At 39.5% G+C, this 130,776-nt stretch overlaps 2 protein-coding genes across 3 annotated transcripts; one reads left to right on the top strand and one right to left on the bottom strand.

The window, feature by feature from the left end:
• Positions 1–15,925: 15,925 nt before the first annotated feature.
• On the bottom strand, positions 15,926–60,559 carry LOC132822945 (glucose-induced degradation protein 8 homolog). Of its 2 annotated transcripts, none has more exons than XM_060836376.1 (5): positions 60,508–60,559; positions 35,759–35,886; positions 33,183–33,379; positions 20,220–20,417; positions 15,926–19,001 (listed from the first exon to the last, which is right to left on the bottom strand). In XM_060836376.1, exons 2-5 carry the CDS (start codon positions 35,874–35,876, stop codon positions 18,828–18,830), a joined length of 687 nt encoding a protein of 228 aa, XP_060692359.1. In that variant the 5' UTR covers positions 35,877–35,886; positions 60,508–60,559; the 3' UTR covers positions 15,926–18,827. The 2 variants fall into 2 exon arrangements, with proteins under 2 accessions (XP_060692359.1, XP_060692360.1); XM_060836377.1 differs by having other exon boundaries at positions 33,183–33,376.
• Positions 60,560–60,942: 383 nt separating this feature from the next.
• Positions 60,943–128,444, top strand: LOC132822943 (dnaJ homolog subfamily C member 5). Its single transcript, XM_060836371.1, has 5 exons — positions 60,943–61,061; positions 105,020–105,132; positions 112,655–112,868; positions 115,894–116,068; positions 123,660–128,444. Exons 2-5 carry the CDS (start codon positions 105,026–105,028, stop codon positions 123,749–123,751), a joined length of 588 nt encoding a protein of 195 aa, XP_060692354.1. The 5' UTR covers positions 60,943–61,061; positions 105,020–105,025; the 3' UTR covers positions 123,752–128,444.
• The last annotated feature ends 2,332 nt before the right edge of the window (positions 128,445–130,776 follow it).

Below are 130,776 nucleotides of genomic sequence, written 5' to 3'. Positions count from 1 at the left end.
GATGCAAGCTCATATGCACATGCAAACACACAAATTTCCTATAAGCCAATGCATTATTTACTGTTATATTAATTACTTTGAATCATATAACTTGTTTTCGCATTGATGAACATATATAGTTGTGGTGGAGTCCTGGTTTGTTGTGTTGCTTGGTGATGAACTGAAAGATCAAAGAATAAATTGGTACCTTCACTGAAGAACTTCACTGTGGGTTTGAGAACAGGAAGGCAGGATAAGCAATTCAGTTAAGACACAGATTTACTAAAATCTGCAAATTGGTTTTTAAACTGTGCTGGAGCTGTGAGAGAAAAGTCACCTCATTGTCTAGCCATAAAAACGTTTCCTTCACGCCAGCATTGGAGTTTGATAAGTGTGTTAGAGATAACATTTCAGACAAAGGCCTGTATTTGTTCAAGCACAACCTTGAAATTGAGCAGAGGGTACAGCTTCCAAGAGGATGGTGATGTAATTAAAAATCAACCAAATGGGCCTAAAAAAATGTATGACCTTATATGGCACACAATCTCAGAAAGTAAGAGGTGTAAAGAAGGTCTTTGAAAATGACTTGCTGCTTCAGTGGGTAGCATCGTTTGTCCAGCCACTCCAAAGGCATGTGGAGATTGGTCAATAGACAGACCACCTGAAACAGACTCTAGCTCACAAGATTTCTAAGCAACCAGAGTCATTGTAAATATGTGCTATTATTTACTGTTTGCAGGTATACCACATATTGTGGGAAAATATCCAAATTGTTTGGGAGAAAAATTACTTTAATCAATCAAATACAAACCAATGAAACCCAATGTTCTAAAATTAAAATAAAAATAATTTGCTTAATTCAACTCAACATTTCCATTGGCTGCTTATTTAGAGTCATAGTGATGTATCGCACAGAAACAGACGATTCGGTCCAACTCATCCATGCTGACCAGTTATCCCAACCTAATCCAGTCCCACTTGCCAGCACCCGGCCCATATCCATCCAAACTCTTCCTATTCATAGACCCATCCAAATGCCTTTTAAATGCTGCAATTGTACCAGCCTCCACCACTTCCTCATACATTTACTACCTGCTCCATGAAAAAGTTGCCCCTTAGGTCTCTTTTATAGCTTTCCCCTCTCACCCTAAATCTATGCTCTCTAGCTCTGGACTCCCTGACCCCAGGGAAAAGACTTTTCTATTTATCCTATCCATACCCCTCATGATTTTATAAACCTCTGTAAGGTCACTCTTCAGTCTCTGACACTCCAGAGAAAATAGCCCCAGCCTGTTCAGCCTCTCCGAATAGCTCAAATCCTCCAACCCTGGCAACATCCTTGTAAATCTTTTCTGAACCCTTTCAAGTTTGACAACATCTTTCTAATAGGAAAGAGACTAGAATTGCATGCAATATTCCAACAGTGGCCTAACCAATATCCTGTACAGCTACAACATGACCTCCCAACTCCTGTACTCAATACTCTGACCAATAAAAGAAAGCATACCAAACGCCTTCTTCACTATCCTATCTACCTGCGACGCCACTTTCAAGGAGCAAGGAATCTGCACTCCAAGGTCTCTTTGTTCAGCAACACTCCCAAGGACCATACCGTTAAGTGTATAAGTCTTGCTAAGATTTGCTTTCCCAAAATGCAGCATCTTGCCTTTATCTGAATAAAATTCCATCTGCCACCTTTTAGCCCATTAGCCCATCTGATCAAGATGCTGTTGTAATTTTTGCTGTCCACTACACCTCCAATTTTGGTGTCATCTGCAAACTTACTTACTAACTATACAATTTACTAACTATCTCATCCAAGTCATTTATATAAATGACAACAAGAAGTGGACCCAGCACCGATCCTTGTGACACTCCACTGGTCACAGGCCTCCAGTCTGAATAACAACCCTCCACCACCACCCTCTGTCTTCTACCTTTGAGCCAGTTCTTTATCCAAATGGCTAGTTCTCCCTTCTTGTTATATCCTCCAAATTGATGTGCTTATATCCCCAATTACTAAGACAACTCCTCCTTGTACACATTTTGCAATTGTATTGAAATAAGAATGAATGTGTTAATAACATGATGATATATAAGATGGTGTCATCTTATTTGATGTCACCAGCAGCAACATGCTCTTAAGACTCTGAGAAGAGGGAATGGAATAACCTTTCGTGAGAACTGTTTGTCCTGGTTTCTTTTAAGAGAGACACTGAATGGAAGATGCAGATCAGTCTGTGGTAATGTAAATAGCTTATGAAGCTTTGATTTCTTTTGGAATCAAAACAATAGAAACAACCTGGATGGGTGTGGTCAGCTCTCATCGACCAGGATTTCTAGTTTTTGTTGTTTTTAAATTCAACAGAATCTGCTGGAGTCTTGAAGAAATAGAAGCTATTCTTTCCCCTCTCTCAGTTATAGCTAAAAGCTGGGGTTTCTGTTCCTATTGTGTGTGCTGCATGTGAAAAAGTCTGATTTATGAATTTGCCTTTTTGCCAAGGGGTGTATTTGTGGTATGTTACTGTATTGAAACAGTTAATTAGTGATAGTTACTGTATCTATTATTCTGTTAAGTTTACCATTAGAGTTAAGTTACTCCAAATTCTCATTTCTTTTGTTGTATTTCAATTATAATGTTTAAATAAATCATGTTTTTGCTTAATGTTGAGTAGTTTGACCAATCAAATCACATCTGGAATACAGCTCCTCACATGAAATAAGAAAACAATAGGGTCTGGGCTACCTTCTTAATATATTTTGAGGGGGTCTGACCTGATCCATAAAAATTGTGAGTTCTTGTCAGGATCAGACTCTCTAAATTGTTTAGGATTATCAGACTCAACAGCAGTGAGTGGTAAGTATTTGTGTCTTTTGTTTCAAGTGTTGAATTCAATTGGTGTAAATAGGGTGTACTTCATGTGGTGCTTTCAGTCACTCAGAGTTTCCTAGGGGTTGGAAGAAATCACGTCGCATGTTTTACAGAAACTGAGCAAGGGAAGGCTTTTGGAATTGGCAGACCAGTTGGAGTTGGGGTTGCCTTTGTTCCTTTGCAAAAAGAGGTGGTAATTACATTAATAGCTAAACATTTATAATTGTTGGAAAATCCTTGCAAATGGCTAAACTTCAGTTGCAAAGTAATTAGCTTGAAGTGGAAACAAAAGAAATGGAAAGAATAGCCTTAGCAAAATAAAAACAAAAGGGAAAAAAGTCCACGCAGAAGATGAAAAGGAGAAGAAAAGCAAAAAGTGGAAGAGTTTGAATATCATAAGCTGGCAATTAGAAAGGAAAGTTGATTTAAAAGCACACGGGTGAAGATAGAAGGTAGGCTTAATGAGGAGGATAGTGATGATGACCAAATCCATTGTAGCCAAAGGCCCAGTGGGAATCTGTTTAAGTATGTCCAAGCATGGCTAAGGTCAACGAGAAAGAGTAGGAATCTTTTTCATTTTATGCAGAATGTGGCTAAACAAATGTGGCTACTGTTGATCCAAACAAAGTTAGTAGATAGAGCTAGCGAGGTGAGATTGTTGACTTGCTCGCAGATCTAGTAACTTTTTTTGCAAATGTTTTGTCACTATTCTAGGCAACATTGTCAGCGTCCCTTCGCTAAATAGTAGGTGTTCTGTCCGGCTTGCTATTTACGTGTCTGGCTCTGCTGGGATTGGTGGTGTCATTTCCAGTTTTGTTGCTGATTCTGTTTCTTAGTGGTTGGTATATGAAATCCAACTCTACATGTTTGTTAATGGAGTTCCAGGTTGAGTGCCAGACTTCCAGGAATTCTCTTGCATGTCTCTGTTTAGCTTGTCTAGGATGGATACATTGTCCCAGTCAAACTGGTGTCTTCATTCTCCATGTGAATGGATGCATGTGATAGCTGGTCATGTCTCTTGATGGCTAGTCGGTGTATGTGTATCTTGGTGGCTAATTTCCTTCCTGTTTGCCTATGTAGTGCTTTAGACAGTCTTTCCATGGTATTTTATATTTAATGTTGGTCCTGTTGGTTGTGAGTATGGGATCCTTTATATTTTCAAAGTTTGGGAGAAGATTTGTAGCTCGGATGCTCGTTGTTGTGGTTCTGTTCGCCGAGCTGGGAATTTGTGTTGCAAACGTTTCGTCCTCTGTCTAGGTGACATCCTCTCTGTCTAGGGAGCCTCCTGTGAAGCGCTTCTGTGATGTTTCCTCTGGCATTTATAGTGGTTTGTCTCTGCCGCTTCCAGTTGTCAGTTCCAGCTGTCCGCTGCAGTGGCCAGTATATTGGGTCCAGGTCGATGTGTTTGTTGATAGAATCTGTGGATGAGTGTCATGCCTCTAGGAATTCCCTGGCTGTTCTCTGTTTGGCTTGCCCTATAATAGTAGTGTTGTCCCAGTCGAATTCATGTTGCTTGTCATCTGCATGTGTGGCTACTAAGGATGCAGACTACCCAAAGAGATACAATCAGATCAAGGGTCAATTTTTACATCAAAATGATTCAAAGTAAGTTATGCATAGCTTAGGAATAAAACAATACAAATCCACACTGTACCATCCAGAATTGCAGAGAGCATTACAATGGTGGCATTAATCTTTAAAGACAATATTGAAGGCTTATAGTCAAGACAATCCAGAAGATTAGAATAAAGGAATTCCGTTTGACATTTTGCAAGTAGGGGGTGCACCAAATTAATCTAACAAATTCAATCATTTGAATTAGTTTTGGGGCATGAGGTGAGAAGACCACAAAAAGTAATTAAGGAGAAATTGGTGAGTCAGAGTTCAGAGACCACATATTTGGACTAGTTGCCAAATTTCAGGGAACATTTAAATAGAGCGGTGAGTTGGCTAGACAACATTTGAAAGTAGCACAACATGTGATAAAAGATGAAGCAGACAAGAAATCAAAAGTTCACAATTTTGCTGGTAGAGATAAAGTGTTAGTGTTACTTCAAGTGGTAGGTGAACCTTTAAAAGGAAGGTTTAGTGGGCCTCATCAAGTTGAAAGGAAATTCAGTGAGGTGAATTATTTGTTATGAATGCCTGATAAAAAGAAATCTTACAGAATGCGTCATGTGAATATGTTCAAAAGATATTTTGATAGGGAAGGAAAGCAAAAGGAAAATGTGTTATTGGTTACTATACAGGGTGGAGAACCAAGTTCAGATGAATCAGAATTGGACATTCCTCAAATTTAATCGAACAATGAGGAAGTTCTTGAAGATTGTGATAAATGATTAAGTTACCTTCCGGAGGAAAATCAAAATGACCTGAAAGAATCATTACAATCATTGGGAAATGTGTTGGAATGTGCTGGGAAGTACTAATCTAATTATGCATGATGAAGAGATGGGAAATGCAGTTCTAATTAAGCAACATCCTTATAGACTTCACCCTCTAAAATTGGCAAAGGTTCAAAAAGAGACTGAATGCGTACTCAACAACAACATAATTGAAGTGAGTTGCAGCAACTTTTGCAAGTCAGTACAAAGTCTGATTCATATCGTAGTCCATATTTGGAAGACTGCATTGAAAAGGTGAGACTAGCAACTTATATTTCTACCTTGAACTTAGTCAGAGGATACTGGCACTACTTTTATCCAAAACAGAAAAGGCAATTTCGGCTTTTGTGACACCAATTTAAAGTAAAACCATTAGGTATGAAAAATGTGCCAGCCACTTCTTAAAGACTAACCAATAAAGTCATTTCTGGATTACCCAATTGTGTGGCGTACATCAGTGATCTGGTGATTTTTAATCATAAATCGACCTAACTTTCAGCATCTATTGTAGTATTTTGATCAACTTTAGGAGGCGGGCTTGGTGATAAACCTGACTAAGAGTGAGTTTTCAAAAGCCCACATCATCTTCCTGGGCCATATGATTGGAAATAGACAGATGGTCCCACAGGATATGAAAACAAAGATTAATGGGAAGCTTCCCATATCTTCGACAAAGAGGTCAGTACAAAAGCTTTTAATAAGAAATTTGTACCAAATTTTAGCAGTGTGTGGTTGCTTCACTCACTGACTTTTTGAAGAAGTGCAGAAAATTTGAGTGGACAGCAAACTGTCAGAAGGTATTTGACAGCCTGAAAACTGTGTTAACCACTGTCCCAGTGTCAGCTACAGCTAATTATGCAAAGCTATTCAAGGTGATAATCAATGCAAGTGATGTGGCTGTCAGTGCTATATTCATGCAAGAAGATGACAAGAAGGTAGAAAGACCCATTGTGTATTTTCCCAGAAAATTGAATAATCATCAACAGAAATATTACACAATTGAGAAGGAAGCCTTGAGCATGGTGTTGGAGTAACAACATTTCAACATTTATATTGCCAGTAATGTGTCTGAGACCATTGTATATGATCCCTTAAAGTTTTTTGGAGAAATTGAAGGACAAAACTTCACATTGTTTAGATGGAATTTAAAATTGCAGCCATTCAATTTGAAAGTTATATGTGACAGGACAAGAGACCATCATGACTGTGGTCAAGAAAGTCAGAAGTGTTCAGTGACAGGAATAAGCAGACTGAAACGGACTGTTGTAGTGAGTGTTTGCATACTGAGAGTTAAAGTAATGTATACATATTGTAATGTACTAATAGTGTAAGACTAAAGATTTTTTTTAAAAATGAAGCCACCTTTGTATATTGATGGTTCATTTTTTTAAGGAGATAGTGGTGTGTGACGAGGCTGTGTTTTTAAAAGATACATTTTGACCTGGTTTGTTTTAAGCATGAGATTGAACAGAGGATGCAGAGCAAACTGTGGTAATGTACCCATGATGTTGAGGTGCCGGTGTTGGACTGGGGTGGACAAGGTCAGAAGTCACACGACACCAGGTTATAGTCTGACAGGTTTATTTGAAATCTTAAGCTTTCAGAGCACTGCTCCTTCACCTGACAAAGGAGTTGTGTTCCAAATGCTAGTGAGTTCAAATAAACCTGTTGAACTATAACTTGGTGTTGTGTAACTTCTGACTTTGTGGTAACATAAACAGCTTGTGAGACTTTGGGTTCTTTATAAAGTTGGAACAAAGAAGCAACCTGGATGGGTGTGGTCAGCTCTCACAAAGCAGGATTTCTAGATTTTTAGGTTTTTTTAGCTTTTAAATTCAGCACAAGCTGCTGGAGTCTTAAAGAAGTTAAAGCTATTCTTTCCCCCTCTCTCAGTTACAGCTAGAACTGGGGTTTCTGTTCCTACTGCAGTAATTGCATGTGAAAAAATCTGATTTCTGAATTTGTCTTGAAGCCAAGGTGTGTTTATGGGATGTTACTATTTTGGAACACTTAATTAGTCATAGTTACAGTATACATTATTCTTTTAAGTTTTCCAGTAAAGTTGTTACTCCAGGTTCCTCTTAAATTTGTTGTATTTTAACTATAATATTTGAATAAATTGGGGTATTTTTAATGTCAAGTAGTCTAATCAATTGAATTGTACAAAGTTAGGGTCTAGAGTACCTTCTTAATATATTTTGAGGTCTGTTAGTGTTAGGTGCATTAGTCAAAGGGAAATGGGTCTGGGTGGGTTGCCCTTCGGAGGGTCGCGCTTCGGAGGGTCACTGTGGACTGGTTGGGCCAAAGGGCCTGTTTCCACACTGTAGTGAATCTAATCTAAACTAAGCCAATCCCCCATCCTTGGTTGAAATACCCAGCAATGCAGGACAGCACCTCAAATCCACAAGGAACGAAAAGATAGATCATACCACCTATCTTCCATGTAAAATTTATGGATTTATTTCTGAGACCTGATAGTCTTGCAGCCACACCATTCTGGCTAGGTTGAGATTATGCCTGGAGTTTATTTATATGTTCATTATACTCCATGCATTTGTATAAAGAGCCCTTATTTGGACTTCAGACCTTACACATGCTTGCAAGTTTTAATCACTATTTTTGGCTTTCCCTTTAAATCACAAACACAAAGTAACAATACTGCTCAATAAGTCCATTTATAAAAAGCCAAACACTGTTGCTTATTTCTAGACAGTTAGAAATAAAAAAGTAGGAAAGTTAATGTTTTTTAATGAAAATTTGTTGGACCACACTAAAGTTACTTTGAATAGCTTGAACTTCGTATTTATAAATGTGGTAGAGAAGGTTCAATAAATATTCTTGAGAATGATATCACAACTGAGGATGTACTTAGCAGGTAAGGCTAAAGTGACAAATATTCATTTCCCTTGAATTGATGGGTTGTCTAATAGTGGAGAAGCTCTGTTTGTACTTGAGGGAGGAAGAAATAAGATATGTTGATGGAGTGAAATGAGCTAACATGGGAAGATACTTGCATGAAGCATAAACACTGGCATTGACCAGTTGGCCTGATTAATCTATTTTTTGTCTGTTACTATACAAATGTTCAACGTGCATCAAGAACAGTGCAAATAAAAGTACCATTGAGTTTGAAACTGAGTAGAAGGCTAGAGCAGATTTGTAGAAAAAAAATCAGTTTGTGCCTTTGGACTAACTGGTCTTTGTCCATTTTCACAAACGAAACTTTGACCACTCCAGATTGTATTGCTTTCTGGAATGAAGCATGTACATCTTAGGCATTGGTACTGTTCTTTGGATTTTATTGAAAAATACTGTTTGTAATAATTATGAAGAGTAAAATTGGGACAGAAAAATAATTAAAAATTGAGTCTGTTAAATCCAGTTATTATGTGGTTTGACTTATAGCTCTGTCATATTAGTACTGCTTGTGACAACTTCTGTTGGAGTTCATTTTTCTCCCCACAGGCTCAGCATTGGCACAAATACTATTCTATGAATGGTCCATTTTGTAACATGATACAACTGCACAACTAGAGGGGTAGGGTCAATTATTTGTTAAAGGAGTTGTCAAATATTCACAGTCGAATGATGTGACCAACATGTGTGCTAAAAGGATCAGTGCTGGGTCCACTACTTTTCGTCTTTATATAAATGATTCGGATGTGATCATAGGAGGTGGAGTTAGTAAGTGTGCAGATGACACCAAAATTGGTGGTGTAGTGGATAGGAAAAATGTTACCTCAGAGTACGATGGGATCTTGGTCAGAAGGGCAAATGGGCTGCGGAGTGGCAGATGGAGTTTAATTTAGATAAATACGTGATGCTGCATTTTGGAAAAGCAAATCAGAACAAGACTTATGCACAATAGTAAGTTCCTGGGGAGTAGTGTTTAACAAAGAGACCTTGGAGCACAGGTTCATGGTTCCTTGAAAGTAAAGTCACATGTAGATAGGTTAGTGAAGAAGGCATTTGGTATGCTTTCCTTTATTAGTCAAGGAAAGCATTGAGTATAAGAGTTGGGAGGTCATGTTATGGCTGTACAGGACATTGGTTAGACCACTGTTGGAATATTGCATGCAATTCTGGTCTCCTTCCTATAAGAAGAATGTTGTGAAAATTGAAAATGTTCAGAAAGGATTTACAAGGATGTCAGGGTTGGATAGTCTGTGCTATAGGGGGAGGCTGAATAGGCTGGGGCTGTTTTCCCTGGAGCGTCGGAGGCTGAGGGGTGACCTTACAGAGGTTTATAAAATCATGAGGGGCATGGATAGAATAAATAGAGAAGGTGTTTTCTCTGGGGTGGGTGAATCCAAAACTAGTGGGCATAGGTTTAGGGGAAAGATATAAAAGTGACCTAAGCAACAACCTTTTCATGTAGAGGGTGACGTGTGTATGGAATGAGCTGCCAGAGGAAGTGGTGGAGTCTAGTACAATTACAGTATTTGAAAGGCATCAGGATAGGTATATGAATAGGAATGGTTTAGAGGGATATAAACCAAATGCTGGAAATTGGGACTAGATCAAGTTAGGATACCTGATCGGCATGGACAAGTTGGACCGAAGGACGTTTTCATGTTGTACATCTCTGTGACTCTATTTTAGACTTCCTTTCTGGATCAGAGACAATGTCAATGTAAAATCAGGTAAAGGTAAAGAAAAAGTGAAAGTTCACTATATTTAAATCAAATTACGTTTTTCGTAATATTTGTGTTTGTGGAGCGACACAGTCTACAGTATTAAAACAGACCATAACAGGTATGGAGGGATTATTTTATGAGGACAGATTGAGTAGATTGGGCTTGTATTCATTGGAATATAGGAGAATGAAATGCCATCTTATGAAATATACAATAATCTTAGGGGACTCAAAAGAGTAGGTGTAGAGTGGTTGTTTCCCATTGAGAAAGAGTCTAGGATCAGGGGCATAATCTCAGAATTAAGAACTTCATGTTTAAGACAGAGTCGAGGAGGAAATTCTTCTGTCAGAGGGCAAAGAATCTGTGCAATCTTTACTATAAAGCACTGTTGATGCTCAGTCATTGCATATATTTACAGCTGAAATAGACACGTTTTTAGTAAAGGAATCAAGAAATATGGGAAAAGGCAGGAAAGTGGAGTTGAGGATTAGGAAATCAGTCATGTTTTCATTGGATGGTGGAGCAGACTTGATGGGCCAAATGGTCCATTTCTGGGAACTGGTCAATGCCACTATTTATGCTCCATATGAGCTTCCTCTTATCCCATTAACATTCCTTTATAGTTTATCTCCTTGTAAATGTACCTATGAGTATATCATAAATACTATTTGTAGCAATATGCTTCACATTCGTACACTATTTAGGTAAAAAAAGCTTTCTTAAAATCTCCACTTAGTATTTGTTGCTGATAGTTCTGTATTTCCTGACAGTAGGAAAATCTTTGATAGACCTACTTTGCTTCAATCTTTTACTGTCTAAACGATAGTTAACAGATCATCGCTCAGCTCTATAGAAAAGATCCTCAGCCTGTTTAACCTTTGTTCTTGACAGTATATCCTTTCAGCTCTGCTGGGTCCCATACAAGTTTTCTAGGGTCATTTCAGAAAGGACCGATCAAACCATCTACCTATTCATGTAAAATTTATATTCTGATGCATTTATTTCTGACAGCTGATAGTCTTGTAGCCACACCTCACTAATGGCCACTGTGCCATTCTGGCCAGGTTCAGGTTGAGCCTGGAGTTTATAAAAGGTGCTCCTTTTACTCCATTCACTTATACAAAGGACCCATATTTGGACTACACACCTTATATGTGTTCAAAAGTTTTACTCAGTAATTTTGTCCTCATCTTTAAAGCACAAACACAAAGTAACAGTATTGTTAAATAAGTCAAATAAAGTAAAAGACCAAGCACTATGGTTTATTCATAGACAGATAGCAATGAAAAGTGGATATGTAAGACCACACAAAGTACTTTGCATAGTTTTGAATGCCATATTATAACTGGGATAGAGAAGAATGTGCAATAAATATTCACGAGTGATACTATAACTGAGAATGTACTTATTAGGAAAGGCTAGAGGGACGGATATTCTTTTCCCTAAAATTGATGGGTTGTCTACTATTTCTACTCAGTTTCTACTTGAGAGAGGAAGAAGCAAGATATGCTGATGGAGTGAGATGAGGTTACGATGGGTAGACGTTTGGTTGAAGCATAAACAATGGTATTGACCAGCTGGTCTGATTAACCTGTTTCTGTCTGCAATGATTGAGGAAAAAGATCCAAACTATCAGTAAATAATAATAATAGTGCGACTAAAAGTACCATTGAGTTTGAAATTAAGTACAAGGTGGAGTAGATTCACAGCAAAATAGCTGTGTACCAACAACAGCCAGCAATTAAACTGGGTTACAGTTAGAGCAGTACACCAGAATCAAAAAATGTGACAAAATAGCAGGGAAATTATAAACCATTGAAAACATCAGGTCTATGAAAGGTTTAAGACTTTAATCTGTCAGTAGCTGGAGGTGGGTTGGAAACATATTCTCTTATTGATTTTATTTGACTTAGGTCAAGGTATTCTGACACCCAGGACGGGATAAGAAATGGAAACACTACATAATGCCAGCTGGCAAAACAGCTAAACTTGCTGGCTAAGATCCAATTGTTTCCGATTAACACTTATTCCATTCAACAAGACGCTCACAAGTTAAACTAATTACAAGCACCCAAATCTTTCAGCAAAATTTGACAATTGTGCATTGGGACTTGCTGTCCATTAACTCCCATTGGATTAAGATTCTTTGTAAACCAATTTCACAGCACAGCGAAAGTAGTCAAAACTTTATTTTACACAACCAAAAGAAAGAATGAAATAATGAAGACAAACTCTGAGGAAATTTTAAGATGTACTAGCTATTAAAAGAAAATGACAAACTTTGCACTTTGGCAATATTGCCACTGATTTTGTTTTTAATGCTATGTTATAGTAATTGTATTTACATTTTTACAAGTTTGAGAAATCTAATTAGCAATAGAAAGTTCATATAGAAAATTCAGTAAGTATCACTATTCAAGTTTGCAAGTTCTGCTTAAGTTGAATTTAAGTATTATTTAAGCATTATCTTTTGTAACATGGAAATGCTGCTGCAGCTATTTTGGTAAAGAAGATGCAGAATGGTTTATTTGTGTTTTATTTTTCTTCACAGAACACAAATACTTACAGTAAGTAAAAAAACACCAGATTTCTAATTGATATCCTTCATAAGAAGTTGGCTTCCAATAGAAACGGTACTTACACAACATTAGTGAGAGGTATCAATTTGTTCAGTCAGTTGCAGTGGATAAGGAAAGCAAATCTATTTGCATTTTGCCCATAAGTGATTTGTAGACACCCAGTTCTATCTGGCAGATCAAGTAGTGTGCACAAATGATTTTCTTTAAATTAAAGTGTGAAAGACTTTGAAGTTGTGGCAGGTGAAATGTGATAGTTCTTTCAAAGGTTTTTGTATATAAAAGCCAATCTGCTAAGCCAACTTCATTCATGGATTACTAATTTTATGGACACTAGTATATTATTAAGCAAGTATTCTGCAGCTAATGTAGAATAGCATGGCTTCAGGGCCATCAGATTTCATTATTTTTATTATCAAAGACAGCCTCCAGTCATCTTCCTTTTCAGTACAGGAACTTTGTGGATTGGAAAATCTTTGTGCTGACCGTTCTTTCACTTTAATGGATTCTTACCATTGCAAACTGCTACTCCTGCATGCACTTTCAACTGTAATATGAATTTAAAACATATCATTTTAACAGTAGAACTGTAGAAGTCCAATGTACAAAAGTAATGGCCCCACTGCAAAATTCTTAGGGTCTACATTTTAACCAAATTACGGATATGTTTGAAGCAGCCAAAACCAATGGCCTGGATATTTGTGGTAAGAATGATGAAACTGTTAGTATTTACTCTCATTACTACTCTTAAATGAACAGCAATTTCTCCTGTCTGTAACACAGAATTACATGCGAAAATCAATATGTTGTTGTCAGTGTTCCTACACTTCTCCACAGGCTGAATTACTGTGGAACTCCAAAATGCAATCAGCTAGACATCATTGACAAATGCATCCATTGTTAGGTTATTTGTAAAAGCACTTGAAGGGCTATTGTGGCACAGTGGTAGTACCCCTACCTCAGGACCAGGAAGCATGGGGTCAAGTCTCACCAGCTCCAAAATGTCTGTCATAACATCTCTGAACAGGTCAATCAGAAAGTATCTAAAGGCACTCGGAAAACTTCTTGTTGAATGAGAGGCAATTGCGATTTTAAATTACTTTGTAGTTCATGATCGTTGCTAAGCAAGACCTGAAGAACTGATTTTATATTGGAGTTCCAAGCGTCTCCTTGATTAAACATTTGTTTTAAATTTCAGTTGATATTTTAGCTTCTACCCCTTATATAAATGTGCATTTCTCAATCTAAGTGAGCTGGCTTTGGTTTGTTACCAGTGTTAATATGAAATTAGCTGTTTGTCCTGCTTGAGGATATTATCACATGAAGGCTGGAAAACCCATTGACTTTGTTAACATCAGGAAAAAGGAAATTAAATCGAAATGATTATTGTCTCTTTCTGGGCACCTTTTTGAGGGGTCAGGAGTGCCATTGCCCTTGTACTAATCATAAATTTCAATGTATTATAAACGGATTAAGAACTTATTAGCTGTTGATGGAATTATACTTAAAATTAGTCATTGAGCTGGACAAGCGCGACCTATTTAGGATTCTTCAGTGGCCCACACAGCCATTTACAGAAATTAAACTCAGATAGCTTGATTTTAATCATCATTGACATCTACAGTATAGAAGGAAGTTATTTAGCCCCTTGTGTCAGCCAAAAACAGTTACCAGCCTAATATAGCTCTTGGGCCATGATATTGTAGGTTGCAAAACTCCAAGTACACTTTTAATGTATTTGAGAGTTTCTTCCTCTCCCATTCTTTCAGTGAGCTCTAGGCTCCCACTACACTCATGGTTAAAAAATCTTAACTCCCCTCTCATTTATCTACCAATTTCTCATAGTAAATACCTTAATACTTAAGGAAAAATGGACTCCTATTAGAGACCTCAATTAAATCACCTCACAATTCCCTCTATTACCAAGGAGAAGAACCTTTATGTCTCAAACCTTTCCTCAGCAATCCTGACAGCATGCTCTTAAGTCTCTTCAGTCCATTTGCTAATTCAATCACGTGGCAATCAGAAATGTATACCATATTCTTCCTGTGGCCTAACCAGCATCTGAAGTTCTAGCAATAAACTGTTTTCTCACATTCTCTGCCTCAGCATGTAAGATAAATTACTTTGCGAGTTTTGAGAAGATTTATAGCTCAGGTTGAGGTTTGCTTGCTGAGCTTGAAGGTTCATTTCCAGATGTTACATCATCCTACTAGGTAGGGCCTCAGGCGAAGCACTGCTGAAAATTCCTGCTTTCTATTTATGCGTTTGGGTTAGTGATGTCATTTCCTGTGGTGATGTTATTTCCTGTTCCTTTTCTCAGGGGATAGTAGATGGGGTCTAACCTGTTGTGTTTGTTGATAGAGTTCCAGTTGGAATGCCATGCTTCTAGGAATTCTCGTGAGTGTCTGTGTTTATCTTGTCCTAGGATGGATATGTTGTCCGAGTCGAAGTGGTGTCATTCCTCATCCATATGTAAGGATACTAGTGAGAGAGGGTCATTTTTTTTTGTGGCTAGTTGGTGTTCATGTATCCTGGGGGCTAGTTAAAAAAAAAGCCACCAAGATACATGAACACCAACTAGCCACAAAAAGACATGACCCTCTCTCATTAGTATCCTTACAAACAGATGAGGAAGGACACCACTTCGAGTGGGACAACGCATCCATCCTAGGACAAGATAAACAAAGACACGCATGAGAATTCCGAGACCCATGCCATTCCAACCGGAACTCTATCAAACACAGAGTTAGATCCCATCTACCACCCCCTGAGAAAAGGCACAGGAAGTGACTTCACCACAGGAAATAACATTACCAACCCAAAAGAAACCCAAACATATAAATAGAAAGCAGGAATTTTCAGCAGTACTTCGCCTGAGGCCCACTGAAGATGTCATCTAGAAGGGTGACAAAATGTCTGGAAATGAACCTTCAAGCTCAGCGAGCAAACTTACATCCAGAAATTACTTCTTTGTGTTCTTAATCATCTTATCAACCCTGACTTGGTATATTCAGAGAGTTGCAGCAACACTCAAAAGGCCCTTCCATTTCTCTACACTTCCCAGTATTCTTCCCTTGCCTTGGTTGGTCCTGCACATCTGAGAATGGAACTCTACATTTCACATCCTACCCACCTGATCAGTCCTCTGAATATCTTCTTGCAAATTTCTGTATTTTTCTACTGCTCCTCCCCAAACCCTAATACAGGGACAATTTTTGAATCACCCTCAAACTTAATCATGCTCTCTACATCTAAACCATTGGTAAGTAATGCTGAAACCAAGGAATGTAATTCAGCTAAAATCAGTTAAGGAATAATGTGAAAGAACTGAAGAGCTTTTTAGAATATTGGTCAAACATAAACAAACTTTTATTTATAAATTGTTATGTCCAAATGACAAATTATGAAATCTAAAAGTAAATTAAGTCAATTTTAGATTATTTTATTTACTAATTATTAACTTGAAGCATTCATGTAAGGTTTTGCCACCAAAATAATGTCAATACTCCTGTTAATTGAGGAAAGAATATAATCTTTGCAGTTAATTCTAAAGATGTTTCCAATCATTCAAGTTGGATGTTAAAAATATTCCACAACTTACAATGCTTCATGGTACTATCTTTCTCTCCATTTACCAATCTAATTTGCAGAGTACCACATTCATTCATCCACACTTTATTTTTTTTTTAAAAAAAGCATATGTTTCTCATCATTTCTCCAGTGAACTTAACATCTTTTGCCTCCATCACTCTAGCTAGAACAATCCAAGTGGAAATGATTCATTAAGAGAACAAATTACTTCTGACCTCAGTCACAATTGCTTTTTTACCAATTTTGCACATTGTAGTAGTGTACTGGATTTACTACATTTTTATTTCTATTTGATGTGATGCTAAGTACCCTCTCAAGTTACTTTATGAAAACTGGGAATAACAAAAAAAGAGATTTGAATGCATTTTTAATAAGCATTTTTAAAACAGGAAAAAAATTAGAGAGCATGAAAATAAAAACTGAAGTAAAGAGTAAGGAGAAAAACATGTTAATGATTTAATGATTTATGAACAGGGTTATAATGATTCTTGTGATAAGATCGATCAACACGTAGAAAAGCTTCCTAGGAAGACAGTAGAGACAAGTCCTAGCAAATTCAAGAAACTAGACACATTACTTTTGGCTGCAGATAGGGGAACATAAAGACACTCATCAACTATATTTTGGTCAATGGACCATAATTATCCTTCTGGTCTCGTACATTCTTCAGCATTCTGCTATGTACTCAGACAAAAATAAATATCCTCCAGTCCATTCACTGCACAAGATAATTCATTGCATAACAGCATTTTAAATAAGAGTTGTCTTGAAATCAGATTTTTGAATTCTTCCATTATTCATTCAAATAGTTTTTACAAAGGATAAATGATTAATTATGGGCTTTCACTTTTTTTGTATATTTAACATTTAATCAACATATTATACTTTTATTTAACTGTACAGTAGTTACTTTAATCTGCAAACTATTAGAAGACCACACCATTTGTCGAGATAAGTTGTTAATTAGTTAAGGTTATGGTTTTTCAAACCTTTAATCTCTGGGAACATGCTCATTTTTTTAAGAAGCTAAAAAAAATTAACATGACACTGTTGAATTCACTAAAAAGACCTTTGTATCTATTAGATGAAGTGAGGGACAAGACAGCATTACTACAGAGATAGCATAACTGGGTGTATGGTCAAACCACCTATACAATGGTTTATCTCTTAGATGTCCATTTTGGGTGACTGAAATAGGTTAATGACACAAATTTTAGACTGAGAAGATAATGTACGTTTGCTGAGAAAAGTATTAAAACTAAATCAGAAGGGGATCATTTTTCAGAAAATCAACTTCAATGACTTCCTTACAGAATCTTAAAAATTTAAAACAGGTTTTATCAAGATTTTTCCAAGATACAAAGCATTCTCAAAGTTGTGGTAAGCTTCCCTGTTATAAGCCCCTGAAATATTAAATTGATCATGAGCAAACTTTAAAAACAAGTGCAGTAGGTGATGGGGTTAGGGAGAAGACGTGAACATTTGCAACAAACACAGAATTTCTGTTTTTGTTTCTGTTTCTGTTTTCCAACATCCGCAGTTCTTTTGGCTTTTTGTTAATAATGAAGATTTGCAACTATTTCTACAAAACTGATCTCACCATTCTTCAGTTACATGTTTAAAGTCAATCTAGGGAATATTTACAATACAGATGATGGCATCTGGAATCTTTCTTCTAAACTTCTAATCTTCTTCTAATCTTTCTTCTAATTAAATAAGTACCATCAACTATTTTGTCTGAAAAGTACCTAACACACAGAATCTGCATTCCTCAGCTATAAAACTAATTAAAATAGTTGTCAATTACTTTCCATTGTACACTCTCAAAGTATTCACCGATATATGCAATGATAAATTAACATCTTTGTTTTTTTTTAAAAAACAGAATATATCAATAAGGTCAAGACATGTAATGCACACACAAAGAAGGGTTTAAAAGCACTACGGATGAATTTCAAAGTTTAAAGCACTTGTGTATTGGGAAATCAATAAACTACTTATTTCTGCAAGGAATTGCATTATATACAAACAACTCATTGCTACAAAATATACAAAACCTTGAGATTAAATAATATGACTTGCAAGCTTGTGAATTTTAGTTTGATAGCAAGGCTACTTAATGAAAATTAACAAGTATTTGAACTTTTTCCTGAACAGTGGAAAAATTTTAATGGGACTGAGAAAATGTAAACTGAGTAGTTAGTTTATATTAATTACATTCTTACTATCCATGTTACATCCACAACTGGCTCCAAATAATTTTAATAGAAGATACTATATTAAGAATAACATTGCTGAGGATATTTCGTAAGAAATAAATTATGAGGTTAGTTTCAGATGTAGTATGGATATTGAATCAAGAACAGGCAGATACTTAGAAAATTTGGTTTGAAAATATATAAACATACACTTAAGAACTGTTGGCATATGAAGCAAAGAAACTACAAATAGAAATCCTATACAGCAGCCAAACGTAAATACTCAGTATTTTCAGTCCAACGTGTGAAGTTGGTAAAGTTATAAATTACCATAAAAATGAATTTAGGACTGGGGTGAATCTTGCACTCTCTTGACCCTTCAGCAGCCATTTGGTGGCATTCCGATGTAATGTGTTGGTGATGCTTTGGACTTCATCCCAGCCTTAAATGTGATCATTCTTAACCATAAAGTCATATTCACATGTTCTGTCATTTATTAGTGAAATTATAGTCCTGTCTCATATACTGTAACCAGTAAACGTACAGCAAGATGCTTCATAATCCTGTTCAGTCCCATCATATAGTCTTTACTTGGGTTCATCAATTGTTCCCTTACTGAGGTCTGTCATCTTAGGATATTTAACTTTCTTGTGGTCCAGCTCATTCTGTGCCCATAATAGAAGTTTTAGCAGTTTGGCTAGCTTAGGTGTTGATTCACGATTCTCATAATCCAAAATTGCTTGATTCACCTCGCTCCAAACCTAGATTTAAAACAAAAAAAAAGACTGTAGTCCATTAAATTCAACATTCAAATTCAGTTTCTATAAAAGACAAACACAGTTGGATACCAGAAGCTTTCTACTCAAGATCACATTTTATTGTAAACAGAAATTAGCACTTTCATACTAATTCATAAATAAAAATGTTGAATTTTCTAATACGCATTTGGTGGCAGAAAACTAGAGGCTTGGTGGAAAAAAAAGACATTCTGTTGAAGTGCTTTGTCTTGAACCCATCAGGAAACTTGCACAAATACCAATTTAACAGGGAATAACATTTTATGCTGAAACAAAAATAAAAGTTGCTGGAGAAACTCAGTAGGTTTGCCAGCATCTGCGGAGAGAAAACAGAGTCAATATTGAGTTCAGTCACCCTTCTGTAGACTCAGCTTCTCCAGCTATTTCTTTCAGATTTCCAGCATTTGAACTTGTTTGCTTTATTTTCACACAGTATAAAATGTAAAAATAAAGTGATAATTGGTTGGAACATTGGTAGAGGAGCTGCCATGGAGAATGCAACAGAACGATGGTGACTGATAGTTAACTGCCAAACTTTGTTCAAATTTAAACTAAGTAAGTTGCCTCTGATTAGGACAATGCCTTGACCAAGGATTGAAACAGAATGGCAGTCACCTATTTTGTTAAGATTAACCAGATAGAACATGTGTACACATTCTGTCAGTGAAGAGCAAAGTACTGCATAATAATATATTAAGACTCCACTACTGGGAAATGACCACATTACAAACCAGATTAAAAAGACAAAGTGGTTGTGAGCGTAGTTCTTAGTACAGAGAGTTATTTAGTAAATAATGTTCTACAAACAGAATATGCTCAGTTAAAGCTGGCCATAAAAAGCAGGACAGATCAAACCAATTACACCAAATTAGTCTACTCTTAATCACATTTGGAAAATGTCATTGAAGATGCCATCAAGCAGGTCTTGCACAACAATAATGTGCAAGATTTAATAGATTTTCACACATGCAGTTTTCAATTAAGTTATAGGTAATTATATGCAGAATCATATAGCTACACCAGTGTCCAATATGCAATGTGACAGTTTATGGCAAGTTTTACCAGACATTTTAATTGCATAGGAAAAAATCTGTACATTTAACAAATATTTCCGACAGTACATACCTAACCAATCTTTCTATTAAGAATATTTAATGGTGCAGTACTGATTGAAGTTATTACCTTTTGCCTTTGCATCATATTAAGCAGATCCCCAAATGGCGATTCTTCTGGATTATCAAAAGCTAGTAGAGCCAGTGTGCGTTCCATCTCAGTCAGACATTCCCGACTCTCCTCTCCCTGCTCAGCAAGTTGGGTCTGGGCAAACTCCAAAGCTGCCTCTGTTTCACGCTGGCGAATCAACTCGATTAAATGCTGTTGCTGTAGAGAGCACATTTAATAATGTTAGGTTAACCAATCAACAATACAGTCAGTAATGTTATTGGTACACAGTTGTTCAGCAAGAACATTCTAGTTCCAATAGGTTTCTTCTTTTAAAAATTAAGTTTTCTGTTTTACTGCTAAAGATTACATTATATGGACCAGAATTTACTGTCAAAATATAGTGGAGAATCCAATGGTGTACTTATAATTTATAAGTAAATTGTAGAGGAACTTTAGATGAGAAGCAAATGCAGTTATATGTTAACGTCCAAAGATTGTTTCCTGACTTGTGCTCCACTGTTAGCTTTACAAAACTGGAAGTCCGCCACCTGCCTGAGTTTTGACATGCATTACATATCACGGGGTTGTTGTATTTGTGGTGTGGATAAAGCCATACCTGAAGCTGATGTTTATACTGTGAAAGTTGCAGTAAGTAACCTTTCAGTAACATGATAATTGTTGACCACTAAAAATTTACTTATCTGAACACTATTTATTAGAAATTTAAGTCACAGTCCTTCAAGTTTTGAATTTCAAAGACATTAAAAAAACCCTAACGTGCCCCTTCATTCCTTCTTTCTGTCTCAATCCAGTCTTAAGTTTCCCTATTTATCCATTATTTTTAAAATCTCAACTTTGACATTTGAACAACCAATTTCTTTCTCAATCTTAATTTTTAAATTCTTAAATCTCATTGGGCAAGGAAATGTTCTGTTCTTTTCCCTATTCACTCCAGTCCTGGATTCTCCTTCTCCCATCACTGCATTGTCATCAGCTTGGTAAGCATAAAAACACTTTAAAATGAAGAGGTACAGGGGCAAGTCTAAAGCACTGCAATATACCTTGTTGCACCAGAGCCTGGTCAATGGCATCCTGCTTAATTTCTAACAATGGTCAGAGAGTCAAATAGGTCCCTTTTAAATCTTTCCCCTCTCACTTCAAACCAATGCTCTTTAGTTTTGGACACCCTTACCCTGGGGGAAAAGACCATGGCAATTCACTTTATCTATTCCATTCACCATTTTGTAAATCTCAATAAGGTCACCCATCAGCCTCCGATTCTTCAGGGAAAAAACTTCCAGCCTATCCTTATATCTCAAATCTTCTAGTCTCAGTAAGATTCTGTAAATCTTTTCAGCACCCTCTCCAGCTTAATAACATCCTTCTTATAGCAACCAGGACTGAACATAATACTCTAAATGCAGCCTTAACAATGTCTTGGTACAACCATAACATGCTGTCTCAACTCCTGAACTCAATGCTCTGTCCAAGAAGGTAAATGTTCTGTCCAAGGTAAGTATGCCAAATGCCTTCATGCCACCACTTTCAAGGAACTATGTATCTGCCCCATTGGATCTCTCTGTTTGACAACAGGACCCTACCATTAACTATGCAAGTCCTGCTTTGGACTGTCGTACCAAAATGCAACCCCTCACATTTACCTGAATTAAACTCCATCTGCCATTCCTCAGCTTACTGGCTCAGTTGATCAAGATCCCATTGTACTCTTGTGAAAACCTTCTTCACTGTCCACCACATCTCCAATTTTGATGTCATCTGCAAACTTACTAACCATGTCTCCTATATTTTCATTCATACTGTTTTATATAAATGATGAACAACAGCGGACCCAGCACCAATCCTTGCGGCACAACACTGGTCACAGTCCTTCAGTCTGAACAACAACCCTCTATTACATTCTGTTTCCTATTGTCAAGCCAATTTTATATCTAATTGGCCAGATCTCCCTGGATCCCATGTAATCTAACTTTATTAACCAGTCTACCATGCACAACTTTGCTAAAAGCATTGCTAAAGTTCATGTAGACAATGTCTACCACTCTGCCTTCACCCATCTGCTCGGTCACCTCTTCAAAAAACTCAAATCAAATTTGACAGGCATGATTTCCCTTGCACAAAGCCATCCTGTCTATCCCTAATCAGTCCTTGCCTTTCCAAATGTATGTAGATCCGGTCTCTCAGAATCCCCTTCTAACTTCACTGCTGATGCATGCCACCGGAAGATGAGGTAGAAATTTAAGGTTTTAAATATTAAATTGAACTTAAAAACATTTTAGGTCAATGGAAAATATTAATTCATGCTGAAGTAACAAAATAACATTTTAACTGCAAACTGCTGGAGCAGGTTTTTTAAGCATCAAAACAAAGAACAGTTGAAAACTATGCTTGAAAGATGGCCACTAAGAATGTATATTTCATTTTCATCCAGATTACTTTTATTGCATAGTTTTGTTTTAAATCATAAAAGCACTCTTGCTATGTTTGTTGCAGATTGCATCAATCAATTGAAATTTAAAAACCTCAAAATCAGATCTTGCATGAATAAAGCAGCAGGATTAACCTTTGTATCAGTGTCAAAATATCTAATCTAGAATGTGAATGGGCTCCCAGAAATACTTTCTGGAGACAGCTTGAACACATTTCCTTTAGTGTTTTACAAAAAGTGCAAATTGTTACACACCTGGTACCGACTGTCTCTAAATACACTGTCTGAATCAGTTTTTAGTCACCTTCATTCTTGACCTTTTGTTTAAAAAAAATCAGAGGGAAATAGCAATTTCAATAAAATTCCTCAGGTCATTTTTTTGGGGTGGCAAGGTGGCTCAGTGGTTAGCACTGTTGCCTCAGAGCACCACGGACCTGGGTTTGACTCCACTCTTCAGTGACTGCCTGTGTGGAGTTTGTACATTCTCCCAGTGTTTGTGTGGTTTCCTCCAGGTGTTCCAGTTTCCTCCCATATTCCAAAGACATGCAGGTTAGATGGATTGGCCATGCTTAATTGTCCATAGTGTCCAAGTATGTGCAGACTAGGTGAGTTAGCCAAAGTAGATGCAGGGTTATAGGGATAGACTTTGGAGGGTTAGTGTGGGCTCAATGAGCCTGCTTCCATATTGTAGGCATTCTATGGGTTCTATGATATGTGACTTGAAAAAATATTATACCCACGTACACAAACCGAACAAATCCATTGTTATTTTTTAAATTCATTCACGGGGAGAGAGCATTGCTGACTAAGCAGCATTTATTGGCCATCCCTAATTGCCCAGAGGATAATTATGAGTCAATCACATTGTTGTGGGTCTGGAGTCGCATGTAGGCCAGACCAAGTAAGGATGGCACTGTGTTTCCCTAAAGGGCATTAGTGAACCAGATGGATTTTTCCCAACAATTGGCAATGGATTTGTGGTCATTGTTACACTCTTGATTCCAGATCCTTATTGAATTCAAATTACATGATCTGTCATGGTGGGATTTAAACTTGGGTCCCCAAAACTTTATCAAGGTCTCTGGATTAACAGTCCAGTGATAATACCACTAGACCATTGCCTATTGAAGGAACAGCTAAAGTCAAGACACAGAAACAGAAGATAAAAACAGAAGATAAAAACAACAGAAGTTATGGAAATATTCAGGTTTGGCACCATCTGTGGAGAGAAACATTTCCCAATCACACAGAGCTTCAATCCACAACAGGGTTCTCTGAACCCCTACTCAATCAACCTCCAGAATGATCAATTATCCTCTGCCATTTCCTTAATCATGATGTCAACAGAAACACTTTCCATCATCTAACCTCCAAAAGTTCAGAAGGCACATCTAATCCACTACTAGGTCAGATAACTGCCTCCTTTGCATTCTTCAACATCTTGTCATGCAAATATATTAATTGGTACCTCCATCCTTCTCAGCATCTTAGTCCTTGCATCCTTTATTTCAATGAAACAAAAATGAAATACTACTTTCAATTTTACAGTCATATAAATATTTGATCTGTAAAATAGCATTCTTCCAGTGGATTTTTGCACAAATTTAGAAAGTTAGTACAAACATTAAAACTCATGTCAAATTGCCACATGAAAAGTAAGACTTTTCTCTACACATTCCAATGTGTCTTTAATGTCAATGTCTTAACATTGGGAACTACTTCATCAATTCATTCTTATAGCTTTTCTCAAGACGATTACTAGCAGTATGCAAGCACTTTTGACTGATGATCCAGAAGCATCAACAAATAGACTGCTCAGATTTGTTTTGAACCCGTTCAGACACTAGAGGATTCCAATGGAGAAGGAGCAATAAAGTTATTCTTCTGCACAAATATTTACTATTAATGCACCATTAAATATTTACTGTAATAAAAGAAAGTTTTACTGAAGTTCAGGCAGATACGGTAATAATTAATTCTTCTTGATCAGATTTCAATGAAAAATAAAATGAGAGTTTCCAATGCTGCTGCCAACTAGTCGGCAAACGTTTTACTGACCCACCTACATTCTATTTAAAGATTCTCTTCAACCCGTTACTTTTTTAAAAAAATAGACTTGATCTTGATTTGGTCAATTTCTGGTCAGAGCTAAATTTTATTGATGATGAATGTGGAGCAAACTCAAGGGACTGAATGGCCTACTCGCAATCCTATCAGGCTAATCTTAATAGCCCAAGTCTATTTCATCTCTACACTCAGATTTCAGAATTGTTTTTCTAGCCAAGTGTACAGATCACTGATTAATCCCTTTTATTGTTTACTTTCATGCAATTTGGATTCCATCCAGTAAGGTTAGACCACAAGACCACTGAGATTGTGACTAATCTGAAAATCCTCAAATCCATTTTCCTGTCTTTTCCCCACAACTTTTAATCCACTTACGGAGTAAAGCTTTAAACACACTTCACAACCCATCAACTACAGCCCTCTATGGGAAAGAATTCCGCCAATTCATCATCCCGTAAGGAAGAATATTCCTCAATTCTGTTCTAACTAGGCAACCTTTTCTTTTGAGATGATACCTCTGGTCCTAGACTCTCCTGCAAAGGAAAACAACCTCTCCACATCAAGCCCCCTAGGAATGCAGAATTTTCAATAACGTCACCACTTATTCTTCTAAATTTCATTGAGTTCAGGCCCAAAATAGTCAACCTCTCCTTATAAAGCAATCCTTCTATACCAGGTGAGCTTTCGCTGAACTGCTTCCAATGCCAATATAACATTCCTTAGATAGCAGATCCAAAACCGTTTGCAGTATTTCAGCCATTGTCAACTAGTGTATTGCACAGATTAACCAAAACTTTCCTATTTATATACTCTATTTTGTATAACGTGCATTTATAAAGCACCAACACAGCAGAATATTCAAGGTCTGTGTAAAGATTTGTAGCTGGGGTACTGTTTGTCACAGTTGTGGGCATGTTTGCCAAGCTGGAAAGTTGATTTGCAGATGACTCGTCCCCTGTCTATGTGACACCTTCAGTGCTTTGGAGCCTCCTGTGAAGTGCAGCTGTACTGCCTCTTATGGAATTTATTTGGTTCAATTCCTGCTGCTTCCAGTTGCCGGTTCCAGTTGTTCATTGTTGTAGCCAGTATATTGTGTTCAGGTCAATGTGCTTGTTGATGGAGTCCGTGGATGAGTGTCATACTTCTAAGCCAGGGAAGCAGTCAGACAAATGGTCTCAGGAAGACCAGGGTTATGATTATGGATGCACACAACAGACCACAAAGGTACAGACAAGAAATTGTGCGCTAAAAATTGTTAATTTCAAAAACAAATCAGAAGTGGACGATGACAATCAAACAGGCTATCACCATAGGACAGAATAGAACTACATACAGAAAGAGAATGTCACTACTAGACAAAACGACTAAGCTAACCAACAGTGGAGAAGACAACACAACAGACACCTGGGTTAGAAACTTCTCTAAAGCTTACACACACAAAAAAGGCCATACTAGCCAAGGACCTCAACTACAATCACAAGGATGCAAAAATAACAGACTTCCTAACTGCACTAGAATGTCCGCTCAGAACTAATGAAGTAACTGAAGAGATACAACAAACAGTCAGATAAACCAACAAAAAAAAGACAAACGAACAACCTCAACACCAAAGAGAGAGAAAAGCCCGAAAAACACTCAAAAATAACAAGAACATAATCATAGTACCAGCGGATTAGGGCAGAATGACCGTTTAATGGACAAGATCGAGAAACATATTCAGACAAAGAAACTACTTGCAGATACTGACAGCTACCTATACAGTGGGAGTGTGACCCCATGCCACAACTAACCAATAGAATAAACAACACACTACGGAACCTTTTAAAAAAAAACAGACTAATAGCCAGGATTGACCTACAAAGAATGAAACCAGAAATCATCAACACCGCAAGATTTTACGGATTACTCTAAGTACACACATCAGACATACCAGTTGGACCCATCATGACACTCCCAGGGGTGTCATCGCATAAACTGGCAAAAGAAATCCAACAAAAACTAAAACATCTTATTAATGGATCCAAACACTCTATACAATCATCACAGGAATTCCTTGACAACATTATGAACATAAACATAGACAAGGACAAAGCACTGGTTTCATTTGATGTAATGGCATTGTTTGCTTCAATTGGCAAAACTCTAGCCAGAGAGACAATAGCCAACCTCTTGGACAAGCAGAACAGCCAACACGATGGGGAACCTAACAACAAGGACGGTACGCTCAAAGTACTAAAGCTTTGCTTGACGACACACTTCCCATTCAACATCCAAATATACAACAGTTCAATGGAACACCTATGGGCTCACTCATCTCTGGGCTCACAGGAGAAGCAGTGATGCAAAGATTGGAACAAACAGCCCTACCACAAATCCAACCCAAACTCTGGATCAGATATGTAGATGACAATTTTCTTATCATTAAGAGATCCAAAATCAATAATACACACCGGATTATCAACACCACACTCATAGGGATCAGATTTACGAGAGAGAAGGAAGCCAACAATCAACTTCATTCCTGGATGTAATGGTAGAAAGAATACAGAATGGTGAATGCACCACAAAAGTGTACAGAAAAGCCACACACACTGACCAGGTTCTGAATTACAACAGCAACCACCCAAACATATACAAGAGAAACTGCATTCGGACCCTGTTCAAAAGGGCTACAATGGACTGCAGCACTCCTGACCAACGAAAGGAAGAAGAACACCTCTACAGAGTATTCACCAAGTACGGATATCCCCGCAACTTCATCCACAGATAACTAACAGACAAACAACACAATGAGGACATGCCATGTCCTAACTCACTAGCGACGCTACCTTACATTAAAAAAAATCTCAGAATTTACAGCCAGACCTCTCCGACCACTCGGGTTCATGACTGCCCAGAAACCGACAGCCACATTCGGACAACTTTCACGGGCAAAAGACCTTTTACCTAATCATGTGCAGGACTAATGTAATTTAGAAGATTTCATGCAAAGACTGCATGCAACACGATATAGGGCAAACAGGCAGACAACTAGCAATCCGCATCCATGAACACCAACTAGTCACTAAACGCCATGACCAGCTGTCCCTAATATTCATACACAGATGACAAGGACCATAAATTTGACTGAGACAACACAATGATCATAGGACAAGCTAAACAGAGGACAGTCAGAGAATTTCTAGAAGCAGGACACACAGCCATGGACTCCATCGACAAGCACATTGCCCTAGACCCAATGTACCAGCCACTCCAATGAACAACTGGAACCAGCAACCAGAAGCAGCAGAAACAGAACCAAATAGATTCCAGAAAAGAGTACAGCAGTGCTTTACAGGAGGCTCCAAAGCACTGAAGATGTCACCTAGACAGGGGACAAAATGTCTGCAAATCAATTTCCTGGCTTGGAAAACATACCCACAGCCACAACAACAGAATATTTACATTACTCAGGGGAGGGTTGCATTACTGGCTGGGCCAGCATTTATTGCCCATCTCTGATTGTCCTCAAGAAGATATGGGTGAGCTACTTTCATGAATGTTGCAGTTACTGGGTCTAGAAACACTGAAAATGATGTCAGAGAGGACACTCCAGGATTTTGCCAGAAAAACATATTTCCATTTCTTCAAGGTTGCTAAGTGAGAATGGCAACTGGCTCAGAGGGGAACTTGCAGGAAGTGGTGTCCCCATCTATCTGCTACTGTCATCTTTCTAGTTGGTAGTGGTCAATAGTTTGGAAAATATTGTCTCAGAAGCATTGGTGAATTTCTGCAATGCATTTTCAGCCAGTACACATTGCTGCTACTGCAGCATCAGTGGAGGAGAGAGTAAATATTTGTGGATGTGGTGCCAATCAAGAAGGTGGATTTGTCTGGGATGGTGTCATACCTCTTGAGGTGTTGTTGGAGCTGCACTCATACAGACAATTGGGGAATTCTGTATTCCATTACTCTCCTAACTTTTGCCTTGTAGATGGTGGACAGGTTTCGGTGAGTTATTTGATGCAGGATTCCCAGCCTTTTACTTGCTCTTTTCGCTAGAGAATACCTATGCCTCGTCCAATTCAATTTCTGGTCACTGGTGATGTTGATATTGGGACTTCAGTGACAGTGGTTCTATTGAATGTCGAGGACAATGGTTGAATTGCTAGACATTGTCATTTCTTGCCACTTGTTATTCACCACTCACCAGCTGAAACTATTTAGGTCTTACTGCATTTGGATACGGACTACTTCAACTGGTCACAAATGTTGTTGAACACTGTAGTCAAAAGTGAACATCTCCACTTCTGACCTTATGATGGAGAGAAGGTAAAGTGATGAATGAACTGATGGTGATGTAGCATTGGACAGTCTCCTGAGGAACCTCTGCAGTCATCTCCTGGAGCTGAAATGACTGACTTCCAACAATCATAACAGTCTTCCTTTGTTGTAGATATGATGCCATCCAGTACAGAGCTATCTCTTGTCCCTAATTCTTATTGGTTGTTGTGGTTCTGTTCGCCGAGCTGGAAGTTTTTGCTGCAAACGTTTCGTTCCCTGGCTAGGGAACATCATCAGTGCTATTGGAGCCTCCTGTGAAGCGCTGCTTTGATGTTTCTTCCGGTATTTATAGTGGTTTGTTCTTGCCGCTTCCGGGTGTCAGTTTCAGCTGTAGTGGTTTGTATATGGGGTCCAGGTCCATGTGTCTGTTAATGGAGTTTGTAGATGAATGCCATGCCTCTAGGAATTCCCTGGCTGTTCTCTGTCTGGCTTGTCCTATGATGGTAGTGTTTTCCCAGTCAAATTCATGTTCCTGGTTGTCTGAGTGTATGGCTACTAGGGATAGCTGGTCGTGTCGTTTTGTGGCTAGCTGATGTTCATGGATGCGGATTGTTAGCTGTCTTCCTGTTTGTCCTATATAGTGTTTTGTGCAGTCCTTGCATGGTATTTTGTAAACTACGTTAGTTTGGCTCGTGCTGGCTATTGGGTCCTTTGTTCTAATGAGTTGTTGTCTGAGTGTGGAAGTTGGCTTGTGTGCTGTTATGAGTCCTAAGGGTCGCAGTAGTCTGGCTGTCAGTTCTGAGACGCTCCTGACGTATGGTAGTGTGGCTAGTCCTTTTGGTTGTGGCATGTCCTCGTTCCGTAGTCTATCTCTTAGGCATCTGGTGATAAAGTTGCGTGGGTATCCGTTTTTGGCGAATACCTTGTATAGGTGCTCCTCTTCCTCTTTTCGCAGTTCTGGTGTACTGCAGTGTGTTGTGGCTCTTTTGAATAGTGTCCTGATGCAGCTTCGTTTGTGTGTGTTGGGGTGGTTACTTTCATAGTTCAGGACTTGGTCTGTGTGTGTTGGTTTCCTGTGTACCCTTGTGGTGAATTCTCCGTTGGGTGTTCTCTCTCCTAACACGTCTAGGAATGGGAGTTGGCTATCCTTTTCCTCTTCTCTCGTGAATTGTATTCCTGTGAGTGTGGCGTTGATGATTCGGTGTGTTTTTTCTATTTCTGTGTTTTTGATGATTACAAAGGTGTCATCGACGTATCTGATCCAGAGTTTGGGTTGGATTTGTGGTAGGGCTGTATGTTCTAACCTTTGCATAACTGCCTCTGCTATGAGTCCCGAGATTGGTGATCCCATGGGTGTTCCGTTGATTTGTTCGTATATCTGATTGTTGAATGTCAAGTGTGTGGTGAGGCACACACCACACACTTTACATTCAACAATCAGATATACGAAAGTGTGTGGTGTGTGCCTCACCACACACTTTACATTCAACAATCAGGTATACACTGCAGTACACCAGAACTGCGAAAAGAGGAAGAGGAACACCTATACAAGGTATTCGCCAAAAACGGATACCCACGCAACTTTATCACCAGATGCCTAAGAGATAGACCACGGAACGAGGACATGCCACAACCAAAAGGACTAGCCACACTACCATACGTCAGGAGCGTCTCAGAACTGACAGCCAGACTACTGCGACCCTTAGGACTCATAACAGCACACAAGCCAACTTCCACACTCAGACAACAACTCACTAGAACAAAGGACCCAATAGCCAGCACGAGCCAAACTAACGTAGTTTACAAAATACCATGCAAGGACTGCACAAAACACTATATAGGACAAACAGGAAGACAGCTAACAATCCGCATCCATGAACATCAGCTAGCCACAAAACGACACAACCAGCTATCCCTAGTAGCCATACACTCAGACAACCAGGAACATGAATTTGACTGGGAAAATACTACCATCATAGGACAAGCCAGACAGAGAACAGCCAGGGAATTCCTAGAGGCATGGCATTCATCCACAAACTCCATTAACAGACACATGGACCTGGACCCCATATACAAACCACTACAGCTGAAACTGACACCCGGAAGTGGCAAGAACATCCATCAACAGACACATCGACCTGGACCCCACATACAAACTACTACAGCTGAAACTGACACCCGGAAGCGGCAAGAACAAACCACTATAAATACCGGAAGAAACATCAAAGCAGCGCTTCACAGGAGGCTCCAATAGCACTGATGATGTTCCCTAGCCAGGGAACGAAACGTTTGCAGCAAAAACTTCCAGCTCGGCGAACAGAACCACAACAATGGACACCCGAGCTACAAATCTTCAACCAGACTTTAAATTCTTATTGGCTCAGCAAGTGTCACCTGATAGCACAGATTTTTTTATTCACTCACAGGATGAGGGCATCGCTGGTTAGTCCAGCATTTATTGCTCATCCTCAATTGCCCAGAAGGCAGTTAAGAACGAACCACATTGCTGTGGGTCTGGACTCACATGCAGGCCAGACCAGATAAGGATGGCAGATTTCCTTTCCTAAGGGACATTAATGAACCAGATGGGTTTTTCCTGACAATCAACAATGGTCTCATGGTGATCCTAAGACTCTAAAATCCAGACCGTTTTTATTGAATTCAAATTCTAATATCTGCCATGGTGGGATTTGAACCCAAGTCTCCAGAATGTTAGTTGAGTTTCTGGATTAATAGTCTAGCGATAATATCACTAAGCCATCACCACCCTGTTGATGACCACCTTACTGACGTACTCCTCCAGCCCAGCCTGTCCCTGTCTCATTTTCTTCCAGCTCCCACCCATCTCAAGTCTCTCTTTACATGCCTATGTCCTGTCAAAACTCTTTGATCATTGATTTCACTTGTTTGCATATCCATCATAACTCTTCGTACAGTCACATTCTTATCCCTCTCATGGATGCCACACCTATCCTGACACAAGAGGTCACATTTTCAGGAGAGATGATGAAATGTGACAGCAGTAGGAAGGGTTAACACAATTTGGTTTAGCACAATCTCAAAAATCCACTCATTTCAGCAAATAATTTCATTTCATTAATTTGTTCATCCACATAGCTTCAACTCAAATGCAGTTTCTTTTTTATATGTGCTGCCCTGCCAGTTTTAAAAGTAGGTGTTTAGTAACCGTGCCCTATGCATTACAAATGATAAATAATTCAACTTTCTTCATAAACCTGCAGGTCAAAAATCATGAAGCATGCATTGAGATTAAATCCATTTACTTCATCCGATGTATTTATGTGTTCACATGGATATGAAGAGCTGTGTTCACTCCGTATATATAACTTCTGTTAGTCTTTCTGGGCCATCCTGCTCCAGATTGAATCACAAGCTATCGAATGCTGCTCAGTAGGGAGCAATCCTAAACCTGGCTGTAATCCAATGTTGGCAGCAAGTGCTCAACAGCACCCCCCCCCCTCCAACAGAGAAAACCAGCCACAATGGAATTTTCCAACATCCCAACCAAATCACAATCTTTTAGCAGAATCTCCTAGATTCTGTGGCAGTATCTAAGTCCTCGCTTTCCACTCATACTTCTAGATACACAACCCCTTCCCCCCACAACTTCAAACTTGATCAGCTCAAGTTCACTGCTCCTCTAATGAAAACTTTAATGTCTCCCACAGCCACTGCTCCTTCAAATCAATGCTCTTTCCATTCTCGAACTGAGGATATGGGCCCAGGTATCACATTTTCCTGCTGAAGATAGGGTGAGAAGGATGAAACAGAAAAGTTTATCATGTTTACTATTATAAGAAACAGCATTTATGACTTTAAGTACTGTTGCAGTCTTTGGCCAGAAAATCTGCTTTGAGGAATTTGTACATAGAATTGTATGAATGTAGACAAAGGTTTGGGAGGCAATGAACACTTCCAAGAATTTGAGAAAAGGGGGTTGGCAATGGGGTGAATAGTTTACATGCACTAAGTTAAGCAGCCTCATAAAATTTATTTTTACATATAGTTATGATGCCTATTATGGTCTGAATTATGGCTGTATATATACACAAGTCAAACTTTTAAATATGTGTTTTAAGCAATTGTTCATCAAATGCTACTTATAATTTATAAATAAATAGGACCTAGATTTTGACCCCACCAACACTCCCCTTTTTAACACTTGAATGTCAAGATTTCCCTACCTGTAAGTGGAAATAAAGATAACGATTTGTATCCAAAAGCTCTGGATGCAGACTATTGATAAGTGCAATCGCCTCTTGAATTTGTCCATTAAGTATCACCTCACGAATTTTAATACGTTCATCAAGGGTGTCCAAGTCAACACTGGGCTCAATCCCTGATTCCACTCTAAATTTTTCTGCTGCTTCCTTAAATCCTTCTGAAACAAATCATACATTAATTTATAATTGTATTAGCAGGTAAACTGTAAATTATCCTGGAAACTTCTCACAAAATATTTTATTATTCCTTAAAATTTCACATGAAGTGAAAAATCAAATTTTCATAGTTTTCCATACCATTAAATTTAATCCACATCACACACAACACTTTGAAAGAATGCTTAACATGAATGTAGTGTTTCCATACACATCCAATCACTGCATAACCATAAAATACAAAACAGGACATGTGCTACTGACTACGTGATGGCTGACCTCATTTCCAAATCCCTCACTAGTGCATCAATAGTCTGTCCCATTTCTGCAATTTAAAACAAAACTATCAAAGCATTTCTGATAGGTCTTCAATTAAACTTTAACTTAATAACCCCAAGATGATCTAGATTCATAGTAACATTAGGTTCTTTCCCATTCCATCTTAAATCCTTCACTCCTTTTTCTTTCTTCTTGATGAAGGTGACATTAAGTTTTAGAAACTCATCCTACCTACACTACTGACTGATGTTATGCGCACAATTAAAACAATGCAACAAAAAGTATTGTTGGCCAATCCAAGAAAGGTGCACAACTTCTAGTACATTTGAAATAACGACAACATCCATTTGTGTGCCTGATCATTCTATCTCCTATAAAATGGACCATATTTTGGCTCAGACCCAATGTTAACTGTAAAACAAAATATCAAAGATGCATAAACTGAAATGCCGTACATATTCTGAATGTTTAACCTTAGAATTCTGAATATGTTGCTATTATAAAATTAAGTTGAACTCACTGCAGATGACTTCGATTTGTTTCGATAGAAAGGTTGCAATCAAAATGTAGCATAACACAAGTAGCTTTTACCATTCAGATTTGGCAACCTCTTTACAGAGTTAACTAACATTCCTGGTCACTGACCTTTCATAATAATTTCAAACTGATAAAGAGGCACTTACTTTAAATATAGCTCAACTTTTCTGACCATAGATGCTGTCAGATCTGCTGAACATTTCCAGCATCCACTGTACTTTACTGTTGTGGTGTCTACGGTTTATGGTCAGATGCTAAGGCAAATTGGCATAATTATGTCAAGAGTTTTCTCAACATCACATGTTTCTCCAACATAATAGTTACAAATGTTTACAGAATAGCAGTATTGCTATTTTGCAATACTCTGCAGGGCTGCAGCAAAAAGTACTGTTTTAAATTGTTCAAACTTCTGATTCCATTGATAAAGTCACAACAGAAAAACAAGAGCAATTACTGAATTACACCCTCAAGTCTTTGATAAAAATTAGCATGGTTATGATATTTAAGTGCCCACTGACTTAACTATAAATTTTCAATGTACAAAAAATCTTAATTTGACTGACCAATACAAAAAAACTTGCATTATTTTCATTCATTTAATCAATATAAAGTCCAATCATTTAGGGAATCATAAAAAGATACTGCATAGGAGACCTGTGCCTCTGAAAAACTGTCCAATTAGTTCCATTCTATCCCTACAGCCCTCTATTTTTTCCTTATTTATCCAATTTCCTTTTGAAAGTGAATACTGAATACACTTCTATCATTGCTTCAGGCAATGCATCCAGTGCAGAACGTGCACCATTTTAAAAAATTGCCTTGCCTCTAACTCTTTTGCCAAGTACCTTAACTCTGATTAGTTACAAAAAGCTTTTCTCAAAAACCAACCAAAACCCTTTGAAGATTTTGAACATGTCCATCAAATCTCCCTTTAATCTATTCTGCTCCAGTGAGATCAATCCCAGCTTCTCTGATTAACTGATAAGATCTTAAGTCCCAAATCCCTCGTGTGGTCTGACAAGTTGCTTTCAGAACCTCTCACATCTCAAAATCCTTCCTAATCTCTCTGGCGCTCAGAATTGAACTCCACCTGTGGCCCAACAAGTGGTTTATAAAGATGTAAGCATCCTTGCTTTTGTACTCTATTCTTCTATCCTCCATACCTTGAAGATATTATCTATCTGATGATGAAATATCATTTATAAATATACAATAGAAATGACCCTTAATATTGCATTATATAATATAGGCATTGACATTTAGAAAATAAACACCTTTAAACACAAAATATTAACCTGTCTGTTCACAAATTCTGACATATTACCATTTTATCCATTTTCATTATGTGAAGTAGTTTATTTCAAGTTAGCTTTTACAAAATATAACCCTTTCCTTGACCCAATTTCTTGCAAGGTCTCAAAACTAGGAAAATTAATCCATTTCAGATGAAGATTCTTTTTTGGCAAAATAGATATGTTCCTAAAATTCTGCCTGCAATACTGGGTTATTTAGGGCTCTTATTATTATCTATATTATCTGTATGTTATCTTTTGCATCAGTCTTACCTGTAACTAGATAATTCATTATAAGACGATTCATGTCAGCTCTTTGGATGTGCAAGTTATTGAGTTTTTCCATCCATTCATCTTTAGTAATTTCATCTGGTTTTTCTGTGTAACTCATAGTGAAACAGCTGTAGGACAAAGATAACACATGTAAATATGTCGCTGAAGATCAATTAAAATAAGACAAGATAAACCTTAAAACTTCAGAATTAATTATCAAAAACAAGATGGAAAACAAAGCAAGAAAAATGACTTGCATTTATAGATTGCCTTTCACAATCACAGGAAGTCATGTGCTTTACAGTTAAGGAACTTAAGCAGAGTCACAAAGTTTCCCTCTAACAATATAGGTGCAAGTCCTGCAGCAACCATGAGGTTGGTGCACAGGAAGCAAACAGTCAACAAGAGGGTCAGATTCTTTTTAAGATCTATGCACATATGGCTGTTCTGCAAAGACCATACTATGTGAAAATACATCAGAAGTTACATTGGTAGTCATAGTTTTAATGCAGGAAATGTGACAGCCAATTTGAGGACAGTAACAATAGTGATATTGACAGCAAACAGAAAAGCTGCTTTTTTGATGAAGAAGAAGAAATTCATTTCCACAAAACAGTAATGTGGGACTGAAGTTCACCAAAACTCGACTGAGTGCCAAGTTCAGGAACTTTCATGAAGGACTTCTCTTGTGAGCTACAGCTTTTTTCTCCAACACAATTCTCTACTGCTCACCTGATTATGCATATACTATGCCTCTATGGTACTCCATTCATGCAACCATTCAGTGAGCAAAGGTGGAAGTACATGCCACTATGCTGACATCATGGCACCATATTTAAAGTCAGCCATACCAGCAGGTACAAAATAGGAGTTGCTCTTCACAGTGCACATTGGAGGAGGGGAACTAAATACAAATGCTTCAGAGGGTGGTATGGGTGACATCTTATTTCTAACACAAACTCACTTTCACATATGTATTGTTATCATACATCATTATGTGTCTTATCAACAATCACTGTAACAGCAACTACAAGCATCAGGTTAACTATCTTCATATCATACCATCTTAGAACCCTGTCCTAAAGATTTCCACTCTTTCCGTAACACCACGTAGCATTATATTACCTTAGTGTTCAACACAGAGCATCACATACTTGAAAGCCTTCAAATGGTTGAAGATTTTCACTTTAATCTGACAATGGCAAAGGATAAGGCAAAAAACCAAAAAAAGCTATGTTCATTTCTGAAAATGATAGTAACAGTTCGTCTTGGAAGTTGAGTCTGGGTGGGAAGCTGTCCGAAGAATTGGTACATTTCAAAGAGTGACACTGTCCTTTTCCACACTATACAATATTTTGATTCTTAAATCAGCTTCATGCCCCATTTATACAATTTCCCCTTGAAGGGCCTTATGTCGCCCATAAGTGGAGCACATGTGCTGGTACAAAAGAATAACCATCTACTCTGTCCATTCCAGATGTGGTTGCATCTAGTCATAGAGATGTACAGTAAGGAACAGACTCTTCAGTTCAACATGTACATGCTGACCAGATATCTTAAATTAATCCAGTCCTATTTGCCAGCACTTGGCCCATATTCCTTTAAACCCTTCCTAATCAAACACCCATGCAGATGCCTGTTAAATGTTGCTCTGTGTTGAACACTAAGGTAATATAATGCTACGTGGTGTTACGGAAAGAGTGGAAATCTTTAGGACAGGGTTCTAAGATGGTATGATATAAAGATAGTTAACCTGATGCTTGTAGTTGCTGTTACAGTGATTGTTGATAAGACACATAATGATGTATGATAACAATACATATGTGAAAGTGAGTTTGTGTTAGAAATAAGATGTCACCCATACCACCCTCTGAAGCATTTGTACCAGCCTCCACCACTTCCTCTGGCAACTCATTTCATACATGCACCATCAAGTCTTGATCTCGCAAGGAATTAAGGGCAATGGAGAGAGTGCGGGTAAGTGGATTTGAAACGCCCACCAGCCATGATTAAATGGCGGAGTGGACTCGATGGGCCGAATGGCCTTACTTCCATTCCTATGTCTCATGTCTTATCCTCTGCGTGTAAAGGTTGCTACTTAGGTCCCTTTTAAATCTTTTCCCTCTCACCCTAAACTCATGCCTTCTAGTTCTGGACTCCCCTCCCCTCCACCCCCAACCTAGGGAAAATACCTTGTCTATTTACCCTATCCATGCCCCTCATGATTTTATAAACCTCTATTAAAAAGGTCGCCCCTCAGCCTCCAACACCCAGGGAAAATAGCCCCAGCATATTCAGCCTCTCGCTATAACTCAAACTCTCCAATCCTGGCAACATCCTTGTAAATCTTTTCTGAACCCTTTCAATCTTCACCACATCCTCCTGCTAGGAGGGAGACCAGAATTGCACACAATATCCCAAACGTGGTCTAACCAATGTCCTGTACAGCCACAGCATGAGCTGCCAACTCCTATGGTTAATGTTCTGGCCAATAAAGGAAGGCATACTAAATGCCTTCTTCACTCTCCTATCTACCAGAGACTCTACTTTGAAGGAACTATGAATCTGTAGATTAGATTAGATTAGATTCCCTCCAGTATGGAAACGGTTCCTTCGGTCCAACAAGTCCACACTGACCCAATCTCCAACCCTATATTTACCCCTGACTAATGCACCTAACACTATGGATAATTTGTCATTGCCAATTCATCTGACCTACAGATCTTTGGATTATGGGAGGAAACCGGAGCAAATCCACACAGACACAGGGAGAATGTGCAAGCTCCACACAGATAGTCACCCGAGGCTGGCATTGAACCCGGGTCCCCGTGCACTTTGAGGCAGCAGTGCCAATCATTGAGTCACTGGGCGGCCCTCCAAGGTCTCTTTGTTCAGCAACATTCCCCAGGACCCTACCATTAAGTGTATTAGTCCTGTCCTGATTGGTCTTACCAAAATGCAACATCTCACATTTATCTAAATTAAATTCCATTTGCCACTTCTCGGCACAGCGGCCCATCTGATCAAGATCCCAGTGTACCCAAAGGTAACCTTCATCATTGTCCACTGCACCTCCAATTTTGGTGCCATCTGCAAATTTACTGATATACCTCTAATGTTCACATTCAAATCATTTATATAAGTGACGAAAAGCACTGAGCTGAGTGGCACACCACTGGTCACAGGTCTCCAGTCTGAAAAGCAACCCTCCAACACCACCCTCTATCTGCTACCTTCGAGCCAGATCTGTATCCAAGTGGTCCCATCTCCTGCAGTTCCATACATAGGCTGCCTTGCTGATCTTTGAGGGGTCCTAGTCTCTCGCTAGTTATACTTTTGTCCTCAATGTACTTTTAAAATCTCTTTGGAGTGAAATACAAGTTTTCCCTGTACTCCATGCGATCTAACTTGCAAATCAGTCTATCATGAGGAACCTTGTTGAACACCTTACTGAAGTCCACATAGATCACATCCACCGCTTTGCCCTCAATCCTCTTGGTTACTTTTTCAAAAAACTCAATCAAGTTTGTGAGACATGATTTCACATGCACAAAACCATGATGACTATCCCTAATCAGTCCTTGCCTATCCAAATACATGTAACTCCTGTCCCTCAGGATTCCCTCCAACAACTTGTCCACCAATGATGTCAGGCTCACCAGTCTATAGTTCCCTGGCTTTTCTTTAGCACCGATCTTAAAACGTTGCAACACGTTACTCAACCTCCAGTCTTCCGGCACCTCACCTGTGACTACTGATGATGTAAATATCCCATCAAGGGGCCCAGCAATCACTTGCCTAGCTTCCCAGAGTTCTAGGGTACACCTGATCAAGTCCTGGGGATTTATCCACTTCTATGCATTTTAAGATGTTCAGCACCTCCTCTGTAATATGGGCATTTTTAAAGATGTGGTTATTCATTTCCCCACATTCTTTCATTTTCTATATCCTTCTCCACACTAAACACAGATGCAAAATACTTGTTTAGAATCTCCCCCATCTCTTGCAGTTCCACACATAGACTGCCTTGCTGATCTTTGAGGGGTCCTAGTCTCTCCTCAATGTATTTATAAAATCCCTTTGGAGTTGTTCTGATTCTGTTCGCCGAGCTAGGAATTTGTGTTGCAAACGTTTCGTCCCCCGACTAGGTGACATCCTCAGTGCTTGGGAGCCTCCTGTGAAACGCTTCTGTGATGTTTCCTCCGGCATTTATAGTAGCTTGTCTCTGCTGCTTCCGGTTGTCAGTTCTTGCTGTCCACTGCAGTGGCCGATATATTGGGTCCAGGTCGATGTGTTTGTTGATAGAATCTGTGGATGAGTGCCATGCCTCTAGGAATTTCCTGGCTGTTCTCTGTTTGGCTTGCCCTATAATAGTAGTGTTGTCCCAGTCGAATTCATGTTGCTTGTCATCTGCTTGTGTGGCTACTAAGGATAGCTGGTTGTGTCGTTTCATGGCTAGTTGCTGTTCATGGATGCGGATCGTTAGCTGTCTTCCTGTTTGTCCTATGTAGTGTTTTGTGCAGTTCTTGCATGGGATTTTGTACACTACATTGGTTTTGCTCATGCTGGGTATCGGGTCCTTCGTTCTGGTGAGTTGTTGTCTGAGAGTGGCTGTTGGTTTGTGTGCTGTTATGAGTCCTAATGGTCGCAGCAGTCTGGTTGTCAGTTCGGAAATGCTCCTGATGTATGGTAGTGTGGCTAGTCCTTTGGGTTGCGGCATGTCCTCGTTCCGTTGTCTTTCCCTTAGGCATCTGTTGATGAAATTGCGCGGGTATCCGTTTTTGGTGAATACTTTGTATAGGTGTTCTTCTTCCTCTTTTTTTTGCAACGTTTGCAACACAAACTCCCAACTCGGCGAACAGAACCACAACAACGAGCACCCGAGCTACAAATCTTCTCCCAAACTTTGAATCCCTTTGGAGTGCCCTTAACCTATTTACCAAAGCTATCTCATATTCCCTTTTTGCTGTCCTGTTTTCCCTCTTAGAGTATAAAGGCAGTAGAAGTATACCTAAGGATTCACTCGATCTCTGCTGCCTATACCTGACATATGCTTCCTTCTTTTTCTTAACCAAAATCACAATTTCTTTAGTCATTCAGCATTTCTACCAGCCTTTCCTTTCACCCGAAGAGGAACATACTGTCTCTGAATTCTCATCATCTCATTTTTGAAGGCTTCTCATTTTCCAGCCATCCCTTTATCTGAGAACATCCGCACACAATCAATTTTTGAAAGTTCTTACCTACTTTCTCCATTGCAATTTCCATTGCACATTTACAATTCACAAGAAGAAGGGCAATTCAGGATTTGCTTGACAATGCAGGTTGCATGCTCAGCCTGGTAATCAAGTAGTCTCACCAAACTTGTGTTCCCTTGTTAATTTCACTTAGGCTTTCATCTCCCAATATTACCCCTTGAATTCCAGTCTTGCATCTTAGCCATGTCAACCAACATGCTGCACTGTCCCGCTGAAGCCAGGGTGGTTGTGACAGTTGACGAACAACCCACTCCCTCAGTAACTGATGCACTATTGTCTTACATCCCTTGTCTCGATTTAACAATCGCTGCACCTTCAGAATGCCAGCATGATGCCTCCAATCCCCACAACTGACTTCCCATACTGCCCTATCATAGTAGTGGCTCCTTATACACCTCAATGAGCTGACCCCCAGGATTGACTATGGCTTATCCCCAACTAAGTTGGACAATTAATTCAGTGGATGAGTGACCAGACAGCTGACTGATCACTGTGGAGCCCCTTGACTTACTGCAAATTCCCAGTCTGGTTACAATGGAGTGAATAGATTATTCAGTTACATATTAACTGAAACAAAAATGTTTGATAACAATTTAGTATTGAGCATTCACGCAAAAATGAGAAAATTCATGTGTAATTCTTTTATTATTGCATACATGTTCTGTTTTCACATTATATGATTTAACGTAAAAAACTTCAGAGCATATCCAGTCATGGTCACAATAACATTTTGAAATTACTGAATACAGTCAATCTTTGATTGATATTTCACTCAAATGCAGTACTGAGCAAGAGACTTGAATAAAACATGTTCAAATTATACTGCGCCACATTCTGAAAGAGAATAGACTTAGTAGGTTAAAATGTTCTCTCTCATTTTAAAGAGGTTTGGAGTTTATCAATATATACAACAAAAAGGCATTAGTACCATGGTGATGTCAACGGATTAGTGATCCACAGTGCCAAACAAATGCTAGACTCATTGAGGTCTGCAGCAATGAAAAATGCCCTTCAGCCCACTAGTCCACAAATTGAAAACAAGCACCAACTATTCTAATCCCATTTTCTCAGTTTTTGGAGACATGGGCCCAAATCGTAATCAAATCAAAATCTTGAATTAAGAATTAAGAATTTGGGCGACACGGTGGCACAGTGGCTAGCACTGCTGCCTCACAGCACCAGAGACCCGGGTTCAATTCCAGTCTCAGGCCACTGACTGTGTGGAGTTTGCACGTTCTCCCCGTGTCTGCGTGAGTTTCCTCCGGGTGCTCCTGTTTCCTCCCACAGTCTAAAGATGTGCGGGTCAGGTGAATTGGCCATGCTAAATTGCCTGTAGTGTTAGGTAAGGGGTAAATGTAGGGGTATGGGTGGGTTGCGCTTCGGCGGGTCGGTGTGGACTTGTTGGGCCGAAGGGCCTGTTTCCACACTGTAAGTAATCTAATCTAATCTAATCTAATGTAATCACAACCAATTATTGTAAATATCCCATCTGGTTCATTCATGCTCTTTGGGGAAGGAAATCTGCCATCCTTTTCTGGTCTGGCCCATATATGACTCCAGACTTAACCCTGAAATGTCCTATCAAGTTCAAGGGCAAAAAGGGATGAACAATAAATTCTGGCCCATGTCATATCCCATGAACAAATAATTAAAAACACAAAATACCATGCTGAAAATTTACAATCTAAAAGTACAGGAATCACTCAGATCTGGTACATGTGAGAAAAGAGGGACTGAGTTAACCTTTGAGCTTGATGACTCTTCACTAGCTTTAATAAAGTCATGACAAAGGGTGAAAGTGAAATGGTATAATCCTGTTTCTCTGTCCACAAATGCTGCCAGATTTGCTAAGTATTTTCAGTGTTTACTATTTGCAATTAATATGTATACAAACGTTCAAAAGAAATTTAAAAATGCATTTGTTAACCAAAACCAAATCAGAACGCTGCCATTAGAAATGATTCTTGCCCACAAAAGAGAATATGCAGATTAGATTAGATTCCCTACAGTGTGGAAACAGGCCCTTTGGCCCAACAAGTCCACACCAGCCCTCCAAAGAGCAACCACACAGAGCCATTCCCCTACATTTACCCCTAACTAATGCACCCAACACTACAGGCATAGTTATTGAATGGCAATGTACTATGGCGTCTTCTAAGACTGTTTCATTACCAACTGCACCCATTTTTATTTCAATGAACTTTCATTTGAAAGTGCAACGTCTAGGCTGGATATGTCTTGCAGGCACTAGATTAGAGTGGTGCTGGCAAAGCACAGCAGGTCAGGCATTACCCGACGAGCAGGAAAATCGACGTTTCGGGCAAAAGTCCTTCATCAGGAACGCTGATGAAGCCCCGATCAAGGGCTTTTGCCCAAAACGTCGATTTTCCTGCTCCTCAGATGCTGCCTGACCTGCTGTGCTTTTCCAGCACCACTCTAATCCAGACTCTGGTTTTCAGCATCTGCAGTCCTCACTTTTGCCTATGTCTTGCAGGCAAATAATTTTGATGTATGAGTTATATTTAGGCATAATCTGAAAATGCAGTTTATTGATGAGTTTTTATTTTGTAGTCAGCTGTTTGTTACATCTGCACTTAGTTTCTATTGGTAAGTTTTCAGATGCCTCCAGTTGTTAGATCAAAAAAGTATATAGCCTTTACAGGGAATCTGACTTTTGTGTCACTCTAGTCAACTAAATTGAATAATCTATACCATAAAATTTAAACTAAAATAGTCCATTTGACTTCAAATCATTTACAGAAAGTAAAAGTGAAAGCAAAAATGGGATGGACAAAAAATATGGTAGAGAGAGAGTGAGAGAGAAAGAAAGAAAGAAATAAAGTCAGTATTTTCTGCTCAACTTTATTGTCACATTGCAATCAGAAATTGTGCTTCACTTCTAACTCTTTATTACCTTATTACATGCACATAAAAGCATTCACCAGTTGTCATCAGCCAATATCATGAGTAGCTCACTAGTATCTAAAATTTTAATCAAAGGGTTAAAGTCATATAAATCTGAGAAAAGATGCTGCAATGAGAAGGTTTTTGGAAGGTCATAACAGTTGCCCAAGTTATTTTTATCAAATCCATTTACATCTTATATCTGTTTGTTTTATTTCACTACCTTTCAATGTTTCGACTTCAAGTAATAATTACTTTAAATATTGGACATTGCCCGTCTGAGTTTATACCAGTATTGCTGAAATATTTGAATTCCTTTGTATAAAGATTAGGCAATATACATTTTTCTCTGTATTGAAAAAGCACATCCTGACAGAACCATGAGCAATTTTAATACTGTTCAAATTAAATAGATTGTAACCAGTGCAACCAAGCAACAATTACAAAACTTACGCAGTCCAAAATTGTAAGTTTGAAATAAACTATAAACCAGCCATTACAGATTTAAACAGATATCCTCTGACTTTTAAACCAGCTCACTTTCATATTTCTTATTTTCTAAAATGGTCTAATGAAAAGTCTTCCAAGCTATATTCGAAGATATTTAATGAAGGGCAGAGTATACTGTTAAGTCTTTTATGGTTCAATGATGGTGCCCCCAACCTCTGGGCCAAAAGATGCTGGTTCAAGACCACTCACCCGTGATGTGTTGCAACATATCTGAGTTCTTGTGGTACAGTGGTAGCATCCTTACCCCTAGGCCAGGAATCCCAATTTCAGGACCCTACTGCTACAGAGGTGTCTCAAACTAATATCTACGTCTGTCAATATTTTCAAATGTACTCCTACTCTGTAATTTTATCTCTTAGTATTTATCTCTTTTGAACTTAACTGGAATTCATCACCATTTATAGATCCATCTGGAGGATTGTATCTCCTTCAATTCTACCTAGTTAGACCATTGCTCATTATTGTGTGCAGTTCTGGTCACCATACTATAGGAAGAATGAGATTGCCATAGCAGGGTGCAAAACAGCTTCACCAGGATGATGCCTATGCAAGAGCAGTTCAGCTATGCAGAGCCTAGGCAGAGTGGGATTATTTTCCTTAGAGCAGAGAGGGTTGAGGGCTGGATCTGACTGAGGTGTACAAAGTTCTCAGGAACACAAATCAGGATAAACGTTTACCTTTAGTAGAGGGGTGAATAACCAGAGGCATGGTTTTATTGTAATGTTAAAAGATTAAATGGGAATCTCTCTCTAAACATTAATGTAATATACTGCAAAGCTGAACATTCTGGAAGTGGGTGGGGATGACATTGATGCAAGAGTGTGAATCACTCACATCCCAATTACAGTCATTTGCTACTATTCCCCTATCAACAAATTAAACTATCAATTTCTTTCGACCTCATTCTACCACTGTACCTGGGGGAACATGTGACTGGGGGTTGTATTGAATTGCATGTGACTATGGGGCATTGGCCAGAGTATCTAAGTATAGCCAACTGATCTCCAAAAGGAGATGTGCTTTCGTTGTTCAGGGCCTCACTTTGACTTAAACTTTGCATGCGTGCGAAGAGGGTCAAAAGGGGTCACCTAGCTTGTACAAGCTTTATTAAACTTTAACCGTTTGCAGAAGTTGGTGCGTGCAAATTGCATCTCGTGTGAAACTTCAGGAAAAGAACCTAACATTATGGTAAGGGGTAGAAAGTTGAAGTGGATTTGAGCAAATTGTTCCCCCCCCACCCCACCAGGAGGATGGTAGAAGCAGGAGCCCTCAAGATACTTAAGAGCAATTTAGATGAGCATTTAAACCACCACTGCATAGAAAGTTGTGGGCAAACGGCTGAAAAATAGAATTAGAACAGATGAATGTTCGATTACAGGAAGCATTACAGTGCTGGTCTGAGGCAGCAGAAGAACTTCTGCAGGACTGCTTGGAATCAGTGGACTGTGCCACATTTGAGAATTCAGCAGCCAACCTAAATAAGTATACCACTACTGTTACAGACTTCATTAGCAAGTGTGTAGAAGACTGCCTGCCAAAGAAGTTAATCTGAAATGTTCCCCAACTGGGAACCTTGGATGAACCAGCAGATTGACTGCCCACTGAAGTCCAGGTGTGAAACGTTCAAGTCACACGAGCCTGACCTTTATAGGAAATTCATGTACGACCACCATAAGACCATTAGAGACACCAAAAAGCAATACCAGATGAAGCTGGAGATCCAAACTTACCACATGGACACCCATCGTTTGTGGCAAGGCTTACACAACATATCAAGCTATATACTGAAGCAGAATGGAATAATGGACAGAAATACATCCCTCTTTGATGCTCTCAATACATTGTATGCTTCTTTTGAACAGGTAGTTAGTGACACCACATTACTTGCCCAGTCAGGCTCAAATGCACCTGTCTCCTTGAGAATGTATTTCAGGTATGAGCAGGGAAAGAGTTAAGTTTAATGAAACAAGAGGTTCAGCTGAACATGACCCAGATCAGTTAAAAACTTGCAGTTAACAATGGGGTGATGGAAGTATGGGTAATGGGTTAACAAGGTGGAAAAGCATTCATTATGTAGAGCCATTTAACAAATTGGAAGCATTTAGTATGTAGGGTCAGTTTAACAAGGTGAAAGTATTCATTATGTGAAGTTAGTCAAGGTTAAGAGCATTCAATGTGTAACTCCAGATGACTTAATGTTTGCTATTGACACTCTATTGTAATGGTCACCCAATCAATATGGTAACGGTCACCCTATCTGGATGCTCCTCCCTGTAAAATTATTACATAATTCATTTGTTCATGTAGTTCAAGAGAGAAGACAGAAAACTCATGTCCCTGCACACATGGACAATCGTTCTCCCTCCCTCCAGCCCGGAATAAAGATGAAGGAAGTAAAACTATACTGTGTCTCTGATCATTTTGTTTCAACTGAGGGGGAGAAATGGGATGACAATACAGAGGAACCTCGATTATCTGAACGAGCTGGGCAGGCACTATTGTATCCAGATAATTGATTCAATGCCTCTTCTGTGGGGCTTGGAGTTTTCTGAAGCTTCCTTTTTCCTTGCTCCTTCTCTCGGTCTCAGGGTATGTTTCTGAGCAGAGACACACTTGTGTGTAAGGGACTTGCAGCATTGCTGAAGCCTCCCCCCAACCCCATCAGTTCAATGGGATTGACAGTGAGCACTTGCTAAGTCTGCTCCATGTTCAGGAGACTAGGCAGCAGCACACCACCCGTCAGAGCAACTGGACTGGACACCAACAGTAAGACTGCTGATGCCTTTGGGAGGTTGAGTCCCAATGTAGCGCGCGCGCGCGCACACACACACACACACACACACACACACACACACACACACCTTTGCCCTGTCGAGGACAACATTGGAAAGTTTATGTGGGAAATGGGTATTTAGGGTACACCCCTGTGTAGAACTCCAGGGAAAGTGCGGAGAGAGAGCGCGAGAGCTCAGTCATTCGGCAACAGTGCCTGGGTCCCATCGATGTCCAGGACTGTTCTCGGCAGCATTTCAGTAAACAGAGTTCGTTTTTAGTCATTGTAAACAAAAGACGCGAACAGTGTTGAAACACCTCTTTGATGTAATATTCCTATCAGGACCTTGAGATTTTCTTTGGATAATCTGAATTTGAATAATTGATCTTCGGGTAATCGAGGTTCCTCTATATTGGCAGTCAGCAAGATCCAAACAAATAGTCACGATTGGAAGATGTCAACAGTTGCCCAGAACATCAGTGTCGAGACAGGACGGACCGTTCCACAAGGTAAGATTTTAAATCTTGGTCAGTCTCGATATTCCTGTGTGCTGGAGACGGTCCACTCCCTCGATCGCACTCTATTCTACAGATTCCTCAAATGGTAATTAGCTCAATCGAAAGACAATTTTGCAAGCGCGCTGACAGAGGTTCAAGTCCTCTGCGCAACACTTGGATTCAAATCCCCTGGGTGGGATAATTGAGGTTCGAGTTGTCCGCTCTGTGCTGGAGTTTGACCTCTCTGAGTTTTCTGTATTTAATTGGGCTTCGCACCTCTTTGAGGAGAAATGTGAGGAAGGGGTTAAAGTCCCCTAGTGGTAAAATTTGAGGCTCTGCGAGTCTTTGTTCTGGGGAAGAGAGTGGCTTGGATTGCGGTGCGAGGGCTGTCTCTTTTAGAAATGTAATTTCAGTGAGGGGATGCAAAAAAAGAGAAAATGCTAAAATTAAGGTTGTACTAATACTTGGTTGAAAAAGGAAAGTTTCAATGCAAATTATGACATGCTGAGAGTGTTTGACGTTTAAAAACTTTGGTTTGTTAAAATCCCGATTCAGAAAGTCCTTTCAAGTAACTGTTTTGCCTTGTTTGAATTAGGATCTCAATTCAATGTGTTCGGTGGGCTATGTAATGGGGCAGATTTTGTTTTTACATTAAAATTATACAACATTATGTCCTTTTCAAAACTATCAAACATGTAACCTTAAAACCAATTGATTCAATGCCTTAAGCCCCTGATTTGTTTGAAATTCTACAATCCCTGTTTTTAAAAAAAAAGTTGGGCCAGTGGTCATGCTTTAGCCAGATGAGAGTATTGTACTAAAATATTTTTGCTGCTGTGTTTTAATGCAGATTATTCACAAAAAGAGTGCACTTTGAGTTTGATGTTTTGTTAAGATGAGAGAACATTAAAACTTGAGGCTGAACTGTTTCAATTCTGTTAATTATTGTTAAGACTTTATTGACCCTCTTCTTATTGCAAATTCAAAGAATGTTGATCTCTACCAAAGTTGCCACTGTAATTCAGACTGTTTTATTTGGGAAGTTTCAGTTGGAGAACAAATTTTAAAATATTTACACTGCTGCCTCACAGCGCCTGGAGACCTGGGTTCAATTCCCGACTCAGGCGACTGACTGTGTGGAGTTTGCACGTTCTCCCCGTGTCTGCGTGGGTTTCCTCCGGGTGCTCCGGTTTCCTCCCATAGTCCAAAGATGTGCGGGTCAGGTGAATTGGCCATTCTAAATTGCCCATAGTGGTAAGGGGTAAATGTAGGGGAATGGGTGGGTTGCGCTTCGGCGGGTCGGTGTGGACTTGTTGGGCCGAAGGGCCTGTTTCCACACTGTAAGTAATCTAAAAATATTTGAGATATAAATCTGAACTGAAACTGCCTCTTCAATAGCTAAAGCACAGGAAACATTTTGTTGTTTTCTTGCCATTCCAGACTTTTGAAATACTTTTCCTGACAGCTTTCACATTATCCAAGTATCAACTTGTCAAAGGAAAATAATTTTTAAATAGCCTGAATGAGGCACCCGAGGGTTTGACTTTAGAACCACTGATTGTGGTTTATAATTGACTGAATTATTTAGGCAGTAAAATTTAAAAGCTTATGGATTGTATAAAACTTAATAATGTCACAGTTAACAGAGTAATAGACTTGAAGAATTCAAAGAATGTTGAAATAGGCAGACGCAATTTAGTGCGGTTAAATATGCGACTGTCTTCATACTGATAACCACCTTGGCAAGGAAGGAATGGGAGAGGAAATGCAAAGATACTTTCAGCAGCTAACATAGTCTCTCGAATTTCTCCATTCACATGTAAAGGATGCCTTCGGACCACCGCCCACCCCTTCACAGCCTGATCCAATGGATTCAATCAGCTCCCCAATCACGAGCACAAAAAGTGAAGAAACTAACAACAACGAAGAGAACGGTGCACTTTTTGTCAGTGGCCTTCCTATGGACATTAAACCAAGTTCACTGATCACGAGGAGGTTGAACAGTTCATCAACTTTACTAACACCTTCCATCCCGACCTGAAATTCACCTGGACTGTCTCAGACTCCTCCCTCCCCTTCCTAGACCTTTCCATTTCTATCTCGGGCGACCGACTCAACACAGACATCTATTATAAACCGACTGACTCCCACAGCTACCTGGACTACACCTCCTCCCACCCTGCCCCTGTAAAAACGCCATCCCATATTCCCAATTCCTTCGTCTCCGCCGCATCTGCTCCCAGGAGGACCAATTCCAACACCGCACAGCCCAGATGGCCTCCTTCTTCAAGGACCGCAGATTCCCCCCAGACGTGATCGACGATGCCCTCCACCGCATCTCCTCCACTTCCCGCTCCTCCGCCCTTGAGCCCCGCTCCTCCAACCGCCACCAAGACAGAACCCCACTGGTTCTCACCTACCACCCCACCAACCTGCGCATACAACGTATCATCCGCCGCCATTTCCGCCACCTCCAAACGGACCCCACCACCAAGGATATATTTCCCTCCCCTCCCCTATCAGCGTTCCGCAAGGACCACTCCCTTCGTGACTCCCTTGTCAGATCCACACCCCCCACCAACCCAACCTCCACCCCCGGCACCTTCCCCTGCAACCGCAGGAAATGTAAAACTTGCGCCCACACCTCCACACTCACTTCCCTCCAAGGCCCCAAGGGATCCTTCCATATCCGCCACAAGTTCACCTGTACCTCCACACACATCATCTATTGCATCCGCTGCACCCGATGTGGCCTCCTCAATATTGGTGAGACAGGCCGCTTACTTGCGGAACGCTTCAGAGAACACCTCTGGGCCGCCCGAACCAACCAACCCAATCACCCCGTGGCTCAACACTTTAACTCCCCCTCCCACTCCACCGAGGACATGCAGGTCCTTGGACTCCTCCACCGGCAGAACACAACTACACGACGGCTGGAGGAGGAGCGCCTCATCTTCCGCCTGGGAACCCTCCAACCACAAGGTATGAATTCAGATTTCTCCAGCTTCCTCATTTCCCCTCCCCCCACCTTGTCTCAGTCGGTTCCCTCAACTCAGCACCGCCCTCCTAACCTGCAATCCTCTTCCTGACCTCTCCGCCCCCACCCCACTCCGGCCTATCACCCTCACCTTGACCTCCTTCCACCTATCCCACCTCCATCGCCCCTCCCCCTAGTCCCTCCTCCCTACCTTTTATCTTAGCCTGCTTGGCTCTCTCTCTCTTATTCCTGATGAAGGGCTTATGCTCGAAACGTCGAATTCTCTATTCCTGAGATGCTGCCTGGCCTGCTGTGCTTTGATCAGCAACACATTTGCAGCAGATCACATCACAACAGCCAGTTGGCTTTCTTATATTTAACTGCAGAGCAGGAGCAGATGCAGCAAAGAATGCTGCATTCACCTAGCCTGTTGCTGTACTTGCAGATGCAACGCATACTCAGATGCACTGGTATCCTCCATTTGAAGCATCTCCAAAAGTCTAGTCAGTTTGGTTAAGTATTTAACAGCCCTTATCCAATTCAGATTTCTCCAAGGAGTGCTGCACAAGGACAGCCTGAGTTTTGTTTTCAGGTTGGACTTTACTGAAAGAGATTTTGGAGAACTGGCTCGTTTCCACTCGACTTGGAGTCGATGGAGTGCTCACTAAGGACTGTGGATTTAAGAACTTTACTGGTGATTTTTTTTCCCCACATGGGAGGATTCTTCAAACTCTATTTCCTGTAACAGACTAGTTATTTTTGTTAGGCAAAAGTGAGATCTGCAGATGCTGGAAACCTGATCTAAACTCTGAGTGGTGCTGGAAAAATGCAGCAGGTCAGGCAGCATCCGAGGAGGAAAATTGACGTTTTGGGCAAAAGCCCTTCATCAGGAACCTGCATGACCTGCTGTGCTTTTCCAGCACCACTCTAATACAAACACCACCGCAGTTAGGCAGTAGTGTGGGGGGGTTTATTAAAAAAAAGAAAAACAAAAAAAAATAAAAAGAGAAAAAGATAGAAACTGTTGTTCAAAAGAGAAGATTGAGGCTTCATGTCCCAGCATACGTGAGTGCTTATTCTCTCTCCCTCCAAGATGAAGGAGGTAAAACTTCTAAGTCTCTAAGTGTTTTGCTTTGACTGAGGGGGATAAAACGGGACACCATTCTTAGTCTTCACTGCAGACGTCAGATCGACCTTTTTGACAGTGAACTCACACAGAAAATAACTGACCCAGGTGGAGTCTCTGGCCCTGCGCTCAGATCCTACACGTGTCAGCTGGCAGAGTATTCACTGACATCTTTAACCTCCCCTTACTACGATCGGAAGTCCCTACCTGCTTCAACAAGATAATCATCCTGATGCCAAAGAAAACTCATGCAGCTTACCTCAGTGACTATCGCTCGGCGCCTCTGACCTCCATAATTGTGAAGTGCTTCAAGAAGTGTAACGGAAAATTAACATTTATTGTGAAATCTGTAACAGAATACCTTTCAGAGTCTTGCAGGCAGACAGAAAAGCAAAGTCAGGGAAAAATGTGAAGTTAAACCAGACTCACAGTAGTCTCACAAGGACAGTAAACTATCATATCAACTGGAATGAGAAAAAGTAATTCCATATGTGGAAAGGAGCTTGAATGTTCCAAGCTCTGTGGTTAGTGGTCCTGAGGTGTGATAAGGATAAGCAAAGTTTAGTATAAACGGAATATGTGAAGGTTATTCAGCACCCCTTACATGAGGCGTTTTGTCTAATGTATTGAGTCGACCCTGCAGACTCCAAAATAAACTTTCTTTGCTCTTGCTAGCATTTGAGTCCAGTTGATTTAATTTCCACGACAGTAAACGCGAGGGCTTGCCCGAGATGCCATGACTGGGGAAGATTCTGAAGATTCCCAGGAGGCTTTGGCGCCAGCGCTTTGAAGGACTTTCACTTCACCTTGAGTGCTGAATTGGCCCCTTTGCATGAGAGGACTGGGAATCTGTGGATCGCCCCAGTGCCGGGGTCTGAACCAAATAGGGTTGGGGTAAGAGTTGTAGCTTACGTAACCCTACAGAGACTTGTTTTAAGAGAATAAATAAATCAGGAAGAGCCCAGTGAACTTTCACGTGGTATTCAAGTAAAACTCAAGTGAAGAGATTGCCATCTCTAGAGTGCTTAAGAGACAGCAAGTTTAAGGGTGGTTTTAGACTTGGAGCCATTGTTTTAGACTTGGAGCCACCAATGGCTGAGTTGGAATTGCTAAAGATGTACCGGGTACGCGGTTTCTTGGTTTACAAAAATCAAGGCATTGAGACGGACGCGTCCGATGCGAAAGGGGACCTCCGGAGGTAAAAGCAAAGTCAAAGGGAACAGATAACAGTACAGAGAGTGAGAGAGCGAGAGCGAGAGTGAGACAGCGCTGAACACTTTTCCAGTAACGGTGAAAATAGGCTCCAACAAGAGCAAACAAAAAGAGGGCCCACACAGCATGTATTGTATTGTATTTTTGGTTGGCCATTCCAAGTAATTACAGCCTAGAGTCTGTAAAACAGTTAGAATTGTGGATCAAGGAATGTGGTTTTCCTGAGGGAGTAAGTTTTAGTAAAAGGCAGTTGGAAAACTGAGGTCACAGTTAGAGGAGAGAGAGGGGAGAAATGGAAGGGAAACATAGAATCTGTGAATTGGAGTGCTTATAACATGTGGAAAGCGGAGGCTGATATCAGGGAAAGGAAACCTCAAGAGCTGAAAATGTGTTGCTGGAAAAGCGCAGCAGGTCAGGCAGCATCCAAGGAAAAGGAAATTCAACGTTTCGGGCCTCAAGTAAAAGATAGATCAAATACACATACAAACACCAGCGCACATGCAGACACGTGCGGAAAACAACCTAATGAAGCTATACAGTGTCTTAAGTCTGTTTCAGATCCTGACTTTGATGACTGCCTTCCAAGACCTACAGCCCTCCTATGAAGGTTCCAAGTCAGCGACCGCCACCTCCGAGTTTGCTGGATCACCGGTAGCACTTCGTACTCACAACCAATTGAAGCAAGCAGCCCAAAAGAAGGACGGCCACTTCAAGATGGAAGGGTATCCAGGGCCTGTTCACGATCACCCCATGACGGACAGCAGGAGTAGTGCATACGATTGCCTAATCAGGTGGTTTTGCAAGCACTAGTGGTTGAAGTTGCAGGTCCAGAAGGGTACCCAATGTTGGTCCACCGGCCATGGACCATGAAGGAATTGGAAACTGCTTATGGGCAGTTGCCTGACCCATGTGAGGTTGGGGGTAATAAGTTCAAAGAAAAAGTTCATATTGAGTTCCGTCCCACGTCACGAGATGAGATGTCTCCTGGGACAAAAACTGGTTTCCAATGTCACCAAAATCAAGCATAAATTGGCCAGCTGCAAAATGTCCATGCTAAAGTAGCCAACCCGCAAGCGGAGGAGAACAGAGACTTGGATGCTTTTGTTGCAGCACTAGCAATCGCCTGTAGGGAGGCATTCCCAGTACGAATGGACATGACCAAAATTGCAATGTGCAAACAAGGAGGTGAGACAGTGTCCCAGTATCTTACCCGCCTCACTGAAGTCCATAACACCCATAGTGCATTGACACCACCCAAGGACATAATGGGGGCAGAGATCACGCCATATGAAGCACACCTGAGGGAAGGCCTGGTGCTCCCTATGCAATTTCATGTATAGCTATCTGGTTCCGTACATTTTTTTTTGCTTTTGTCATTGTAGTCGTAAAATGACAAAAAGGGGGGAAAATGTAATGGAAAGTGAACATTTATTGTGAAATATGTAAAAGAATACCTTGCAAAGTCTTGCACGCAGACAGAAAAGCAAAGTCAGGGAAAAATATGATGTTAAACCAGACTCTCAGTAGTCTCACAAGGACAGTAAACTATTCATATCAACAGTCAAGGAATGAGAAAAAACAATTCCATATGTGGAAAGGAGCTCGAATGTTCCAAGCTCTTAGCCTCGAGGTGTGATAAGGATAAGCGAGGTTTAGTATAAACGGGAATATGTGAAAGTTATTCAGACACCCTTTACATAAGCCGTTATTCCAAATGTATTGAGTCGACCCTGCAGAGTCCGAAATAAACCTTTTCTTTGCTCTTGCTAGCATTTGAGTCAAGTTGATTTAATTTCCACAACAGAGGTTAGTCATGGTTCACATCAACTCTAGCTTCCCAGTCTACCTCGATCCCTTCCAATTCATCTACCTTCGCAACAGATCCACAGCAGGTTCCATCTCCCTGGCCCTACACTCATCCTGGAACATCTGGATAATAATGTCAGGCTCCTACTTATTGACTACAGCTCTACCTTCAACATCATAATTCCAACCAAATTAATCTCCAAACTCCAAGACTTGGATCTCAACTCCATCCTCTGCAATTGAATCCTTGATTTCCTGACCCACGGACTGCAGTCAGAATATGCAACACCAACTCCTCCACGATAATCCTCAACACCAGCGCCCCGCAAGACTGCGTACCTTTTACTATACTCCCTATGCACTCATGATTGTGTGGCCAATTTCTGTCGTAACTCCATCTCCAAGTTCACTGACGCACAGTTATAGGTCAGATCTCGAACAATGACAAGACAGAATACAGGAAACTGAATGCTTGCTGGCATGGTGTAAACATAATAATCGCTCCGTCAACATTAGCAAAATGAAAGAGCCGATCATTGACTTCAGAAAGCAAGGTGCCCCTATCTACCTCAATAGTGCCGAGGTGGAGATGGTCCAAAGCGTCAAGTTCCGAGTAGTGATTATTACCAACAATCCGTCCTGGTCCACCATATTGTTGCTACGGTGAAGAAAGCACAACCACACCTCTATTTCCTCAGGAGGCTAAAGACACTTACCAATTCTTAAAGAGGGAACACAGAAAGCATTCTATTAGAATGTATCACAACTTGGTATGGCAACTGCTTTACCCAGGATTATGAGAAACTGCAGAGTTGGGACAACAGGCCAGTCCATCCACAAGCCAACCTTCCATCCATTGATTCCACCTAAACTTCTCGCTGCCTCGGGAAAGTAGCTAACATCCCCGTCCTACCCCAGTTATAATTTCTTCCAACCTCTTCCGTCGGACAGAGGATACGAAAGCTTAAACACATATACCAACATACTGAAAAATTGGTTCGTTCCCTGCTGTTATTAGGCTTCAGATTTTAAATTTAATGTTGAATGTGCTGTTTATGCACCTTCTCTGCAGGCATGATGTTGTGTTCTTTGTTCTGTTCCATCATCCTAGTGCACTTTGTATGGTATGATCTACCTGTATTGCACACAAAACTTTTCACTATTCACGCGACAATAGTAAGTCAAATCAAATCACATGCTGTAAAAACTCTTGACTCTAATGTTATGATCACATTAATTTGGGAATTCTGGAGCTTGCAAATTGGAAGATGCATTGATAGCTTTAGAGGGGCTAGGGTAGAGAAGGCTTATTTGAAGTACAGACCAGTTGGATCACATTGTCCATTTCTGTCCTTAGACTTTATGAAGTTATATAAATACCTGTAAATAATGGAGAATCACTGATTATGCTAACTGGTACTTTTAACAGAAAATACAATATAAATCATATGTAGGCAATAACAAAAAAAGTGTATACGTAACTTGAAATATTTTGACAAAAGCAAATTTTATTTTTGCTAAACCAAAATATCAAACATTTACCTTGGTGCATTAGATCAGTGCTTTATCCTATTCCAACTTATATGATTCAAAAAAAATTAATGCAGAAAGCATATCAGATCAAATTCCAAATGGACATCATAACCAATAACATTACAATGTCAATGTATTAACAAATACTCAGGTGCACCAACAGTAGTCTTGACAATCTGTATGTGACACACAGGGCAATATTAATACTAGTTTTGATAAAATTCCTTATATTTTCTGAAAACTTCTTATAAGAGATGGTCAGATCTACTACTTAGATGGTCAAAGCTCAAAGTAATCAAGAAAATCATAAAAGTAACTGAATTCAAATAGTTGATAAAGTACTCAAAATTTGTTTCAGATAATAAAAGCACTTTTGTTTTAAATGTGTTTTGGTAAGTGTTATGGCACGACCAGCATTGAATACTAATCCACACAGGCCTTGAGAAACTAATGGCAAACCACCTTCTTGAACCACTAAGTCCATCTGGTGCAGAAAAACCCACAGTGCCTTTTTTCTTTGGTAATGTGACATAAATGAGTGACTTGCTAAGCATTTGAATTCAGAAAAAGCCACATGCTGTAGAGCTGGAGTCATATGTAGCACAGATCAGGTAATGATGCCAGATTTTCTCCCATGAAGAGCATTACTAAACTCAACACTCATGAAAATCTGTCAATTTCACAAACAATGTCTATGAGACTAGTATTTTATTTCTGACTAATTACTAAAATGTAATTAATTTAAATTTGATCAATTGCCATTGGTGCTATAGCAGTAATGTTAGTTGACGAATAATCCATTGGCATGATCTAACGATGCACAATGCAGCTAAATGAATTTAAATAACTTAATGGCAATCACAAAACTATGATCGATCATAAACCCATCTAGTTCATTAATGTTGAATTGAAATGAATTTATTGTCACATGTACTGAGGCACAGTGAAAAGCTTCGCCGTGCGAGCAATACAGGCAGATCACATAGTTAAGTAGCATAGATAAGTAAATAATAGGTAAACGGTGGCAAAAACAAAAACGCAGGTACAGGCGAATGTTAAGAGTTTGAGAGTCCATTCAATATTTTCACAACAGTAGGGTAGAAACTGTTTCAAAACGTGTGTGTGTGTGTGTGTGTGTGTGTGTGTGTGTGTGTGTGTGTGTGCGCGCGTTCAATCTTCTGTGCCTTCTCTCTGATGGTAGAGGTTGTAGAATAACATTGCCAGGATGAGGTGGATCTTTGAGAATGCTGGGCAGCCTTTCCTTGACAGTAGACCTGGTAAATGGATTCTATAGATGGGAGGTTGGCCTTTGTGATTGTCTTGGCCAAGTTCACCACTCACTATAACTGTCTCCAATCTTGACTGGTACAGTTGTCATACCAGGTAGTGATACATCCAGACAGAATGCTCTCGATGGCGCACCTATAAAAGTTGGCAAGGGTATTCGCCTTCATGCCAAATTTACTCAGCTGCCTGAGGAAGAAGGGACGTCGTTGAGCCTTTGTAACAAGTGCGTCCACATGAACAGTCCAAGAAAGCTTGTTGTGGATAACCACGCCCAGGAGCTTGACACTCTATGCTCATTCCACCTCTGTACTATTAATGTGTTGGGGGGCATGAGTAACATCCCACCAAAAGATAATGAGTTCCTTGGCTTTGCCAGATTTGAGAGCTAAGTTGTTCTCAGTGCACTATTTTTCCAGGTCTTCCACCTCCTGTCTGTAGTCTGTTTCGTTGCCATCCGAGAGTCGAACGACTATGGTGGCGTCATCAGCGAACTTGTAAATGGCATTAGTCTGGTATTTGGCGACACAGTCGTGAGCATACAGTGAGTACAGTAGGGGCTGAGTATGCACCCATGCGGGTTCCAGTATTGAATGTTACTGAGGATGAAATATTGGTCTGTGGGTCAGGAAATCAAGGATCCAGTTGCAGAGTATGGGGCTTAGTCAGAGATCCTTTAGGGAAGGAAATCTCTCGGCCTTATCTGGCCAGGTCCCCATATACTGCAACATCTGCGGTGATATGGTTGACTCTGAACTGGGCATGGAAATTGCTGAAAATCACTCATTTTAAGGATAGCCATAATGTAGAGGAGCCAGCGTTGGACTGGGAATGGGGGGGAAACAAAGTTAAAAACCACACAACACCAGGTTATAGTTCAACAGGTTTATTTGGAAACACTAGCTTTCAGAGCGCTGCTCCTTCAACCACCTGTGTAGTCACTGCACAACTACATTAGAAGGCCAAGTTCTAAGATTTAGCAATACAGGTTTAAACGTTGTTAGCAACCTGATATGTTCAAAAACATGCAACAAGCTAATTTAAAACAGCACTTTCGATTTAAAGACATGTCATTTCTTATATTCTGAAAGGGGTGTTACAGGAATGTCTTCCAAAAAACTAGACCCAAATCTTCTGCCTCAATTTAGCTGTGGAATAACAGCATCTGAAAACCATAAGCAAACCCCTAGCTTAAGAAGCATTATATGATTGGTCCCAGACTGACAAGAAAACAGATTCAGAACCAACAGCCATAGTCAATGCAGATATACTTTCATATAAAATGATGTCCTTTACAATGAACTGAGTAGGGTTTGAGCGTCTGGTCTTGAAAGCATATAAATGTTATGTCATCAAAAGCAGCAGATTCTTCTTACACCTACAAGTCTCAAGTTTTGACTCCATCAACTCCTCAGTTGAAACATCAAGCTAAGTGCAGAGATACAGCAACTTGACAGGTTAATCAGGAGTGATATTTTTTCAGTTATCACAATTCCATGACTGTTTCTGTTTCCCATTTTCATAAAACCTAAATTACTCCTCCAACCTCTCCTTCCAGCTAGCATCAAAATTCTAAACCAGACTCACAGGTCCCAAAATATGATTTCTTAAATATACTAACAGCCTCTACTCTGCATAAATTACAATCAATTCAGAGTTTATATTACCATCCACACAAGCCTGGTCTGGTGCTCAAGTCATTAACCTAGTAGTCATGATTTGGAGATGCCGGTGTTGGACTGGGGTGTACAAAGTTAAAAATCACCCAACACCAGGTTATAGTCCAACAGGTTTAATTGGAAGCACACTAGCTTTCGGAGCAGTGCTCCTTCATCAGGTGATGAAGGAGTGTCACTCCGAAAGCTAGTGTGCTTCCAATTAAACCTGTTGGACTATGTTCTAGTAAGTTTATTTTATCACTCTTACCCATCTCACCAATCACTTCTAACAAGACTTTGTTACCTTATTTCTTGTCCACACTTCACGTGCAGCTGTTTTTCCTTTGAACACAGCGTTTTAAATTGCCCTCACCTTCACAGTATGCTATACTAAATCTACCTAAAAACCTGTAATTGCATTTTCAACCCAATTTCTTAACTATATTTATTTGTTTTCGACACCATTCTTCATACTCCACGGTAATCGACGTCGCATTGATGCATCTCTAGTACAGAAAGTTAACTGAAAAATGGAAGCTCACTCACTTGTAAGTGGGAAATTCTCTTTGCTCACATTTAAAAAATGTAAACACACACACACACACAAATTCTTCACGTTCCTGTATCTTGAGAAATAAATTTGTTCTTTAACCAAGACCGAAAATGATATATCGCTGTTCAAAACATTCTGTTTTTCAAAAACTATAGAAGGTACAAGGATTTTTAAACCTCTGTTTTATATGTACTTAAATAATAAATGTCTTGACGTAGGTACATGTCGACTGTCTGTACATCCAGTTCAACAAACTGCATCATTCCTCCAATTTTTAAGCATAAATTCGAATAAAAATATCAAGACTTTCATCTCAAAACTGTAGATTGCCTCATAATCTCAAAGCTTGGGTTATGACGAAGCCTTAAAACGAACTGCGACAGAACCGAGTTTATATTGATAAATAAATTTGTAAATGGAAGTGAAAAGCTTGTGCTGCTCGACAGGATTTCCAGCAGAGCGTTAGAAAAGTCACTGCGTCGCCAAGGCCTACGTGCACCAGACACAAAAAAAACTTGCCACATGTAAACAACAACATTCCCAGCAAATACAGAATCACGGGAACGTTTAGGATCCCGGTTTATTTTCACTATACACAGTAGTTGAAAACGAAAGCGGTTTTCAGTCAGAAGCTGAATTTTAAAACTAGCGCACCTACCTCAAGTGTGGGAGATTTTTGTTTGTACCCAGGAACCGCAGGGCAGGAAAACTCGCGATCTTTCAAAGAAAAGTTTGGTTGAACGTGACCGGCACTCAACCGAACTTGCTTGCCGCCCTTCCCTAGCGCTGATTGGTGGCTTTCCCTTGGAGCATTTGGGCACTGTCCCGCCTACTCAGTGTGTGCGGCTGATTATTGGTGAACGCGGTTGTCACTTATCCGCCTGGTGGGGTTTGGGACTCTGGGAGAGGGTGTCCTCAACAGCTTTGAGAGAGGGGGACGGCGCGTGCGCGAGCCGGCTTAACGGTCAGCGCTTGGGGTGGGTGGGTGGGTAGGCGGGATTCCAGTTCCCAGGATGCAGCGGGATTTTTTTTTGCCTCTGCCGACAGTAAATGAAGCACCGGCTGAGGTGGGAGGGGCAAAGGCAGGAAGTGAAGAGACGCTGAAGCTGTGCGAAAGGTGAAGTGCTGACGGAAATCTCTGATATGGTTCATGTCGCAAGAGCTTGAGGAAAGCTAACTCGCCAGGAAGAGAGAGACGAGCAAGAATAGAAGGTAGTAAAATGTGTCGGGTTTTAATCCGTATTGACCCTGTAGTTCGCCGCTGCTTTGCCCCATTGCCGGTGTTTTAGTTGTTGCCTGCGATCTGAGCCATTGCATGATGGCGTTGGGTCTAATCTGCTGCCGCAGATAGCGCTATAAATCTGTGCCGCTCTGGATTTGGGGAGGATTTAGTTCGCCTGCACCGTTACAACGCTTTTATTTCAAGCCTGTGATGACTTCTTAACATTGAAGTGATATGTTAGCCCTTGGGGGAGGGGAGGGGAGGGGGTAAATGGTGAAGGGGACCCAGCGGACCAACAGTCACAGGTTTTTGAATGAGAAGCTCCAGGGTTTGGATCAAGCGCAGCAGCATTGCAGTTTTTTTTTAACCACACGCACTGTCGCCGTGAATGCAAGCTTCTGAACCGTTGGGTTATTGTTGGCGGTGGCAAATTCGTCTTAGTCTCTGGCTATTACTTGTTTATCAATCGAGGGCAAGATTTTCATCACCTTTCCGCACAAAATGCGTCAGTGATCGGGCAGGGTATCCCGGATTTCTGCAAATGGTGAACGTCGGCGAGTTGAGCAATCCCAGCTCGTCCCAGTTCCAGACATGGGGAAGCGTGTTTAACAGGACTTGGATAGATTGTTAATCATTCCCCGGCCGAATCTTTGTTTTTTTAAAAATGTAGCACATCCCTTTGTGAAACACATTTGAAAAATGAGTTATTATATTCAGGGAGAATTAACAAGTATTTTGCCTTTTTTGTGCTGTAAATTTAATAGCTAGTGCAAATTCTAGATGAGGCATTCATGATTCATATATTTAGCGCATAAATGTAACACCGCTCTTTGCATATGACGAGAAATTCATGTCTATTTTTATGCACGTAGAGCATGAGCAATTTTTATTATTGAGCTGCAGTAGTGGCTATACTGTTGCAACTCCTAATGGCTTTTTTTTGATCTAGGTAACTTAATACAATTAAGTTATGTCGAATTCAGCTGTTCAGTATGGGCAACAGGTTTCTTTTGTATTAAGGTAAAATCCTCACAACAAAGTTGAAAGTGATACAGAAATGCCAAATGTTATCAACCAAAAGTGAATAGATTTTTTTTCATTGCAAATTATTTATTTTACTGAAATTAAAGTGACTGCCTGAAATGAAGTTGTAAACTTACAGAATTCTCACTTTTTCAGGATTTAATATGTAACAAGCATTTTCTTTAATTTCAATTATTATAAACTGTACAGTGCAATCCATTTTGATCTGTTGTGCCTATTTGGCTCTTTAAAGGAGCCAGCTAATTAGTCCGCCCCTACACATTTTCCTTTCCAAGTTTATAACCAAGACCCTTGTGAAAGTATTAATTCAGTTTCCTTTCACTACTCTCTCTCTCTCTGGTATGTTCCATATTATAACAACCCCTCTTTTTTTTTGGAAAAAAAACCTCCCTTCATTCTATTCCAGATTGTTTAAAACCTCAGTCTGGCGGCTACTGATCTCTTACAGGTGAAAATGTTTTCTTCCTATTCTTCAAAATCATTAACTAAATCTGCCCTTACCTCCATGTGTTGTGAGAATAACATTCCAAGCTGCTTTAGTCTTCTGAATAACTGTTACTGACATGATAGTAAACATCCTTTGACATCCTTCATAAAATGCGTCCAGAACTGGATACATTCTTCTGATCTGAAGCTCATCAAGTAACTTATAAAAGTTTAGCATTGCTTTTGTACTGTGCTCAATTTATAACAGCTGAAAAATGTGTTGCTGGAAAAGCGCAGCAGGTCAGGCAGCATCCAAAGAACAGGAGAATCGACGTTTCGGGCATGAGCCTAACACCCAGCTCATTGCATTTTTTCTTGTCATGTTCAAAGATTTGTGAATGAGTTTTCCAGTTCATGCTAGAAAATTGTAACTCACTTTATTGCATCTTATTTCTAACAAGCTACAGCACTTTGTACATCCTGTGTTTTTACTTTATCTGCCAATTTCACAAACCTATGTCCTCTGAAGCACCTTTATCTTTGTTCATTGTAGACACATGATACTTGGAAATGGAGTAAACAAACTTTTAAATTCTGCCTTCCATAAGATAAGAACAGGAGAAGGCATGGACCATTTGGACCCTCAAACCTGCTGTCTAAGTCAATAAGATCATTTGTTGAGCAGATTGTGATCTTAACGCTTCTGTCACACATAATCGGTGATTCCTTTGTGAATCAAAAATCAATTTGCAAATTTACTTGTTAATAGTCTAAGGCTTCATGGAAGAGAATTTTCCGCAGCATCAATTTTTTTAAGAGAATAAATTCCTATTACAAAATTTGTTGTCATAGTACATCTGAAAGTGGTTGTTCCAGAATCACAGTCATAGAGGTGTACAGCATAGAAACAGGCACAACGGTCCAGCTCGTCCATGCTGACAAGCTATCTTAACCTAATCTCGTCCCATTTGCCAGCATTTGGCCATATCCCTCCAAACCCTTCCTACTCATATACCCATCCAGATGCCTTTAAATGTTGCAATTTTACCAACTGCCAACACATCTTCTGGCAGTTCATTTCACACGCACCCCATCCACTGCATGAAAAAGTTGCCTCTTAGGTCCCTTTTAAATCTTTCCCCCCTCAACCTAAACCTATGCCCTCTAGTTCTGGACTCCCCCACCCCAGGGAAGAGATGGTATCATCTGCAAACTTGCTAACTATATCTCCTATGTTTGTGTCCAAATCATTTTATATAAATGATGAAAAGTAGTGGACCCAGCACAATCTTTGTCGCACTCCACTGGTCACAGGCCTCCAGTCTGAAAAACAACCCTCCACCACCACCCTCTGTCTTCTACTTTTTGAGCCAGTTCTGTATCCAAATGGCTGATCTCCCTGGTTTTCATGAGATCTAACCTTGCTTAATCACTGTCTCATAGGGAACCTTGTCGAATGCCTTACTGGAGTCCATAATAGATCAAGTCTGCCCTCATCAATGCTCTGTTACTTCTTTAAAAGAAACTCAATCAAGTTTGTGAGTCATGGTTTCTCATGCACAAACCCCTGTTGACTATCTCGAATCAGCCCTTGCCTTTCTGAATACATGTAAATCCCAACCCTCATGATTCCCTCCAGCAACTTGCCCACCACCAAAGTCCGATCTATAGTTCCCTGGCTTTTCCTTACCACCTTTTTAAATAGTGGTACCACATTAGCCAACTTCCAGTCTTCTGGCACCTCATCCGTGATTATTGAAGATATAAATACCTCAGCCAGGGGCCTAGCAATCACTTCCCTGGCTTCCCACAGAGTTCTAGGGTATACCTGATCAGGTCCTGGGGACTTATCAACCTTTTTATGCATCTCAATACATCCAGCATTTTTTCCTCTAATACGGACATTTTTCAAGATGTCACCATCTGTTTCCCTACATCTATATCTTCCATGTTCTTCTCCACAGTAAAAACTGATGCAAAATACCCATTTACTATCTCCCTGTCTCCTGCAGAAAGGCTGCCAAGCTGTTCTGTGAGGGGCCCTATTCTCTCCCTAGTTACCCTTTTTCCTCAATGTATTTGTAAAAATCCTTTGGATTCTCCGTAACCCTATTTGCCAAAGCTATCTCCTGTTCCCTCTTTGCCCTCCCAATTTCCTTCTGAAGTATACTCCGACTGCCTTTACTCCTGAGGATCCACTCGATCTCTCCTGTCTATACCTGATCTATGCTTTTTTTTTTCTAAACCAAACCCTCAATTTCTATAGTCATCCTGCAACCCAGCCTTCTCTTCTGGCACCTTTCCCTGCCACTGCAGGAATTGCGAAACCTGCACCCACTCCTTCCCTTCCACATCCACCAGAGTTTTACCTGCACTTCCACAAGTGTGATTTACTGTACCCGTTGCTCTCAATGTGGTCTTGTCTACTTTGGGGAGACAAGACCCCTACTTGCAGAGCACTTCAGAGAACATCTCTGGGACACCGCACCAACCAACCCATGCCCTGTGGCGGAACACTTCAACTCCCACTCCACGAAGGACATGCAGATCCTAAGCTTCCTCCATTGCCAAACTTCCACCTTTGGACCCTGCAACCACATGGGTTCAGTGTGGATTTTACCAGTTTCCTCATTTCCCCTCTCGCTATCCCATATCCAACCTTCCATTTCGGCACCACACTCATGACTTGTCCTACCTGACTATCTTCCTTCCTACCTATCTGCCCCACCCTCCTCTCTGATCTATCCCCATTATCTCGATTTTCATCCTCCTATTGCACTCCACACCCCTGAAACACATACAGTCACACCGCCTCCCCCCCCCCCCCCCCCCATTTACCTCTACATCCCTTTGGCTCACAAGCTTCATTCCTGATGAAGGCCTTATGCCTGAAATGTCAATTATCCTGCTCCATGGATGCTGTCTGACCTGTTGTGCTTTTCCAGGGCAATACTCTTGACTCTGGTCTAGTCCTCAATTTCTTCTAGTCCTCAATTTCTTCTAGTCCTCAATTTCTTCTAGTCCTCAATTTCTTCTAGTCCTCTAACACAGTTGATCGCTTAGAAGCCTACGTACCCCTCATCGCATTAGAGCCTCTCTTGATACCAGGGACATGGCTATTTGTTCTACATTCCCCTGAAAGTCTGTATCTGTGGCTTTTCTTCCTTCCTGTAACTGCTATCCTTCACATCCCCTTTCTGTTGTAAATTCCTCATTGCCTCTAACTGTCGCTCCAACTGATCCATTCGATCTGATAACATTCGCAACCAAAGACATTTATTGCAGTTATAATCCTCAGTAACACGTAAACTCTGTCAAAACTCCCACATTGGACAAGGAGAGCATATTAATTTACTTGAGGGCATTATTCCTCCTTCCAATCAGCAGACCCAAAAATAATACTTTCTTATTGCTCTACAAAATACTGCTCCAGGCTAACTTGATACTTATGGCTTATATTTTTAGAATTTAATCAAGAGACGTCTCAATAAAACATAGTCAAAAAAGATCCCACTCTCCTCACTAAATTATGCACTTATCTGTTTCTGTGCTATGACGTCTCCCAAATAGGATCCTCCAAGATCAGTTCTGAATTTCGCTGTTTAAGTTTTCCTAGATGCACCTTGATGTCCTGAATTTAAAAAGCAAAGGCATTAACTGCGCAGATTCACTGCTGTGGCAGTTAGTGTGTGTTTCTTTCTCTGTCTTTGACTGACCATGTGCTGCCTATGTTTTGTCCTTCTCCCTTTTTAAAAGTGCCATTGTTTGACTTGTTTTTTCCAAAGTCCAAAACAATGCAATAGCACATAAGACAATAATTGCTGCTCCTGGAATTCAAGGCAATCACCTCCAACACCTATAATACCTCAAAAAGGAGCAGCTGTTTCAGCCACAAATTTTCCCGTCCTCCATCCTCAATAGATATTTGGGTATCAAATCGATGCTAACTTTTTTATTTTGTCTAATAAACAACTGTTCATCACTACTCTTTGCTTTCTATGATTTAATCGGCTGTCTCTTCAATGCCCCTTTAGTCCAATGGGCATTAATTTTGTTAACAGGTGTATTATGTGGCCCATTTCCTTCTAAGCAACAGTATATTTGTCCTGGATTATGTGCTGTAAAGTTTGCCCACCTCAAAGCTTGGGTGGAGGACCCTACAGTTAACGAGATCATCTCTAGTTTTTATTTTTATTTGAGTGGGGTGTCACATTTGCAGCCCCCTGTTATGGGAATGACACCAGATCAAAGGAAGATTGAAGGCTATTTCAACAACATAGCCTTCTGAACATCCTCTTCAGACTTAATAACATATAGTGCTGACAACTTTTTAAAATGGCACCCCATTATCCCTTTTTTTCATGCAGTTTCTATTTCCTTTCATCTTTGAATAAGCAGCATCCTTTTAGAAAAACTGTACATAACATTGTTGGTTGATTGTATAAATGTTTCAAGAAATGTATTGATGTATTTTTATACTGAAATTTCATAATTCCTAAATAGCAAACTTCAAGAGTTGCCAGATGTTGGTACTCCATTTTGAAAAGAAAAGTCTGTCCCAGATTTTTCAATGCATATCCATTTGCTGTTCCCTTGGGTTATTTTTGCATGTCAGTGGATCAGAACAATTTTTTTATTTGCTTGCTTGGGCAGTCACCAGCAAGGTGTTAACACTTATTGTCTGTTCATATCCTTTTTGAGGACATGGCTTTGAACATCTGTCTTGAATGTAAGATGGCTTGATGGTTAATTTCAAAAGTGTTAACCACATTGCTGTAGATCTGGAGTCATTCTATTTCAGAAATACACCTTTTGTTTATAAAACAGTTCCGAGCAGTAATATATTAAGGAAGTTTGTGCATTTGAGGCACCAGGAGGGTCTGATACCTGAACAGACACCCCATTTAACTTTAGCAGAAAGATCTTAGAAGATGGTCTGTCCCCACTGCGCCTTGGTAGCCGTTGACCTAAGCTTCAGTGTGTCAGTAGATCTGGAGTCATATTGACCAGGCCAAATGAGGATGGTAGTTTTTTTTTCCCCTAAAGGATATTGGTAAACCCTGAGAGTGTTTATTTCAATAATGTTCTGCTTTTTGTGGTGACCAGAATTGATTCTTCTGACTCATGCGAGTTACATTCTCCAACTGCATAACATGGTTCCTAGAACTGTACAGTACAGGAACAGGTCATTTGGCCCACAATGTTATACTGAACATAATGCCAAATTAAATTAATCCTTTCTTCCTACACTTGGTCCATATCCCTCCATTCCTTGCATATTCATGTGCTTATCTAGAATTCCCTTAAATGCCTCTGTCGTTTGTGCCGAATTTCAAACTGCTACCACTCTTTACTAAAATAAAAACTTGCCCATCCCATCTCCTTTTGAACAACCTGCTGTCAGCTTTAAATGCATGCCCCTGGTCTTAGATATTTCAATGCTGTGGAAATTGGTTCTGACCATCAATCATATCTATGATGGGATTGAAACTCTTGACTATAATATGCTTAGTCTCTGTTGTCCTTTGACACAACACGTTCCTGTAATTGGAAAGTTTTAATATTCACTGACATCTTATTCTATTGGTCTGGTACATACTTTATTTTAATATAAATGCAAGTTAGAACAGTTTTGTGCTTAGGTTGAGAAATTAGGTTGAGACTAACCATGAAATCTCCCATAACTATAGTTAAGGGTATCTGTACAGAAGATGCCTGTGTTCATCATAGGTAAATAATTAAGGATGCCAGAAAAAGGTTAACATTGCTGTGGGCCATTTGATGCACGTGGATTTTTTTTTTAAATAAGTGCTTAAAATAGTGGAGGGTGGAAAGGAAGTATTCTATCACCAAATGATAGTCGTTGACTGCCCCACTCTCTCCAGATTACCCTAAAAAAGAGCTCAAAGGCCTCAGACTCAACTGGATCCCGGATCCATTGGGCCTGCCTACAACTCTTGTGGTGTCCACTATGGTGTTCTGGGGCTACTTGGACTGTTTTTTAACCACAGGCTGATTAAATCAGCTGGCAACACATGAGAGTGGTACATCCACATGGTGAAGGGCAGAATTCCCACTTAGAACATATTTAACCCATCTGCTGTGTGGAGTGGGTTTCCAACTGGCTAGCTGACGTTTCATCTTCACAAGGCCTTTGTGGTCAAGCCAGAAGGTGGAAATTCCCCTTTAGTTGGGGCAAAATTGAGTTCAAAACTACAAGGCTGGCATCAACCTCATGACAATGACATGATTGAGACTCCAGCAAAGATATATCACAGTGAAGCATTTTACAAATTGTATTTATTTTCTTTCAAATTTGATACTGAGAAAGACCTCTGGTAAATCAAAGGATTGTGACTGTTTTAAAAACCAAGAAGAAATTACCTTGTGAAAGGAAAATTACACTTAACAAACTTACTAGAATTCTTTGTGAAGGAGAGGTAAAGTGGAACAATTAAATGTTATATATTTTGTTTTCATAAATGCATTTGATACGGTACTTTATGTATTGAGGATAGTATTTCAGCAATGATAATGGACTGGCTAACTAATAGAAGACAGAGTTGTGGTGAGGGGGACATTTTCAGGATGGCAATCTGCAACTAGTGAAGTGCCATGGGTATCAGGAAAGTGTACGGATGATGCAAAAATTGGTGGGAAGACAATTACTGATGCACTGTACGGAAGGATTTAGGCAATTTGGCAGGTGGAATATAGTGTGGGCAAATGTGAGATGATGCACTTTGTCAGGAAAAAAGTAGAGGAGTTCAATATTATTTAAATGGAGAAAGTCCATAGAAACCTGCAGTGCACAGATTTGATCATTTTTATGTATGAATCACAACGGCTAGGATAAGATTTCAGTATTTAATAGACAAGGTAAACAGAATGTTCACCTTTATTTCAAAATGGAGTATAAAAATACAGAGGTCTTGCTAAAACTCAACTAGGCACGAGTTGAGCACGCTTAGAATACCAAGTAGTTTTTGTTCCTTTGTTCCATTATCTATGTACTGGCATTGGAGACAGTCCAGAGAAGGTTTACACAGTTGATCCAGAATGTGGAAGTGTCATCCCATTTCCCACCTCAGCCGAAGCAAAATGCTCAGAGACACTGTATAGTTTTACCTCCATTTTCTTTATTCCGGGCCATGGAGGGAGAGAAAACAATTGCCCATGTGCACACAGACATGAGTTCTCAGTCTTCTCTGGAATAGCAGTTTCTTGATTAATTGTCTCATTTTACAGGGAGGAGCATCCAGATAAGAGAACATACAAATTGATTGGGTGACTGTTACAATTGGCGAGTGTCAATAGTAAAGATTAAGCCATCTGCTGTTACACCACAATGAATGTTCTTAACCTTAACTGGCTTCATATAATGAATACTTTTCACCTTGTTAAACTGATCTTGCGTACTAAGTACTTCCAATATTGTTAACTGGCTCTACCTAATGAATACTTTTCCACCTTGTTAACCCATTGTCCTTGCCTCCAGCAAGCAATTGTTAACTACAAGTTTTTATCTGATCTGAGTCATGTCCAGCTGAACATCTTGTTTCACAAATCTCAAAACTAAACTTTTTCCCTACCTGCTTATACCTGAAACACATTCTCGTTCCTTCTTTTTATTATTTCATGACAACCACCAAGATGGCAATACCAGCTTTCAAAAGGCTCTGACAGCAAGTATTTAAGCAAGGTATTGAAACGCAGCATGCAATGATTATAACATCAAATTACAATAGAGTTATAAGAATCCTCCCATGTGGGGAAAAAAAATTCACAAGTAAAGTTCTTAAATCCACAGTCCTTAGTGACCACTCCATCCCCTCCAAGTCGAGTGAAAATGAGTCAGTTCTCCAGAAATCTCCTTCAGTAAAGTTCAATCTGAAAACATAATCCAATCTGTCCTTGCACACCACTCCACAGAGAAATCCTTGGATAAGGGCAGGTAAATGCTTCACAAAACTGATGAAATATCCATCCTTCTGGCGATGCTTCAGATGGAGGATACCAGCGCATCTGAGCATGCAGCAGCAGCAGCAGCAGGCTGAGTGAATGCAGCATTCTTTGCTGCTTCTGCTCCTGCTCTGATATTAAATGAAAGAGCTAACTGGTTGTTGTGATGTTAGCTTGATCAGTGAACCTCATCTTCACTGTTGTTAATTTCTTCACTTTTTGTGTTCATGACTGGGGAGCTGATTGAATCTGTTGGATCAGGTTGTGGAGGGGTGGGCGGTGGACCGAAGGCATGTTTTATCTGTGAATGGAGAAACACTAGAGAAGATGTTAGCTGCTGACAGTATCTTTTCATTACCTGTCGCATTCTTTCCTTGCCAAGGTGGTTATCAGTCTGAAGACAGTTACATATTTAACTACACTAAATTGTCTGCCTATTTCAACGTTCTTTGAATTCTTCAAGTCTGTTATTCTGTTCACTATTTATGACATTATCAAATTTTATACAATCCGTAGACTTTTAAATTGTGCTGCCTAAACAATTCAGTCAATAATAAGCAACAATCAATATTCCTAATATCAAACCCTCTTACCTCATTCAGGTTATTCAAAAATTATTTTCCTTTAAGTTGATACTTGCCAAATGTGAAAATTGCCAGGATAAGTATTTCAAAAGTCTGGAATGGCAAGAAAATAACAATGTTTCCTGTGCTTTAGCTATTGAAGAGTCACTTTCAGTTCAGATTTAAATCTCAAATATTTGTGGGAAACAAATGCTGAATATTCAAAAATGTGTTCTCCATATGAAACTTCCCGAATAAAAGTTGGAATTACTGTGTCAACTTTGGTAGAGATCAAAGTTCTTTGAATTTGGAATAGGAAGGGACCATGAAGTCTTCACAATAATTAACAAAACTAAATTAGCTCAGCCTCCAGTTCTAGTAATCTCTAAAATTTAAACAAAACATCAAAATTAAAATACTCTTTCTGAACACTCTTACATTAAAAACACAGCAGCAAAGATATAATACAATACTCTCATCTTGCTAAAGCATGACCACTGACCCAACTGTTTTTTTTTAAAACAGGCACTGTAGAATTGCAAACAAATAAATTAATTGGTTTTAAGGTTACAAGTTTGATAATTTTTAAAAAGAACATAATTTTGATATAAAAACAAAATCTGCCTCATTACATAGCCGACAAAACACATTAAATTGAGATCCTAATTCAAACAAAGCATAACAGATACTAAAAGGATTTTCTGAACCTGGATTTTAGCAAACTAAAGTTTTTAAACATCAGACACTCAGCATGGCATAATTTACATTGAAGTTTTGCTTTTTCACCCTAAGTATTAGTACAACTTTAATTTGTGTTTATTTTTGCATTCTCTCACAGAAATTACACTTAAAAACAGAAAACCCTCGCACTGTACACATGGTGCTCAATATAAGCCACTCTCTCTCTTTTTCCCCCAGAGCAAACACTCACGGAGTCTCAAATTTTGTCACTTTCTCAGTTTACTTCTCACTGGGGCTCGAACCCCGTTAAACACAGAGGCCTTAAAACCCACTTAAAACAGGGAGGTTGAGCCTCAGCACAGCATGGAGGACTTGAACCTCAAATCAACCCACCCAGGGGACTGTAACCTGTATGACCCCCCCCCCCCCCCATGTACTCCCACAGCTACCTGGACTACACCTCCTCCCACCCTGCCCCCTGTAAAAACTCCATCCCATATTCCCAATTCCTTCGTCTCCGCCGCATCTGCTCCCAGGAGGACCAGTTCCAATACTGTACAGCCCAGATGGCCTCCTTCAAGGACCGCAGACTCCCCCCAGACGTGATCGACGATGCCCTCTACCGCATCTCCTCCACTTCCTGCTCCTCCAACCGCCACCAAGACAGAACCCCACTGGTTCTCACCTACCACCCCACCAACCTCCGCATACAGCGTATCATCCGCCATCATTTCCGCCACCTCCAAACGGACCCCACCACCAGGGATATATTTCCATCCCCTCCCCTATCAGCGTTCCGCAAAGACCACTCCCTTCGTGACTCCCTCGTCAGGTCCACATCCCCCACCAACCCAACCTCCACTCCCAGTACCTTCCCCTGCAACCGCAGGAAATGTAAAACTTGCGCCCACACCTGCTCCCTCACTTCCCTCCAAGGCCTCAAGGGATCCTTCCATATCCGCCACAAGTTCACCTGCACCTCCACACACATCATCTATTGCATCCGCTGCACCCGATGTGGCCTCCTCTACATTGGGGAGACGGGCCGTCTACTTGCGGAACGCTTCAGAGAACACCTCTGGGACGCCCGTACCAACCAACCCAACCGCCCTGTGGCTCAGCACTTTAACTCTCCCTCCCACTCCACCGAGGACATGCAGGTCCTTGGACTCCTCCATCGGCAGAACATAACAACACGACGGCTGGAGGAGGAGTGCCTCATCTTCCGCCTGGAAACCCTCCAACCACAAGGAATGAACTCCGATTTCTCCAGTTTCCTCACTTCCCCTCCCCCCACCTTGTCTCAGTCAGTTCCCTCAACTCAGCACCGCCCTCCTAACCTGCAATCTTCTTCCTGACCTCTCCGCCCCCACCGCACTCCAACCTATCACCCTCACCTTGACCTTCTTCCACCTATCTCCATCACCCCTCCCCCAAGTTCCTCCTCCCTACCATTTATCTTAGCCTGCCTGGCACATTCTCCTCATTCCTGATGAAGGGCTCTGGCCCGAAACGTCGATTTTCCTGTTCCTTGGATGCTGCCTAAGCTGCTGTGCTTTAACCAGCAACACATTTTCAGTTACAATTAGCGTGTCAATAATAAAGATTACGCCATCTGGTGTTACACAATGGAATGTTCTTAACCTTAATGGACTTCACATAATGAATACTTTTCACCTTGTTAAACTGACTTTACATACTGAATGCTTCCAATTTTGTTAAATGGCTCTGCATAATGAATGCTTTTCCACCTTGTTTACCCATTGCCCTTGCCTCCAGCACTCCATTGTTAACTGCAAGTTTTTAATCTGATCCGAGTCGTGCTCAGCTGAACGTCTGGTTTCACAACATTCCAAACTTAACTCTTTCCCTACCTGCTCGTTCCCAAAACATTCTCAGCGGGATTTTCTTTTGAGGAGAAGTTGAGTAGGCTGGGCTTGTACTCAAGAGTTTAGAAGAATGAGAGGCAACCTTATTGAAAGGTAAAACGCATAGGTGATCTGGCAGGGTTGACATTTCCCTGATAATTAATGGCTGAGGTGGATATTTTTAATCAGTAAATGAATCGAGGCTGAAATAGTGGGGGGGATTGGAAGTCAGGAAAGTGGAGGATTATTAGCTCAGCCATAATCATCTTTAATACTGCAGTGGACTTGCTGGCTTACTACTTCTCCTATGTCGTCCGTTTCAAACTATAATTCACACAATTGAGTTTTTTTTTCAAATAATTTGACTTGAACGTAATTTTTCTGAATGATGTTGGATAATTTGTGATTTTTTTTTCCTGCATATGCTGAGTGAGTAATTTAAATTTGCATTGTGAAAAAGGCATTTTTTTTTTAACAATTTGAAGACAATGAGCAATGCTACAACAAAATAGTGTACATGAACCCAGCTTTTCTTTAAAGAGTACTATGAATGACTGTTTTGCTTATTTTTCAGGTCAGTGCCATTCTAGTTAACATTGGAATTACAAAGAATGCAACTTATGGCTCTAATATCTAAAGTTTTTTTAAAAAATTGAAGTGCACAAAACTATCAGCAGCAATAATGTATTTGATGCAGCTAACACTGACAAATGAAGATACTTAAATTGTGTTAACTGCATTCTGCTTTACACTAGGAAGTATCATTTGCAGAATTTTTGGTTAGTGGCTCAGTGGTTAGCATTGCTGCCTCACAGCACCAGGATCCCAGGTTCAATTCCAGCCTCGGGCGACGGTCTGTGTGGGTTTCCTTCAGGTGCTCCGGTTTCCTCCCACAGTCCAAAGATGTGCAGGTCAGGTGAATTGGCCATGCTAAATTGCCCATAGTGTTGGGTGCATTAGTCAGAGGAAAATGGGTTACTCTTCAGAGGGGCGGTGTGAATTGGTTGGCTGAAGAGCCTGTTTCCACACTGTAGGGAATTTCATCTAAAGAGCAGAAAAAGCACATTTGTGGAATGCATGGAATTCAGTATGCCAGTAGCCTTGTAATAGCATGTTCTGACCTTAATCTTCCAATATTTCCTGGATTTGGGGGTTGTACCCCTGGTTTGGAAATTTGTTCATATCAATGTACTCTTGAAGAGTGATAGAGTACTCTTGAAAATAGCAAACTGCAGACCAGTTAGCCTAACATTTATGGTAGGGAAATTGTTGGAGTCTGTAATCAAGGATCAGATCACTGATCACCTCAAAATAAAAACTTCAGATAATCAGAGGGAATCAGTATGTATTCATGAAGGCGTAGGTTATGCCTGACAAACCTCACATAGATTTTTTTGAAGAGGTGACAAAAGTAATACTCAGTTGATGGATGCTGTTTATAGGAACTTCCAGAAGGCTTTTGTTAAAGTTCTATAAAAGAGACTGTTAAAAATAAAATGTGGAAGGCAGAATGGAGGGCAGATTACTGGCATGGATAGGAAATTGGTTCAGTGGCAAGACACAATTGGAATACTGGGTAAGTACTCCAATTGGCAGGATGTGATTGGTACCCCATATGGATCTGTATTTAGGGCCCTAGTTAGTCATAATATCCATTAATGACTTGGATAAGGTCATTAAAAAGTCAAATGTCCAAATTTGCTGACAACACAAAATTGGGCAGCATTGGAGTCAGTGGTGCTGACAGAGTAAAGTTACAATGGGATGTTGATTGTGCGAAGGGGCAAAGTTTTGGCAGATGTTTTTTAATATAAGCAAGTGTGATGCTATCCATTTTGGAATGATAGCTCCATTTCTATTAGAAGGCACAAAGTTACATAGAGATTTGAGAGGGGGGGGGGGGTTCAGGTGCATATCTCTTTAAAATGCAGAAAATAGTTCAGCCTACTGGAATGCAGGCCTTCGTCTTTAGAGGGCTGGAGTAAAAGGATGGAGAAAATTATGCTGCAATCATACTAAACCCCAGTTAGGTCCACTTAGAATAAGGTGAGCAGATCTGGGAGAACCACCTTAAGGAGGATGTTTTGATTGTTCAGTGCAGGTTTACAGGGATAATACTTGAATTCTGAGCTTAAAGTACAAGGAGAGATGAGATGCCCGTGGGTATAGTCTAAGAATTAGGGCCAGGCCATGCAGGAGAGATATTAGAAAGTAGAAATACATGCAAAGAGTAGTGGGGGTTTGGAATGCTCTTCCTCAAAAGGTGGTTGATGCTAATCAATTGTTAACCGTTTGTCTCTCTCAGATTTAAATTTTTTAAGCAAAGGTATCAATGGATATGGGCCAAGGCAGACATACGGAAGTTGGTCACAGATCAGCCATGACCTTATTGACTGTGGAGCAGGCTCAAATAGGCTGAATGGCCTATTCCTGTTTCAATTTTCCAAACGGTTCTGCAGTCAAGCTGCTCCATAGCCTTCGCTTTGACCTTGAAATTGTACGTGATCTCCCACACATTTTGTAAACCATACTTTTAAAGGAAACAAACTTCATTTGAAATTTATTAACAATGTTTGTTTGTTTATTTCTTTGACTCTTCCTGCTTGAACACTTTTGTTGATTCGTGACCATCCTGATTTGATTATATCATACCAACTTGAGAGTTCAATTCTTATCCCAGGATTAGAGCCCATAAACTAGACCCAAGGCCCATAAGATTAGGGCATTCCTGAAGAACAGGATTGTCACCAGATGTTAAATTAAGTTTTTGTCTGCTTTTCTCCAACTAACATCAATTTTTACTGATATGATACAATTAATATCAAGTACCACCCCAAAGAACTCGTAACAATGTAGTAGAAATGGGTGAATTATCAAATGGTTTAGCTTAATGCTTTGAGGTGAATTAACTCATCTGAAATAGTTTAACTGTCATAGACCTTATTATGACTTTTAACACTCTATAGGGTTTAATGTCTCATTCTAGAAGTGAAAAGTCAGTATCACTGCACATTATTTTCCATAGCATGTTTTTCTTATTCAGTGTTAAAGTTTACACAGTTACTATTCCTAATTATTTAAATAACATTCTAATTTGAACTCAGTAGAAGAGTCTTGAAGAGGTTAATGTCATTCATTTGTTTTGTCTGCCGTGTTTATCTAGTGACTCATAAATGTCATGTCTAATGCTGCTGAATCATGCAGTTATGTGAAAAAAACGCTGTTAAAATCATTTGTTGTATCCTTGTGAAGAAACAGATATACTGTTTCTTATAAATGCTTTACTCCATCACTTCAACTGTTACTGCTACTTTTAACAAAAGGCTTTAGTTGCATGGATGTAGCAAGGGTAAAAAGTGAGGTCTGCAGATGCTGGAGATCAGAGCTGAAAATGTGTTTCTGGTTAAAGCACAGCAGGTCAGGCAGCATCCAAGGAACAGGAAATTCGACGTTTCGGGCCAGAGCCCTTCATCAGGATAGCAGGGGAATGTTACACTGATGTAGAATGGGGTACTCTTGTAAAGCTGCAGTATTAAGTTAAGAAAGCTTTGCACAACAATTCCTGAGGATAAGTGCTTGGAGTATTGTCCAGTATTAACATTGTTCATTAAGAGAAAAATGAAAAATCTTAAAATTATTCCATTTTAATGTTAGTTTTAATTATCATCTCCAGTTATGAAATTGTTTTTTTTATATTCGCCAGAAATTGCACAAATTGGAGCAATAGACAGGTCCTGTACCATGTCATTACCTACCCACCCCTAGCCCCCTTACATTTGCTTATACTAAAGATCTCTTTTTCTACATTGTCTCACGTTGGACTCTTGTGGAATTATATCTGAAACTACTTGAACATTATTAATCAATTGATTTCTTGCTAACTTTGTGCGAGTATGATGCTTCCACTGTAACTTCTAGTTACAGGAAGTAGAACTCCAGTATGGTTGAATCATAAAAGTTAAAGCTACCTTACTAAGTTAAAGAAATAAGCTGACTTCTAATCATTGTTTGTTCTTCTCCACCAAACACCAACACCTGGCATTTTTTTTTCCTCTCCCAGTTATTCATTCTAAGTATCCATAATTTGACATGGAATGATTGCTTTTAAATTCACGTTACAGATGTTGACCATCTGTTTGAGTGTTATGAAGACTGACTAATCAAAGTTATTCCTGGCTTATTCTTTGCTGTGAAGCTGCCCTGACCAAACAGATGGTGCATGTTAATGTTCAAGGGTTTCCTTTACTTCACCACAATTTCAGTTTTTTTTAATCTCCTCCACATTTTTACCCTGCTCCATTCTCAGTGGCAAAATATGTTGTTACATTCCTAATAGGAATTTAAATTTCAGAATTTGAAAGCTCAGGGCACATAATGTAAAAACAATCTCCACATTTTTGCCCTGCTCTAATTTAACATTCCATTGCTGAAACTGCTTTGATACGTTGCAAGAAGTTAAATGTACGCAATCAATTACATAAAAGCAATCTCTGACATTGTATGAATCCACATTAGCTTTTTGGCTTTACGGCCCTTGGCAAGCCAATTTAATTTTATTTATTAGTTGCGATCTGAAGGAAAATTTTTACAGATCTGCCCACATTTTTTTTAATCTGGTGCAGTAGATGTTAAGTTCTTATCCATTCATCAAGAATCCATTGTTTACACTCCATGGAAGTGTTCGTAATTCATAACATTCAAATATTGTTGTTAGAAGCATTTACAGAATTATCCAGTTTAATTCTTAACTCAATGGCATTTTTCAAACAGATTCATGTTTGGTTTAGCTAATGAATTTCTTAATTGAAGATTGTCAAATGGGCAATTTGAGAGGCAAGAACTAAGCAGCTCATTTATCAGTGGTCTCAGTGTGGAGAAGAGGAAGAATTTTGTGTTATCAGCCTTTTAGACCTCTTACACAAGTAGAGGCAAAGTCACTGAATGTTTTTGCAGCAGAGGTAGATTCTTGACAAACCAGGCAGTCCAAGGTTATCTCAGTAGGCAGGAATGTAAGGTTGAAGATATGATCGGACCAATAATATTTTTATTGAATGGCAGAGCAGGATCGAGGGGCAAAATGGCTGCTCTTCGTAATGTGTTCGTATAGTTAAATTATATTTCACTGGAGAATGTCATACTGATAGATTGTAGCAGGAGGGACTCAAATTTCTGGGCAAATGGTCCAGTTTGAGGAACCTAACACAGCTGGCACCATTGTTCTTATGAAAAGCGTTGCAAATATTAAGAGGTAAGGTTTAATGTAATTTTGCAGGGGCAGAAACTGGAGTAAACCAATAGAGCTGGGAAATAAGGTGCACAGGAGACTGAGAGAAGGAAATGGCATGGTTTAAACACAAGATCGGTTTGATGTCCATTTTAGATTAGATTCACCCATTCCCTACCCTATATTTACCCCTGACTAATGCACCTAACACTATGGGCAGTCTAGTATGGCCAATTCACCTGACCTGCACATCTTTGGGTTGTAGGAGGAAACTGGAGCACCCAGAGGAAACCAATGCAGACATCAGGCGAATGTGCAAACTCTACACAGACGGTCGCCTGAGGTGGTAATCCCTGGCACTGAGAGTTGGCAGCGGTAACCACTGGCCACTGTGCCACCCCTGTTTGTAAATACAGCAAATATAGTTGTTATAGTTGAAGAACTTTTAAACCCATTTGACCACATTGCACTATGTTCGGGCTCAAATAAAATTATTTGTGATTTTAAAATATTCAAGAAAACTGAGAGGATATTTGTTTTGTGGCATTTGTCAGTGCTATGACTTATTTGCATAGATATGATATAATTGAGGCATACAAACCCGACTGACTTTTTATTACAGAAGTATTAAGATATGTGTAAATTGGTGGACCATCAAATAGTGGGAAGGAGAGATTAGAGCAAAGTAACAGGCAAATTATGTAAGAATTCCAAGACAGTAATAACTGAAGATTTAATTTTATTCTGGTTCACAAAGGCTAAAGGAGAAGAAATTCATAAATGTGCACAGAGACCTTTCTTGAACAGTGAATGAATAAAAAATTTTGAGAGATTGGCTTTGACTTTGAGAGAATGAAATTGGCCACGTGGGCATATGTTTAATTTTGAACATTTGTGGAACAGTGATCACAATTTCAAATTTAGAGTAGTTAGGAAAAATGATATTTTACAACTAAGTGCAAAAATACTTCGTGGAGGAAAATTAATTTCAGTGAGTTGAAAAGGGACCTAATACAGGTAGTCTGGAGTCAAAACATAATACCTAAAATGTCACAGAACAATGGGAACCTTATTAAAGGCAAGATGGTTTGGGTAGAGTAGGTACATTTTTCCAGAAAAGTGGAGAAAGGGCATCAAATTTCAAGTGCTCCAGTTAAAACAATAGTGGTTAAAATTAGACAGGGGTTTTATGACAATTGTGAAGTTTTTAATGTGGCTGAAAGCCAACTGTATACAGGAAAATTCAGAGGAAATTGAAAAGGGAAAGGGACACAGTATAAGAATTGGTGCTAAAATAAAAGAGCCCAGAAGCCTTATTAAATATGTAACAAGTGAAAGGATGGTCAGAAGGAGGAGTTGGGGGGGTGTGGGGTGGGAAGGAGCGGGGCGTGGGTAGAGATTGAAAAGGACACCACCTTGTGAGCACAGGAGCCATGACCTTTATGCAGTATGTACAGCACAGAATCAGACCTTTTGGCATGGATGAGTTGGACCAACTAAACAACCCAATCTGAACTGATTTTATTTGCCAGCATTTGGAAGATATTCCTCTAAACCCACCCTATTCATATAGCCATCCAGGTGCCATTTTAATTGTTGCAGTTGTACCTACCTCCTCCACTTCCTGTCATTTCAAAATTCATCCCTCAGGTCCTTTTTAAATCTTTTTCTCCTCGCCTCTCGAGACACCCTGACCGTAGGAAAAAGTCCTTGGCTATTCACCCTATCGATGCCCCTCATGATTTTATAAACCTCTTTAAGGACTCCCCTCCGCCACTGACGCTCAAGGCGAAAGAAGCCTCAGCTTATTCCGCCTCACCCTTCAGCTCCAATCCTCCAGTCCCGGAAAATCCTTGTAAATCTTTTCTGCAGCATCTCAAGTTTAACAATATTTGTCCTTCAGAAGGGTGACCAGAATCGTGTGCAATTTTCCAGGAGTATGCACAAGCACTTTGGATCTTTCTGTTCCAAAGCACTGGTGGATTGCAAATGTTACATACCTGTCTTTTTAATAGATGTGTTAAAGCTAGTAAGTGAAAAATCTAGTTATCAGTGATTAGGCAATGGTTGGAGACATTAATCCAGGATACACTGTCGACAAACCTTTGAAGATGGCAGGACAAATTGAGATGCTGTTTAAAACCAATTGCTCCAAATACTTTAATAATAGTGGAAAATGCAAGCACAAGGAAGTTACACTGAAGGTTTACACAATATTGGCTAGGCCTCAGCTAAAGTGTTGTAATCAATTCTGACACATTTTTTAAAAATACCAAGGATTCAGAAATGGTGCTGAAGAGAATCATTGGAGTAGTATCAGAAATGAGGGCATGCAGTTCGTGGATTTATGGTTGGATATTGGGTTAAAATGTGTAAGGCAGATTAAGATAGCAGGTGTTCATTCATGATCATTGTTTTGATAAAGCTTGGAGCAACTCCCCAGTGGTTGAAGAGTTAATAACTCTTAATAAAAGAGCTCGTGGTAAAATGAGGCAACCTTTTCAATTCAGTTATGATCTGGAACAGTACTGACTGTACAGTGGTGAGTGGAAGCAGATTCATTGGTAACATTTAAACAAAATTGGATTAGTAATTAATTTGAGGGAAAAAAATTAAAGTACAGCACTAAGGGGACATAGAGTACAGGAGTTAATCAAATAATTCAAGTGTTGGCACAGGCACAATGGGATGAAGACTTGCTGTGTTGTATTATTTCTATGGTGTGTGGAAAAACTTAATAGGAAAAGAATTATCTGTCCTAAGTGGAGAAACATAAATAATTGTGATGGGAATAGTTTCTGCTTTGTATGTTGAGATGAAAAGGAAGAGTTGATGTGGAAATATTGTGGTGATGCAAGAATATTTTAGTCAATTTGTTTCCAACAGAAATACTAAAAGTCTTGTTTATACTGACAGTTAAGAGTCTGCAGTTTTGGATGCTTTGGGTCTGTTCCAGTTTCACTGATCCATTTTGAGGAACAGCCTTTCCTTGCAAATAAATTAAAGTTAGTGCATGCTAATTTTTTTTTCAGTTACTCCTATTTGCAGAAGCAAGAATATTGGTGGATGGTGCTTTTTGCCTGACTGAACTAACAACTTGAAATCAAATTATGTTAATGTATAGGTCAGCACTGAAATGTTTTCATCTGGCCACCATTAGCTAATTAGACTTGGCATCCTGGTGAGATTTGTACAGCTTTCAATGCTGCCATTTTATTTCTGATCTATGTGAAATTATTTAACAAAGCAGGAGAGGGGTAAAACCAGCCTCGTTCAAACGTAGCATTCACTTGCGCGGTGTGTGTTGTCATAGAAAACAATTAACTATTCTGGCTATGCAATTCAATGGTCAGTTATGTAGTTCGAAGTTGGTAAAATGATAAATTATTTTTTACAACTAATAAGCAGTAATCTCGCGGATATAAAAGTGATCAGAATTGAGAATAATCTAAGTTAAATATTGAATTGAGAAACTTTTATATGCTGAAATTATACTACGAACAGTTACCTCATTCAGTTAGTTACTCTATCATTAGTAAAGGGTAATTACTCTAGATCACTATCAAGTTTCATACCACACGATAAAAGATCAGTTTGGATTCAAGACAGACAAATGGAGAAGAAAGAAAAATCAAGTACTGTCCTCCGGCTTAGACTTCAAAGTTACACTTTTACACAATGGTATTGAATACTGGTATACATTGTAATCATAAATGTACCAGAAGCAAAAATAGAACTCTCTAGAAACTCCAGTCTGGCAGCATCTGTGGAGAGAGCAAAAAACACACTTTAATTACTGTATGACTTTCTAACTGAAAGGAGCTGAACACTTTTTTTGATTTGTTGTAATTAGGATCTCGGGTTCCTCAGCCAACCCATTTCTTGCACTTTAGCCCCCATTGCTTTCCCTTCCCCCTAGAGCAGTTTATTTATAGAATCCTAAAGTTGCATCACTGCAAGTTCCTTCAGGCAGATCAGTTGAATCTCTAATTTAACAAATGCAAGAGATCAAGCAAAATCACCAACCTTACCTCCTGTTTCCATATATTACCATAGATTATTTTGATTCATCTGTTAATAGGTTGATAAAGGTTTGAGGGCAGAAGATAAAAGTATGTAATAAATGTTGAGGAAGTAATTTAACTTGTATGAAAAAGTATATAAATGTAACATAAATTTTTTCTGATCAGTAAGAAAACTTTTGAGGTAGAGTGTATTGCAAGGGTTTCAGGATCCTGGAGCAGCGTTGCAGTGATGTCGCAACTACATGTCAATAAGCATAAATGGCAGTGGCAAAAAAAACTCTAGAATTAGTGTTGAAAGAATATAAGAAGTAGGAGCATGGAATTCAGTCTCGCGAGCCTGCTCTCGCATTCAGTGTGAACATAGCTGATACCATCTTCACCTTGACACTACTTCCCTGTATGTCCCCATAACCCTTCATACCATTATTACTTAAAAATCTGTCCACTTCCTGCTTTTAAATTCACACACTGTCCCAGCATCTACTGCACAATGGCCAAGAGAATTCCAAAGATTCACGACACTCAGACAGAAGTAATTTCTCTTCAAATCTGCCACCTCTTATTCTAAAACTGTGGTCACTCGTTCTAGATTACCACACGAGAAAACTTCTTTCTACCATGTAAATCCCCTTTAGCATCTTTTATACCTCCAATTAGATCTCTTTTCATCTAAACTCCAGGGAGTATAGTCCTAAACTACTCAGTCTGTCTTCATAAGATAAGTAATCATCTACACATCACCTTTCATGTTCCCTTGCACCATTGACCTGTTTTCAAGTTTGTTCCAAATATTAAATGTATAGTTTGCTTTGGGAATGATTTGATTTGGTGTCCAGTCCAGGACATCTTCAAGGTCCTGGGAATCTGTTTTCTACATACACCAACTTACTGCATCACAGGCTTTGAAAGCTCTTCTGGTGGAAAGAATGTTTATAGCTGAATTTTGGCACACTGGGCACTTGAAATTGTTGTTTTATTTGGAAGAATATTGTTAGGGGTTGACTTATTATTATCTTTAATACATTCCTTTTGTTAATCTGTGATATCCTTTAGTTATAGAATCACACAACGCATCCATGCTGACAGTTTTCCGATCTAAATTAGTCCCACTTCTTGTAAAAATTGTTGTAGTATGAAAAGTGAGATCTTTTTAAGGTTTCTGCTGTTTGAAATGTAAAATTCCTATTTTTCTTTACCAGTATGGCCAGATAAAAGCACCGTTGTGCTACTGAGACTTTATGAAGCTCTGGTTAGGCCCCATTTGGAGTACTGTGTCCAGTTTTGGTCCCCACGCCTCAGGAAGGACATAGTGGCACTGGAACGTGTCCAGCGGAGATTCACACAGATGATCCCTGGAATGGTTGGTCTTAACATATGAGAAACGGCTGAGGATCCTGGGATTGTATTCATTGGAGTTTAGAAGATTAAGGGGAGACTTAATAGAAACTTTCAAGATAATACATGGCTTGGAAAGGGTGGACACTAGGAAATCTTTTCCATTAGGTGAGGAGACTAGGACCCGTGGACACAGCCTTAGAATTAGAGGCGGTCAATTCAGAACAGAAATGCGGAGATATTTCTTCAGCCAGAGAGTGGTGGGCCTGTGGAATTCATTGACGCAGAGTGCAGTGGAGACCGGGACGCTATCAGAGATTGATAGATTCTTGATGTCTCGGGAAATTAAGGGGGAGAATGCGGGTAAGTGGAGTTGAAATGCCCATCAGCCATGATTGAATGGTGGAGTGGACTCGATGGGCCGAATGGCCTTACTTCCACTCCTATGTCTTATGGTCTTATTTTTATCTCAGTGGCAATCTTGTGTCGTCAGTTTCCAGCTGTCCAAAGATGTATGTGTCACATGTTTTTCATGTCATAATATAATCCTATACTTGGTGCTTTTAATATCATTGCAATATGTGTGCATCTATGGCCTATGTTCATTTATTTCAAAATATACTTTATTCACAAAAAAAATCTTAGACTACATAGTCACTAAAGCAGTTCAGCTTTGTATATTTGGAGTTTGACTTTCCTACAGTTCTAACAAACCCAAGGGCATTTCTTCTGCAAGATAGTATTTACATATATTTGAAGCATCGGATGGTTCAATAACTGAGCAGATCCCCATTGTACTTTGGCCAAAAAATCTTAGGTGGTCTTTCCCACACCTTTTGGCAGCACTAACCCCAAGCTTTAGTGTGTCTGTTAGAATGTATTAGTTTGCACCACTCAGTTGGGAGACCAAGTTTCAGGAAGACCAAAGAGCATCTTTTGTTGAGTTGATGACTCTGCCTGGAGGATCAATGTTTGTCTTGGGTGTGCCTCCTGCAGAAACAGTCATAGAGCAGAGTCCTGCATCGTAGAGCTGCCCAGAATGAACCTCAACAAAAACCACTTCACCTTTCTCCAGACCCTTAGCAATTCTGTTGTGATAGAAACCCACCAACCATCCAAGTACTACTGTGAGTATGTATGTTTGTTTTTGCATCAAGTGATAACATTTTGATTGGTACTGAGTGGACTGCTGGTCTGCAATGCAGACTGATGCCAACAATGTGGGTTCAATTCCTACACTGACTGAGATTACTATTAAGCTCCTATTTTCTTGACCTCTTCCCTTGCTTGAGGCACCATGATCCTCTGGTTAACCATTACTAGTTGTTTGTCTCTGTAATGAGATAGCAGCTCTATAGTCTGATAAGACTATGGTGACTTTTTACAACAGTGCAGAAAAACAGCATTGTTGATTTGGCTTGCTTCTATAGCTGTGGTTTCGCACCCACAGTGGTTGACAGGGCCCTCAACTGCAACCAACCTTTCTCCCATGCTTCTGCCCTCGTCCCTTCCCATTACTTTTAACAGCATGATTGAGTCTCCTGCGTTGTCCTCACTTTTCATCCCACCTGTCTCTGCATTCAATGGATCATTCTTTGCCATTTCAGACAACTCCAGCAGAACGCCACCACTAAGTGCACCTTCCCCTCACTCCTCCATCTGAATTTCGTAAGGATCATTCTCTCTGGGACAGCCTCATCCATTTATGGACCACTAAACACAACCTTCATCCCACGACACTTTCACATGTAACCACAGAAGGTGCAACCCTGCACCTTCACCTTCTCCCTGCTCACCATCCAAGGACCTAAATGGCATTTTGCTTGAACTTCCTCTGATCTGTATATTTTATTTGCTGTACCCAAAATGGTCTATTCTGCATTGGAGAAACCAAACTCCAATTGGGTGACAGACCAGAGATGTTCTGTGAAACTATGTGCAAGTGTGACCCCGACCTTCCCATAGCTGGTCATTTTAACACGACGTCCTGCTCACATGCCCACTTGTCTGTCCTCTGCATTCTGCAGTGCTCCTATGAATCTCAGCACAAACTGAAGGGACAACATCAGCAGTGTCACGTCTGTGTGGAACCTTAGGAGATGGGGGAGATACTAATGAGTATTTTGCGTTGTGTTTACTGTGGAGAAGGATATGGAAGATAAAGAATGTGGAGAAATAAATAACCACATCTTGGAAAAAAGTACATATTACAGAAGATATCTTAAAACACATGAAGATGGATAAATGCCCAGGACCAGATCAGGCGTACCCTAGAACTCTGTGGGAAGCTAGAGAAGTGATTACTAGGCCCTTTGCTGAGATACTTGAATCATCGATAGCCACAGGGAAGGTGCTGTAAGACAGAAGGTTGGCTGGCTAACATGCCACTATTTAAGGTGGTAAGGAAAAGCCAGGGAACAATAGACTGGTGGGCAAATTGTTAGAGGGAAAACTGAGACTGGATTTGCAAGTTTTTGGAAAGGCAGTGACTGAGTAGGAATCATCAACATGGCTTTGTGCATGGGCAATCATGTCTCATTAACTTGATTTGTGTTTTTGAAATAATGAGGAGGATTGATGATAGAGCAGTGGAGATGGTGTATGGACTTCAGTCAGGCATTCGGCAGGGTTCCTCGTGGTAGACTGGTTGGCATCACATAGCATAGAGGGAGAACTAACCATTTGGATACAGAACTGGCTCAAAGATAGAAGCTAGAGGATGGTGGTGGAGGGTTGTTTTTCAGACTGGAGGCATGTGACCAGCGATGTGCCACAAGGATCAGTACTAGGTCCCCTGAAATCATAGAATCCCTACAGTGTGGAAAGAGGTCTTTTAGCCCAACAAATCCACACTGACCCTCCGAAGAGTAACCCACCTAGGCTCATTCCCCTCCTACTCTGCATTTACTCCAGCCTCCTGCCCCTAACCTACACATCCCTGAGCACTATGGGCGATTTAGCATAGCCAGTTCACCTAACCTGCACATCGTTGGATTGTGGGAGGAGGCAGAAATCGAACCCAGATCCCTGTGAGGCAGTAGTGCATACCACTGAGCAACCGTGCCAACCTGCTTTTCATCCTTTGATGTAGATGATTTGGATGTGACCATAAGAGGTATGGTTCATAAGTTTGCAGATGAAACCAAGATTGGAGATGTAATGGACAGCAAAGTCGTCTCAGTACAACTGGATCTTGATCAAATAGACCAATGGGCCGAGGAGTGGCAAATGCAATTGAGTTTGGATAAATATGAGGTACTTAGCAATAAGTGCATAAATCCACTAAAATGGAAAGGTCCTGGGCAGTGAGGTTGAAAAAAGAAACCTTTGGAGTGTGCAGTTTCATAGTTGCTTGAAAGGGAAGTTGCACATGGAGGATAGTGAAGAAGGTATTTGGTATGCTTGCCTTTATTGGTCAGAGCATTTGAATATAGGAGTTGGGAGGTCATATTGCAGCTGTGCAAGACATTTGGTTAGGCTACTTCTGGAATATGATGTGCAATTCTGGTTTCCCTGCTACAGGAAGAATGTTGTGAAACTTGAAAGGGGTCAGAAAAGATTTACAAGGATGTTGCCAGGGTGAGCGGGTTTGAGTTACACTGAGGCTGAATAGACTGGGGTTATTTTCTCTGGAGTGTAAGAGGCTGTGGGGTGACCTAAGAAGTTTATAGATATGAATGGTTTAGGGCAATATGGCCAAATGCTGGCAAATGAGACTGAATTAATTGATATCTGGTCGGCATGGATGAATTGGACCGAAGGTTCTGTTTCCATGCTGTACAGCTCTAGACTGATAGAATCATAGGGTCTGTTTCCATGCTGTACAGCTCTAGACTGATAGAATCATAGGGTCTGTTTCCATGCTGTACAGCTCTATGACTTTATAAGTCTAGCGCTGTACAGCTTGGAACGCGACCATTCAGTCCAACCCATCCATGTCGACCAGATAATCCAATCTAGTCCCACCTGCCAGCACCCGGCCCACATCTCTCCAAACCCTTCCTATTCATACACCCATCCAAATGCCTCTTAAATGTTGCAATTGTACCAGCCTCCGCCACTTCCTCTGGCAGCTCATTCCATGCATGTACACTTTTTCCTCTACGTGAAAAAGTTGCCCCTTATCTTCCCCTTCATCTATGCCCTCTAGTTCTGGACTCCCCGACCCCAGGGAAAAGACCTTGTCTATTTATCCTATCCATGCCCCTCATAATTTTAGTAAACCTCCGACGCTGCAGGGAAAATAGCCCCAGCCTGTTCAGCCTTTCCCTGTAGCTCAAATCCTCCAACCCTGGCAACATTCTTGTAAATCTTTTCTGAACCCTTTTAAGTTTCACAACATCTTTCTGATAGGAAGGAGACCAGAATTGCACGCAATATTCCAACATTGGTTAGGCCAATGTCCTGTACAGCTGCAAAATGACTTCCCAATTCCTGTACTCCATACTCCGACCAATAAAAGATGTCGCCTCCACTATCTTATCTACCTGCAACTCCACTTTCAAGGAGCTATGAACCTGCACTCCAAGGTCTCTTTGTTCAGCAATATTCCCTAGGACCTTACCATTAAGTGTATAAGTCCTGCTAAGATTTACTTTCCCAAAATGCAGCACCTCACATTTATCTAAATTAAACTCCATCTGCCACTTCTTAGCCCATTGGCCCATCTGGTCAAGATCCTATTGTAATCTGAAGTAACCCTCTTTGCAGTCCACTACACTGCCAATTTTAGTGTCATCTGCAAACTTACTAACTATACCTCTTATGCTTGCATCCACATCATTTATATAAATGACAAAAAGTAGAGGACCCAGCACCGATCCTTGTGGCACTCTACTGGTCACAGGCCTCCAGTCTGAAAAACAACCTTCACCAGCACCCTGTGTCTTCTACCTTTTGAGCCAGTTCTGTATCCACATGGCTAGTTCTCCGTTTATTCCATGAGATCTAACCTTACTAACTAATCTCCCATGGGGAACCTTGTCGCATGCCTTACCGAAGTCCATATAGATCACATCTACCATTCAGTCCTTGCCTTTCCAAATACATGTACATCCTGTCCCTCCTACAACTTGCCTACCACCGACATCAGGCTCACAGGCCTATAGTTCCCTGGCTTGTCCTTACCACCCTTAAACTGTGGCGCCACGTTTGCCAACCTCCAGTCTCACCTGTGATTATCGATGATACAAATATCTCAGCACGAGGCCCAGCAATCACTTTTCTAGCTTCCCACTGAGTTCTAGAATACACCTGATTAGTCCTGGGGATTTATGCACTTTTTATGCGTTTATTGATAACACCTCATCTTCAAACTAGGCACTTTACAGCATTCTGGACTTAATTTGAAGGTAATTAACTGCACATTGTGAACCAACTCCCATGCTTTCCCTCTTCTTTTTAACTTGTTACATTCTTTATCATGTCCTCTCTCTCCCTCTCTACACTCCAGTGGGACTCTGTTCTTTTCAAGTCTGGCAGTTAAATACACAATTGTTCTGCCGTTCTCTCATTGCAATAATTTAATCTGAACTATCAATATCCTTTGTCCCACAGCACTTTATAATCCACTGCCCTACCACATCCTCTACTCCCCAAAGTATAGCATAAATGCTGCCCATCCTTCACTTTAGCTCTGAGGAGTCATGTTGACTCGGTGTTAGCTTGCTGTGTCTCCATGGATACTGCCTGACCTGCTGTGATCTCCAGCATTTGTTGTTTTTTGACACAGTTGTACTTCTGACAGTCTCGTGAAGGCCATATCAATTGAAGGGTGGCTCTGGTCACATGCAGAGAAATGGCTTGCTAAACGCCAGACTGCAAGTTAATTTTGCATATTCTCCAACACTTCTGAACTTTTTTTTTATTTGAAATGATCTAAGATTTAAATGGGGTCAATAACACTCAACATAAGGTATGTCCACAAATTGTAGATGATTGTACGTTGCTCCTTAGTCTGAACCTCTTATACATTTTTTCACATTACAACAGTAGCTATAATTTAAACTATACCATTAGTTGTGAAGTTAGTTGAGATATCCAGAATTTTTGAAAGAAGTAAATAATGCAGTTAGATTTTTTAAAATCCATTTCTTGAGTTTTATTATTCAAAACTATTTAATTTCATTGATTTTTGTTTGGCCCCCAATTTTTTTCTTCCTCCTTCCTCATGTTTTATCTAGATATTTTTAATCAACCTATTCAAACGTGACATGACATATCTCTGGAACAGGTGGAAATTGAACCAGGGCCTTCTGAACCGCAGACAGGGACATGATCACTGCAGCATGGCCCACTATTCCACTTCTGCTAAAGCTGAAGATAAAACCCTTGTGTGTCTTAACACCATAGTCAGATTGAAACTATTTCAAAGTAGTATATTATTGCTGTTTCTAGTTAGAAAATTGTGTTTGGGAGATGGAAGGGAAGTGCAAGGTTCATATGATGTACATTGCAGAAATAAATTAAGTTTCTTTATTAAACTGTTTTCATTAGTTGTAATATTTAGTTGTAATATTCAATATGTAATAGTTAAAAGGTATTTCATAAGCATTGTTACTATGCGTCAAACCAGTGTACCTTGTGGCTTTGAAACAGTCTGTTCCTGTGCTTTTGTCTGATAATTGTTTGTCTCTGAATTGTTTTGAGTCTATCAAGTCAATGGCACATTTTTACTCAGCACCTACTTTTCTTGAAATATTACACAGATTAGATGTGCAATCTCTCCTTTTGCATGACGGAAGCTAGTGCTTCCAAATAAACCTGTTGGGCTATAACCTGGTATTGCAATTTTTAATTTTGTTTTGGTCTTTGTATTCATCACCTTCAAGCAATGAGTCAATAATTTGTTCAAGATTTTGTTTCAAGCTGATATTATGAGGCAGTTTGCATTATTTTATTTTAAGTACAAATGTACAAACTTACCATTCGTTAAAACAATGAATACTCTGTGTTGCTAATCTTAGCTACAATATTCTTTGGGCCCAAGTCCTCCTTGTTTCAGCATAAAATCAGTGAGAAATGGAGCTGCATCACTTCAATAAAAGTTTAAATTGAACTGAACGCTAGTGCTCAATATCTATATCTAGCAGCTGATTATCCATTTTTATGCAAGTATAATATTTGTAAAAAGAGGCAACTGTTGATACAATTGAGTTGAGATGAAATTGAATTTCAAATATTACATTTGATGAGTTTTGAACTTATTTTGGAGACGATCAAAAGAATCATTCAACTTAGTTTCCTGGGAAGAAGTTGTTAAGGATATCAACTATGGTAACATTATTTATTGCAAGCTGGTGAAGATTTAGTTGTACACTATTGTGTAGTTCCATGCAGTGTGTATGGAATACAGTTGACATCCAAAACCATGGATTTCCAGACACAGATGGAAACCTGATTTTGAAATGCATGGTGAGTTAGTGGAGTAAACCTTTGAAATCCTTCTTGACTTTTAACAGATTGAAACCATTCCAGGAGATCATATTGCTCCTGATTGTTACTCTGTCGTGCCTTCTGCTTTTATAAAAGGTAATCTCTGCTCCTGACGGAAACAGATCTAGCTCTTATTTTGAAGGGATTCAAAGATGTTCACCAGCCTAGTCTAATGGTATACTATTCTGAGGATGGGGCTAACTCTTGACATTTTTAGCAAAAGGCCTTCATCAGCTTGCCACTAAATCTGTGCTTGTTCCCCACTCTATGTTGAATCCTACTTTTTTTGATTGATAATTAATGTCTAGGCCTTAACATCACCAACATTGCAAGGAGAGCAAAACTGCACAGTATTGAGATCTAACTCCTGTTTTAACTTGGTGAAACATGATTTTACTAGTTTCTGTTATCCAGTCTGCAGATGATTTTCTCTTCAATCTGAATAGTCCAATACTGTTGTTAATTAACGTTTTTAATAGCATGCTCTTCAGATCTTTTGTAGTGCTTGTCAAGTGCAGTGCATAGTGAGCTAACTAAACAATTGAAAGGCTATGCAGTGGTTACCAATGCTTTTGAGTTTCTAACTAAGTAATTGCAAATACATGTGCTTTTAATATTTCTACAGAAATCTATCTACATATTTATTATGGGAAATATGTTTTGAACCAAGAAACACACTGCTTTTACCTGTGATGGAGAAATAGATCAGATTAATTATAGAAACCTATGCATCTACGTTATAACATCCACAATCTAGTACACCCAGCCATTCGGAGTTTTTTGTTTATTATCTATGTTAACAAATTTTTCACCAACTTATTCAATGGAAATAAAGCAAAGCTAGAACAATGGAAATGTGCTGCCAATTTAATGTCACATTCTACACAATCGCACAATTTGGTTCCATTGGAATTCCCATGCTCTTTTGTTTCTGGAATTTTAAGTTGTTTAGGATGTTTGAACGAATGGCCCCATTTTAGCTTGTAGCATGCTTAACCAGATGAGTTTTGTGTTCTAGATCCAATTCTGGGTGGATATCCGCAACAGCTGAAACCGTATAATTCAGCATTTCTGACACTAACTCAGAAATTGGAGCCAAGTACAGAATCCTTGAAGTATAATAGAGTGCCACTCACAGGCTCATGGCACATTGGGACAGATTAAAGGATACATGGAACATACCCCTAATAAGTAGCAGGCTAATCAGTAAAATACTTGATTCTGAATTGTTCTTTACTTGGGTGCACAGAAACATCCCCTGGCGTTTCTGCCATTTTGTTTCCTCTAATTATTTTAGTTTTTGAGCTTGCATCACCCTTGGGAGCAAATGCTAACTCTTCAAGTCACAAGCGTCAACCTTAAGCTCCAGATGAAGGCAAACTTTTTTTAAATTAATATACCAGGATAATGAAGCCAATTTTATGATCTACTTTTAAATTTTAAAGTCATTATTTCAGATTACTTGAGTGGTTTTCACAATATTATTTCACAGATGCATGATTTATTTCATGGTTGATATTCTGAAGATGCCAATCATGGCTATCTTTTTGGCTCACTGATGGAAGTCTGTGAATCTTGCAGCTTATTTTCTATTCTTTGAACTTTCTAATGGTTGATATAAGGAGGTTAGGTGGGGAGCTTTTAAATCTTAACAATTGAATATCAACAGCCAAACTCTTCCAGAAAGTCCAGTGTTGAACTCTTAGCCACTCATGGTCAGAATGATCATCTCACCATGAGCTCCCAGTTAGCATTCAACAGATGTCATCTGTTGGAGCATAAGGTCTCTCTCAGACTTGCTGGAAACAGTTCCTAGGTGCTGACCACATTCGTGGCCAGCACCTGGTATCCATTATCTGTTAAGCATACTGTTCTTCCCTGGTGTACAAGCAGCTGTAAATGTTTTTTGATTCAACTTAAAATTAACTTCAGGACTAAACTCAGTAACAAACTACAGCTGATCTGTTATGGGTTTTTTAAAACACATGATGCTGACAACAGTCAAGAGGACATTTTCAACTCTTCTCAGTTCATCGCTCTGAACCAAAATTGATTTAAAGAATGAAATAAAAATAATGAAAAAATCAACAAGAGTTCCAACATAACCTTATTATCAAATTGGCATGTATTTTCCAAACAAGGTATTTCTCCTTTACAATCCTTCCTTTATCCTGGCTAATTTTTAACATTGTACAATTATACAATCACTACATATTTAATTCAGTGTGGAAGAAATTCCACTTCCAAGCAGTTGATATGAAGCAACTGAAAAGTTTCAGTTGAGATTCCAAAGCACATGTACTTGGTATCTGAAAGGTATGGCAATCAATGATGAACAAAACCATTACAATGCCCAATGCCATAGATTACATTTTCTTTCACATGCCTAATTTACACCTTGTAGATGGATAGGCTTTGGGAAGTCAACTGAGATGCTCACTACAGGACTTGTCACATCTGACCAACTTTTGTAGCCACAGTATTTATATGGCTAGTCCAGTTTAGTTTCTAGTCAGTGGTAACCCCTTAAGGTGTTACAATAATACACTAATAGAATGATTTGGAGATGCCCGTGTTGGACTGGGGTGTACAAAGTTTAAAAATCACACAACACCAGGTTATAGTCCAAAAGGTTTAATTTGATTATGAAGGAGCAGCACTCTGAAAGCTAGTGCTTCCAGTTAAACCTGTTGGACTATAACCTGGTGTTGTGATTTTTTTTAAACTTTGAACACTAATGGAAGTGCCTTTAGATGTCACCAGGCAATGGTTTCATTCTTTCCGATTGGAGATGGTCATTGCTTAATATTTTGTGTAGTTACTTGCCACCTGTTAGCCGAGACCTGGATATCCTCCAAGTCTTGCTGCATTTTGACATCGACTGCCTCAGTATCTGGGGAATTGGTGCCGAACATTGTGCAATCCTCAGCAACAATCCCCACTCATCACCTGAAGATGGGAGAAGGTTCGTTGAAGCAGCTGAAGGTGATTGGGGCTCCTGAATATTCAGATTTAACAGATTCACATCTGTGCCAGAAGTGTCTCACAACATACCTGAATGGAATGATTGAAAATATTTGTCCCAATAAACTCCTGCAGAGGTGTCCTGATGCTGAGATGACTGACTATTGGCAATCTTAGTCATCTTTTCTGCTAGTTATGAGTCCCAACAGTGGAAAATGGCCGATTATAATGTAGGAGATTGAGCCCATTGAGTTAGCTGCACCATTTAATGAGATCCTGGCTGATCTGATCATTCTCAATTCCACTTTCTTGCCTTTTCCTTGCATCTCTTGATTTCTTCACAAATTTAAAGATTATCTGTCTCGGCCTTGAATATACTTGATGAGACAGTCTCCACAGAACTTCGTGGTAAAGAATTCCAGGTTCATGTTTCTCTCGTGAGTCTTAAACGGGTGACCCCTTACTCTAGATTATGCTCTCTAGTCATAGTATCTTCTAGAAGGGAAAACCAACATCTCCACCTCTACTCTGTCAATCACCCTAAGAGTCTTGTATGTTTCAATGAGGTCTCTTATTCTTGTAAATTCCAGTGAGTATAGGCCCAATTTACTCGACCTCTCCTCATAAGAAAATCTATCCACACCTGAGATTAAATATGAACTGCCTCCAAAACCAGTACGTATTTCCTTGGATCAGAGGCCCAAAACTTTACATAGTATTCCATGTGTGGTAAAACTAGGGCCTTGCATAGTTTTTAAGCATGACTTCCCTAATTTTGTACTTTTGGTTTTTATTTTGAAGGGAACAATCAGTTTTATAAAAATGTCATGCTTGGCAGCAATTTTCCAGTGTTACATTGGTTATTGTTGTATTGCTCCCATCTTGTAGGTCAATTAGAAAGCATTAATTTTTGGTTTGTGTTTTGGAGGTAAGCCCTTATGAAAAAATAAACTCAATGAATATAGTGGAGGGAGGGGGAGAATGTTTTAAAAAATTACATTATGCAGATTTCCAGACTCCAGGAAATGCATGTTTAATTTTCTGACTTTATTCTGAAACACCATTGTGCAAGATAAGAGATTATACATTAATTCAGTCACCCAGTCTCTGGACTGATCTGTGTTTCAATATTTGTGGATTAAGATCCAAAGGTTCAGAAATAGCATGTTTCTGCTTTTGGCTATTTTGAGTTTCCCTAATGACTCAGTGAATGAAAACACCATACGCTACGGTAGAAGCATTTTAACAGGGAATGTTCTAACTGTTATTCTTGGGCCATGTTAAGACATTTCAACTCAAACAACAATTAGAAGCATTGAGCATTGACCTATGATGCTTAACAGCCAAGAAACGTTGCAGAGAAAGGTTGCTTAACCAATGCACCACACATTCTAAGCAGTTAGTGATGTAAAGACCAGTATACACAAATCACGTCAAAGATTTATTGTACACCAGACCTAGTGTCATCAAATGCTTATACAATAACTGTATTTTGAAGACTGGTTATGCATATAATTTGATCTATTGTTTTGTGTATTTCAATTAATTGATTACAAAAAGTTAAGTAATAGCAACTGAAACTTTACATTTGCATATAACAAACGACAGTTGTATTAGGTACTAATGTTTTGGTCAGGTTCATTGTAGTGATGCACTTTGAATTTTAGAAGTTCATCATCTTGCCATTTGGTAGGAGTTCCTGTTGCCTACCGACCAGTCCTAAGAGATCAAGTCCTCTCCATTATGTTGTAATCAGCTAGTAACAAAGTGGCTTACGGGGTGTTTGGTGGAGGAGAGAAACGAGCAAAGCTATGTTCATTAAATTGACAGTTTTAAAAATGGAAGAATCAATCATACTTGGTCAATTTCATTGTTTGCCTCATCCACGCAATACTCCAGGGTTGCAGTTGCTGATTAGCTAGTCGGTCTTGACCATGAATTTAATGATCACTCAACACCAGGTTTTACTCTCCATTCATGAACAATGATTTGGAGGAGCCAGTGTTGGACTGAGGTGGGCAAAGCTAAAAATCACAACACGTTTATTTGGAAGCAGTAGCCTTTGAAGTGCTGCTGCTTCAGGTGGTAGTGCTTTCAAATAAACCTGTTGGAGTATAACCTGGAGTTGTGATTTTTAACTTTGCCCACCCCAGTCCAACACCGACTCCTCCAAATCCATTCATGAATGGAGAGTAAAGTAGAATTAATGTTTCAAGGTTGATGTTGCTGTTCTTCAGAACTGAGGATTACTTTTTACAATGTCTGTCTCTACAGATGCTGCCAGACCTGCTGAGTTTCTCCAGCACTGGTTTTACTTTAGATTTCCAGCATCCATAGTATTTTGTCTTTTTATTCATTAATAAACCTTTTAAATGTCAATGATAGTTTTTTTTCCCACTAGATTCAAGTGATTCAGATGGAAGGCGGTTTCAAGTCCTAGCTAAACAAAGAGGCACTGGAGCACTAAGTTAACAGATCTGGAATGCTGTACTGTCTAACATAAAGCTATTGCAGAATGTCAATTTATAATTTGTTTCTAAGTAGATTTTGAATGGTCTGCTTTGTGCTGTTGCTGACCAACCTGCTACAAAGAACATGTCCTTTGTTTCTGCTTTTCAGATATTCACTGTCTCCAAGAGGAGTTGCTTCATAAAGTGGGGTTACTTCAACGTTGAACTCTGTTACAATCCCAGACCTTTCTTTTAATCATAAGTAGATTATATGTGCAAAAGTACAGGCTTTGACTAGGTAATTTTCTCTTGCATTTTGCTGAAGGTGGAACATTTTGGTATCAGTCGCTTCATGTGTTTGAGCGTTTCCACAGTCTTTGAAGGCCTTGTTAGCAGTGGGACTGTCAGAGTTCGCCATGACAATGTAGGCCAAAGGCCTGCTTGTTGGTCTGGGGGGGTCAATGTGAGAAACTTCCAGAATAGTCAGCAAAGCATGATGTCAGTACTACTGTTACTTTGCCTTCTGGTAAAGCCATTTTTCTTTTATAGAGCATTAAGATCTATTTTTCTGAATATTCCTAATGTACTGATGTTTTTTCCCCACTGGTATAGCAAGCCATACCACCAGTACTTCACAGGAGGCTGACTGATGATGTATAGTGACAAAAACATCTGAAAATGAACCTTCCAGCTTAGTGAGCAAACTTTTACATCCTCTTACTTATATATTTTTCTTTTTTATTTCTAAACCCTGACACTACCACCAAACAGCAGCAGTGCTTATTTTTCCCAGACCCATGCCATGTGTGCAAGTTGGAAGACACCATGCAAAAACCACAAGTGTGGAAAACTTGATTCATTTTCCACCACCAGGAAGAAAAGAAACACCCGAGTTGCCAGTGACAAGCAGTGCCCTACTCGGGGCAATGCTAAATTGATCAATAAAGTAAAATTACTTCTGTAGTTCAGTATTTGGTCCATTTGTGTTGTTTTCCTGTAGATGCTGTTTTGAAGTTCCCCATTGGCTGTTTGTTCTACTGCGACATCTCTGGGATAATTGTTTCTGTAGTTCAGTCAATCCTCCCAGAGATGTCGCAGTAGAGCAAACAGCCAATGGGGAACTTCAAACCAGCATCTACAGGAAAACAGCACATGGACAAATACTGAATTATGGAAGCAATCGTCCCAATACCCACAAACGGAGCTGCATCAGAACATTATTTCAACGAGCCACCATACACTATAGCACAGAGGAACTACAAAGAGCAGAAGAATTCCTATGCAGGAGTATCTGTGCAGCGTATTCAAAATGAACGGGCACCCAATGAACACAGTCTGCCGATTTCTCAGCAACAAATCCAAACAAGCAGACAAAATGCATCCAGGAACCCTAGCCATTCTCACCTAATGTCAAAAACATCTTGGAAATTACTGCCCAACTACTCAGACCTCTTGGTATCATGGTAGCCCACAAACCCACCAACACACTAAAACAGCAGCTAATGAAATTGAAAGACCCTGTACAGACAACGAGCAAAACTAATACCATTTACAAAAATACCTTGCAAGAACTGTAACAAACACGACATTGGATAAACAGGCAGAAAGCTACCCACCAATATACATGACATGAACAGCCACAAAAAGATATGACCCACTCTCTCTAGTATCTTTATATACAGATGAGGAAGGACACCACTTCGACCGGGACAATGCATCCATCCTAGAACAAGCCAAATAGAGACCCGTGTGAGAATTCCTAGAAGCATGGTATGCCAACTGGAACTCTATCAACAAACACATTGACTTGGATCCCATTTACCATCCCTGAGGAAAAGAATAGGAAATGACATCACCAACTGCAGTAAACCTACACACAAAAAAAAAGCAGGCCATACCACCAGTGCTTCTCTGGTGGCTTACTGATGATGTTACCTAGTATAGTGACAAAACATCTGAAAATGAACCTTCCAGCTCCTCGAGCAAACTTTCATCCAGAACCTGACCTATAAATCATCATAAAACTCGCTAATGTAAACAAGGGATTTAGAATCACCTTAGTTCAGGGGACTTATCCTGAGCTGGCTGACCACAACCAGTGTACTGTGCACAATTAAATAAAGGGTGACTGGACATCAGCCTCTCTGCAGTTATTTTGCCATTGCGACTGCTGACACCCTAGCTCTGCTTTCCGCAAATATGGTGTTGTGGTTGCATTTTGCAGAAATGGTCCTGTTTCTCCTCTGCTCTTGATCAATAACCACAGTATAATCTTCTAGCATGCAAAAATGAGTAAGGTTAAGAACTTTCCTCATGCATTAAAAATTGCTGTTAAGGTCACAGATTTGACACGAGCAAGAGCCCTTCAGCACCCCTTGTTTACAGACTTTCTTAAAGTCAATGTGAGCTACAGTGAACTCCTCCTCCATTCTGAAGTAGTTAAGTTGATGAAAAGTCCCGCAAATACTTAGATATGCCTTAAATCACTAATTTTCTTAAATCAAGAAATAAAATATGTATTGAGTTGTAAATATGTGGTTGCTCACTTTCTGGTTCTGAACAAGCTGTGAAAGTGGAAAAGGGCAGAGACGAAGACTAAGAAAAATGGTTCCATGTTGAAGACCTCAGCATACTTGAACAAGATGGAGGAATTCAACAGGCAATTTCAAGATTTAGATGGAATATCACGAGAATATTAGTGGATGTTACAGTGGCACCCCATTCACAATTTAGGCTACCTTATGACCATCTGATTTTTTTTTCCCTCGCCTACTTTTCCTATCAACTGAAGATTCCCATAATTTATTGCTGGGCCTTTTTCTAAGAAGCTCCAAAAATTATCTTCCTTGATACTTCATTCTGCTATATAATTACATTTTAGGGCTTATACAGCACTTCTGCAAGTGATTTCATTTTTATTATAATTTTTAATCTCTATGCAAACCACTTCTTTATTCTGATTTCCTGAACTTGAATCCTGTTCATTTTATGGTCAATTTTCTCTTTCAGGACATAGAGAGTAGAAATGCAGTGATGATGCCATTGCACATCAAAGGGAAGGTGTTAGATTCTCTTCTTGGAGATATTCATTGCCTGCCACTCAACTAACAATTAGCATTTGTGCTACCCAATAGTTCAACCCTGGAGGTTGCCCAGGATTTGCTGCACATGAGCACAAACACTACTTTAATATTTGGGAAGTTGTGAATGATACAGAACCGCCTGATGGAGGGAAAGTGATTGAGGCAGTTAAAGTTAGTTGGACCTGGGACACCACATTGAGAAGCTTCTGCAGTGATACCCTGGGACTGAAATTATTGGTTTCCAACAAGCATGAGCATGATCTTTTGTGCAAGATATGATTACAATGAGCAGTATATTTCACTCTGGTTCCATTGATTCCAGTTTTTCAAGGATCCTTGATGACATACTCAACCAACCGCTATCTTGATCTCCGAGGCAGTCATTCTCCCCTCCTCTGGAGTTCAATCCTTGTTCATGCTTGGGCCAAAGTTGTGATGAGATCAGGAGTCAAATGGTCTTATAGCATCCAAACGAAACAGCAGTGAGTATGTTTCTTGGAACATGAGTGCAGGAGTAGGCCATTTAGCCCTTCAAGCCTGGTCTGACATTCTAGATCAGGGCTGATCATCTATGTCCAAACAACATTTCCCCACAAGCAAAGAATAGGAATAAATGTCATTCGCAATTGGCTGTCTGCCACAAGTGAGGTACCTTAAGGATCAGGGCTTTGTCCTCCAACGTTTCACAATCCATACCGATGTTTGGATTTGGGGCCACTTGTAATTTTTCCAAGTTTGTTGATGGAAATGAATAAGAGGATACAGAGAGGGGATTCAGAGCAGCTGAGTGAGTGAACAAGAGTCCAGTAAATGGAATGTAAATGTGGATAACTGAGATCATCCATTTTGAGGAGCAACAAAAGTGAAGAGCATTTCTTTTAAATGATGAGAGACTGGAAATTGTATTTGTCCAAAGAGACCTTTGTATCTTTGTTCATACGTCACTGCAAGCTTATATACAGATGCAGCAAACAATTCAGAAAGCAGCACCACATTTTAGAAATGGCTTTGGTTTTGAAACTCAAATCATCATAAATTTTGAGAAACATTGATCCCACCAGTGATCTTTCTGGAATTTCCCATCTGTCACTCAAAATGACTATCCCTTTTACTCTCACTGTTTTCTATCTAAATGAAGTTAGCTACCAATGCAGTTGGCTATTTGTCCAACTCAGGTTGTCTGACATTTATGAAGGCCGTTTTGAAGGTTCAGGTAGATTCTACAAAATGCATTTTCATTGTCTCTGTTACCTTGTTTAAAAATAAAATTGACTAAGTTCGTCAAGAAAGATCTTTTTCCTTTTGATATCTTTGCCAAATATTCTTTATATTTCATACTGCATGCATGTCAGTTACTTCCATTTGTTCACTTTTTGATGCCCACAGTCACAGTAATTTGTGATGTATGTTTGCCAAGCTAGGAAGTTGATTTGTAGATGTTACCTGTCTGGGTGATGTCTTCAGTGATTTGGAGCCTCCTGTGAAGTGCTGCTGTACTGTCTCTTCTGGGATTTATTTGGTTCCATTCCTGCTGCTTCTAGTTGCCAGTTCCAGTTGTTCAGCATAGTGGCCGGTATATTGGGTCTAGGTCCATGTGCTCATTGATGGACTCTGTGGATGAGTATCATGCTTCTAGAAATTCTCTGGCTGTCCTCTGCTTACTTGATGAGTGATCGTTGTGTTGTCCCTGTCGAATTTGTGGTCCTTGTCTTCTGTATGCATGACTACTAGAGACAGCTGATCGTGGCATTTAGTGGCCATTTGGTGTTCATGGATGCAGATTTCTAGTTGTCTGCCAGTTTGTTCCTTCATAGTGTTTTGTGAAGTCTTTGCATGGTATCTTGTAAATTACATTAGTCTTGCACATGATGGGTATAGTATCTTTTGTCCTGGTGAGAATTGTCTGTGTGGCTGTCAGTTTATGGGCTGCCATGAATCCCAGTGGTCGCAGAGGTCTGGCTGTTAGTTCTGAGACGTCATTTCTGTAAGGTACTGTGGCTAGTGTGTTAGATCGTGGCACGTCCTAGTCTTTGTTTGGCATCTATGGATGAAGTTATTGGGATATCCATTCTTGATGAAGGTTCTGTAGAGGTGTTCTTCTCTTTGCAGGTCCGGGGAGGGGGGACTACAGATCACTGCAGCACTTTTGAACAGGGCCCTGATACAGCTTTTGTGTGTGTTTAGGTGGTTGCTGTTGTAGTTCAGGGCCTGGTCAGTGTGTGTGGCTTTTCTGTACATTTTATTTTTGTAGTGCATTCACTTCTGTGTTCTTTCTAACACCATATCTGGGAATGGGAGTTGATTGGTTTTCTCCTGTCTCGTAAATTTGATCTCTGTAAGCATGGTATTGGTATGTTCTCAATCTGTTAACTTAATTACACAAGTGTTGTCCACATATCTGATCCAGAGTTTGGGTCAGATTTGTGGGAGGGCTGTTTGAAACCAGTCTTTGCATCATTACTTCTGCTATTGTCATCCCATTTCTCTATCCCCGTATCAGTCAAAACAAACACCCAGAGACCCAGTATAGCTTTACCTCCTTCATCTTTATTCCAGACCCTGGAGGGAGAAGGAATGGATTGCCTCTCAACTCTTGGTCTCCTCTTGAACAGCAGATTCTTCAGGAATTATATAGTTACTTGCAGGGAGCAGCATCTGAATAAGGCAGCATCAATGTTGATTGGGTGGCTGTTGCAATCAGCAAGCATTGAGCATTGTAGTAAAGTTTAAGCCATTTGGCATTATACAGTGGATGTTCTTATCCTTGTTAACTGGTATTACGTAATGGATGCTTTTCACCTCATTAACCCACTACCCTTTCCTTCAGCACTTCATTGACCAGATAAGAAACTGCAGTAAACAAAATCATGCTAGCTGAGCCTTTGTCAAGCAACCCTAAACTTAACTCTTTCCCCACCTGGTCATACCTTGTATACTTTTCTCATTTACGAGCTCGGAGATGGTTGAGCCCATAGGTTTCCCATTGATCTGTTCAAATATTTGGTTGTTGAATGTGAAGTGTGTCATAAGCACAAGTCTAATAGTTTGAGTATGCGGACTGTTAAACAGGATTGATCTATAAAGAATGAAACCAGAAGGAAACAATACCCCAAGATTTTACTGAATACCAAAGGTACATGAACCAGACATACCACTTAGACCTATGGTGGCACTTCTAGGAACTCCATCACACAAACTGACAAAAGAATTCCAACAACAACTGAAACATCTTATCAGCAGATCCAAACACTCGATGCAATCATCACAGGAATTCCTAGTCAATGTCAAGAACATAAACATAGACGAAGACAAAGCAATGGGCTCATTTGATGCAACTGCGCTGTTCACTTCAAATGACAAAACTCAAGCCAGAGAGACAGTAGTCAACCTCCTGGACAGGCAGAACAGACAATAAGACGGGGGAACCTATCAACAAGGACTGCATGCTCAAACTACCAAACCTGTACTTGATAACACACTTCACATTTAACAACCAAATTTATGAACAGATCAATGGGGCACCTAATGGACTCACCAAGTAAATTCCAGAAGACACCATAGCGCAGCACTTCACAGGAGGCTCCAAAGCACTGAAGATATCACCTAGACAGGGGACAAAACCTCTGCAAATCAACTTCCCAGCTCGGAGAATCTACCCATAACTATGACAACTGGCACCTAAGCTACAAATCTTCACGCAAACCTTGAACTTCATGATTTTGCATTTTCAATATTGTTTCTTGTCAGCATAGTGTGTCTCTTTATATTCTAGCTTTTTGTTTTGTCACTTACTGATTTTCAAGATTTTTACTGGCAGCCAGCAATATGGGCAAGTACTTTCTGGTAATGATGACTTGCATACAAATCCATCCGAATACTTGTAATGATGAATATTAAATCTCAACATTGTTTTTACTCATGGGGAAAGTTATGATATAACATCTTGAATGTCTGCCTGCTGGTATTTTAATTTGAGAACATTGTCTTCATTAGAGGTAAATAACAATGTTCATCTATTCTAATAAGTGCATTGAAAATCCAAATCACTACTTGTAAAACACAAAAGATGGACATGATTGCAAAAACGTTGAATATTCTACCTAAAACTTATGAAATCAAAATCTAGTTTAAAAATCTCAACACCGTGGAAGCATGTTATTTATTTAAAGGTTATTGTAAATGTGTAACCAATATGTATAAAGGTATATGTTTTACTGTTTTGTGTATTATGTATTGGCTGCAATAGTGTAAAATTAATGAAGGGGCATTGAGTGGTGTTGGTAGCTTCAATCTGCACCTGCCAATAAAATATGTTGATCAGATGGAGTAAAATCCATCTCTAGTTTTTTGCAGATGAATGTAGGGAGATAGTTTGTCTCAATTTGATAGATGTTTATAGATTTTCAGGATGTTTCTCTGGGTAAGTAGCAAAAATTCAAATGTAGTTTAAAATTGCTTCCACAACTTCTTATATTTCAATTTCTAATGCAATAATGCAGAATATAGCTTGTAAAATACATAGTAAAAACAGAAATCTGTACATCATATTACAGACAATCCATTATAATTAATTAATTCGATGCAATGCATTTTACCATAATCTAGCTTTGGAGGTTTCAAAGTTACAACTGACATTCATGTTAAGCAGTGCAGGATGCAGTTGTAATCAGTCAATACAGATAGAATGCACTGGAAAGATTAGGTCAATTTTCTTTAAGTTTGTTTCTTTTTTAATATTAACAATTTCTAAAGCCATGTTACTGTAACACATTTCCAGTTGGTTAAAAATCACTGTGCTTTGAAAATGCTATTTGAATTAAACCTACATTTGCTAAGAAATGACCATGTGTTTTCTCATCACCACCTTTTTTTCTTCTATCCTCTGTTAGTGTAAAATGGCTGACCAAAGGCAGCGCTCATTGTCCACCTCAGGGGAAACATTATATGTTGTTCTGGGACTTGACAAAAATGCTACGCCAGAAGACATTAAGAAATCATACAGGTAAAGCATTCAAATAATGTGAAATGTCACAAATAATGTGATATCTACACCTCATATTCAGTATTTATTTACCATGTTATCTTTTAGAGCTATGACACCTGAAAGTGTGGCCTGTGAAACAAATATTGTCATGTCATTGTACCACAAATGGTGAAAAATAAATCTAGTAGAATGAGTGCTAATCAGAAATGTGATCAAGTCAAGTACACTGTAGCTAATTTTCATTGAGCTTATTAAGAAATGAGTAAATTCAAACTGAGAAAACAAGGTGCTTTTTGCTTGTCTGTCTTTGAGATCATCAATCCCAATTGATAATTAGCTAAACCAGACAATTAAATATGTGAATAATCATTATCGTATAGTTTCTTTTTAGCGGGCTAAAAAAGGTTCTTGGAACAAAGTTCAAAATGAAATGCTGCAGTTCACACAATTTGAAGACACTCTTATGCCAGGGTTGTTTTTTCTTTCAAAGCCTGAGACTTTGATTTTTGAAGTATTTATCTGGAGTTGAATCTTTGGAGACTGCCTTTCTTTCACTCCCAGTAATTATCAACATGGTTTCGAACATGGTTCATCTCATTTTCACAATTGCTGCTTCAACAATTCTGATTAAATGCACCTCCCTAGTCTGTATCAAACATACCCAACCTTGACATTTGTATTCTTTTTAAATTCTTAGTTGACGGTGACACTCCCCTCAGCAAAGTGTTCTTTCCTTGTTTGTATAGGTAGCCAGTCGTCCTTGTGTTCCTCTCGCCCTAAGGGAGAGAGTGCAAATAAGGAAAGATTACTTCTATTTTAATTTAATTCAACTTCCAATTTCTGTACTTGAAGATTGAAACAATGTTACAAAAGGAGTTTGATTATGAGAATGAGCAGATTTTATGTCGAAAGAACAGTATCATGACTAGTCAGCTATATTGTAGGAGGATGATAGGTCGTTTAAGTTATAGTCATTGAAATTTAGATGATGTAAGTCATATTACAGAATCATTAAATCATGGTTAAAAATGTTATTCTGCAACAATGTAGCATTCTTTAGAGTTAGTTTTACAGTATGGAAAGAGACCTTCAACCCAATCAAGTCTTGTTGGGTTATCGAGCACTTATCTATCCTAGTCATGTTTTCCAACACTTGGCCTGTTTCTGTGTATACAGTGGCAGTTCAAGTGATCCATCTAAGTACTACAAGTGTATTGCACAAAAGGAAAATGAACCAAATCTGCATGAAGCACTTTGGAAAGATCTAGTCCTGACCAGCGAATAGCAAAAGTAACCACTTTTCCATATCCATTTTTCCAACAATATCCTTTTATAACCACAATCAGATTTTGAAATATTGCTACCATCTTCGTTTCAGAATTTTTTACTCTTCTGATGAGGTCAGAAGTCTTTCCTATGAGTGACATTCTGCATATTCGCATTGTGATTCTCTGTCTTCCTCCAATGGTTACAAATGTTGATTTTTCTCGGTTAATTCTAAAAACATTGAGTACTGCTAAAGCAACTTGAGACTTCTTTCTGACTCTGCCCTAAAGATTGTCAGAACTAAAATTAAAACAGAAACAAATTGCTGGAGAAACTCAGATCTGGCAGTATCTATGGAGAGAAAACAGTCAATGTTTCAGGTCCAGTAACCCGCCTTCAAAACTGGTAAATTGTTCTGATGACGGATTACTGGATCTGAAACATTGACTCTCCTTTTCATCAATTTCTGCTTTTCTTTTAAATTGCTATTTCTTTTTGATTTTATTTTCAGAACAAAGCTGCCATTCTGTTCTTTCTAATAGAACATGGTTGTGGCTTTGCTTCTGTCTTTTTTTTGCTCCACCCTCCCCCAATCCCTACCCGTATATTTGTTCATAGGAAGTAGAATCAATGAATAAATTGATTCCTAGAATGAGCAAGTCAGCCTGTGAGGAGCAATAAATGAAATATATGCAGTCCTTATTGGAATGCAGTAGCGTCATAGCGATGTTCAGCATGGAAAAAGACCTTTTGGTCCAACTTGTCCATGCCAACCAGATATCCCAAACTAATCTAGTCCCATATGCCAGCATTTGGTCCATATCTTTCCAAATTCTTTCTATTGATATACCCATCCAGATGCCTTTTAAATGTTGCAATTGTACCAGCCTCCACCACAGCCTCTGGCAGCTCATTCCACACACGTACCACCCTCTACGTGAAAAGGTTGCCACTTGGGTCTCTTTTACATCTTTTACCCTCTCACCCTAAATCTATGCCCTCTAGTTCTGGATTTCCCTACCCCATGGAAAAGACCTTGTCTATTTACCCTCTCCATGCCCTTCATGATTTTATAAACCTCTATAAGGTCACCCCTCAGCCTCCCATCCTCCAGGGAAAACAACCCAGCCTATTCAACGTCCCCTTATAGCTCCAATCCTTGTAAATGTTGTCTGAGCCTTTTTAGTTTTCACAACATCCTTCTGATAAGGAGACCAGAATTGCACACAATATTCCAAATGTGGCCTAATCAACATCCTGTACAGCTGCAACATGATCTCCCAACTCCTATACTCAATACACTGACTGATAAAGGAAAGCATACTAAATGCCTTATTCACGATCCTATCTACCATTGACCCAACTTTCAAGGAGCTATGAACCTGCACTCCAAGGTCTTTGTTCAGCGGCACTCCCTAGGACCTTACCATTAAGTGTATAAGTCCTGCTAAGATTTGCTTTCCCAAAATGCAGCACCTCGCATTTATCTAAATTAAACTCCATCTGGCACTCCTCAGCCCATTAGTCTATCTGATCGAGATCCCATTGCAATTTGAGGTAACCTTCTTCGCTGTGCAGTACACCTCCAATTTTGGTGTCATCTGCAAACTTACTAACTATGCCTCTTATATATTCAAATCCAAATCATTTATAAGTGACAAAGTAGTAGACCCAGCACCAATCCTTGTGGCACTCTACTGGTTACGGGCCTCCTTTCTGAAAAAGCAGCCCCCACCACCACCACCCTCTGTTTTCGACCTTCAAGCCAGTTCTGTGTCCAAATGGCTAGTTCTCCCTGATGTTGAGAAAATGCATCCAGTGGCTGGGAACCTGGAATGCCAGTTAATAGACTCAACTTGAGGGGTTGGTATTTTTAAATAAATTAGAAAATTTATTGTCAAAAGGGTTGTGAATCTTTGGAATCCTCTGTTGCAGAGAACTTTACGTGCTCGTTGAGTATATTGAATGCGTGTCAATATTAGGGTGCTAATAGATTTACAGATTGTGGGGATAAATTCAGGAAGATGGAATTGTGGAAAGAGGTCAACCATTATCTTGGTGACTGAGCAAGCTCAACTCTAGATCTTCTTTCTAAGATAAGAATTTGATTTTTGTGGTATAATGGAGAAGCCTTGCAATTTCAGTATTACTGATGTGGTATTAAATACTGTCACTACGAAACAAAACACTAGAGGGTGCAATTTATTCACTGAACATTACCAGTATATGTTTTGAGATACTGTACATGCACAGTACAGTCAATTTCATTCTCTATGCTGGTGTTTTTGAATTGGAGTCATACAGCATGGAAACAGACCCTTTGGTCCAACTAATCCATGCCAACCCTAATCCCAAACTAAACTATCCCTTCAAACATTTCTCAATCATGTACTTATCTAAACGTCTTCTAAACACTAACTACTGCATCCACCATTTCCTTTGAAAATTTATTCCACACACAAGTCACTGCCTTTTTTAAGAAAATATTGCTAATCATGTCTTTAAAGATGAGAGGAAAATGATTTAAAAATATGCCCCCTAGTCTTGAAATTCCCCATCCTAGGGAAAAAGGCACCTGCTATTCACCTTATGTTATGTCCTTTCCCCCCCCCCCCCCCCCCCCCCCCCCAATAATTTTATAACCTCTATAAAGTTACCTCAACCTCCTACACTCCAGTGGGAAAACAATATCCCAGTTTATCCAACCTCTGCTTATAACTTCCGTTCCTGGCAACATCCTGGTAAATATTTTGTCAACCCTCTCCAGCTTAGTAGTATCTTTCCTATTACCAGGGCAATGAAAACTACACTTCAGAAGAGGGCTCACCAATATCTAGTACAACTTCAACACGACATCCCAACTCCTAATAAGTCCTGGTTTGTTTATCAAAATTTAATTTAATGAAATTAAACTCCATATGCCACTCCTCAGCCTATTGGCCCAATTGATCAAGCTCCGTGTACTCTTAGATAACCTTCTTCACTGCCCACTATACCACCAATTTTGATATCATCTGACTTACTACCATGCCTTCTATATTTTCATAACTCATTTATATAAATGACAGACAGACAAAAGTAAACCCAGCACTGATCCCTGCAGAACACAGCTAGTAATGGACCTCCAGTGCAAAAAATAGCTGTCCTCCATTCTGTCTCCTGTAGCTCAGCAAACTTTTTAAATCCAATTTGCAATCTCACTCTGAATCCTGTATGATCTAACTAGACTACTTAGTCTATCATGTGGAACCTTGTTAAAGGCTTTACTAAAATCCAAATAAGCGATCTTCTTGGTTGCTTCCTGGTTACTTCAGTCAACTTTGAGACACTATTTCCCCCACACAGAACCATGCTGAGTATCTGTAATCATTCCTTGCCTCTTCAAATATATTCTAGATTAGAGTGGTGCTGGAAAAGCACAGCAGTTCAAGCAGCATCTGAGGAGCAGGAAAATCAACGTTTCGGGCAAAAGCCTTTCATCAGGAATAGATATTGATGAAGGGCATTTGCCCAAAACATCAATTTTCCTGCTCCTCGGTTGCTGCCTGACCTGCTGTGCTTTTCCAGCACCACTCTAATCTAGAATCTGGTTCCCAGCATCTGCAGTCCTTGTTTTTACTACTTCAAATATATACAGATCCTCTCTATCAGAATCCCTTCCCACAGCTTACCCACCACTGAAGTCAGACTCGCAGGTCTATAGTTCTCAGGCTTTACCTTGCATTCTTAAATAAATTAGTTGTTTTCATTAACCTCTAGAATTGTTTTTGGCTTTGCATATTAAATTGTATCACCTATTATGGGCGGCACGGTGGCGTAGTGGTTAGCACTGCTGCCTCACAGCGCCTGAGACCCGGGTTCAATTCCCGACTCAGGCGACTGACTGTGTGGAGTTTGCACGTTCTCCCCGTGTCTGCGTGGGTTTCCTCCGGGTGCTCCGGTTTCCTTTCACAGTCCAAAGATGAGCGGGTCAGGTGAATTGGCCATGCTAAATTGCCTGTAGTGTTAGGTAAGGGGTAAATGTAGGGGTATGGGTGGCTTGCGCTTCGGCGGGTCGGTGTGGACTTGTTGGGCCGAAGGGCCTGTTTCCACACTAAGTAATCTAATCTAATCCATTCTAATTCTATGATCAGCTGAGGAATGAGGTAAATTTAAACAAAAAACTGGTTTCAAAATGCTTAATTCTGATACTGAAGTGTTTTTGCTAGGTAACATTGTTTTATGATTGTGTATTACAATGTAAAAGTCAGTGTATCGTACAACTGCAAAGCCAATTTGTAGTTTAGTCTTGACATGGGGCAGGTCAACTTTGAATGAATCATACAATTTGAGTTCAAATGCGATTTAATTGCTGCTTGCAAATCAGAAGTAGTTCGTACACTTCTGACTATTGGGAATGAAATGCAATGAAACTGATCACAGTAATGACCGCAGCAGAAGTTCTTTTGGGTTAGATATGATCCATCTAATTTTTTTTGAGATGCTGATTCTTAAGTTTTTCACTTTTTGATATGGGCATTGTGCTCACCAAGAAGGTTTTTCAGTTTTGTATTTTTCTAAGTTAGCTGTAAAATGGTGTGATATGAGAGCAGGCTCCCACTGGTTACAACTACAGACTTTAAGTCCCAATTTCCTATCCTTTGCCCTCCCTCTTCTTTGTTTTGTATTTTTAAAATTCAGTTTTGAGATATTGGTGTTTCCTGTCATCTGTATGTGTTAGCCCTCCATGTTAAATATTCACAACCTGTGCACCCTATTCAGTCCTAATCTAAATTTCTGACCTCAAATCCTCTCCGTCACATTCCATTTATTTACACTACTGAAAGTTCACCAACCATTTGTTGACTTATCTCTGTTCATTAATAAGACTATAAGATGTATGCGCAGAAGGCGGCCATTCAGCTCATCAAGTCTGCTCATCATTCAGTGAGATAGTGGCTGATCTGCTGATTCACCTCACCAATTTCCTGTGCTTTCCCCAGTACCCTTCATTTTTTTAATAGTTAAAAATCTGTAACTTGGCTTTGAATTATATTCGTCCACCCAACCTCTACAGCATTCTCTACCCTCTGAAGAAATTTATTGTCAACTATATCTGAACTTGGCAATCTTTTACTCGGAGGTAATGCCATCTGGCCCAATACTGCCCCACAGGGAAAACAGCGACTAAATCTTATTTTCAATAAGATCACTTCTTGTTCTTCTAAAGGCCTCTAGCCTCTCCTCATAAGATTATTTCTGGACTGCCTCCAGGACCAGTGTATCCTTTCTTGGATAAGAGGACCAAATCTGCCCACAGGGGTTTTAGGTGTGGTCTAACTAGTGCCTGTATAGTTTCAGCAAGACTCCATTTCCTCAATGATCTGTCCCACTGATCTTTAACCTACATTAAATTTATGCCTCAATTTTTAAAATACTTTGTTTTCAAATCCCTATATGGTCTTTGCCTCCTTATCTTTGTAATATCCTCCAGCCCAACAGCCCTCTGGGATACCTCTGCTCTTCTCCAATTCTGGCCTGTTGATTTTCATGTTCTCCATTGTTAGTGACTTTGCCTCAAGCTCTGAATTACTGTTTGTCCGTTTCTCTACCTCACTCGCTCCCACTTTGTTCCTTTTAATGAGTTAAAGGCTGCATGTTTTGTTTCCTTAACATAGTAACTCCTTAGTGCAATATTTTTATTTTATAATGCTCCTGAAGCATCTCTGAACTCATTCCATCAAAAGTGCTATAAATGTAAGAAGCTACTGCTGCCACTGCCATTTGGCTTTTTTTTTTAAATTGGCTCCATGCTAAGCTCCAACCATCCTCCCCTAAATCCCTTTTTAAAATGCAACACCTTGAATAAAACTTCCTCCTTTAGCTTGCTGTCCTTTATTTTACTTGTCTTTACAGTGAATTTTTAGTATGGAAATGCATGCCTGGGTGAAAGATCAAGATGTTTTGTTTGGTTTCAGTACAGCTCAGGGCCCTGATTCTATCAATGGATGCCCACAGAGTGGATATTAGTGTACTGTGTTGGAGTGCAGATAACATTTTGGAAAGACATTTCACAGGATATGTACTATACAATGTAATGTACTGAAGTCAGTAGTTCTTAAAAATAACTCCTGACACTACCTATCTATCAATCACTCTATTATGCAACTTGAGCAGGAGTTTGAGTAGTTATGATAACTAGATTGGAACAGTTTTAAAAGTTGTACCATTCTTCGGTGTTCACACAAGTGAATTACTCTTCCTAACTACTTGTATATGTTGCCTTTTTATGCAGAAAACTTGCACTGAAGTACCATCCTGACAAAAATCCAGATAACCCTGAAGCATCAGAGAAATTTAAAGAAATAAACAATGCTCATGCAATTCTGACTGATGCAACAAAACGGAATATCTATGATAAGTATGGCTCATTGGGTCTCTACGTGGCAGAACAGTTTGGTGAGGAGAATGTAAATACGTATTTCGTCCTGTCTAGCTGGTGGGCAAAGGTGAGGATTTATAATATACTGAAATATTTGAGCAAAATTGTTAATCATTTGCTAAGACGCCTGGCTACTAAAGCATTGCAGTCAGCAATAAAAGATCAGCAGTTGCTTCTGGCCTCGAAGAAAAGATGACCCAAAAAGATTTGGTGAGCCATAGAATATCCATTTCCTCCATTTCAACGTAATTTTGAATTTGACAACATGCTGGGTCTAATGCAGGCTGGCTGATTAGTGAATCATTCAACCTGATTGAAGCTTTATACTAATAAAGCAAATAAGACTTTATAATCTGCATTTTAATATTTTTACAGAAAGTGAAATAAAGGTTAGGACATATACACAACAGATCAAATTAGAAAGAAACACTGAGCATGCTGGAGAAACTCTAATCCTACAGTATCTAGCGAGTGGATGGAGTTAATGCTTCAAGTTCAGAATAACTCTTCATCAGAATAAGACTCAACAGTGTTCTGTTTTTGATTTCCAGCATTAATTTGGATGAAGTTAGAGTTGAGAGTGTGGTGCTAGAAAAGCAGGCAGGATCTGAAGAGCAGGAGAGTCCACGTTTCTGGCATAAGCCCTTCATCAGGAATGAAGCTTGTGGAACCCAATTGTAACTTGAGAGGCACGGTGGTTCAGTGATTAGCATGCTGCCTCACAGCGCCAGGGACCTGGGTTCGATTCCTGTCTGGGGCAGATCATCTGTGTGGAGTTTGCACATTCTCCCCATGTCTGTGTGGGTTTCCTCTGGGTGATCTGGTTTCCTCCCACAATCCAAAGATGTGCAGGTCAGGTGAATTATCCATGCTAAATTGCCTGTAATGTTAGGTGTATTAGTCGAGGATAAATATAGGTTCGGGGAATGGGTTTGGGTGGTTACTCTTCGGAGGGTCAGTGTGGACTTGTTGGGCCAAAGGGTGTGTTTCCATTCTGTAGGGACTCTAATCTTGGTAAATTTGTAATTCGCACTTTAAAAAGAAACAGAATTTGTAAAATGTTCTTTGAAAATTAACTTTGCAGGATGAGAATATGTTGAGCCTTATTGGCATGGTCTTTTTAAAAACTCATGAGATTCAATAAGGCTTTGCATTCTTGTTGCTTTTTAAGGATACTGTATAAAAAGTTCAAGTTCATGACAATTCGTCTCCAACAACTGCAATACTACACCCTGAAAGGAGTGTGGTTTCTCTGATAGCAATTACAAGTTTCTATTAGCTATATGCATGTGTAGATGTCAGATAGCATTACCACCTTTGCCTAGATTGGCAATTTTGTTGTCTTTAAAGCTCCAACCTACAAAATTTTACAATTTTGTTTATACCTCCAGGCCAAATAAACAATAAATAAACTGAGAATATTTGCTGCATGGTAATAGCCTCTTGAGCGCAAACTTTTGGCAGACACCAGTCAGGGACACTGTCTTTTGGATGTGATATATGCCTAGACCCTTTCTACCTTCATAAGCATGTAAACCTGCCCATGGCACATGAGGCTAAATAAGCAAGGGACCACTCCAGGCTGTATTCCCCTCAAAAAGCACCTAAAATTAGTTTGTTTGGTTTCCATAAACATGTTTTTGCATTTGATTTTGAATCAGAAGCTGCAAAATCTACATTTTGCCTTTTAGATATCTTATATTCTCTGTGTACTTTTTCACTTGACAGTGCCTGCTAAGGTTTATTTATTTTCAAGTCACTTCAATACACCTAGTGTATTGGAAACTGATTTAGGTTAAATATACTTGATTATTGACAATTTGAGCAAATAAAAGACATTAGGTCACAGGTTTGGTAGGATATTATCAGTAAATATCCCCATTTGTTTTGTATGCTTCAATCCGTGCAAACGAGTGAATATAGACCTATTTATCATAAATCTGTTTAGTTCAGATTTTGTATTAGATTTATAAGTGTTTGCACGTTTCAATCAGTATCATAGCATATTAATAAAAGAACGTGGAACTGGGGACAAAGGTCACCTTCGGAAGTTTTAGACTGGAGCCAGGCAACCAATTTGAGTCTTCCCTGCTTTAATTTTAAATTTCTTTAGGATCCAGTTATTCTGATGTATGTATGCATTCTGTTACATATGGTGCAGAATGGCAAACCAATGGAAACTTTACCATTTAAATGTTTTACATTTTAAAGCACAAATGTGTTTTTTTTACCCCCCCCCCCCTTATAGCTGTATATAGCTTTATAGCTCCTAACCCCCTTTTTATTTCTACCTGTACAATAAGCTAACCATATCCGTTTGGCAAAAACCACAAATTACTTGCACCTTCTGAAGAATTTCAAATTTCAGACAAGATAATGGCCTGAAGTATTTTCTGTTGGTATCCACCAGTTACTCTTTAAGTATCTTTATTAAAATCAAATGGCTCTACTTTGCTTCTGAACGTTTAGTTGGAACTCCCCACATATGTTAGTTACTGAGTTTCTCTTGCAGTCATCCTTGAGGTTATATGTGGAATAAAATGTTTTAATCTTTTAAGTTGCTTTCTGGACATTAATATTTTCAGTTATCTGTATCTTCAAGCTTTTGTGCATAACTTTCCAATAATCTTTTTATGTATTATCTATTTCAATGTTACCATCCCGTTCTGAAGAAGTAGAAGAATTTGAACTTTGCTGGGATGTAGTTACTGACATGCATTTAGCCTTCTGCCACTTCATCAAATTTGCCATTCTAATGTATGTTTTGACAATCTACTTAATTAAGGGGGCCTTCAGAGCTAACACCCAAGGGCTTTTGTGATGCAGTGGTAGTATCCCTACCTCTGAACCAAGAGATCCAAGTTAAAGTACCACCTGTTCCAAAGATGTGTAATAAATCTATAAATCATTTTAGAAAATATCTTAAAATCAGCATCGGTGTTTGAGATTTCTGAATGTAGGAACAGTTTAGGTTTGAAAGAGTAATTAATGGTTATTGTAGAATTTACTGGAAATCTGTGGTACTTAACATTCAGTCAGGTTGGTTCCAGCCCCTATGAGATTGAACTTTCTGTGAATGACTTTTCTTTCAGGCTTTGTTTGTCTTCTGTGGAGTGATCACTGGCTGCTACTTCTGCTGCTGCCTCTGCTGCTGCTGTAATTGCTGCTGTGGGAAGTGTAAACCGAAGCCTCCTGAGGGGGAGGAACACGACTATTATGTCTCACCAGAAGATCTGGAGGCACAGTTACAGTCAGACCTGGAAAGAGGTACATAGTAGAAGTTAGGTTCTCATTATCAAGCAGTCTTTCTGATGATGAGAAACTTTACGCTAGTATTTTGTTTAAAAAGTGCCTGAACTATTACATCTGTCAAAACATATTTTGATTAACTTTGAAAGTGTAAGGTAGTGGTAACAATTCGAATTTTACTTGGGGTAATTAACAAAACCCTGAAGAGAAAAGTGTATCTTTAAATGAACATATATCATTATAAACACCATACACCTATCTCCGTTATGATCGAAGTTCTCCATTAATTTGCAGACTTGACATTTTTGAATGCCAAAAGAGCCTTGTTGGAGCCTGTGAATGCACTGTTTTATTATGTGAATACAAATAAATGACATTATTTAGACCAGCTTGCAAGTATCTGTCATGCGGTTCATAGCACTGCCTTAGATACTGCTAAAATGATTAGAGTTTGCTGCAACAATTCTTTCAAAAAATATTAAAGAATGCAACAATAATTTGTTTTGTATAGCACCTTTTTGAAGTAAAGCATTCTGGGTATAAAATGAGCAGCAGGTTTGCCAGTATCTTAGCTAATTTTCCCTCCAGTCAACTGACTTAAAATTACTGAAGTGTGGGATCTTGCTGGGTGCAAAATACCTGTATTTCAAAGCCTTTGAATAAGTACTCTGGGATATTCTGACAGAGATAATTGGTACGATGTGCTCCTTCAATATGAACCAAGTGCTATCACAATCCAGCTTGAATTTAGAGCATTTAATTCCCAACCCATTAGAGTTAACTTGTTGCTAAAACTTGCCTGTCGTTATTGATCGTGATGTCTGCAGTCTTAAGCAAAATATATCTGTTATTTATCAGGGGAAGGAAAATGATGCACATCAATCGTGCAGAAACATTGGGAATGATCTCAAGTCACTGATATTTTCTCAGCTGACAGTAGCAGTCATGCTTTGGAAGCTAAGAATATAGTTTATGCATTCATAAATCACAAAACAATGGGCCAGATTTTCTGAGGACACATTGCCACTCTGGGCATTTTTTACAGAAGAAAGGAGCTCTGCATTTCTGAGAGGAGATTGTAACCATGTCTCTTGTAGCCCAACTGTCAGAAGAAGGCAATTAGCTACCTTTTTGAAATTTAAGATTCCTGATAACCTCTTTGACAGCTGCTGTCAAACAACAGATACGTAATTGTGATATTGGGCTCCTGGGAAAGCAGGCTGCTAGGTTAGTAGGATGCCAGTTGGGTCGGTTGCAAAGTAGTAAAGGTTAGTAATGCGGTGTTTAGAATGAATGGGAGAATTCAGTATGGGGACTGCAAGGAAGGTGAGTGATGGATATGGAGATGTTGAGTCTGGTGAGGTGGGTAGCAGGGTTATGTTGGGTCCACCTGTAAGGGTGGAAGAGTGTTGGATTAGGTCCAGAGGGGACATTTGACTCATTCAATAGGGGAGGTGGTTTTATTGGCTGACCCAGTGGGGGTGATACCTGCTCAGGTTGTATTGGTAGGGATGGTGTCAGGCAGGTTCCATTCAATGCTGGGGAGTTCCAGGAGAGTCCAGGGGAAGTGAGTTTGAAAGCAGGGTGTTGGAGGTGTAAGGAGTCTGGAGAGTGAGTAGCTGGTTTGGTGTGTATCAGGTAAGTATGGGTTTATTGATTCGTTACTCTGGTTTAGGCTATGTATTTAATCATCCGACTCTTCCTCTATAACTATTTAATTTATTTCATCGGAACCCTCCAGTTTCCAATTTTAAATGGAAACATTTGGAATTCTAGGCATGGAGGAATTGTTGATTAGAAAATCACATTTCCCAGGTAATTGCTGTAGGATTGAGCTACAATGCAAATTCTGCAAGATTCACAACTCCTATCTATGTTGGCTTAAGGACTGTGGGGCCAGCAAAAATCCAGGCTAAGAAGTCCTAGTTGTGTATATGTTCGTCGAACTAGGAAGTTGCTTCACAGATGTTTGCATTATCTCGACAGGTGATGAAATCTTCACTGCTTTGGAGCCTCCCTGTGAAGTGCTGCTGTATTGTCTTCTGGAATTTATTTGGTTCTGTTTCTGCTGCTTCCGGCTGTCTGTTCTGGATGTACATTGTAATGGCCAGTATATTGGGTCTAGGTCTATGTGCTTGTTGATGGAGTCTGTAACTGAGTGCCATGCTTCTAGACATTCTCTCTGACTTCCTCTGTTTTGTTTGATCAATGATTGTTGTGTTGTCCCAGTCGATCATGTGGTCCTTGGTGTGTGTCTGTGTGTCTACTAGGTCCAGCTAGTTGTGGCATTTAGTGGCTAGTTGGTTTCTGTGAATGTGGCTTGCTAGGTTGCCCTCTATAGTGTTTCACGCAGTCTTTGCATGGAATCTTGTAAATTGCACTACTCTTGCACAGGATGGGTATATGGTCTTTTGTCCCAGTCTGTTGTTGTCTGAGCGTGGCTATCGGTTTATGGGCTGTCATGAATCCCAGTGGACGAAGATCCCTGGCTATCAGTTCTAAGACGTTTTATAAATAAGGTAGAGTGGTTAGTGTGTCGGGTTGTGGCATGTCCTTGTCACATTGTTTGTTAGGCATCTACAGTTGAAGTTGAGGGGATATCTGTTCTGTACACAATTACAAGATTCCATGTAAACACTGCACGTACCACTATATAGGGCGAATAGAGAAGCAACTAGCAATCTGCATCTGTGAACACCAACTAGGCACTAAATGCCATGACCAGCTGTCTCTGATAGCCATACACACAAATGACAAGGACCACACATTTGACTGGGACAACGCAATGATCATAGGACAAGCTAAACAGAGGTCAGCCGGAGATAGAATTTCTAGAAGCATGGCACTCATTCCTGGACTCTATCATACAAGCACATTGACCACGACCCAATATACTGGCCACTACACCAGAAACAGCAGGAACGGAGCCAAACAAATTCCAGAAAACACAGTACAGCAGCACTTCACAGGAGGCTTCACTTACTTTGTTCCCTGTCTGGTGACATCTTCAGTATCTAGAAATTAACTTCCCAGCTCGACAAACATAGCTTGGGTGCCAGTTATTGTAGTTATGGCTAAAAGTCTTTTCGCAAATCTTGAAGGCCAATAAATGTAGATGCAACTATGTATTATTGTATCATGTTTTCGTTTAATGCCCCAATTTGTAGAATCGCAACATTAAAGAATTTTGCCATCACAATCGACACTTCAAGTCCAACAATTAGAAAATAATCATTTCAGAATTATTTTGTTCAACTTTTACTTTTAATTGAATTTGTGGATTCTTGCAAAATGCCAGTTAAGAGCTATTGGTAGCATCTAAACTATCAGTGGGCACTTGTAGTATAAAAGTCAAAATGATCCCGCACTCTGTGTAAGGATCTCTACGATAACATGGTTGCCAAGGTGATCTTTCTAAGCCTTGAGTCCCAACATTGACAATAGCACTTGATTTGTAATAAAGGTTATTCTTCTTTGTTCTTTTCCTTTTTTTAAAAAAAGGAAAAGGAACCTTTTTAGTCTGGCACATCATGTTATTAAATGATTTTTAGCAAGCACTTTTCAGAAACTTTTCTGTTCTAAATCCATTTGATAAATTTCCCAGGGGTAGTACATTTTAAATATAGCTTTGTGCTGTAACTCTATCGGAGCATGGAGAGAAAACAGGTGCTTATTTATTGTGGCTGTTTACTTTTGCCATTTTGAGGAATGATACATTTTGACAATTGGCATTACTCTTCATAGAAGAAATGTAAACAAAATGCAGTGAAAGGACAAGATAGTTATTGAATTAGTGTTATAACTATTCCTTTGACTTCCCTCACTTCCCGCCAAGGCCCCAAGGGATCCTTCCATATCCGTCACAAATTAATCTACACCTCCACACACATCATCTATTGCATCAGCTGGACCTGATGTGCCCTCCTCTACACTGGAGAGACGGGTCGCTTACTTGCGGAATGTTTCAGAGAACACCTCTGGGACACCTGCACCAACCAACCCAACTCCCCCTCCCAGTCCACCAGGGACATGCAGGCCCTTGGCCTCCTCCATCGCCAGACCATGGCAATACGACACCTGAAGGAAGAGCACCTCATCTTCCGCCTAGGAACCCTCCAACCACAAGGGATGAGTGCAGATTTCTCCAGCTTCCACATTCTCTTCCCCCCACCTTATCTCACTGCCACCCCTCATACTCAGCACCACCCTCTTGGCCTGCAATCATCTTCCTGATCTCTCTGCCCTCACCCCCTCTCCGGCCTATCACCCTCACATTAACCTCCTTCCACCTATCACATTCCCAATGCCCCTCCCCCAGGTCCCTCCTCCCTACCTTTTATCTTAGCCTGCTTGGCACACCTTCCTCATTCCTGAAGAAGGGCTTATGCCCGAAACGTTGATTCTCCTGCTCCTTGGATGCTGCCTGACCTGCGCTTTTCCAGCAACACATTTTCAGCTCTGATCTCCCACATCTGCAGTCCTCACCTTCTCCTTTTATCTTTAAGGCCAAACTTATAGACTTGGGTTTACTATATACTTCCCTGACTATATACTTTCACTCACCTGAAGACATGCCCATCTGGGCCTTCTCCAACCACCGATCCAGTCAACCTCACCAGCCATTTCAACTCCCTTCCACACACTCACCTCCCCGCCCCACTCCCCTGAGGACATGTCCATTATGGGCTGCCTTCACCATCAACACAAGACCTGAGGCAGACTGGAGGAAGAGCACCTCAAGAGCTTACAACACAGAATTCGCAGTCTTCCAAATCTGCACCCCGCCCTGCCCCTTCTTCCATCCCACCTATCCGTTCCACCTTCCCACTGATCAGTCATACAGCCATCTCCTACCTGGATTCATCTATTGCCACCTCACCCACCTTCTCAAACCCCTTCCCCCAACCTGAAACATCAACTCCCCTTCTCTGCTTGACCTGCTGTGCTTTTTCCAGCTCCATTCTGATTCTCCAGAGTCTGTGGTTCTCACTGTTGCCAAGTATATAAACTAATGGTTCTTGTTATCACCATTTTCATTGGTATAAGTATAATTTTTAAAAAATGTATGTCTACAGTGCCTTTATCTGTAAAACAGGTCACATCCTGGGCATGTTAGAAGAGTAAAACGCCAATTTGAATAATGGAGATTTTCTTCAAGTTGTTTGTAAATTTGTAAAAGAACCACTGGTGTGATCATTGCTAAAAGACAGTGAGAGAAGTTTGACTGATCATGTAAAATTTGATTTCATTGGTGCAAGCTGCTGCTCCTTCGGTAGCCTAATTCGCATTCCTCTCAATTTTTGGTTAACATTTAAATGGTTATTCTGAGAGTTTCCAATACATGCCCTGAAATCTGTTTCCTTAACTTCGTGGATATTGGAATTTTAATATTCAGAATGCTAAGAATATTGCCCAGATACCACCCAGCATCTTATAATTTTTTTTAAATGATCGCTTGAATGTGATGGAATTTAGGACTTGACCATGCCCCTTTGTAGTGGTGCTTGACTGAACTAATCATGGAATAGTGTTCCCACATTTTGAGCTTTAGGAATAGTCAGGGAAAAAGTCAATTGTGTTGCTGCTGTTTTTTTTTAAATTTAAATATTTATAATTGTAATACATTACCAACTACCATAGAATACTTTTTCAAATTTAATGTTTTTGAGTCTACACATCCTGTAAGGGAAAAGGTAATCACAAAAATGTCAGCTGATAGTTTGAAATGGACAGACAGACTGGGAACAATTGGATCAGTGCATGTCAGAGTATTCTATTAGCTGCTGTCTCTTGAGCAGTCATTCGTGAACACTTAAGTCTGGTAGTTAGTGTCATTCTGCACCTGTTACCTGTTTTTCAAAATTTTCAGAAATCAGTGTATACACCTCACTGGTTGCCCATGATTCGAGACATGAAGCAGCATTCAGAATCCTGATGAATATAGAATGGAAATGACGTTTCCTTTCACAGATGATAAATTTGTAACACTGGTCTAATTACAAATATACATTAAACTCTTGAGCATTCTTTTTTGATAAATATGTATTCACTGTAGCAGTTTTTTTACCCACTTTATTAATTGCATAAAATATGCATTCTGCAGATGATCCTTTGGGTGTAGGCTTAAGTGACATTGTTCTTACATTTATTCAAATAGTGAGGAATTTTAAAACAGTTGTGATCTTGATGTTGGAGGGCAGTAGTAATTAAAACCTTGAAATATTGTTTCCATAACGGAAGGATTAGCACAATTTCCTGTGTTTTTGTTAAGCGAACCATGAAGTGTGAAAAGCAGAAATCATGGCTTGAAAATGTTATGTTTGGTTTTTTAATAATATAAAACAAAAATTCTCTCAATGCATTTACTCCTGTAATCTCATGACCTGAATGTTAGAACGATAATGAATCTAGTCAACATGAATGAATAATACATTATGCTGAATATAAATGATAAATTATACAGTAGCAGATACAACAAAAAAGAATCTCAAATTTATCCAGCAGCCCACTCAGTGTATATGCACCAATTTTAGCTACAAGATCCTTCAAGACACTTTATGGAGTTCCATTGCCGTTTCCTTCATGTTTGTCACTTATCTGGCAGCTATTCCTACGCCACTGCAGTTCCACAGACACAGTCATCAGCAAAGTGATGCACTTCTCAGAAATCCTTTTAGCTCAGTTCCCTATAATCTTGATTATGTGGTTCTACCAGAAACTCATATCAGTATTGTTTGTAATGATTTTGTGCACTGTTGACTAATTAAGTTTATTGAATTACTTCAAAGTAAGAGGAACAGTATCATCAACCTTGTGTTTGCTTGTGTCTGTTTCTGGATATAATCTTTGGGGTCCCCTTATTGAAACTATGCCACCACCTTTTTCACTTGATGAACCCCAGTCGAATGGGGTTTCTTTTCATGCCACAACACTGGGTCATGTGGGCCCATTTAATACCTTGATGGAGGCTAGACCAGTGTCTTTTGTTGTGCAGTCTCAACAACTGCTTTCACTTCTTTCCTGAGGAGGTTACTGATTGGTATGTGTTTGCTGAGCACTGCTAACCTCCAAATGGAGAACAAGGTTATTTCTTTCCATTCTAATCCTTTGCCACCAGGCCATTATCTGTCACTGTGCTTTTCTTGCTCATTTTAAGCCTTTTGAGCTGAATATCAGCCATAACAATGTTATTCCTGTCTCCAGTTCTGGATTTTTTGGTTGCCCTTAATGACACTACATTGAGATGCTTAGTTTGGGAAACCAAATAACAGTTAATTAACAGCACTGGCCCACATTCCCCCTCAGTCTGAAAACTGTAGAGTCCTTTGGGTTTTGTATTGGCAAAAGTTCTTTCTTACACTGATGCCATGTCTAAGTATGTTAAACGGAGCTTAGTATCAACCTGATGGTTTGTTTATAACCTAAAATCTGCACCCCCAAGTAAACTAATCTAGGAAAAATGTATCCAATAGGTACTTGAATTGAAAATAAAGACTCCAAATTAAGCACCTGTCAATGACTGGCATGAACCTGAAAAAAGTAGGATTGGTAAGGATTGATCCTTAGTTTAAAAAAATGACTAGAACATTTTGTTTTCTTTCTTTTTCAGAGGGAGACGGAGCAATTGTGGTGCAGCCAACATCGGCCACAGAAACAACCCAGCTGACTAGTGACAGTCACCCCAGCTATCACACCGAATGATTTAACTAAGCCAAGTTTGTTCTTGTAATTAAAAAGTATATTTAAAATTCATTTCAACACTGGGTTAGTTAAAGCTATAGATGGGGAAAGAATTTTCACAAGATTGCCTGCCAAGATGAGAGCAGCCACCAACATTGAGGAGACCACCTTTCCTTTTTTTCTTGCCTTTACCACTAAACATTACCTTCGTAACAAAATGCTGTAGCAACCAATATTTGAAGACTAACATTTTTTTCATTTGAATTGCGTATTGTAAGTGCATATGGGCTGATGTCTCATAATTAACTTCCAGTAGAGCCAGTGCATGTAAACAACCAAAGTAGATTCACCTGAAAACCCACTGACACTCCTGTTGTTGTTTTCCTTCTGTTAGCTTTTGTAGATTGTTGCCAATCAAGAGTTTTGTTCTGATTTATTTTTGGAGTGTGGAACTCTGGGTAATTATGGCCAATAATGTCTTTGTCGTAATGACAGACTTTGTGTTCAAGTTTCAGGGAGTTTTGGTGTGCAGTTACTTGTTTGTAATAGGGAATGGTATTCCATCTGTTGGCGTAACATTCTTTTAAAATTTCTAAAATATCACTTGAAGCTTAATATTGAGGTCCAAAGTAATACTGTTGCCAAGTTATCGAATTGTGTAGTATTTTGCTACGGTGCTTTACTGCCAGTTTCTGACGTTCATGTAATAATCAAAAACTTCGCTGTAAAGTATGGACTCAGAACCTTGCTCCACGCAAACATTCACCTAAGAATGAGAATTGGTTTTGAAATGAAATTTTTTTTTCAGTTATGGTGTCAACTTAATCAGGTTATACTAATGATCGGTGAGCCAATGTGAACAATTATATTCACATGAAAAGAACAGGTTTGGGATAAAAATTAAGAATTTTCTTGAAAATGCACATTTTCATTTTGGATTCCTTGCTTCATTTGAAGAAAATAGAATGCTAAATAAGTATACATGCAAGAACAGCATCTGACAGTTCAAATACCAGTGTGTACTGCTGGAGTGAGCTCTTAGTATTTGATCTAGTTTCCTTCCCTAATGTTCATTTTACAAAAGCATGTTCCTTTTTCAATTCCCCTTTTTCACCTTGACTTGGAATATGTTTGCTATTAGTTTTTAAACTAAGCTTCCACAATTTTACATTTCAGTTTAATTGTGATGTTAAGATGGCAATACATATTTAAAGAATGATCTTTGATAGGAGTAAAATTATCTCTACTAAATTAGCACTTTTTCTGCACTGAAGAGTTAAATAGTTTGATGCAAGTCTAAACTATTCGTGAATCTCTCCTTTATGAAGTTGAAAATAATAAAACATATTTTTAAAAATCTAATGTGTTAATAGCTGTAGCAAATTGCTAGACAAAATCCAGATAAACTCAACATTTTATTGAAAGTTTCTGTTGATTCCGTCAGCATTGATATTTTTCATTAAAATGTTTAAAAGTGCCCTCCATTCATTTCCTAGAGCCAAGTTTGAATTCTGTCTAAACTGATGAGGATCTATGCTATTGTCTCTGGCTGTAAAATTTCTAAGAAGTAAATCTAGTTCTCAGCCCAGTTTCTAGGAGCTTGGTCTTCCAAAACTGGTCAAAATTCAATGCTAATAGATACTGCAATGCAAGTGTCATTCAGACCACAATACTTAAATTAATATTAAAAATTATACTGCTCTGAAAGACCTGATTTTTATTGTCAACTTAATATTGAAACAACTGCACTAAAGCAAGGGTTACTGTGGGGCTTATTGCTTTTACAATATCAAGGATTGATAAAGGTATTGTTTGTCTGTCTATCTGTTCAAGTTTGCAAATGGATCAAGTGTGTGTTTAGCACACTTTACTCCCTTGTGCTCTGTTTGAAATACAGCTTTTGTTTTCTTGTTTGTTCCCTTGAGAAGCTGTGTAGCTGGCAGAGTTGAAACACTATACTTCATAATTGTTTTAGAATGAGAGATGGTTTTAAGTGGGTTTAAATTAAAAGTGACAAAGTGAAGCTGTAATTGATGTAATATTATGAAGTTGCTTGTGGCTTTAACTTGAAGCTTTAACACTAAACTGTGTACAGGTCTTCCCCCCACTAAATCCTCTGTTGTGATTTGCTTTAAACAGGTTTCAATTAATCCTCATCTGTACTATGCTTTGCTTAAATTATATTTTTCCATTATCATTGCATTTGAAAGAGGAAAAGTTCTAAAAGAATCAAAAAATGTGAAAATTGCTCTTTTACCATTTTAACATTAAAACACCTAGATTTTGGGAGACACTACATTTGCAGCACGACCAAGTTGCCACCTGTCCCGAATTAGTTGTGCTTCACTCCTTAACTTTGCTTTTGTGGAAAGCAGATTGTAAAGCTAGGGTATTTAATTTTTGACCATAACCTTCAACAAGTTTATCTAGATTTTAACAAATGTTGGCAATCATTTGCAAGAAGGCACTGATAAATCAAAAAACTTTTTTTATTATTAAAAATTGTATCTTTTAAGCAAATTACTTCCAGTATGGATGGTTCATTCCATTGTGGCTTTGAATACTTATTCCTTTAGTTTTTAATTTATATTGGATATAACATTGCTACAAAGGGGGGAAAAATCAAAAACTGCAGAGATCAATAGTTTGAACTTTGTTACATAAAAGTGAGATTCTGGCAGAGAAAATTTGAGTCGTGGCAATAGATTTTTTTTTTAAAGCTCGAATCATTCTAAACATTTTCCATCTTGAATTTTTCATACTCATTGCTTAAGTCATAAGTTTGTCTAGTCTGTAGTTGCTTTGTCATTGCATCATACCTTTTCAGCTGGAAATCAAGTATAAGATTATTTTATTTCAGTTGTATTGCTAACCTTATTTTTCTCGTTCAAAATTATACTAAACTTGTTCCTGTAATTAAGTCTAATTCAAACATTCATGCTGCTAATTACAATTACCTTGCAGGTTGCACCTTCAGGCTATCAAATGGTAAACCAGGGCTCTCTTTGCTTGCCCATGTTTGTTTAAGAGATCCCATAGCACTATTTCAAAGAAGTAAAAGAATTATCTCCCATTTTCTGACCGCTATTTATCCCTCAATTGATATCGCGAAAAATGCATTTATTGTCACAGTGCTGTTTGTGTGAGGTGACAGCACATAAGTTAGCTGTCACATTTCCTATATTGCAATAGTGACCTGCCCTTTAAAAGTACTTACTTGGCTATAAAATGCTTTGAGAAGTTTGGTGATCATTAAAGAATGCTATGTAATTGCAAATCATTATTTCTTAATGTTAACTCCGCTTTGTGATGTCATTGCTTCTGTAAGCTTTTGAGGTGTGGTAAATCTGATATTTAAATAAATCTAATTTTATTAATTCAGCATACAAACCATAAAAGATGATATTCATACTACAGAAATTTTATCCCTTGGGATATGCTTCTGTATTTAAAATGTCAATTTTTTTTTCAGGATTGACACTTGGCTAAAATTCAGAATGTTATTCAATCATTAATGGATTAAAGTTAACTAATTGAATAAAATATTGAAAGCTTGCATATTAATTTATAATCCACTTGATCAGGTCAATTAAATTAATAAAGTGTGGTCTCCTGTGACACAGTGGTACTGTTCCGACCTCTGAGCTGAACGATGTGGTTCAAGTACCACCTGCTCCAGAAAAGTACAATAACACTTCTGAACAGATTTATTAAAAATATTTGAGCGTAATAATGGAGAGATTCAGCAAGTCTGGCAGTTTCTGTGGGGAAAAAAATGTTACTGTTTCAAGTATTATGATTCTTCAACTTCAATGTTAACTCTTCCTGTCAGCACAGATACTGTTAAATTTACTGAAACCCCCAGCACTTTGTTTTAATTTCAGATCTCCACCATCCTCTGAACTTTGCTTTTAATTATATTGCTTCAAAGTTTGGGAGAAGATTTGTAGCTCAGATGCTCATTGTTGTGGTTCTGTTCGCTGAGCTGGAAATTTGTGTTGCAGACGTTTCATCCCTTGTCTAGGTGACATCCTCAGTGCTTGGGACCCTCCTGTGAAGCGCTTCAGTGATTTTTTTTCTCCAGCATTTGTAGTGGTTTGAATCTGCCTCTTCCGGTTGTCAGTTCCAGCTGAATGTTGCAGTGGCCAGTATATTGGGTCCAGGTCGATGTGCTTATTGATTGAATCTGTGGGTGAGTGCCATGTCTCTAGGAATTCCCTGGCTGTTCTCTGTTTGGCTTGCCCTATAATAGTAGTGTTGTCCCAGTCGAACTCATGTTGCTTGTCATCTGCTTGTGTGGCTACTAAGGATAGCTGGTCGTGTCGTTTCGTGGCTAGTTGGTGTTCATGGATGTGGATCGTTAGCTGTCTTCCTGTTTGTCCTATGTAGTGTTTTGTGCAGTCCTTGCATGGGATTTTGTACACTATATTGGTTTTGCTCATGCTGGGTATCGGGTCCTTCGTTCCGGTGAGTAGTTGTCTGAGAGTGGCTGTTGGTTTGTGTGCTGTTATGAGTCCTAGTGGTCGCCGTAGTCTGGCTGTCGGTTTGGAAATGCTCGTGATGTATGGTAGTGTGGCTAGTCCTTTTTGGGTTGCGGCATGTCCTCGTTCCGTTGTCTTTCCCCTAGACATAAAGAGCATTTCCAAATGACAGCCACTAGGACAGAGCATGAGCAAAACCAATATCCCATGCAAGGACTGTACAAAGCACTACATAGGACAAACAGGAAGACAGCTAACGATCCACATCCATGAATACCAACTAGCCACGAAACGACACGACCAGCTATCCTTAGTAGCCACACAAGCAGATGACAAGCAACATGAATTCGACTGGGACAACACTACTATTTATAGGACAAGCCAAACAGAACAGCCAGGGAATTCCTAGAGGCATGGCACTCATCCACAGATTCAATCAATAAGCACATTGACCTGGACCCAATATACCGGCCACTGCAACGGACAGCTGGAACTGATAACCGGAAGCGGCAGATTCAAACCACTACAAATGCCGGAGAAAAGATCACACAAGCGCTTCACATTGAGGATGTCACCTAGACAGGGGACGAAATGTCTGCAACGCAAATTCCCAGCTCGGCGAACAGAACCACAACAATTGTATTGCTTGATAATCAATGGGAGACATGTCCATCATAGCCTGATGCACAGACATCGTTCTATTATAATCTTAAAAAAAGGTAACAATGGACCGAAAAGACGCTGACATGGAATTTGTATTGATGTTCACAAAATGTAGTTTAGATAATGCTGAATCCAGGTCAGCTTCTCTGGAGCTGTCAGCTGAGAATACCTGATACTTGTTTATGTGAAGCATTCACTCATTTGACTTGTTTTTGTAGTGTTTCTGTGCATTTGATGTATCCAAAACCTTTTCCTGTACTACCTTTAGTTCTTCCCTCATGATTGTTTGTTTACTATAATAATTGATAGATATGGAAGTTGCAGTCTCTAAGGATCTGTAAACCTGTTGGCTGTAATAAGGTACAAGATGAACTCTATCTGCACTTCAAAATATGTTGTCGAACTGAGATGTGGCAATTCACTAATAGCATTTCCAGTACCCAACAATGTGAGCCCTCAATGCAATGTCTGTAGAATTATTCAAGTATTGTCTCTAAACCCCCATATCTCTACTGTTTAGTGTGCATTCCTTCCAGTTATGGTATTTATCAAGATTTTGTTAAAATTGATAATATTAAATAGCTTATATGCACTGTCCATCTCTAATTTAAAAGAAAATTCAAACTGAACTATCATTTCCAGCATGGTTTGCTTCATTTCAGTTAAATTGGCATCAGTCTAGTTGGCTATCGCAGTAGTAATATGTCTGCTACAGTAACATGTGGAAATATAATGCTATTGTGGAGAATTTAACTGGTTTATTCTGTTTCAGGTGCACAAAATATAGGTGTAATTGATTTTTTAATAGTATATCTTGTAAATTATTTTGTTTATATATAGTTATTTTCCTGTCATGCGTTGAAGTTTATATTTAGGCTAACATTTTGAAATAAAAGAACAGATTTTTGAACAGCTGGTACCACGGTGCTGAATGATGGAGCACAGTACTTAATTTTTAATGTTCATGAGCCTGGAAGCATAAATGATCTACAGAATCTTGCAATATAGTTAACTCACTCCTAAGAACTAGGTGAATGATGTCAGTTTTTGCTGCTGCTTGAATATTTCTGGTACTTGTTTGATATACCGACGTTGGCACAGGGTGTGTAATGCACCAAATTGTAGAAAACATTGGGTCACACATTCAGGTGGTCTATATGACCATAACTAGTTTGCAGTCTGTTTTATTTAATTAGTTATCTAGCATTGAAAAAGTTGCTATATAGGAATATAAGTTTTTATTGTGCCTACCGGGGATTCTGACTGAAATTCAGATGAATTTTGTGTAGGTTCTTACTATTTTTTGTAAACATTTTGTTAATAATTATGCCAGATAATAGTTTAATAATAAGACCATTATCTTTGTAGCAACATGAAGGAATGCAAAATTAGCTCGTGAAACAAGGATTCTAGCCTGTTTGTTGAAGGATGAAAATCTTAGGTTGCCTATTATTGCTCCCTCTCACCGCTCTGCAAATGTTAAATCAATCAAGCCTTTTGTGTTCTCCAATTAAGTTGTAAAACAAAGTGAAATGTGTTGTCTGAATGTTGGTTTTACAGACCAAGGATGCAATTTTCTTTGTCTGAAGTAGAATCAAGATTGCATATGTACTTTTTTGTGACATACCGTGCTGAAATTTGCGACTGCAGAAGAGATGTTTGATCATTCAGTACAATTATTATCAGTGATCAAATAAGCTGATTTTTTTTATGTTCCAGAATTAAAATGAACAACTGTCATTTTTTTAAATTTGATGCATACTGCTCTCATTTGGTACGGAGATAACACTGAATTACAGATTGTCCCAGATGTTGTTGAATGTGGCTGCTGAGAAGAAAAATGTAAAGCCAGAATGCATTGTGTGAACTGTATTTGAAACTTGACCTCCTTTAAAATTCAAG

The sequence above is a fragment of the Hemiscyllium ocellatum genome, chromosome 15 (genome assembly GCF_020745735.1).
Source record: "Hemiscyllium ocellatum isolate sHemOce1 chromosome 15, sHemOce1.pat.X.cur, whole genome shotgun sequence".
In the NCBI taxonomy this organism is placed as follows: Eukaryota; Metazoa; Chordata; class Chondrichthyes; order Orectolobiformes; family Hemiscylliidae; genus Hemiscyllium; species Hemiscyllium ocellatum.
Note: the sequence above shows the minus strand (reverse complement) of the source record. Positions and strands in the feature narration are given on the sequence as shown.

What these genes read in the sequence shown, in the direction of transcription:
- LOC132822945 (XM_060836376.1), bottom strand. Translation starts at nt 35,876, where the DNA reads ATGAGTTACACAGAAAAACCAGATGAAATTACTAAAGATGAATGGATG. An exon ending in AATGAATTATCTAGTTACAG is followed by an intron (nt 33,380 to 35,758) that starts GTAAGACTGATG and finishes GATTTGTTTCAG; the next exon opens with AAGGATTTAAGGAAGCAGCA. An exon ending in ATATGATGCAAAGGCAAAAG is followed by an intron (nt 19,002 to 20,219) that starts GTAATAACTTCA and finishes TTTTAAATCTAG; the next exon opens with GTTTGGAGCGAGGTGAATCA.
- LOC132822943 (XM_060836371.1), top strand. Translation starts at nt 105,026, where the DNA reads ATGGCTGACCAAAGGCAGCGCTCATTGTCCACCTCAGGGGAAACATTA. An exon ending in GACATTAAGAAATCATACAG is followed by an intron (nt 105,133 to 112,654) that starts GTAAAGCATTCA and finishes CTTTTTATGCAG; the next exon opens with AAAACTTGCACTGAAGTACC. An exon ending in TGTCTAGCTGGTGGGCAAAG is followed by an intron (nt 112,869 to 115,893) that starts GTGAGGATTTAT and finishes CTTTTCTTTCAG; the next exon opens with GCTTTGTTTGTCTTCTGTGG.